Source organism: Capricornis sumatraensis, chromosome 4 (assembly GCF_032405125.1).
Source record: "Capricornis sumatraensis isolate serow.1 chromosome 4, serow.2, whole genome shotgun sequence".
NCBI lineage: Eukaryota > Metazoa > Chordata > Mammalia > Artiodactyla > Bovidae > Capricornis > Capricornis sumatraensis.
The window spans coordinates 50,010,940-50,155,118 of NC_091072.1; positions in this window are offsets into that span (position 1 = coordinate 50,010,940).

Sequence of the window (144,179 nt, forward strand, 5' to 3'; positions counted from 1 at the left end):
CTCTTCTGCAAGTGATCACTTCCACTCTCAGACCATCTATGATCTCTGAGTGGATCATCGAGAAGAAAGGTTTTAAGTAGAAAATAAAGGTGTTTTGGAGGGAACAGAGAGTGAATATGATCAGTAGAAAATGGGATCATGTAGTGAATAATACACAGTTCTTATGTAGATCAGGTAGGAATAACCCTATTAACTAACCGCCCCCCCCCCCCTCCACACACACTGGGCAAGATGGGACACAGCCCACAGGTACCTCTGTGTCTTTGTACAGGGCAGCTCCTCTGCCTGGAAGATGCTCTCTGCAGTTTTCCTCCTTGCTCCTTCTCATCTATCCAAGAGGAGTTGATATCTGATAGCTTTTGATTATGCCCTGAGGAATCTGTTACCATCAAGTGGGATAACAATTTGAAGGGTTGAAAAATTAAGAAAGCTACTGAATGGCTGTTTTCAATGCAAGCAAAGCCAAAGACGGATTGCTGTTCCCCACGCCACCTCTGGTTGTTGCTTTCCATCCAGTTGTTTCAGCTTCACTGGCACAATTAAACAACAGCAGTGACCACAAACAGGACCTACCAACCCAGAGAAACAAACAGCACGCCTTCTCAAGTGCCCGTTTGTTGCTGCACTGGGCTCTGGAGAGATGACTGGCTTGGAATTTTTTTGGCAGAGACTTGGGTCTTTAAAAATGCAAAGAGAGAGTCACAGGAAGAAATGAAGTTGGCTTTAGCCAAAGTAGTTTCCACATCTGATACTCTGGTTTCTCACTGTGCCCTATGGCCTTATTCAAAGAATTTCCTCTGCCCACAAAGTGGCTCAACATCCCCGCACATGGCAGTGTGTTATCTGTTAATTATTTCTTAACAATAGCTCCGCTTAACAATGGCTGAAGACCTAAAAAAATGTTCTTAAAGCCATCAGAATGGGAAAGACTAGAGGTCTCTTCAAGAATATTAGAGATACCAAGGGAATATTTCATGCAAAGATGGGCTCGATAAAGGACAGAAATGGTATGGACCTAACAGAAGCAGAAGATACTAAGAAGAGGTGGCAAGAATGCACAGAAGGCTGTACAAAAAAGAGCTTCATGACCAAGATAATCACGATGGTGTGATCACTCACATAGAGCCAGACATCCTGGAATGTGAAGTCAAGTGGGCCTTAGGAAGCATCACTACAAACAAAGCTAGTGGAGGTGATGGAATTCCAGTTGAACTATTTCAATCTTAAAAGATGATGCTGTGAAAGTGCTGCACTCAATGTGCCAGCAAATTTGGAAGACTCAGCAGTGGCCACAGGACTGGAAAAAGTCAGTTTTCATTCCAATCCCAAAGAAAGACAATGCCAAAGAATGCTCAAACTACTGCACAATTGCACTCATCTCACACGCTAGTAAAGTAATGCTCAAAATTCTCCAAGCCAGGCTTCAGTAATACATGAACTGTGAACTTCCAGATGTTCAAGCTGGATTTAGAAAAGGCAGAGGAACCAGAGATCAAATTGCCAACATCCTCTGGATCATGGAAAAAGCAAGAGAGTTCCAGAAAAACATCTATTTCTGCTTTATTGACTATGCCAAAGCCTTTGACTGTGTGGATCACAATAAACTGTGGAACATTTTGAAAGAGATGGGAATACCAGACCACCTGACCTGCCTCTTGAGAAATCTGTATGCAGGTCAGGAAGCAACAGTTAGAACTGGACATGGAACAACAGACTGGTTCCAAATAGAAAAAGGGGTACATCAAGGCTGTATATTGTCACCCTGCTTATTTAACTTCTATGCAGAGTACATCATGAGAAACACTGGGCTGGAAGAAGCACAAACTGGAAACAAGATCACCAGGAGAAATATCAATAACCTCAGATAAGCAGATGACACCACCCTTATGGCAGAAAGTGAAGCGGAACTAAAAAGCCTCTTGATGAAAGTGAAAGAGGAGAGTGAAAAAGTTGGCTTCCAGCTCAACATTCAGAAAATGAAGATCATGGCATCTGTCATCACTTCATGGGAAATAGATGGGGAAACAGTGGAAACAGTGTCAGAGATTATTTTTGGGGGCTCCAAAATCACTGCAGATGGTGACTGCAGCCATGAAATTAAAAGATGCTTACTCCTTGGAAGAAAGTTTTGACCAACCTAGACAGCATACTGAAAAGCAGAGACATTACTTTGCCAACAAAGGTCTGTCTAGTCAAGGCTATGGTTTTTCCAGTGGTCATGTATGGATGTGAGAGTTGGACTGTGAAGAAAGCTGAGTGCCGAAGAATTGATGCTTTTGAACTGTGGTGTTGGAGAAGACTCTTGAGAGTTCCTTGGACTACAAAGAGATCCAACCAGCCCATCCTAAAGGAGATCAGCCCTCGGGTTTCTTTGGAAGGAATGATGCTAATGCTGAAAGTCCAGTACTTTGGCCACCTCATGCTAGGAGTTGACTCATTGGAAAAGACTCTGATGCTGGGAGGGATTGTGGGCAGGAGGAAAAGGGGATGACAAAGGATGAGATGGCTGGATGGTATCACCAACTTGATGGACGTGAGTTTGAGTGAACTCCGGGAGTTGGTGATGGACAGGGAGGCCTGGCATGCTGCGATTCACGGGGTCACAAAGAGTCAGACACGACTGAGTGACTGAACTGAACTGAACTGAACTGAAAGCCGTCAGTCTCTGTGGAGAAGATAGGGAAAATTTAAAAGTTCGCAAACATGGTAGAGAGCACACCAACCACATGTGATTATCATGTAGAGGGGGTTTGTAACAAAGACCAAATGCCTCTTCTACCTAAAGGTTGAATACTTTACCAAACAAGTTTCCCAGCCCACTGCAACCATCCCAGGCAGACATCATCACCCCCATTATAGAACTCCTATAATACTTTGGTTTTGCACCAAAAACAACAATGAAAGTTAAACCTCAATATTAAAGTTGGATGTGGTCTTGCTATGACTCCAGGTATAGTGCAAGCTTCTCCACTAGGGGATATGGCCTATACATCTTGGTCTTCAGAGCTTCTAACTTAATTTTTGGTACTTGGGAAGTTTTGATAAACAGTTACAGATAAAATAATCCAAAGAGAACTTTAGTACCTTTACTTTATAGATATATATGTTATTATATAGGTGAATAACAATGTTTGAATTAAGACAAAGGATATACATCTCTAATTCTTTCATACACAATTTCATAGATACCCATTGTCTCACTGAAGTATAATTCTAATCATGCCATTTTCCTGCTCAAAAAAAAGATAAAACTTAAATAAACTGCTCCCCATTACCTGGAGAAATGTGGGTTCCCCTTAAAATCTGCTCATCCCCAGTCTTCTCCATCTTCACCCACTCATCCAACACCTAGGAGCCATTCTTGATTTCTCTCTTTCCCTCCAATCACTCATGATCAACTCCTATCAAATCTGCCTCCGAAATATACCTAAAGTCTGCCCACTTAACCTCCTCTCTTACGTTTCTAATCTCAGGTATCAGCACCCCTTACTCATTTCTCAAAATAGCTTTCTTCAGTTCAGATGGAGTGGGGTGCCATTGCCTTCTCCAGTATCATATGCATATGAAGTCACAAAACACAAAGCAAACTCTGAAATTTTAAAAAGAAAATGGCTGGATGAACTGAGCTTTACAGCCTGTGGCTGGGTCAGTCTCTCACTCTTCTCACATTTGAACATTGTTAACACTCTTTTACCAAGGTCTCACCCATTTACATATGTACCTTTTCTTAATTTTTTCCCCAAACTAATAGATCATTGACATTCCAAATTCATACTGATACAATTAGATGATTAACCCAGTGAAATGTTTTTGTCACAGCAGTAAGTATACAGATGAGCCAATGAGAATTGTGTGCTTGAGTTGCTTAAGGACCGGTGGGAAATACATGATACATTCACACCCACATATACAGGCCGAGGTGACACGTATGGTTGGTTGAGTTGTGCAGTGTACAAGCTGTATGGTTGACTAGGCAGTCTGTAAATAAAGTGATAGACTGTGGCAGTACAAAGGAGAGAAGCTTCCTCCATCTGAAACATTAGGAAAGGCTTCCTAGAAGAGATGATATTTAAGCTGCACATAGATGGAAAGGGTTTAGACCAACACACATGTTGTAATGCTAGTGAGAGAAATTTAGCTAGGAGAAACTGGCTGCTTCTGACCTCAGTGGCCCAGAACCCACTCACTGATCTTGGTCCCATGTGGTGTGATCAGTGTGTATCTCTCTGGCCTGACCTCTTCATAGGACTCCTTCATGGGGATTCTTTCTATACCTGCTGAGGCCTTTGCTTCATGCCTCCCACCCTTTTTCCTGCTTTGCTAGCTAACTCCCCCACAGATCTGAGGTTAGGCTTTACTGCCCATCACCCACTCTCCATCCCAGTCTAGACTAGGCCCTCTCCCTGGAACTCTGGATAGATCTGTCATCAAACTTATATATGTTCTGAATAGAGCCTCTGCAAAACTACAGGCTCTTTAAGGGCACAGACTATGCTCACCTTGTTCACAACAAATTCTCCAGTGACAAACATAGTCACTGATACTGATGAGCTCAGTAAACAATTTTTAAATTGCTAACAAAGCAGTAGTTTGCTACATCAAATTAAAATAGGCTTTGTGAGAAAGGGAGACTGAAAATACTAGGTTTTCTGTACAAGTCAACTTCTTTCAAAAGTGCCTGGAGATTTATAAAATAAAATTTAGGTAATAAGATTATATATTTCTTTAAATATATTCTATATTTTAAAAACTCTGCTCTATGAACATTTAGAATTGTTATCTGACTAAATAAATAAGTCCTGTCCACATGGAGGCAAAGGAGAAAGGGAAAGATATATCCATATGAATGCAGAGTTCCAGATAATAGCAAGGAGAGATAAAAAGGCCTTCTTAAGTGAACAATGCAAAGAAAGAGAGGAAAACAACAGAATGGGAAAGACTAGAGATTTCTTGAAGAAAACTGGAGATATCAAGGGAACATTTCATGCAAAGATGGGCTTGATAAAGGACAGAAACATTATGGACCTAACAGAAACAGAAGAGATTAAGAAGAGGTGGCAGAAGAGATAAAGATTGCAATGGACTGGTTCCAAAGTACGTCAAGGCTGCGTATCACCACCCTGCTTAGTTAACTCCTATGCAGAGTACATCATGTGATGCTAGTCTGGATGAATCACAAGGTGGAATCAAGATTGCCAGGAGAAATATCAACAACCTCAGATATGCAGATGATACTACTTTAATGGCAGAAAGTGAAGAGGAACTAAAAGAGCCTCTTGATGAGGGTAAAAGAGGAGAGTGAGAAAGCTGGCTTAAAACTCAACACTCAAAAAACTAAGATCATGGCATCAGGTCCTATCACTTCATGGCAAATAGATGGGCAAACAGCGGAAACAATGACAGGTTTTATTTTCTTGGGCTCCAAAATCACTGTGGATGGTTACTGCTGCCATCAAATTAAAAGACTCTTGGTCTTTGGAAGAAAAGCTGTGACAAACCTAGACAGCATATTAAAAAGCAGAGACATCACTTTGCTGACAAAGATCCATATAGTCAAAGCTATGGTTTTTCCAGTAGCCGGGTATGGATGTGAGATCTGGACCAGAAAGAAAGGTGAGTGCTGAAGAATGGATACTTTTGAAATTTTGTGCTGGAGAAGACTCCTGAAAGTCTCTTGGACAGCAGAGAGATCCAACCAGTCCATCCTAAAGGAGATCAGTCCTGGGTGTTCACTGGAAGGGACTGGTGCTGATGAAACTTGAATACTTTGACCACCTGAGGCAAAGAGCTGATTCATTGGAAAAGACCCTGATGCTGGGAAAGGTTGAGGGCAGGAGGAGAAGGGGACGACAGAGGATGAGATGGTTGGATGGCATCACCAACTCAATGGACATGAGTTTGGGTAAACTCCAAGAGATAGTAAAGGACAGGGAAGCCTGGTGTGCTGCAGTCCATGGGGTCTGTCCAAAGAGGTGGACTTGACTTATCAACTGAACAACAATGATCCACATGGCACTAATCTCCACATGGCAAGAATATTAAAACACATGAATTTCAGTTATTTTGAAAGTATAGAACATATATGACAGGCTAAGGATAGATTTCACCCACTGATTCATTCATCCAATAAAACATTCACTCAATGCCAGAGCTATTCTAAACATTGAGGATACAGTTAGAAATAAGACAGAAAAGACTGCATGGGGGTGCTGGGTGGAGGAGATAGACATGTAAAACAACAAATAATAAAAAACATTTGGAGATGATGAGTGCTACCTGAGAAAATAAAAAGGAGCTTGTGCCAAGAGATGGGAACATGAAATAACTTACTTTATAGATGATCAGAGACAGCATCTCTGAGGTGGGAGTATTTAGGCTGAGATGAGAAGGAAACAGGCATGAGAAAAATTAGGGAAGAATGTACTGAGGTCTGTTATAGAAAGTTGTAAAGGACGGAGTTCAGATATTTCACTGTAACGAAAAGTGAATTCATTGAGTGCCAGTGATGAGTACTATCCAGGCTTCTGCAGAGGTCTTGCTCCCCCCACCCCACTCCACCCCCACAGTAGAATCACCTTTCATGGTCAGAGGAGCAAGTCCTTGAAATGTGGGAGGTGAGACAGAATTTTTTATTTTTATTTCAAATGCCATTCCCCATTTTCTATTTAAATAACTCTGGGGAGGTATCTTCGCCTTCCAGCCCTGAACTGGTTAGGCTTCTTACTTGTACACCACTGACACTAACCTGACTGACTTACAATGAAAAGGAGTCATTGGAAGGATATGAGGATTTTATTCATCCATTGAAAATGCTGGAGAATCAGCTTAAAAAGCTGATCCTAGTTAGCAGAGGTCCTAGTTAGCAGAGAACAGGGCCAATTCCCTGAGAAAAGCATCTGCTTGGGACCCAGAGCCTGGCCCTGTTCCCACTCAATCCACACTGCCAGCTCCACTGTCAGTGGGTGCTGGCCACCCAGTCCCCAACTTACTCCATCACCACTGCCTCCAAGAATTGTCTCTCAATAGCCTTTTATCTTTGCAGCTGTCTCTCCAGCTTCAGATTCCTTGGCAGAAATCCAGTTGGTCAAATTCAATATGCTTACACCTTGGTTTTCTCATCTCGAAAATGGGTACATTGGTATCATATCCATCTCATAATGCTAATGTCAGGATTAAATTAGACAATATGACAGTAGCTGTGCTTTGTGTTATTTTCGTTCCTATTTGGACAAGTTCTTTGGGATAAGCAAAGCAGCTATATAGGCCTTTATTCTAACTGTTTTTATTTCTTTTGTTTTGTGTTTGGCTATATGCAGCATGTGGGATCTTAGTTCCCTAATCAGGGATCGAACCCACGCCCCCTGCATTGGAAGAGTCTTAACCACTGGACCACCAGTGTTGCTATCTCCATTTTTGGTTTCTATTCCCTGTTACCTTGTCATTTCATCACTCTTTTTTTCCCCTTGATTTTCCCTTTTGTCTCCCATTTCATCTTCCTTAATAAATCTCAGTTTTCAGAATTATACATTGGTCTTTCATTGCTATCACTGGCCAATCTGAGACTGTCTTTCATTTTATGAAGGAAAAGAATGTTTCAAGTAGGACTGTCAGGACTTTGGTTCTTCGCCATATTTTAAAATGATGTCTTTGGTTGTTGAGGACAAAGAGGTATTGTATTCTTGCTTTTCTTTTCTTTCTTTCTTTTTTTTTTTTTTACTTTACAATACTGTATTGGTTTTGCTGTACATTGACATGAATCCACCACAGGTGTACATGAGTTCCCAACCCTGAACCCCCCTCCCACCACCCTCCCCATATCATCTCTCTGGGTCATCCCAGTGCACCAGCCCCAAGCATCCTGTATCCTGTATCGAACCTACACTAGCAATTCGTTTCTTACATGATAGTATACATGTTTCAATGCCGTTCTCCCAAATCATCCCACTCTCTCCCTCTCCCACAGAGTCCAAAAGACTGTTCTATACATCTGTGTCTCTTCTGCTGTCTCGTATACAGGGTCATCATTGCCATCTTTCTAAATTCCATATATATGTGTTAGTATACTGTATTGGTGTTTTTCTTTCTGGCTTACTTCACTCTGTATAATCGGCTCCAGCTTCATCCGCCTCATTAGAATTGATTCAAATGTATCCTTTTTAATGGCTAATACTCCAGTGTGTATATGTACCACAGCTTTCTTATCCATTCGTCTGCTGATGGACACCTAGGTTGCTTCCATGTCCTGGCTATTATAAACAGTGCTACGATGAACATTGGGGTACACGTGTCTTTTTCAATTCTGGTTTCCTCAGTGTGTATGCCCAGCAGTGGGATTGCTGGGTCTTATGGCAGTTCTATTTTCAGTTTTTTAAGGACTCTCCACACTGTTCTCCATAGTGGCTGTACTAGTTTGCATTCCCACCAACAGTGTAAGAGGGTTCCCTTTTCTCCACACCCTCTCCAGCATTTATTGTTTGTAGACTTTTGGATCGCAGCCATTCTGACTGGTGTGAAATGGTACCTCATTGTGGTCTTGATTTGCGTTTCTCTGATGAGTGATGTTGAGCATCTTTTCATGTGTTTGTTAGCCATCTGTATGTCTTCTTTGGAGAAATGTCTGTTTAGTTCTTTGGCCCATTTTTTGATTGGGTCGTTTATTTTTCTGGAATTGAGCTGCATAAGTTGCTTGTATATTTTTGAGATTAGTTGTTTGTCAGTTGCTTCATTTGCTATTATTTTCTCCCATTCTGAAGGCTGTCTTTCACCTTGCTTATAGTTTCCTTTGTTGTGCAGAAGCTTTTAATTTTAATTAGATCCCATTTGTTTATTTTTCCTTTTATTTCCAGTATTCTGGGAGGTGGATCATAGAGGATCCTGCTGTGATTTATGTCGGAGAGTTCTTTGCCTATGTTCTGCTCTAGGAGTTTTATAGTTTCTGGTCTTACATTTAGATCTTTAATCCATTTTGAGTTTATTTTTGTGAATGGTGTTAGAAAGTGTTCTAGTTTCATTCTTTGACAAGTGGTTGACCAGTTTTCCCAGCACCACTTTTTAAAGAGATTGTCTGTTTTCCATTGTATATTCTTGCCTCATTTGTCGAATATAAGGTGTCCATAGGTGTGTGGATTTATCTCTGGGCTTTGTATTTTGTTCCATTGATCTATATTTCTGTCTTTGTGCCAGTACCGTACTGTCTTGATGACTGTGGCTTTGTAGTACAGCCTGAAGTCAGGCAGGTTGATTCCTACAGTTCCATTCTTCTTTCTAAAGATTGCTTTGGCTATTGGAGGTTTTTTGTATTTCCATACAAATTGTGAAATTATTTGTTCTAGCTCTGTGAAAAATACCGCTGGTAGCTTGATAGGGATTGCATTGAATCTGTAGATTGCTTTGGGTAGTATACTCATTTTCACTATATTGATTCTTCTGATCCATGAACATGGTATATTTCTCCATCTATTAGTGTTCTCTTAGATTTCTTTCATCAGTGTTTTATAGTTTTCTATATATAGGTCTCTAAGTCCAGAGTCAGCCTAAAAACTGGAGGCTGCAAAATGTCATTCCCTAGAGCAGAGTTTTCATTCTTAGCACTCTTGATGTTGTAGATTGGGCAGTTCTTTGTTGCGGGGTCTGTCTTGTGTATTGAAGGACATTTAGCATTTCTGGCAGCCAGTATCTATCCTCTCCCCTATTCCAGCATCACAATTAAAAAAAAAAATGCCTCCTGGAGGTTAAAACCATCCTGGTTGAGAATATCTGCCAGGCATTCAATTAGGTGATTTAGATCTACGTTACTCTTGACTTCACCATAGGGCTTTTTTCTAAACAGTATTCAAATATTTTGCCCCAACTTAGATGACCTGGACCACTTCTTGAATAAACTGACTGACTTTTTCCAGTCCTAACTATAAGTTGTGTCTTGGACTTCCCACCTTGGCAACAAGAGTGACTTCATTCAGAGGGTACCTATGGATCATGACTGTAGAGTCTATCAAGAATATTCATAAAGCAACTCAAATGTGTCTTTTTCCCCTACATGACTTATAAGCTCACTGTTGCTGAAATATAGTTCTTTCATTGTCAAATACCATTGATTGTAGGATTCACCATTATCATTTTCTTCTCACTTAAAATACATTATGTTAAAAGTTCATGTCTTCTTTTTAGCTTGCTGCTGCTACTGCTGCTAAGTCACTTCAGTCATGTCTGACTCTATGTGACCCCATAGACGGCAGCCCACCAGGCTCCCTCATCCCTGGGATTTTCCAGGCAAGAACACTGGAGTGGGTTGCCATTTCCTTCTCCAATGTATGAAAGTAAAAAGTGAAAGTGAAGTCGCTCAGTTGTGTCCGACCCTTAGCGACCCCATGGACTGCAGCCCACCAGGCTCCTCCACCCATGGGATTTTCTAGGCAAGAGTACTGGAGTGGGGTGCCATTGCCTTCTCCTCTTTTTAGCTTAATTAACCACAAATGTTACATACATTTGCATCCCACTTTATTTCTCAGGATTATAGTCAAACTATGAGTCTAAGGATAGTTTTAAATGGTAAGGTATATCAGAATTATCTTGGGACTCTGTTGAAATGTATCTTATTTCTGTCCCCACCCTTCATATTATAACTTTGAGGATGAGTGGCAGAGCCTAAGGATGCTCTAAACAAGCATCTCGGTGAATTCTGATGCCAGTAGCCCACCAACACACCAGAAAAAAGGTTGGTTTAAGTTTTCTTCCCTTTTAGAGTATAAATGTTTTTCTAAATCACTCTTGGACCTCAGAAGTCATGTGTACCATCATAATAACACACTGTTTCATAGGCTTGCTTGTGATCTTAGGAGATGTTCTAAATAGTACCAAGGTTCATTTGAACTTTCTGTTTTGCTAAATTTGTAGTTTTGCTTTTAGTAATTCAATGATGTACCACTGGGAGTTGAATAGCTTGTTTTATAAGCCAGCTGGGACCTTTCAACAGATGAATGTTTAATATGTGATACCCCACTTTCCTGATGCATATGCTGGCTACACTAATCTTTGCTGTCTTAGAAAAATCCTCTAACTATTCCCCAAATTTTGGCACTTTCTACTATTTTTCAATATATCCCTTGGGATAAAACAGATGATCTTCTGGATATAAAATAATTTTTATTTCAAGACTGCATAATAACATCAATTTTACAAGAAATGTGAAGTGATGGTTAAAGATTGGAGTTGAATTTAAAATTCACCAGAGTGTGATGTTACTAATGCAAAGCTGTTAATTGGGGTGACACCTGAGTGATCAGCACCTTGTGCATGTGTTACATCTGTGTCCAGTCACTGACAACTACTTATCAACTCACCTTCTCCCTGGCAGCTGAAGATTTTTATTTGTCATTTATTACATATTCAGGTGTTAGAAGCAATCAACTATGATAAAAGGTATTTCACAATAAAAAATGAAAAATTTTAAGGCTAAGTTTTGCATTTGCTAATCATCATACTTTTCAAGAATATTGATTAGGCAGACTTATCCACACAGGGGAATTGTATCCTACATAGAATTTTTAAAACAAGAAATTTTACTATTGCCCAAAATAAGAAGCACAATATTTGAATCAATGGGGCTCCTTTTTTATATCACACATACTAGTATTCATAAATAATTAGTAGGTTCTTAGTAAATGTGCTTTTTCCCAATTAAAAAAAAAAGCATAAGCTAATTCAGCAATTAAGGCTTAAGTTTGTCTTTTCCCAGACAAACCACAGAATTAAAAGATGCAGAAACAGGTTTATCAGACAGAAAACTACAGGATTAAGTCTTTAAACAGAGTTAATACAGAAATGTTTTGGCTCCATTTAATTTCAGAAGGTCATGGTCCACATGAATGACCCTAGAATACACCCCAAAATTGGCTGTTTCTATCCATACAATGTGCTAGTTAGTCGCTCAGTCATACCTGATTCTTTGCAACCCCATGTACTGTAGCCCGTCAGGCTCCTCTGTCCATGGGATTCTCCAAGCAAGAATACTGGAGTGGGTTTCCATGCCCTTCTCCAGGGACCTTTCCAATCCAAGGATTGAACCTGAGTCTACTACATTGCAGGCAGATTCTTTACCATCTGAGCCACAAATGAAGCCATAGTACATGCTGGTATCTATTTTATTTGGTGGGTTAGAAACCACTTGATGAATTCTTCTTACTCTACACAGAGAACACAAAGCAGAGAAGGGAATGGAAGTCCTAACAGTTCCTTACTGGGGGCTACTCATTGTGTAAACAATCATCATTTACTCACCAAAGCTCTCTAATAGAGTTACTACAAAACACAGGTAGATGGGAGAACTGAAAGCAACACTCTGTACTAAAAGAATGCTAACAGGGCATCTCCGAAGGCTGTCAAACTTTAAAAATTCCCCCTCTACATTGGACATTTATTTTGATATGGCCAAATTACAAGAAGGCAGCCAGACCTCTGCCTTGAAGAGCATCAGCAACATCAAGAAATCCTTCCTGTTGTTTCAGCATTCAGTCTGGCTTCTGAGATGTTAGGACAAAGTAAACATGGGATTGGGAGAAGGCGATGGCACCCCCCTCCAGTACTCTTGCCTGGAAAATCCCATGGGAGGAGCCTGGTGGGCTGCAGTCCATGGGGTCGCTAAGAGTCGGACGCGACTGAGTGGCTTCACTTTCACTTTTCACTTTCATGCATTGGAGAAGGAAATGGCAACCCACTCCAGTGTTCTTGCCTGGAAAATCCCATGGACGGAGGAGCCTGGTGGGGTGCCGTCTGTGGGGTTGCACAGAGTCAGACACGACTGAAGCAACTTGGCAGCAGCAGCAGCAAACATGGGATTTTGTTAAGATCAAAGTCTCCTGAGATTTATTCCCTGGAAATAGAAAGCTTTGGTGCATCTTCACTGACTGAATCATGGAACTGAGAGCCATGGCAATCAAGGTGAATCGTCAGCCTTAGCCTCCACGACAGCAGTGAACCTCCCCCAGCAACTCGCTTAGTCTAAACATAAGCTAATGAAGGCCAGAATTATGGTGGTAAAAACTGGATTAAAAGATGGAACAAATGGGGACTGAATTGCCAAAAAAGACTAGGCAGACCTTGTCAGTTTTTAAAAACGGGAAGGGAAAGAGAAGGCAAAATAAAAAGCCACTTCCATTTTTAAAACCCAGGAGACTGAATACAGCAGTGCCATTAATAGCACTTGCAAAATCAGGATAAATATTTGAGGGTTCAAATATGTGTGAGGTTTGCAATTAATTAAATTTGAAAGACCAATCCAGTTGCAACTGTCCAGTTGGCATGTAGAGGAATAGAAACAAAATTCAAGAGGGGATTTGGGAATTTGCACAAAGATGTCAGTGGACATGAAGTAGTAGATGTGTTCTTCCAGGGAGAAAATATAGGAACTAAGGAAGAAGTGGCTGGAGATACATGTCTTCAAAATATTTACAGTTAGCAGATAGGGGAGGGCCAGCCAGCATCTGAGAAGACAAAATTCTTTTTTTTTTTTTTTTTTCTCATCCAATTTGACAATTTTTTTTTTATTAAATTTTAAAATCTTTAATTCTTACATGTGTTCCCAAACATGAAACCCCCTCCCACCTCCCTCCCCATAACATCTCTGTGGGTGATCCCCATGCACCAGCCCCAAGCATGCTGTATCCTGCGTCAGACATAGACTGGCGATTCAATTCTTACATGATAGTATACATTATAGAATGCCATTCTCCCAAATCATCCCGCCCTCTCCCTCTCTCTCTGAGTCCAAAAGTCCGTTATACACAGCTGTGTCTTTTTTCCTGTCTTGCATACAGGGTCGTCATTGCCATCTTTCTCAACATCACTCATTATCAGAGAAATGCAAATCAGAACCACAATGAGGTACCACTTCACACCAGTCAGAATGGCTGCGATCCAAAAATCTGCAAGCAATAAATGCTGGAGAGGGTGTGGAGAAAAGGGAACCCTCCTACACTGTTGGTGGGAATGCAAACTAGTACAGCCACTATGGAGAACAGTGTGGAGATTCCTTAAAAAATTGCAAATAGAACTACCTTATGACCCAGCAATCCCACTGCTGGGTATACACACCGAGGAAACCAGAATTGAAAGAGACACATGTACCCCAATGTTCATCGCAGCACTGTTTATAATAGCCAGGACATGGAAACAACCTAGATGTCCATCAGCAGATGAATGGATAAGAAAGCTTTGGTACATGTACACAATGGAGTATTACTCAGCCGTTAAAAAGAATTCATTTGAATCAGTTCTGATGAGATGGATGAAACTGGAGCCGATTATACAGAGTGAAGTAAGCCAGAAAGAAAAACACCAATACAGTATACTAACACATATATATGGAATTTAGAAAGACAAAATTCTGAACGTGTGCTCAGAAAGCTCTGTGTCAGAGAGGCACATCTCGGGGAAAGGGCTGATCAGCTGTCAGTGATGGAGAAACTGAGCCAGGTGACAGGACCCTGAACACAGCAGAAAAGGGACGGAAGCAGCCTGGACACGCTGCAGGCACATTGGAAGGAAGGTCATTTGGTGACAGTCCTCTAGGGACTGCGCCCATGACACCTGATGTTTCATCTCCAGCTCAGCCTGAACAGATGGCACAAATGACACTCTCTTCATATGAGCGTTCATCTGGATTTATAATCTAGTCAGGCCCATTTCCTTATTCGCCTCCAGAAGGACTGGAAGCAAAGCCCCATCTGTATTCCCAGAGGAGGCAGAATAAGGCTCATTAACAAGATGTTTGAGACAGCTCTGCTTGCAGTTTTATGAAGAAACTTTATGAATTAGCAACGTAATATGTAATAGACTGTACACTCTCACCGTTGCAGACCAAGATTTCAGTGCCTTATGTTACAGTTATATTTTCAATGAAATGTAATCGGTTTCTTAACTGACAGATTTTAGCATCTTAAAGTTAGTATTAAAAGTAAGATTGATAAAGTTATTTTCATCTAAAATATTAAGAACTGGATTCCTGTGAGAAATAGAAATATGGCACTTTCTTAATTTCCAATTTTAGCAAATCCCAAGCCGAACCTTTTCAGAATAATAAATCTTTTTTGTATTACACTGAAATCCCCTCAAGTCTATCCCAGAAGTGGGAAATAAAGTATGAAATTAACACTTGTTTCATTTCTGCAAAATACTTTAAGTTTCCTTTTTGGTATATGGTACTTGTTCAAAATTTATGCATATGTTTTGAATTTGACTAATGCCATTTCAAATACTTTATCATATTTTGCTATACTGGATGATGTATTTGGAGTTTAGTGAAGAAATTAAACCACAATTTGATTAATTACAGTCCAGTGGTTATAATTCTGCCTTTCGAGTAATAGAAGTAATTTCTTTTGTTGTAACATAAGTAGTCCTTTTACAGACATAATTTTTCACCGACCAGTAATAACTCTACATTTTATGTAGTTACTACTGGTTGCAAATAGCAGAACACTTCTTTGAGCTAACCTTAATATTGTCACAATAACAAAGGCCAGTAACCAGACAAAGCACAAGAATGTAGCTGGGCTCCGAGAGTGACCTAGAATCAGCTTTGTGTTCCGTCTGCTCTTCTGCTTCAGTTTTCCTCCAAGGACTGGCTGTGTCTGCTCCTCCTTCAACAAATAGAACATGGGGACCAAAAGCTGATTTATAGGTCATAATTCAGTCATCCATGGGGAGACTGGTCCTCTCTCTCTCGTTTCGAATTTTAAAACTCGGGGGCAAAAAAATGACTAGTTTTCATCAGCTATCCATTCTTAAATGAATCAACTCTGGCGAAAGAGTGGTGTCTCCAGAGAGGAGAAGGGGATTTTTTGACCCAACTGTGGACAGGAACCATGCACGTGTCGGACAAAACGGCTGCCCAGAATTTCCAACCATCGTGATGAAAGGAGAGGTGAAAAGTGGCAGGAGCTACAGAGGCTTTTCTTCTTCTTCTCTCTCTCTCTCTCTCTTTTTTTAATACAAGAGGCTCTTCTTGCAAAGCGTTGAGATAACATATTGATTCCATCACTTACATTTTTTAAAATTGGCTAGTTTGCATAGAAAACTACAATCATAACTATTGTTTGGGTCTGTTTAAGTAACTTTATTGAAAAATATTTGGTCTGGGTGCATGTGTAAACACACTGTTTATTTTTAGTTGCCTACTGGGGACTCTGGTGGAAAACTGGGTGAGCAGAGGAGCATATTTCAAATAACACAAGACAGCTGGTTTTATCCAGTCACTGATTGGTTAGGTGTGGGGGTGGAGGAACATAGAGGCTTGGAATTCCCCTTGGTTATTAGAGACAATACTCAGGTTGCTGACTCAACTCCCTTCATGCTTGCTTTCCTCCAATGCAGAGATCAAATGGTGACAATTCATCTTCCCAGCCTCCCGGGAAGGGGGGCCTTGCTGGTCAGTTCCCGTGATGAGGACATGAGTGGAAGTCCATTAGTGCTGCCCCTTCTGCCTTCCTCCCAGCCTGGAAAGCGGGGAGGATACCTGAGGCTCACGTCACCCCTAAGGATGACAGAGCAAGAAAACAGGAAGAGGACAAGAAACTATGAAGTGCCAGGAAGATAAACTTCCCGAGACAGATAAACCCCCTACCTTATAGAAGCTCTCTGCAGAATTTTTCTTTGACTCAGAGCTGACACAACCTAATGGATGTAGCTATTACAACATCAAGGAAGTAGAAAATAGTACGAGTCTGTCCTTGGTAGCCAGAGGTCGCCAATTTTTTCTGCATATCATGTTGCCCTTTCAGGAGGTATAGAAGGCTCAATATTGGTCCCTCAAAGATGTTCACATCCTGTCTCCAGAACCTGTGAATCAGATATCTGTGAACATGATATCTTGCCTAATAAAAGAGAGCTTGTGTTATGATTAAGTTAAGGATCTTGAGCTATAAAGGTGAGCCTCGATTATCTAGGTGGGGCCAATGTAGTTACAAGGGTTTTTATAAAAGGGAGACAGGAGTGTCAGAGATGTGAGGATGGAAGCAGAGGTTAGGAAAGAAGATACTCTGCCACTGGCTTTGCAGACAGAGGAAGGGACCACAGGTCAAGGTTTGCAGACGACCCCTAAAGACGAAAAGGCAAGAAAACGGATTCTCCCCTAACACTCCCAGAAGTAATGCCACTCTGTGGACCCATTTTAAACATCTGACCTCCAAAATTGTAAACTAATAAACTTTTGTAGTGATAATACTAAGTTTATGGCAATTTGTTATAGAAGCAAAGTTAACTAAACCAGGAGCATTTAATGCACGACAACATTAACACACTGAACTCCTACAAGACTCCCAAAAGATCACTTGGCCTCCAAGCGCCCCTCAGGTCCGTACAGGACACTGCGGGGCAGCCTGGGACTGTGCTTTCGCAGATCTCCAACCTAATGAGATGACACTGCAGACTTGGAGGCAAATCCGGTTTCTTTGATCCATAATTGGTTGTCTGAACTCAGTTTCCCAGAGGTTTTTGTGACTAGATTGAGTTGGAAATCTCATTCATGTGACATTTAATATAGAACTCTCTGAATGCATGATTAATTTTTGCAGATCAGATATTACCTCATTATCAGATTTACAGAAAGCAGCAATGTAATTATAAAGCAGCTATTTTTAGCACACTCTGCCCAGGTTATTTCTCTGCCAAATCATTTTGCCCTGGGAAATAACACATGGCACTATCAAAAACAAGTTGCATCTTGGTGAGCAATCTGTTCAGATAATTGCATCTTTATTGTTGATTGTTCCCCCTTAGGATTTGGGGGTCTCAAGATCTGCTCTGCCCCTGTACTGCAATTCATTAAGTTTTCCATCCTGAGCCAGTTTTAATTAAACTGTCCTCCTTTTCCTTTTAGCTTCCCATAGCTCATCTTTCTTAGCAGGTCACAGTTGAGAAATCCAGCTGCTGGGTTCATCTGAGTCCTGCCTCCCTCCTATTTATCATTTCAGGGAGTCACCTCTCAGTTTAAAAGTTCAGCATTTTATTGAGCTGAACAAGCATAAAATGTACCTGCTTCCAAAAAGAGAAAACAAAAACTAAAAAGGAAAGGAAACAAACAAACAAAAAGACTGGCATCTCAGTCTGCATCTTATAGAAAATAAAACAGGTACTATTTTATTCATAAGCTGACCCTATGTTTGTGACAGTAAGGCTAGGTGATAATCTAATGTCCTTTAAAAATCAACTTCTGGCTTTCTTCATTCTGAAATTAAACTGCCTTGTGATGGATTAATATGACATGACAGGGTATGACATGAGATATGATATACAATAGGTAGATTTCTGGAAGATTTATAACTTTTCATCCCCTTTCCAATAGCATTCTCCTGACTGGCTATAGTCAGTTTTTTAATCTTATGTACAAAGTGAAATAGATTTGTCTGTTACTTGTTTATTTTCACTGAGAAGCAATAATATAACTGCATTTCTTGTCAGTTGTCCTTATAAGTTTTCATAGTGATGACTTTGTTTCCATAACACAGGTTCTCCTCCACTGTAGGTAAGGAAAAAAAGGAGTTTCTTTGTTCATCCAACAATCTAATAAATATTCATTGAGAGTTTTCTTTGTGCAAGGCTTTGTACAAGGCAATGCATAGAATATAAAATTGTCTAAGAGAGGCTCTACTTGAAGGCAGTTCACTGAGTTAGGTTTTACATGTTGACGATCATTCTCTACCTCAAAGAAAAGCAAAGGACTCCCCATTGCCACCCCATTTCTCGTTACAATATTTGGAAGAGAAGATTTGAGAACACAGTCTGGAGGAAAGGTTAAGATTAGTTAGGAGGCATCAGTTATTCATAAGATACTGTAGAGACAAGTAGAACAATAGAATAAAGAGAAAAGTAATGTTATAAAATACATTTACAAAGGAAGACTTGAAAAAATGTAGTAACTGATCAGCCATTAGGTAAGTAAATATAAAACATTTTTTCTTTTAACTTCTTTAATATACATATCTAAGCATTATCTTATGAGGTTAAGATAAAACAATACATGTAGTACAAATGAAAACTATAGCATGAAGGATTGAGTGAAGTGGAGATAAATGGAAATATACCCTATTACAAAACTGCTATGTAATGTGAAGTGGTATAATGTTTACTGTATATGTATGCTGTGAAAAGTTAAGGATGTGTGAGTGTGTGTATGTATATATACAGGCTGCATGGGTCCTAGTTGTAGCATACAGGATCTTTGTTGCCCCATGGCATGTGGAATTCTAGTTCTCTGACCAGAGATCGAACCTGCACCCCTGCAGAATTTCAAGACAGATTCTTAACCACTGGATCACCAGGGAAGTCCCAAGGATATATATTTTAATTCCTACAGCAACCCATAAAATAAATGCAAAGAAGTATACCCCAGAAGTCAATAAGTAAATTCCAACAGAGACCTAAAAGTTATTCAACTAAGCTCAAGGAAAGCAGGAAAAGAGAACAGAGGCAACATACAGAAAACAGAGAATAAAATGGTAGGCCTAAATCCAACTATGTCAGTAACTGCACTAAACGTTAAAGACACTCACTGGGTGATGAAACATTTTTCACCAAACAGTGCTAGAACTGAAAATCCATATAGAAAATACTGAACATTATTCCCTATTTCATGCCATACACAAATATTAATTTGAGGCATATCATAAACCTAAAGGTAAAACCTAAAATCATAAGGCTTTTAGAAGAAAAGAAAATGGGAGAATAAGGAAGCCACAGAATGCAATATTAAGTAAATAAAACTGGTAAATTATATTGTATCCAGCACTTCTGCTTATCAGCAGACATTACTAAGAAATGAAGAGGTGACCTATGGACTGGGGAATAACATATGCTAAACTAGTATCTGGAATACACAAAAGGTGGTCTCAGTAACAGGAAGACATACAACCCCATTACAAAAGTTGACAAAGGATTTGGACAGACAATTCATAAAACAAGATAATATAAGTAGTCAATAAATATATGAAAAAGCTTTTAACTTAATTATTCAATAGAGAAGTGCAAATTAAACCCACAATTAAGTTTCATTATGTGGCCAACAGAATGGCAAATTTTTAAAAAACTGAGAACAGCAAATGTCAACGAAGATGTGAAACAACTATGTTAGTGGGGATGTACACGGTGTAGCCATTGAAAATTATCAAACAGTTCTCATAAAATACACATATCTATGCTACAACCTAGCAATACCATTCCTAAGTATTTATCCCAAAGAAATGAAAAGTACCATCTATATAAAGACACGAAAGAATATTTATAACAGCATTTATAACATCTCAAAACTGGAAACAGCTCAGGTGACTATCAAAAGGAGAAAGGATAAACATCATATATTCATGGGGTATTATTCAGCAATAAAAACTACTGATACAAGCAATAATGTGTATAAATTTTAAGTTATGTTGGAAGAAAAAAGTCTTAGGCAAGAGAGTACATACTATATGACTTTCATTTATATGAAATCCTAGAAGATTTAAAATTAATCTACTGTAGAAAAAAAATCAGAACAGAGTTCTCTCTGGAAGTATAAAGTCAGAGACTGCTGTTTCAGGGACATAAGGCAACTTTTTGAGGTTATGTTAACATTTTATATCTTGATAAGACTTTGTGTTACACAGATGAATACATTTTTCAAAGCTCATTAAAGTTTATAGTTAATATTTGTGCATTTTATTATATGTTGAACCAAAGAAAATGTAAAAACCAAAAAGCATTAAATTCTAATTGTTGATATGTAAACTAAAGTCTTTAGACAGAAGTCTATGAATCTGAAAGTTACTTTGAAATTCATAAATAAATAAGATGGGCTGATGGATAGATAATGGATGAATCTAATAAAGCAAGTTAGTGAAATGTTACTGGTCACTCATGGTAACACTTTTCAACTTCTCTGTGTGTTTAAAATGTTGGAAAAATTTTTTAAAGTCCACCAATATAATGCCCAATGAACAGAATAAGAATAAAGCAATTCAATTCAATAGCTGCAGAAAAACATTTAAAAAACTCAAACCCCATTTATTATAAAACTCTTCGAAAACTAGGAGTACAGTTTATTTCTTAAACTGAAATAAATTATACAGACACACAAGCACACAATTTACAGCAAAATCTACCTAATGGTGATTACTTTAGAAATTTCCTTTTGAGACAGAGTATGATACAAGGTTTTCCAACTGTCATTTGTTTTATTCCACACTGTTCTGAAAGTTTTCAGTTCAGTTCACTTCAGTCGCTCAGTCATGGCCGACTCTGCGACCCCATGAATCACAGCACACCAGGCCTCCCTGTCCATCACCAACACCTGGAGTTCACTCTTACTCATGTACATCGAGTCAGTGATGCCATCCAGCCATCTCATCCTCTGTCATCCCCTTCTCTTCCTGCCTCTAATCCCTCCCAGCATCAGAGTCTTTTCCAATGAGTCAGCTCTTCGCACAAGGTGGCCAAACTACTGGAGTTTCAGCTTCAGCATCATTCCTTCCAAAGAATGCCCAGGACTGATCTCCTTTAGAATGGGCTGGTTGGATCTCCTTGCAGTCCAAGGGACTCTCAAGAGTCTTCTCCAACACCACAGTTCAAAAGCATCAATTCCTCGGTGCTCAGCTTTCTTCACAGTCCAACTCTCACATCCATACATGACCACTGGAAAAACCATAGCCTTGACTAGATGGACCTTTGTTGGCACAGTAATGTCTCTGCTTTTCAATATGCTATCTAGGTTGGTCATAACTTTTGTTCCAAGGAGTAAGCGTCTTTTAATTTCATGGCTGCAATCACCACCTGCAATGATTTTGGAGCCCCTCAAAATAAAGTCTGACACTGTTTCCACTGTTTCCCCATCTATTTCTCATGAAGTGACGGGACCAGATGCCATGATCTTCATTTTCTGAATTTTGAGCTTTAAGCCAACATTTACACTCTCCTCTTTCACTTTCATCTAGAGGCTTTTTAGTTCCTCTTCACTTTCTGCCATAAGGGTGGTGTCATCTGCATATCTGAGGTTATTGATATTTCTCCCAGCAATCTTGATTCCAGCTTGTGCTTCTTCCAGCCCAGCGTTTCTCATGATGTACCCAGTTCAGTTCAGTTCAGTCGCTCAGTCATGTCCGACTCTTTGCGACCCCATGAATCTCAGCACGCCAGGCCTCTCTGTCCATCACAATCTCCCGGAGTTCACTCAGACTCACGTCCATCGAGTCCGTGATGCCATCCAGCCATCTCATCCTCGGTCGTCCCCTTCTCCTCCTGCCCCCAATCCCTCCCAGCATCAGAGTCTTTTCCAATGAGTCAACTCTTCACATGAGGTAGCCAAAGTACTGGAGTTTCAGCTTCAGCATCATTCCTTCCAAAGAAATCACAGGGTTGATATCCTTCAGAATGGACTGGTTGGATCTCCTTGCAGTCCAAGGGACTCTTAAGAGTCTTCTCCAACACCACAGTTCAATAAGTTAAATAAGCAGGGTGACAATATACAGCCTTGACATACTCCTTTTCCTATTTGGAACCAGTCTGTTGTTCCGTGTCCAGTTCTAACTGTTGCTTCCTGACCTCCATATAGGTTTCTCAAGAGGAAGGTCAGGTGGTCTGGTATTCCCATCTCTAGAATTTTCCACAGTTTATTGTGATCCACACAGTCAAAGGCTTTGGCACAGTCAATAAAGCAGAAATAGATGTTTTTCTGGAACTCTCTTGCTTTTTCCATGATCCAGCAGATGTTGGCAATTTGATCTCTGGTTCCTCTGCCTTTTCTAAAACCAGCTTGAACATCTGGAAGTTCACGGTTCATGTATTGCTGAAGCCTGGCTTGGAGAATTTTGAGCATTACTTTACTAGCATGTGAGATGAGTGCAATTGTGCAGTAGTTTGAGCATTCTTTGGCATTGCCTTTCTTTGGGATTGGAATGAAAACTGACCTTTTCCAGTCCTGTGGCCACTGCTGAGTTTTCCAAATGTGCTGGCATATTGAGTGCAGCACTTTCTCAGCATCATCTTCCAGGATTTGAAAGAATAAAAATATCAATAAAATTATAATAACCTCCTATTATTGTCTCACCAAGTTTTTCTGAGGATCACATAGGACAATATATGAGTATACCTCAAAGAATAAAAGATATGCACAATACATGAAAAGTATCAATATTATTACTATATAATTAGCAGGACTCTATTTTCATTGGAGACCATTTCTATCCCAATCACAGGAACTACCATTTATTTATCTCTTGCTATGTCCTGTGACTGCTTCCAAGGTGGTTCAGTGATAAAGATTCCACCTGCCAATAAAGGAGACACGGGAGCTATTGCTAGGTCAGGAAGATGCCCTGGAGGAGGAAATGGCAACCCACTCCAATATTCTTGCCTGGGAAATCCTGTGGACAGAGCAGCCTGGCTGGTTGCAGTCCACGAAGCCAAAAAAGTGTCAGACACGACTTAACAACAACAACAATGTCCTGTAAACATGCCTGGCCCCTTATTCTCTTGTTCTTTTTTCTCCTGCCACCTGGCTGAGCACAAACATCTTACCTAGATCTCTAGCAGATTTTAGAGATCCTGACAAGGGCCCCTTCATTCTCTCTTGACCTCATGCTTCATATGAAGAGGTTTCAGCTAAGCCAGCTAAACTCATGGTCTCCCTTCTGAAGGGAGAAGGGATTTATTTGATTAAAGAGTTTAGGGTAAGAAACTGACCTTCCTTAGACTAATAACTACTAATAAGTCATTTTTGCCTTATAATTATATTGGCCATTTTGTCTTATACTTGACAATATCTCTGCAGGGAATGAAATTCTCTTTATAACATCTAATAACCATTCACATTATTTTATTCATTGTAAAAGCTTAGGTTTTCAAAATTTGATTAGTTCATGCTATGGCTGGCTATATAACACCTGGAGTACTTTACGTACATTAATTCTAGGCAAGTTTACCCTTATAGTATCTTAGCAGTTCTGCCTCTATTCTTAATCAAAGGCGTATAGATTTGCCACTTGTAGACACTTTAAAATATTCATTCATTTTAACTTGCTGACATGGTAAAACATGGAAAATGTGATACATAAAGAGCAAACACAAGTCACGGTGCTTACAACACAAAAGAAGCAGAGTGGACAGATTTTTAAAAGGCTCAGCTCAACAGGGAATAGAAATAAAGAAAACACAAATGTCTCTGCCCTGCATGGAAAAACCTTGCCTTTGTGTGCTGTTTCCAGGCAGATGACAAGGCAAAGAGAAGCCCCAGCCTGCGTTGCTCCCCTGGGATTCGAAAGAACAAAAGAAAAGCAAACACTCCTTTGCTTCCAAGAATGACATTTAGGCGGGAAGCCTCTATCTTTTCCTTTCTCCTTCTTCCTTACTATTAAACAAAAGATAATGGTAAGGTAGAAATCCTTTTTACAATTATTTTTGTTTAGGGGGTAAGAGTGTAGTACTTCTTGCGAAAATGACAGCAGAACTTATTTGCTTCCCTTCTTCACATTGTCTAATGCAAAATCCAGTTGTTAATTTCCAAAGGATTTCTGATTGTTTTATGATACAGCTGAAATTTAAAACCTCTGATTTGTTTCAACGATCTATTATTCCAAGAACTATAGGGACTACCCTCAGTTCAGTCTTCCCTGGGGGCTCAGTTGGTAAAGAATCCATCTTCAATGCAGAAGATCTGAATTCAATCCCTGGGTCAGGAAGATCCCCTGGAGAAGGAAATGACAACCCACTCCAGTGTTTTTGCCTGGGAAATCCCATGGACAGAGGAGCCTGGAGGGCTATGGTTCATGGGGTCACAACAGTTGGACACACACTGTGGTTTATCAACTAAACCACTACCACCCACAGTAAATGCTGATTATAAATGACTTTCTCATGTGACCTAAAACCATCTCAAAACCCCATTCCTAGAACTTCAGTTCATCTTATATGTTCATCCCAATGATGTGCCATGATGGTGAGCAGCCACTAGGATGAACTCAGAGCTTGCCACGCTTCCAACCTTATAATAGTCCCAGGCCCCTGACCTCATCAGCGGGAGATGCTGTGAGACTCTCCCATGGATGGTAAGAGTTGTGCTAGCGTGCTCACTCCCAATCCACGCTGAGACAAGGGGCTCTCGTTACTGCGTCTTTCTCACGAATCTTATTCTAAATACCAAGACATGTGTGGAAAACTCAGCTTTATTGAATTCAAAGAACATCACCATCACAATAATCCCTGGCTAGTGCATTCAGTATCCTCATCCTCTAAATCCTGGCAAGTTGTGACAGGTCCTCTCTATGAAATCCTCTGCATTTCTTCCTGACACTGAGGATCAGATACTGAGATGAATCACATAAAGAGAGCAGAATCTTCTTTGGCACTTTTCGCCAATTAAATCCACAAATATCTTTGACTTAAAAAAGACTGTACAGGGAACTCCCTGGTGGTATAGAGGTTAGAACTCCATGCTTTCACTGCCAAGAGCCTGGGTTCAATGCCTGGTTGGGGAACCAAGATCCCACCAGCCACTTAGTGTGGCATTATCATCATAAAGACCTTACAGCCTAAAGTGGATGCTCTTGACCTCCAATATTCTTCACATCCTATCCTTGTGGATTTGCTCCAAATCCTCTGGTTATTCCTTTTCAGTGTCTAAGGCTCTTTGTCCACTTTCTTTTTTTGTGGATCTTGTTGAGGCTTCCATCCTTGGTGCAATGTCTTGGACACTCTATAGGACTAAGGATCACAAACCCAAGTGAGGACGTGACTCTGAACATAAATAAATGCAACAGGCCATGTTTGAGACAAATAATGCTCTCTTACTTTTTGATACTGTAAAGAACTACCTTTTCTCTTATAAGAAAAACAAATCACAAGCATGATCTTAAATGGCAGCTGAAATTCAGCGTCAGGGAGGTAATGAGTCAGTAGAATCTCTAAGCCTACAAGGAACCAGGAAGCAGCTATTCTCGGCTTCAGTCAATGTCTGCCAATAGGTAAAACAACTATTAGCAAATAGTTTCATTTCTTAAAAGAATCCAAAAGCCAGATTTTTATATGAAACCTCCAATATTTAAAAAAGAATAGATATGTATATGTGTAATTGAATCACTTTGCTGTACAACTGGAATTAATACATTGCTAATCAACTATATTCCAATATAAAATTTAAAAATAATTTTTTGAAAATTAATACAATAAAGTAAAATTCTGCTCAAGACTAACACATCGGCCCACCAGAAACAGCCAGCCAAACAGAGCGTATGTCCTTGGCAGATGTGGTCAGTTGGGCATCAGTTGGTGACTTCTTTGCTGCAAATTACTATAAACTGTAAAGCACAATGCACAATTAGACCATGTAATCAGTTCACTGGATTTTGCAAGAAGCAATTTTAAATGAAGCCAAATTGCTTTGAAGAAAATTAAAAATAAGGAAATGTATCACACTGAATAAGGATAGGCGTTATTACAGGAGACAAACATACATCTGTGAGAGTGTGTGTGTGTAGTTGGGGATTCCCTGGTGGCTCAGACAGTAAAGAACCGGCCTGCGATGCAGGAGAGCTGGGTTATGATCCTTGGGTTGGGAAGATCCCCTGGGGAATGGCTATGCACTCTTGCATAGCCATGTATTCTTGCCCAGAAAATTCAATTTTTAACTGTCATCAAAAAGTTTGAAAGTTACCACCTTGTTATGTCATTCCAATCCTTTATCTTCAATTGTAACTTAAATGCAAATTATTGTGAAATGTTCATCTGTATGCCAGATTTTTCTCTTGAACTTCAGTCCTTTACTTTCAATTATCTGCTGGATATTATCATTGGATAACTCACAGGTCCCACAAATACAATCTAACAGAATGAAATAATAGCCTCTGTAGTTAGAGCTCAGTGTGACTCTTAAGATTTCTTAGCCTGTTTTCTCACCCTTGAAATTAGGATAGCTGAGCTGTCTGAATAGGGCTGTTGTAAAAAGGCAATGGCAACTCACTCTAGTACTCTTGCCTGGAAAATCCCATGGACGGAGGAGCTTGGTAGGCTGCAGTCTGTGGGGTCGCTAGGAGTCGGACATGACTGTGAGACTTCACTTTCACTTTTCACTTTCATACATTGGAAGAGGAAATGGCAACCCACTCCAGTGTTCTTGCTTGGAGAATCCCAGGGACGGGGGAGCCTGGTGGGCTGCCATCTCTGGGGTCGCACAGAGTCGGACACGACTGAAGCGACTTAGCAGCAGCAGCAGCAAGACTTTGTCCTTACAACAGTGCCTGGCACATACAAAAATAAATATTGCTTGAGCACCAATCATGGACATTGCTCTGGGCACTAGAGATTAACGAGAACAGTTGGCCCTTCCGTAATAAGATAGTGCTGCTTTTCAGCAGTTCAATAAAGAAAATTAAATCAACAAAGCATCACTTCAGTATTTACTGGATACATACTGTAATCCTTTCATAACGTAACCTCTCAATACCCTTTTCAAATCACCTCTTTGAGGATGACTAACTTATGACCATAAGGATGACCTTTTCCCTCGAGAGTATCATGAGCCCGCCCCTGCCCTGCTGACCAGGAAGCTGTTTTCAGGCAGGTCTTAGCTGCATTGGGTATAGGACACAACCTGTCATTCTGCTGTGTAACAGAACTTGGGTGTATGTTCCACAAGTTCTGGTGAATAAGATGGTGTTTGTCTTGGTCTCTTAGGGCTGCTGTAACAAAGTGTCACAGATGGGTGGCTTATGTACCGCAGACATTTATTTCTCACAGTTCTGAAAGCAGGGAAGTCCAACAGCAAGGTACCAGCACATTCAGTTTCTTATCTGGTAAGAGTCAGCTTCCTGGTTCAGAGGGTCTTCTCACTGTGCTCTCATAGGCAGGAGGGACAAAGGATCTCCCTGGGACCTTTTTTTTAAGGGCACTAATCCCATTCATGAAGAAGACTCCACTCTCATGACCTTATCACTTCCCAAAGTCACCAAATTCAAGCAGAATCATATGGGGGACTAGGTTTCAACATATGAATTTGGGGGGGTGGGGGACACAGACATTCTGTCCATAGAAATGTCCTTCGCCTTGAGAAGAAGTGAACACAGGAGAGATCTCTGTTAATCCCCTGATTGGCCTTCCTATCCCCTTTTAATATATCCTTTACTCTGAAACTACAGACTACTTCTAGAATGGACTCTGATCATGTCCCTTCCCTTTCTTACCCTTTCATGATGTCTCATTGCCATCTGTAGAAAAGTCTAAGCTCCCAGTGAGATTTACCAGGGCCTTTCTGATCTTATCCTCATCTCTCAAATTCTACCTTCCTTTCAATCAGAGCAACCTGTAGTTTTCAATACTTGTGGCGCTCTCTGTCACTTCTGGACTCTTACATGGGCTACTCACCTCTCGGAAAGATTTTTGCTGCCCTTGGTATCATCATTTCTCCCGCCTCCTCCCCCAAAACTTTCAAAAGTCAATTGAGTACACTTTGAAATTATTGTTTTTTGATTCTCTCTCCTTGAAGGAAGGGGAGCATATCTTCATTCATTGTTATATTCCCAGTGACTAGAATGAAATGCCTAGCACGTAGAAGACTTCTGTATTTATTTCCTATTGCTGTGGTAACAAATTATCACATAGTAGCTGAAAATAATCCAAATTTATTGTCTAGAAGTCTGACGGGTCTCATGAGGCTAAAATTAAGATGCCAGCAAGGCTCCATTCATGTCTGTAAGTTTCTGATGGGATTCGTTTCCTTATCTTTCCAGCTTCTAAAGGCCACCATACTCCTTGGCCTGTGGTCCTTTCCTTCTACTCTCAAAGCTAGAATAGGCAAGGCAGGCCCTCTCACATCCTCTCCTGTCTCCCTCTTCTGTTTCTAAGGACAAGCACAATTTAAAAATACCTGAATAATCCAGGACAATGTACTGATTTTAGGTTAGAGCCTTAATTACTTTTGTAACCTTAATTCCCCTCTGTCATGTAAGGCAACACTCAAATGTGTCAGGGATTAGGTTAAGAACATCTTGATGGTGGTTCTTGTTTAGCCGCTAAGCTGATCCCCTGAAATGTAGCCCACCAGGCCCCTCTGCCCATGGGATTTCCCAGGCACGAAAACTGGAGTGGGAAGCCATTTCCTCCTCCAAGGGACCTTCCCAACAATGGGATGGAAGCTGCGTCTCCTGCATTGGCAGGCGGATTCTGTACTAATGAGCCACCAAGGAAGTCCGTGGACATGTTGGGGGCTATTATTCGGCCCACAGTCCCAGTCAACGGTTCATAGGTGGACAATAACCTAGTGTCCAGTGAGCCAACTGGTGGCTGCGGTAGTGGATGACTACCATGCCTGCCCAGTGTCTGTTCCCTTTTTCCTGACAAGGCACTTTCACATTTCCAGGGGAGCTCCTTCCTCCTTCTCCCATGGGTATGAGTTAGTTAAAGTAATGCTAGTTGCTGCAACTTATAATGCCTCTAGTTTCAAGTGCTTCAGAATATAATTATTTCTTGCTGACATAAATCCGCAGTGAGTATTTCTGATTTAGCTGCTGTCTTTCAAGTGGTTCAGAGGACTCAAAGACCCAGATTACTTCCATCTTGTGACTTTATCATCAGCAACACATAATTGCCAATATCATCTGGAAATCCTCTTCGATTCATTCAGCTAGAAAAGGAGTAAATTTGAGCATTCAGGAAATGTTTCTACAGGTCACATCAGGAAAGGCACCCATCATGTCTGCTCATATTCTAAAGACTGCGACTATCCCTAATGACAAAGGAGATTGGAATTGTGGTCCAGCCATGCCCAGGAAGACAAGGAAATGAGCAAGCTAATCATCTTGGTATTTCAGCCACAGTGAGAATGTTAAATAACAGTGCCCAGGACTCCCATGGCCAAGGACTGTGCTAGTGAGCTAAGTCAATCAGAAAATAAATCTTAAGTGACTCTCAGTTAAAATGTGTTCAGGTACCAGAACCAAAAGCACAACTCAGCGGCATAATCGAATAAGGTATATTTTAGGTCCAAAATAAGAAGTCTGGGGATGGCAGGCCATGGCAGGTATGCCAGCTCATTGAAAGGATCAGGAGGCCAAGCCTCTTTTTATTTCCCTGCATCACCGTCCTCAGTATGCTGTGGAGGTTCTTGCGGTTATAGATGGTGCTTTCAGGCCTCATGGCCACCGTCCACACAGAAAGAAGCAGAGGACTAGAAATGCTGCCCAGGGCTTGGACTGTATCACTTAGACATGCCTAAGTGGGAGACTGGGAAACTGAATATTTTCATTTCCTAACTTCCACTACTGGCAGGAAGGAGAAGGGTTCGGAATGGGTGCTGAGTAAACACCTGTCTGTTTGCATAATTGGAATCTTTGGAGCTGATTCATCCTTTATAAATCTTTAATTCTTAAAGGTATCTGTTCCTGCACCTAAAACACCCCGGAATCCTGAGCTGTTCTGTTTCTTGTTATTTCTTACGCTTAGCTCTTAAAGCTTCTCTTTTACTTCCCTGAGCTATTATTTTTCCAATAAAGTCCCTTTACTATTTTAGTCATTAAGAGTTAATGTTTGTTGGTGGCAACCAACACAAATTAACTGATAGCACCCAATGAAGGATTCTGGGTGTTTAAGGGTCTAGGAAGTATGAGGTTTATGCATATTATTCTTTTTATAGTTTAGAATCTATTGGGTACTTAGCCCTGTGCATGAAATATCCTAGCAACAACGTGGAACAGAAATTTTAACAGAATACTTAGCAGTTTTGTTAAAGTACCTAAAATACATTTATTAGAAGTGAAAATATTCACCTAATGGAACATTTAGATAAAATGAGATTTTCTGTCTCCATTTCTGAGATCAACTCTTATCTGTGCAGAATGGAGCTGGTTAAAAATGGTACAAATGGATTACTAGCACTTTGTTAATGAAATATCACTATTTAAATACAGTAATTTCATTAAACAATTGTCATTATCCCTAAGATCCTTTTGATGATTTCTTCCATATAACTCTACCAGAAAAGCACTTGAAAAATAAAAAAGAAATATCTACCAGCTAAAATGCTTTCAGAATATAAAATGGGACAGAAGAGAAAAATAGTAGAATAGCATAGATCCTCAGCAAACATTACAGTTGCAAAACTGATGATAAATGACAGCAGGATGAAAATGCTGTCTTTAACAATATATGAATACTACTCACCTACAGGTGAATTTTGGATCATATTTAATATAATCTACTGCCTCATTTTAGAGATGAGAAAACTGAGTATCAACAAAGTAACCAGCATGAACACTGTCACTCAGGTATTTGACAGAAGCACCAGGATGCAAATCTAGGTATGAACAGAAGGGTACACTTTGTGCTATGAAGGAAAGAGCTCTACATCTGAACAACAAAAAGTAATAACAATTGGAACTTATTTTCTACCTTATATTGAGGTTACTCTGCAAAATATCTATCATTTATTAAGTTACATAAAAATTGAATAACAAATTTAAATTATTTCAGGTGCAGAATACTTAGTGAGGAATGTGTCTTTTGTATGTATCCTTCTATATGCGTGTATGTGTATAGGGATATTATTTATCATTAAAGTCAAGGCATTTTCCATAAAACTGAAGTTAAGCATATGACACTGATTAAAAATATTATCATGGCAGACATAAAATAAATCAGTAAATTCTAACCAGGCTTAAAGGATATGAAAGAAAATCCAAAATTTTTGCCTTCTTAGCGATCAATGCAAAGAAATAGAGGAAAACAACAGAATGGGAAAGACTAGAGATCTCTTCAAGAAAATTAGAGATACCAAGGGAACATTTCATGCAAAGATGGGCTCGATAAAGGACAGAAATTGTATGGACCTAACAGAAGCAGAAGATATTAAGAAGAGGTGGCAAGAATACACAGAAGAACTGTACCAAAAAGATTTTCATGACCCAGATAATCATGATGATGTGATCACTAATCTAGAGCCAGACATCTTGGAATGTGAAGTCAAGTGGGCCTTAGAAAGCATCACTATGAACAAAGCTAGTGGAGGTGATGGAATTCCAGTTGAGCTGTTTCAAATCCTGAAAGATGATGCTGTGGAAGTGCTGCACTCAATATGCCAGCAAATTGGGAAAACTCAGCAGTGGCCACAGGACTGGAAAAGGTGTTTGCATTCCAATCCCAAAGAAAGGCAATGCAAAAGAATGTTCAAACTACCGCACAACTGCACTCATCTCACATGCTAGTAAAGTAATGCTCAAAATTCTCCAAGCCAGGCTTCAGCAATACATGAACCGTGAACTCCCTGATGTTCAAGCTGGTTTTAGAAAAGGCAGAGGAACCAGAGATCAAATTGCCAACATCTGCTGGATCATGGAAAAAGCAAGAGAGTTCCAGAAAAACATCTATTTCTGCTTTATTGACTATGCCAAAGCCTTTGACTGTGTGGATCACAATAAACTGTGGAACATTCTGAAAAAGATGGGCATACCAGATCAACTAACCTGCCTCTTGAGAAATCTGTATACAGGTCAGGAAGCAACAGTTAGAACTGGACATGGAACAACAGACTGGTTCCAAATAGGAAAAGGAGTACGTCAAGGCTGTATATTGTCACTCTGCTTATTTAACTTCTATGCAGAGTACATCACGAGAAACGCTGGACTGGAAGAAGCAGAAGCTGGAATCAAGATTGCCGGGAGAAATATCAATAACCTCAGATATGCAGATGACACCACCCCTATGGCAGAAAGTAAAGAGGAGCTAAAAAGCCTCTTGATGAAAGTGAAAGAGGAGAGCAAAAAGTTGGCTTAAAGCTCAACATTCAGAAAACGAAGATCATGGCATCTGGTCCCATTACTTCATGGGAAATAGATGGGGAAACAGTAGAAACAGTGTCAGACTTTATTTTGGGCGGGGGGCTCCAAAATCACTGCAGGTGGTGACTGCAGCCATGAAATTAAAAGATGCATACTCCTTGGAAGAAAAGTTATGACCAACCTAGATAGTATATTCAAAAGCAGAGACATTACTTTGCCGACTAAGGTCTGTCTAGTCAAGGCTATGGTTTTTCCTGTGGTCATGTATGGATGTGAGAGTTGGACTGTGAAGAAGGCTGAGTGCCGAAGAATTGATGCTTTTGAACTGTGGTGTTGGAGAAGACTCTTGAGAGTCCCTTGGACTGCAAGGAGATCCAACCAGTCCATTCTGAAGGAGATCAGCCCTGGGATTTCTTTGGAGATAATGATGCTGAAGCTGAAACTCCAGTACTTTGACCACCTCATGTGAAGAGCTGACTCATTGGAAAAGACTCTGATGCTGGGAGGGATTGGGGGCAGGAGGATAAGGGGACGACTGAGGATGAGATGGCTGGATGGCATCACTGACTCAATGGACGTGAGTCTGAGTGAACTCCGGGAGTTGGTGATGGACAGGGAGGCCTGGCATGCTGCGATTCATGGGGTCGCAAAGAGTCAGACACGACTGAGTGACTGAACTGAACTGAAGTTTGTTTATAAGACACCTGCAGCTATCATTCCTTTTCTCTTGGAGTTTAGAATGTAATTAATCATACACCATAAATCCAAACAGAAAAACTGTGTGTAGTAAAAATGAAGATTATGTAGAGTTTTGAAAACTGTGAAGAAAAGCTTTATACAAGAATCCTGCATGGACAATTAACTTGTTGCCAGTCACCATTAAACAAATGCAAGTACATTAATGGGAGGAACATTTCCAAGCAAAGTCTAGTCAGTTTGACTGATGATCGTTTAATGCCTGGAGAAGATACCACAAAATTGAGTAATAATGATTAATTTGTATCTCTTAAGGGTATTGGTGTGATTGAGGGAAGGGAGGTGGGAGGTGACATGAAATGAAGGGATACTGAGGTAAGATTTAAGTCATGCATATAATTCAGGCATAATTATTTTCGTTGGTTTTATAAAAACTTACAGGTCCCCTATAACAAAGTAATCATGTCCCAGAAAATGTAAATAAGGTAATAGTAAAGAAATAAAGACATGAAATACTTCTCTAGTAAATCAAAGACTTATTTTGCAGCAGGGAAAAATAACTTAATGGAATCTTACTTGTATTAGAAAGACATTATTTCATCCAGAGTCATAGGATATACATAAAGAATATTAGGAGTTGTATCAACTTGGGCTATTAGTTGTAAGCAACACAATCTACTGCAGCTAGTGTAGGTATTAATAGAAAATGAACTTATTGAGAGCTAACTGATTCTATCCAATAAATCTTAAATATATTAGATAGCTCAGAGAATCTTTGGGTGGGTTGGAGAAACAAGCTCAAGACTAGCCTCTAGGGCGAATTACTGGAACCACACCATAGAACTCACATCAGCCCCATCTTACTTTATTATAGGGGACCTGTAAGTTTTTATAAAACCAATGTGAAAATAATTATGCTTGAATTATATGCATGACTTAAATCTAACCTCAAGTGAATGAGACAGCCCCATCCTGCTTCCTCCTATAGTTCATTTTCCCACTTAAGTCTCACTTAAGGGCATCTCACTGCTAATACCAAGGTCACATGCCGGCAGCTTAACCACAAGGGACTCTGAGAATGTAAGTTTTTTGTAAACTGCCTTAGGAAGATGGGGGTTTATACCGACTTGCCAATGGACTTCCCTTGTGGCTCAGATGGCAAAGCGTCTACCTACAATGCGGGAGACCCAGATTCAATCCCTGGGCTAGGAAGATCTCCTAGAGAAGGAAATAGCAACCTACTCCAGTATTCATGTCTAGAAAATCCTATGGACAGAGGAGCCTAGTGGGCTACAGTCCACAGGGTCACAAAGAGCTGGACACAACTGAGCAACTTCACTTTCTTTTCTTTCTTTCTTGAGGAAGATGGAGCTCACAAAGTGGAGAACTACCAAATAGAGTAAAGGTGTTCAAGGCCTTCTGGGAAGTGTGGTAGACAGAATTCTAAGACGGGTATTATGATTACCATATCCTGGCGTTATACCCATGATCACTTATACAGTAAAAGCGATTGGCAGATGTAATTAAGAATCCTAAATAGTTGATTATGAGTTCGTCAAAACAGTGATTATCCTTGGTGGGTCTGTCTTAACTAGGTAAACCCTTAAAAGGAAATATGCTCTTTTTGAGAGGTGGTCTGAAGTATAAGAAGAGTTTTTCTGCTGGTCTTAAAGACATAGGGTCCACAAGTTTGATATCTGTAAGGAAATGGATTCTGCTAATGACCACAGTAACTTGGACGAGGACCCTAAGCCTCAGATGAGATGGGAACCTCAGCTGACACTTTAATTTCACCCTTGCGAGACCCTGAGCAGAGAATCCAGTTATACCTGCCTGGACTTCCAACACAAAAAATTATGAGCTACTAAAGGGGTTCTGTTTTAAGCTACAGCTTTGTGACAATCTGTTATGCAGGTATGAAATTAATATAGGCAGCTTCAAATGACAGGAATCTCCAATAGGTATCACATATCAACATCAGGATGGTAGACTATTAATTATCTTGTTTCACAGTTCCAAAATGCAAATGATTGTTATAAAGCCAATTTATATTTTCATTTAAAACCATTGTTAACTGCTGCTTGAACGTGAACGTGAAGTCACTCAGTCCTGTCCGACTTTTTGTGACCCCATGGTCTGTAGCCTACCTGGCTCCTCCACCCATGGGATTTTCAAGGCAAGAATACTGGAGTGGGTTGCCATTTCCTTTCAGTTCAGTTCAGTTCAGTTCATTTCTGTCGCTCAGTCATGTCTGACTCTTTGCGACCCCATGAATCGCAGCACGCCAGGCCCCCCTGTCCATCACCATCTCCTGGAGCTCACTCAGATTCACGTCCATCGAGTCAGTGATGCCATCCAGCCATCTCATCCTCGGTCGTCCCCTTCTCCTCCTGCCCCCAATCCCTCCCAGCATCAGAGTCTTTTCCAATGAGTCAACTCTTCGCATGAGGTGGCCAAAGTACTGGAGCTTCAGCTCTAGCATCATTCCTTCCAAAGAAATCCCAGGGCTTATCTCTTCAGAATAGACTGGTTGGATCTCCTTGCAGTCCAAGGGACTCTCAAGAGTCTTCTCCAACACCACAGTTCAAAAGCATCAATTATTCAGTGCTCAGCCTTCTTCACAGTCCAACTCTCACATCCATACATGACCACTGGGAAAACCATAGCCTTGACTAGATGGACCTTTGTTGGCAAAGTAATGTCTCTGCTTTAGTTGCTGTTAAAAAGTTATTCTCTGGTATAAACTGAAATTTAGAAATAAAAAGGAAAACAGTTATTTAACAATAAGGGGTTTTTGGTTTTGGGGTTTGTTTTTTTTGGCTATGTGGGTCTTTGTTGCTGTACAGGCTTTTCTCCAGTTGCACTGAGGGGGACTGCTGGCTAGTTGTGGGGCATGAGCAGTCTCTTAGCAGTGGCTTCTCTTGCTGCAGAGCATGAGCTCCGGGCACCCAGGCTTCAGCAGCTGCAGCACGCGGGCTCTGGAGCACAGGCTCAGCAGCTTTGGCGCACTGGGTTCGTTGCTCCATGGCACGCGGGATCTTTCCAGACCAGGGATCAAACCCATGTCTCCTGCATTGGCAGGCAGATTCTATACCACTGAGCCACCAAGCAAGCCCTAACTAAGTTTTTGTATTAGATGCATTATCTCAACTTACTGTCGAAGAGTTTATTATTATCGTGAAAATTACACTTAAGTTTGATTTTATAAATCCCACAATGCAAATATTTACCTTTGAAGGAAGGGTATGAGAAAAAGAGAGAAAATGAACAAGTTATTAGGGAGGCTAGTCAACTTCCTGACTTAGGAACAATGGTATAAATGTATCAAATCATATGATTTTATACAGCCTACCCGGGGTTAAAAAGAAAAATTATCCTAGAATAGGAAGACATGTGTTCTTTTTCTTCTCCCTTAGTAGCTTCTTTAATGACATGTAGAAAATGAAAGCATAAGTCTTAGAAAAATAAAGTCCATTTTTACAATCAGTTGAAATCAGGTCAGTTTGTCTCATTAAAAAAAGCAAACAGATAAGTGGTTTTGATATGAAATGGTTTAAAGCTCAAAACAAAGCAAGATAAAACAGGGGAAAAAATGGCATGAATGAAGTCCAGAGAGAGATTAGAGATCTATGGAATATCTGCTCTCCCCCCACATCCCACTCGTCCCCCTCCAACTCTGAGGTCTAAACATCAACCCGACATTTAATGACTTCTTTTGGGAACAGAAACATTCATGACCAGTATTTCTAAGCAAGACATGCTAAAGATTTCTGCATCTGAGATGCATGAATACCTGCATAATTTCTATTTAGGATGATTTGTCTGAGACTACAGACAATACATTGTCATTGGCAACATGTGGCTATGGAGCACCTAAAGATTGGCTGGGCCAAACTGAGATTGGTTCTAAGGGTACAGTGGAAATGAATCCTCCTGCCAACACAGGAGATGCAAGAGACGGAGGTTCAGTCCCTGTGCTGAGAAGATCCCCTGGAGGAGGAAATAGCAACCCACTCCAGTATCCTTGCCTGGAGAATTCCAAGGATTGGGGAGCCTGGTGGCTATGGTCCTTGAGGTTGCAAACAGATGGACACGACTGAGCCTGTGTGTACACGTATGTGAAAAGACTCTTCAGACTTTGAATACTTGGTACAGGAAAAAAAAACAACCCTCATTTATAAGTTTTACATCAATTATGTGCTGATATTGTGTATTTTTAAGTGTTAGTTAAATATATGGGCTTTCCTTGTGGCTCAGCTGGTAAAGAATCTGCCTGCAATGGGGGTTGAGCCTTGAACAACTCGGGAGTTAGGGGCACCTACCTCTGGCTGCACAGTAGAAAATCCACATACAGTCTTCCCTGAATATCCTAGGGTGCCGGTTCCAGGACCTGCCATGGATATCAAAACCCAGTGATGATCCTGTTCCTTGTCAGCCCTCCAAATCTGTGGTTCCTCAGCCACGGATTCAACCAACTGCACACTGTGTGGTACTGTTCTAAACTGGGGCAGGGAGATACCTGTATAAGTAAACCTAAGCAGTTCAAACCTGTGCTGTTCAAGGTCCACTGTATTAATAAAATTAATTTCACCTGTTCCCTCTTTGAATGTTGTCATTCTTGATATTGCAGAGATGCATGCTGAGGGCCAATGAGAATTAGAATTGGCATTTGTTCCTAACTGTTGGGAAATTCTCTTTTCTATTAGAGCTGTTGAAAGAGCTAGAATAGAACACCTAAAATCTTCAAAAACCACTGTTCAATTATTAGAGATGAACTCACTGGAGAATGCAGCCAACTGATTAAGTGGATCATTGAAGTCATTTAAATCCCCAAATTTACGTGAAAACTAGCTTTACTTCTGGTCTGTTTAGAAAAGGGAATCAATAAATCCGCTAGGCCGGTTAAGGTTCAGTTGATTTTACGATTTGCAATTGACAACATCCCAACCAATGTAATTATTGAGCCATCTATAGTGATCTTTTACAGTATATTCAAATCATCACCAGAAAGATAGAGGAAGAAAAGTTCTTCTAGGTGCTGCTGTTTAAAACCTATACACATAATTTATTATGAACATTTTGAAAAGAAAGCAGTCTCCAAGAACTGAGAATATAATCTAAGCCATAAAGCAAAATTTGTCAATTTTGTTTCTGTATTATCACTGGATGGTCAACACCGAAATCAGATTGATTATATTCTTTGCAGCCAAAGATGGAGAAGCTCTATACAGTCAGCAAAAACAAGACCAGGAGCTGACTGAGGCTCAGATCATGAACTCCTTATTCCCAAATTCAGACTTAAATTGAAGAAAGTAGAGAAAACCACTTGGAGAAGGCAATGGCAACCCACTCCAGTGCTCTTGCCTGGAAAATCCCATGGATGGAGGAGCCTGGTAGGCTGCAGTCCATGGGGTCGCTGAGAGTAGGACACGACTGAGCGACTTCACTTTCACTTTTCATTTTCATGCATTGGAGAAGGAAATGGCAACCCACTCCAGTGTTCTTGCCTGGAGAATCCCAGGGACGGGGGAGCCTGGTGGGCTGCCGTCTCTGGGGTCGCACAGAGTCGGACATGACTGAAGTGACTTAGCAGCAGTAGCAGCAGAGAAAACCACTAGAGCATTCAGGTATGAACTAAATCAAATCCCTTACAATTATACAGTGGAAGTGACAAACAGATTCAAGGGTTTCGATCTAATAGGCAGAGTGCCTGAAAAACCATGGAAGGATGTTCATGACATTGTACAGGAGGCAGTGATCAAGACCATCCCCTAGAACAAGAAAAGCAAAAAGGCAAAATGGTTGTCTGAGGAGGTCTTATAAACAGCTGAGAAAAGAAAAGAAGTGCAAGGCAAAGGAGAAAAAGGAAAGATATACACATCTGAATGCAGACTTCCAAAGAACAGCAGGGAGAGATAGGAAAGCCTTCCTCAGTGATCAGTGCAAAGAAATAGAGGGAAAAAATAGAATGGGAAAGACTAGAGATCTCTTCAAGATAATTGGAAATATCAAAGGAACATTTCATGTAAAGATGGGCACAATAAAGGACAGAAATGGTATGGACCTAACAGAAGCAGAAGATATTAAGAAGAGTTGGCAAGAATACCCAGAAGAACTATACAAAAAAGATCCTCATGACCCAAATAACCATGACAGTGTGACCACTCACCTAGAACCAGACAACCTGAAATGTGAAGTCAAGTGGGCCTTAGAAAGCATCACTACGAACAAAGCTAGTGGAGGTGATGGAATTCCAGTTGAGCTATTTTACATCCTGAAAGATGATGCTGTGAAAGTACTCAACTTGCCAGCACATTTGGAAAACTCAGCAGTGGCCACAGGACTGGAAAAGGTCAGTTTTCATTCCAATCCCAAAGAAAGGCAATGCAAAAGAATGCTCAAACTACCGCACAATTGCACTCATCTCACACACTAGTAAAGTAATGCTCAAAATTATCCAAGCCAGGCTTCAACAGTACATGAACCATGAACTTCCAGATGTTCAAGCTGGTTTTAGAAAAGGCAGAAGAACCAGAGATCAAATTGCCAACATCTGTTGGATCATCAAAAAAGTGAGAGAGTTCCAGAAAAAACATCTATTTCTGCTTTATTGACTATGCCATAGCCTTTGACTGTGTGAATCACAAGAAACTGTGGAAAATTCTTCAAGAGATGGGAACACTAGGCCACCTGACCTGACTCCTGAGAAATCTGTATGCAAGTCAGGAAGCAACAGTTAGAACTGGACATGGAACAACAGACTGGTTCCAAATCGGGAAAGCACTACATCAAGGCTGTATATTGTCACCGTGCTTATTTAACTTACATGCAGAGTACATCATTCGAAATGCTGGGCTGGATGAAGCACAAGCTGAATCAAGATTGCCAGGAGAAATATCAATAACCTCAGATATGCAGATGACACCACTCTTATGGCAGAAAGTGAAGAGGAACTCAAAAGCCTCTTGAAAGTGAAAGAGGAGAGTGAAAAAGCTGGCTTAAAACTCGACATTCAAATAACAAAGATCATGGCATCTAGTTCCATCACTTCATGGCAAATAGAAGGGGAAATAATGGAAAAAGAGACAGCTTTTATTTTCTTGGGCTCCAAAACCACTGCAGATAGTCACTGCAGCCATGAAATTAACAGACACTTGCTCCTTGGAAGAAAAGTTATGACAAACCTAGACAGTGTATTAAAAAGCAGAGACATTACTTTGCCAATAACGGTCCATCTAGTTAATGGTTTTTCCAGTAGTCATGTACGGGTGTGAGAGTTGCACTATAAAGAAAGCTGAGTGCCTAAGAATTGATGCTTTTGAACTGTGGTGTTGGAGAAGACTCTTGAGAGTCATTGGACTGCAAGGAGATCCAACCAGTCCATTCTGAAGGAAATCATTGGAAGGACTGATGTTGAAGCTGAAGCTCCAATACTTTGGCTACCTGACTCAAAGAACTGACTCATTGGAAAAGAGCCTGATGCTGGGAAAGACTGAAGGTGTGAGGAAGGAATGACAGAGGATGAGATTGTTGGATGGTATCACCAACTCGATGGACTTGAGTTTGAGCAAGCTCAGGGTGTTGGTGATGGACAAGGAAGTCTGGCGTGCTACAGTCCATGGGGTCACAAAGAGTCAGACACGACTGAGTGACTGAACTAAATTGAAGTATTAAAATATCAGCGAATGATAACAGGTAATTGAACAACTCAAGTGAATAGGTGTAGCACATTACTATTTAAGCAATTTTAGTCATTTATAGTGAGAAGGCAATGGCACCCCACTCCAGTACTCTTGCCTGGAAAATCCATGGACAGAGGAGCCTGGTGGGCTGTAGTCCATGGGGTCGCTCAGAGTCAGACACGACTGAGAGACTACTTTTACTTTTCACTTTCATGCATTGGCGAAGGAAATGGCAACCCACTCCAGTGTTCTTGCCTGGAGAATCCCAGGGATGGTGGAGCCTGGTGGGCTGCCGTCTATGGGTTGCACAGAGTTGGACACGACTGAAGCGATTTAGCAGCAGCAGCAGCAGTCATTTACAGTAGGGACTTTTTGAGTTTTTAAGCCATAGATTAATTTCCTCAAAATAAGTGTTTATGAAAAGTTAGGTATGAACACAAAATGAATGTTAGACCAAAAATCTCCTACAACAGAATTTTATTATGGTATGATTTGCAAGTTCAAGTTGGACTACCACATGCACTATGCCAGCAGTTGCTAGGGAAAAAATAAGACAGAAGTCATTTTGCAAGACTTAGCTTTAAGTATTAAGGAGATTGTAAATTAGAAAAGTCAAAGCAAGGATAGTAGGTAAACAATTCATATTATTACAGAAACATGAAGCCAATATTCAGCTAACTACACCTAAAGAAGGAAAAGAGACAAATTTAACAAAGCAAAAGAAAATTCCCAGATCACTTGCCTTTGACACAAATCCTCTTCAACGAATCTGGCTTTACCCTGATCTCAACAGCCTAATCTCAGTCCCCAAAGTGGAGGGTTTGAGATCATTTCAGAAGACCAGTAGCGTGTAAATAAAGCGGTGACCGTTCATGTTGATACTGTCTTATGATTAGAACTGAGGCCTCATGTGATTAGAGTAGCCATGTTCATTCTATCTGTCCCCAGCTCCATCTAACCCTGTCTGCAATCCCCACCCGCTGCCGTAATTACTTCCTTCTCTGTTACTTTCACCACCCTCATCACTACCTTTTCCTCCCCTCCAACTACTTTGGCTAAGATAGAGTAGCTAGCACCATCACATCTGATTTAAGAGGACAAATGACCCTGCTGCTTGCCTCAAATTAAAGGAAGCCTCCAGAAATGCTTTCAGAAACTGCACACTCCCCTGCATTGTCAGAGAGCCTAAAGATTCTCTACAGACTATATGGACCTGTAACCAACCTGCCTGCATCACTAATTTTCCCCCTGCCTCCCAGCACTAAAATATTTGCTAATGCAATATTCAGGCACCAGGGACCTTCTGAAAACATCTCACTCTTTGTCCAAGTAGAACCCTCTCTCATTCTGAGTTCCCCATCCCTGCCATTTGGTCCCTTGATTATTTTCTCTCCTTGTTGATGATTTTCATCCTGCTCTATGTTTAAATAGATCTTGACTTCAGGGATCCTCTGATACAATGGAGAAGTAGGAAATATACATGAATATTTCAATCCTGAATGACACAAATTTCCATGGAAATGCAAAACAGAGAACAACTGCTGGGCTGGGAAAGGAGGTGGGGTCAGGGACACAGTTAGGAGGACTTTGTGATGAAGAAATGCCCGTTCCCCAAGTAAATCTCTCCTGAAAAAAACCTAGATCAAAACCCATGAAAGCCCAATGTTTTTTAAAAAAATTGTTTCATTATTTTTTTCTTAAAAAAAAAAAAAAAACCTTCCCTAAGTTCTTGACAGTATTCAATAATCACTGTACACATAGTTCCCTTGAGTTCTATTTCACTGGCATGCATTAAGGCATCCTTTTCCATTTGCTGCCAATTCCTCCAAAAAAAAAACAAAAAACTGTTTTTATTAAGAAAAACAGACAAAAAGCCATAAAATCTATCACATCAAAACTCAGAAGGAGCTACAGCAAAATATAAGAGGACGACAACTTCAATTTATAAATCTTCAAGCAGTATTTAAGCTCGCCTTTTTAGATTGTAACCATTCTCTCGCTTAATACATTTGGAAATAAGCAACCATGTATAAACAAACAGAATCCTCTAGGAGCCTTGTTCCCATTCTGAAAGTCAGGTCCTGAAAGCTCTGAAAGTTTCCCTCATCATGGCTATGGAAGGACACAGAATAAGTGATTTTTATTTATTTCTTTTATTTTAAATTGGAAGATAACTGCTTTCCAGTGGTGTGCTGGTTTCTACCATACATCAACATGAATCAGCCATAGTTAAACACACGTCCCCTCCCTCTGCAATTTCCCTCCCACTCTCTCCCACCCCTCTATGCTGTCATGGAGCATCAGGTTGAGCTCGCTGTGTCATACAGCAACTTCCCAGTAGGGATATATTTTCCAGTCAGTACTGTCTATATTTCAGGGCTACTCTCTCAGTTCATCCCACCCTCTCCTGCCCTCGCTGTGTCCATAAGTCTGTTTGCTATGTCTGAGTCTCTATTCCTGCCTTGCAAACAGGTTCATCAATACTGGTTTTTCAAGATTCCATATATATGTGTTAACATACAGTATATATTTTTCTCTTTATCACTTACTTAACTCTGTATAACAGTCTCTAGTTTCACCCACCTCACTAGAACTGATTCAAATTCATTCCTTTTATGGCTGAGTAATTCAGAATAAGTAATTTATTGCACATAGTAGCTTTACTTTAAAATGCACCAAAAACAGAAATTCAAGGTGTAGACTGTAATATAATTCTCAAGATTATTTAAGAACCCCTTCCCTCCCTACCATAGAACTACACAGTTATTCAATTAATCCAGGTGAATAGACATTACCCTGTAGTGGATATCTCATTAGCCTCATACAAGCTGGAGCACACTGTTCTTTGTCACACAAGCTGCATTTCTTGCGATGAAATGATAAATTTTAGGAAATAAGGTGCATAATGGAAAAGTCATGGTTCCAGAAGAGAGGTGTGCAATGTATAATCTTGTAGATTAATTCTGCCTGGGCTACATTCCAGTATTCCAGAACAATTACTAGCAAAGGAAAGCCATCAAATGACAAGGGAAAAGTCTGCATCTTGCTACACACCGCCTCCAAGGCACAGCCCAGAATTTTGTCATAATCCCCCAAGCAGTGTTTTTCCCTTCTAAGTAGTAATTTCATTAAAATACTTGGTGCAAAGGAAGATAGGGGTGGGAAAATGAGCAGTAGAAAGAGGCGATAATGGAGTTCTAAACCACATGGTAAACAACTGCTGATAAATATGAACATTCTGGTACAGTAAAGGATGCTTCTCAGCACAGAGAAGACTATGCAGGACACTTCTTTAATATCCTTTTATGAAAGTTACAGATGCTGGAAACTAATTCTTCCCTAAGTTTTTATGTTCAGTTTGTTGCTCTATTTATAAACCAAGCAAATATTTACAACCACTTGTCAAGGAGACTGGAATGATGCTGATTGGTTCCCACTTATAACCTTGGGAACCTAAACACTTTCAAATGTTGTAAACATTATTTATATACTTAATATAGTCTAAATAATAGGATGGGGAAGACTAGAGATCTCTTGAAGAAAATTGGAGATACCAAGGGAACATTTCATGCAAAGAAGGGTACAATAAAGGACAGAAATTGTAAGGACCTAACAGAAGCAGAAGATATTAAGAAGAGGTGGCAAGAATACACAGAACTATACAAAAAAGATCCTCATAACCAAAATAACCATGATGGTGTGATCACTCACCTAGAGCCAGACATCCTGGAGTGCAAAGTCAAGTGGGCTTTAGGAACTATCACTATGAAGAAAACTAGTGGAGGGATGGAATTCCAATTGAGCTATTTAAAATCCTAAAAGATGATGCTGTGAAAGTGTTGCACTCAATATGCCAGCAAATTTGGAAAACCCAGCAGTGGCCACAGGACTGGAAAAGGTCAGTTTTCATTCCAATACCAAAAAAGGGCAATGTCAAAGAATGTTCAAAGTGTTAGTCTCTCAGTCATGTCCGACTCTTTGAGACCCCATAGACTGTAGCCTGCCAAGCTCCTCTGTCCATGGAATTCCCCAGGCAAGAATACTGGAGTAGATTGCCATTCCCTTCTCCAAAGAATGTTTAAACTACTGCACAATTGCAGTAATCTCACACACTAGCAAAGTAATGCTCAAAATTCTCCAAGCCAGGCTTTACCAGTACATGAACTGTGAATTTCCTGATGTTCAAGCTGGATTTAAAAAGGGCAGAGGAACAAGAGATCAAATTGCCAACATCTGTTGAATCATTTGGAGAAGGCAATGGCACCCCACTCCAGTACTCTTGCCTGGCAAATCCCATGGATGGAGGAGCCTGGTAGGCTGCAGTCCATGGGGTCGCTAAGAGTTGGACACGACTGAGCGACTTCACTTTCACTTTTCACTTTCATGCATTGGAGAAGGAAATGGCAACCCACTCCAGTATTCTTGCCTGGAGAATCCCAGGGACGGGGGAGCCTGGTGGGCTGCCGTCTCTGGGATTGCACAGAGTTGGACACGACTGACGTGACTTAGTAGCAGCAGCAGCCGTTGAATCATTGAAAAAGCAAAGAGTTCCAGAAAAACAGCTACTTCTGTTTTATTGACTATGCCAAAGCCTTTGACTGTGTGGATCACTAAAAACTGTAGAATATTCTTAAAGAGATGGGAATACCTGACCACCTTACCTGTTTCCTGAGAAATCTGTATGCAAATCAAGAAGCAACAGTTAGAATTGGACATAGAACAGTAGATTGGTTCAAAATTGGGAAAGGAGTATGTCAAGGCTATACATTGTCACCATCTTTATTTACCTTATATACAGAACACATCATGCAAAATGCCAGGCTGGATGAATCACAAGCCGGAATCAAGATTGGCAGGAGAAATATCAACAGCCTCACATATGCAGGTGACACCACTCTATTTGCAGAAAGTGAAGAGGAACTAAAAAGCCTCTTGATAAAAACAAAAGAGGAGAGTGAAAAAGCTGGCTTAAATCTCAACATTCAAAATAACTAATATCATGGCCTTCTTCACAGTCCAACTCTCACATCCATACGTGACCACTGGAAAGACCATAGCCTTAACTAGACAGACCTTAGTCGGCAAAGTAATGTCTCTGCTTTTGAATATGCTGTCTAGGTTGGTCATAACTTTTCTTCCAAGGAGTAAGCATCTTTTAATTTCATGGCTGCAGTCACCATCTGCAGTGATTTTGGAGCCCCCCAAAATAAAGTCTGACACTGTTTCCACTGTTTCCCCATCTATTTCCCATGAAGTGATGGGACCGGATGTCATGATCTTTGTTTTCTGAATGTTGAGCTTTAAGCCGATGAATTGATGCTTTTGAACTGTGGTGTTGGAGAAGACTCTTGAGAGTCCCTTGGACTGCAAGGAGATCCAACCAGTCCATTCTGAAGGAGATCAGCCCTGGGATTTCTTTGGAGAGAATGATGCTAAAGCTGAAGCTCCAGTACTTTGGCCACCTCATGTGAAGAGTTGACTCATTGGAAAAGACTCTGATGCTGGGAGGGATTGGGGGCAGGAGGAGAAGGGGACGACTGAGGATGAGATGGCTGGATGGCATCACTGACTCAATGGACGTGAGTCTGAGTGAACTCCGGGAGTTGGTGATGGACAGGGAAGCCTGGCGTGCTGTGATTCATGGGGTCGCAAAGAGTCAGACACGACTGAGCGACTGAACTGAACTGAACTGAACTGAACTGATGGTTTCTGGTCCAACCACTTCATGGCAAATAAATGGAGGAAAAGTGGAAACAGTGACAGATTTTGGTTTCAACTCCAAAATCACCGCAGATGATGACTGCAGCCATGAAATTAAAAGATACTTGTTCTTTGGAAGAAAAGCCATCCCAAACCTAAACAGTGTATTAAAAAGCAGAGATATCACTTTGCCAACAATGGCCCGTATAGTCAAAGCTATGGTTTTTCCAGTAGTCATGAACGTATGTGAGTGCTGGACCATAAAGAAGGCTGAGTGCCAAAGAATCGATGCTTTTAAATTGTGGTGTTGGAGAAGACTCTTGAGAGACCCTTGGACTGCAAAGAGATCAAACTAGTCAATTCTAAAGAAAAAAATCAACCCTGAATATTCATTGGAAGCACTGACGCTAAAGCTGAAGTTCCAATACTTTGGCCACCCGATGTGAACAACTGACTCGTTGGAAAAGACCCTGATGCTGGGAAAGACTGAGGAGAAGGGATGGCAGAGGAACAGATGGTTAGATATCATCATTGACTCAATGGACGTGAGTCTGAGCACATTCCGGGAAATAGTGAAGGACAGGGAGGCCTGGCATGCTGCAGCTCATGGTATCACAAAAAATCGGATACAACCTAGCAACTGAACAACAACAATTTTTCTTTTAATTTAAAAATGTCTGATTGGAAAACCCTTCAAAATACTTAATTCATATATATTAAACTAACTTTATGTCTATGGTGAAATTTGAGTTTTAATATAATGTATACAACCTTATTAATATTCACCAGAATCAATTATTCAATTATACATTTGAAACTGAAATTGTAAGACTGTCAATCTAAGATTCCAGATTTCCTCAAACATATAAAATTCAAATTAGGTGCAAAATCCTACATAACAGTATTAATACTATGGTTCTGATTGTTTAAAAGATTTGTAAACTAATCTGAAATATTCTGAGTTAAATGATACTTAAATCTCAGAAAAACGTTGCATTTTCAGTTAACTTAGATAACTTTTGACTAGTAATTTTATCTGACTGTGACATCTAGAAGTTTAAACATTCAGGGCAGTTCTTACCACCTGCTGTTTAGATGGTTATTATTTAAGGAGTTACCTATCCATCTCTGGCCATAAGGGTCATTAGGCATGCTTAACACCCCTATGGCCAGAGATTTTGACCAAATGTAACTTTCAATTTACAAAGGTTCAAAAGTTCCACTTCTTCCTGATGATCCAAGATACCAATAGAGTCTTTCTAATCATCTATGCAACCCTATCTGAACTCCTATACCCATCACCCCCACCCCTCCCCACACACCAATTTCCTCTCTCATTCATCCCACTCCCTCCCTTACTCAATCCACTCGTCTTCTAGCTGCATGTGTCTCAGGACCATTGCACTGCCTCTTCCTTCTGCCTGAAATCACCATCTGGAAGTATACATGGCTTGCTTCCAGGCCATCTTCAGGTCTTTCTTCAGACATCACCTTCTCAAAGAGGCCTATTCCAGCCACCTTACTGAAAACTCCAATCGTGCCCTCTCTTTGGGGCTTCCCAGGTGGCTTAGTGATAAAAAATTCGCCTGCTAATGCGGGAGATGCAGTTTCGATCCCTGGGTCAGGAAGACTCCTGGAAGAGCAAATGGCAACCCACTCTGGTATTCTTGCCTAGAGGTTCCCATGGACAGAGGAGCCTGACTGGCTACAGTCCATGGGGTTGCAAAGAGTCAGACAGAGCTGAGTATGCACACACCTTCTCCTTACCCTTCTCACTCAATTCCTTTCTCATCTCCCGCTCAGTCACTCAATACATCTAACAGACTATGTGAAAGTTGCTCAGTCATGTCTGACTCTTTGTGACCCCATGGACTATACAGTCCATGGAACTTTCCAGGCCAGAACACTGGAGTGGGTAGCTGTTCCCTTCTCCAGGGAATCTTCTTAGCCCAGTGACATTTTAATTATTTAGTTGTTTATTCTCTGTTCCTCCAAAGCTCCATGAGGGACAGGATTTTTTCATTTTTTATTCATCACTGAGTCCTCATGGCCAAGAACAGTGCCTGATGCACAGAAAGTTCTCAAAACATATTTGTCAGATGGATGAATGGATGAATGAGTATAATGCAGAAGCTGGTTGTTTCCGGGTACCAGGAAGAGAGCCCACGATGGTATCATTGCTTTTGGAGAGAGGAGCATATCTTCGTAAAGATGCAAAGCAGTGCAAGCACTTCAGCAACGGCTTTTGCAAACAAGACACAGATTGACAAGCAGTCTATCCTGCTCCCCCCAATATCCTGGGACTACCTCTGCCTGCTTCCAACAACTATTAATGGTGATTATTCATGTTTGAAAGTCAGGTTACATTTCTTTAAAAATGTTCCTTAATCAGCCTTATGCCTTAATCAGCCCAAGTGGTAACTGAAGTTTACACCCTAATGCAGTTTGTTTGGACTCTTTGTTGTAATCTCCTTTTCACTCAGTTGTTCCATTAACCATGAGCTGGGCTGTGCTGCCTGCTAAATTGCTTCAGTCATGTCCGACTCTTTGTGACCCCATGGACTGTAGCCCGCCAGGCTCCTCTGTCCGTGGGATTCTCCAGGCAAGAATACTGGAGTGGGTTGCCATTTCCTTCTGCAGGGGATCTTCCCAACCCAGAGATCAAACCCACATCTCTTACATGTCCTGCCTTGGCAGGCGTGTTCTTTTCCACTAGTGCCACCTTAGAAGTCCCAAATAAAACCTGAGGATGGATGTTGTTGTTCTTTAGTTGCTAAGTCATGTCCAACTCTTTTGCAACCCTGTGGACTGTAACCCACCAGGCTCCTCTGTCCATGGGATTTCCCAGGAAGAAAACTGGAGTGGGTTGCCTTTCCTTCTCCAAGGGATCTTCCTATCCCAGGATTGAACCTGTGTCTCCTGCTTGGCAGGTGGATTCTTTACTGCTGAGCCACCAGCAGGGTTAAGCAGGGCTGAGAGAGGACTAAACTGTTTTCTCATGACGGAAGGTCGTATAGAATAATTAGGCCAGTCTACCCCCAGGGTGCAAAGGCTAAATTTTCTTTCTTCTGGATACGCACCACGTATCTGCAAACCACAACACAGCTAGTTATCAAATATTCTGCAATGTTCCCATGTGGAACTCCCTCTGAGGTAGTCAGAGAGGCTTGGTACAGATCAGAAAGGATTTCAGCTACATGTTTATTGCACAGAAGGGAATTCTGTGAGGGAAAACTAGTCCTCAACATCAACTTCTTTTATTACACTTATTACGGGAACAGAGAAAGGAAGAGCCAACTCTGGCTTTCCCTGTTCTAAGTGTCTGGCCAACTGTTTATCTTTCTTATGGAAAGTACTGGGTGGGAGGGTGAGGGCTGAAACCACTTGTCATTTATCTTTCTGTATCAACATGTGGGGTTAGTAGGTCTTGCTCTGACTTGTACCACCGAGGGGAAGACCAGTTAAACTCCTTTAGTAAAGACAATTCTCAATTGTCCTGTAGAGTAGGGGTGCCTAACTTCTGGGATCTGACGCCTAATGATCTGAGCTGATGGAATCACAATAGAAATACAGTGGACGATAAATGTAATGCCCTTGAATCATCCTGAAACCATCCTCCCACCGCATCCTGATCCATAGAAAAATTGTCTAGCATGAAACTGGTCCCTGGTGTCAAAAAGCTGGGGACTGGCCCTTCTGCCACTGCGGTGTGGGCAGTGGGAAACCCCAAGAAACTATATACCTGGGCTCAATGCAAGGACTACTGGCACCAATAAGGAAAAAGCAAGGCAGAATTTGGGGGCTTTCAAAGCCATGCTTTCCTTGAATTGTGTTTTACTTAAACTGGAAAGGTAAACAAGTACTGTTTGAAGGTCTATGGATGCTGTATTTGGTGACAGGAATCTCTCCATTCCCACAGGAAGAGACAAACCAAAGAGTGAGTTTAACCTGTAGATTATTCTTTCCACAGTGGGTATTATCCAGTGTATTTAGGGGCAAAGAGACCCTTGCATTTTGAGACTAATCCTAGATAAGCAAGAGATTTTCTAGGCCTTATGAGATGAAAGTTTAGCTTTACATCTGGACAGACCCACTCTTATTTTGGAAAAAACCAATTGAATGGGCCCTTCAGTTTTGCTGATGTAAATAAAATACAGAAAAGAACAGTCAGGTCATGACTTAGCTGAACGTAGATGATGAAAGCGAATCAGACACTGTATCACTGCTTTTCTATCTGCTTTATGCTTTTATACAGTGTGATTCAGGATAGCTGTGTCTTAGTTTTGTTTAAAAATGGAGTTTCTGTTTCTTGTTACCATTTTTTTCTTGTTGTTTTAGGGTAATTTATGAAAGGCTAATGTGGCAAAATAATTTTATTATGTCATTAAAAATCAGAAGTGATATGTGATGGATATCATTTTAAATATTTGTCTTATCACTATAGCAACTTTATAAAGTGGATATAATGAGAAAGATAAATTGTATTACAGTAAACTGAACTGAAGAGATTTCTGCCTTTTGGGACTAGACATGTAAAAATTAATTCAAAATTATCAAAGTTCTAAACGTAAGAGCTAAAACTATAAAACTCTTAGAATAAAACACAGAGGGAAACTTTAATGGCATTGGATTGATAATGATTTCTTGGCTATAACACCAAAAGCAACGGCAACAAAAGCAAAAATAAATAAGTGGGACTACATCAAACTCAAAAATTTTTTCATATCAAAGGAAGCAAGCAACAGATGAGAAAGGAACTTACAGGGTGGGAGAAGATATTTGCAAACCATATATATGATAAGAGATTCATAACCAAAATGTATAAAGAACCCCTGAAACTCAACAGTGGAGAAACAGCCTGGTTTTAAAAATGAGCACAGAATTTGAATAGGTATTTTGCCAAACAAGATATACAAATGTTCAGTAAGTACATGAGAGTTGCTCAAGGTTATTAATCATCAGGAAAATGAAAATGAAAGCCAAATGAGGGGACTTCCCTGGTGGGTCAGTGGTTAAGAATCCTGGCAATGCAGAGGGCATGGGTATCCCCAGAGCAGGAAGATGCCCACATGTCATGGAGCAACTAAAGCAGTGTGCCACAACTACTGAGCCAGCGCGGGAGAGCCTGCCCGGCAGCGCCTGAGCCCGCGTGCCCTGGAGACTGTGCTCTGCAACAGAAGAAACCTCTGCGGTGGGAAGCCCCCGCACTGCAGCGAATCACGCACCCCCACCCCCACCATCCACACCGCTGCTCCCAGGCGCAGCAGTGAAGACTCAGCACAGCCAAAAATGAGTGAATAAATAAAATGGTAAAAAACGATGTTTGTTAAAAAACAAAACAAAACAAAAACCCACAATGAGATATCACCTCACACCAAAAGTAACAAGTAATGGTGAGGATGTAGAAATGCTGGAATGCTTGCGCACTGCTGATGGGAATGCAAAGCAGTGCAGCTGCGGTGGGAAAGGCATGGTGGGTCCCTGAAAAACTAAACATAGAATTACCATTGTATTGCAATTCCTCTTCTGAATACATATGCAAGAGAACTGAACCAGGACTCAAACAGATATTTGCATACACATCCATGTTCATCGCAGCATTATTCCCAATAGCTAAAAGAAGAAAGGGCTTCCCTCGCGGCTCAGATGGTAAAGAATCCGCCAGTGATGCGGGAGACCTGGGTTCTATTCCTGTGTTGGGAAGATCCCCTGAGGAAGGGCACCGCAACGCACTCCAGTATTCTGGCCTGGAGAATTCCATGGACAGAGAGGAGCCTAGTTGGCTACAGTCCATGAGGTCGCAAAGACTGGACGTGACTGAGCAACTAAGCACACAAAATGTGGAAGCAACCCATGTGTCTACTAATGGATAAATGAATAAACAAAATGCGCTGTATGCACACAATGAGACAGTAGTTATCCTTAAGAAGGAAGGAAATTCTGACACCTACTACAGCATGGATGAACCTTGAAGACATTAGCCAAGTGCAATAGGTCAGACACCAAAGGACAAATATTGAGGTTCTTCAAGCAGTCGAATTCATAGAGACAGAAAACAGGATGGTGGTTGCCAAGGGCTTGGGTGAAGGGGAGAATGGGGAGTTATTGTTTAATGGGTATGGAGTTCCAGTCTGAGAAAATAACAAAGCTCTTAGAGGTAGATGGGGCTTACAGTGGCACAACGTGAATATACTTAATGTTACAGAACTTAAACATGGTTAAAAGGGTAAATTTTATGTTATCTATATTTTGTCACACACACACACACAAAATCCTTCAATATTCCTTTCTCTTTTTCCTCTCCTTCACAGTTGAGCATCTAAAGAGTATTATCTTTTCCTTCTCTTTAAAAGTCCTCCTCCGTATTCACCCCATACCCTACTTCAGTCTGACTTTCATCCTTCCACACCATCAAAACTAGGTGTGTAGGTTGTCCATGACCACTTACCCTATACCCATTAGGTACTTGTAAGACCTCATTTGATTTGACTCATAGGCACTTGATATATAAGATCAGCTCTTCTTTTTCGAATCCTGTCTCCCCTTGGCTCCTCTGTCGGAGAAGGCAATGGCACCCCACTCCAGTACTCTTGCCTGGAAAATCCCATGGACGGAGGAGCCTGGTAGGCTGCAGCCCATGGGGTCACTAAGAGTCGGACACAACTGAGTGACTTCACTTTCACTTTGGCTCCTATGTAGCAGCCCTGTCTCAGGGTTTCTGGAGGCTCTCCTGGACCCTCCATCTCCTTTGCAGTGTCTTTCTCAACAGTGTCATCATAGGCCACTTTCCTACTTTCTCTCTGAGGTACAATCTACAAGTCTCTTTTCAGTACCCATCATCCCTGCCACAGGGCCTTGACACATGCTATGATCTTAAATAATATTCAGTGTAATTATCACTCCTTTAGGAAGGCCATCTTTTAAGTATCCAAATAGATCAAGTCTTCCTAGTTATTCTTACTGCTGTCTATACTTCTCCTTCATAATATTTCAGGATACTCCTTTGCAATCTGCTTCAGATAGAGATTTTACAGATACTGGGCAGCCAAAAAGTTCATTTGGGGTTTTCGTATGATTTTATGGAAAAACTCAACTGAACTTTTTAGTTAACCCAATATTTTTATGACTGTGTTCAGTCGCATCTGACTCTTTGTGACCACATGGACTGTAGCCCACCAGGCTCCTCTGCTCATGGAGTTTTTCAGGCAAGCACATTGAGGTGGGTTGCCATTTCCTACTCTGGGGATCTTCCCAACACAGGGATCAAACCTGCATCTCTTGCATCTCCTGCATTGGCGGGCAGGTTCTTTACCACTAGCACCACCTGGATATGTCTCATCCAATAGACTGTATACTTCGGTCATACAATAAGGATCATATTTGGTTGTTTGTTTTATCATTTCTGACTGTTGGGAGATTACATTCTCTTCTCAGTGCATTGCCTGCCAGAGAATGATTTTCAATGCATACTTTAATAAACATCGATCCCAACAGTTTCTTATCAGCATTGTTGAGCAGAGTAGGGAGAAACGAGGACACCACTATAAGCCTCAAGGACAGTTGAAGTCTGGAGAGCTTGGAGAAAAAGGCCCCAGCGTGGAAAGACTCAGGCTAGCACAAGTGTCCCCTTGGGCACTCTCAGAGATGTGGGAGAGACTGCAAGTCATTTCACTTGGCCACGGAGAGAAAAGATGACTCCTGAATGCTGGAGGCTTGGGGACATCCAGTAACAGTCTTCATGTTTGCAAAGATGTTACTACTGTACTCTCAAGGAGAAGAAATAGGGGTTTTCAGACTCTAGATGTCAAAATTCATTTGTGGGTCCCAAACCTGGCAGCTCAATAGAAACTGCCACAAAACAAACAGATTCTCATTCAGTTGGTCTGTAGTGAAGGTCAGAAAACCACTTTCTAAAGTTACCCTGCCCTAATCCACCCTCACTTGATTCTGATATATGGTCAGACTTGGGAATCGTTAGATCAAATAACTCTTAAGATATTTTTTACTTCTGAATTTCAACGACTTTTTAAACATATAGGTTTTTCCTCAACAGAGGCTATACAAGCTTCAAATCAAATCAGAATTTGTAGATTAATTATTCATGCTTTCCTGCAACAGAAATTTGTCACACACATTTTTATCCACACACAACCTTTAAGTACATGTGTGCTCATTAGGAGTGAGACAGGATTGGGTGGATAAAAATACCTCTGCCCATAATGAAATTACAATACAATGCAGTTACAGGGATAAGACATTCAAGAAATAATTAGGAACGCATAGGGCATTATATGAGCTAAAAGTCCAGCTACCTGTCCATCAACATTGCCAAGCAACCGGAACATTTCTGAAACCACACGTGAAGGGGGAGGTATTCTCGACCTTCTCTGCCTTCTCCCCCCCACCGCCTTGTGGGATTTGACCTCTTTTCTGTTTCTTCTAGATCTTCTACATCTCTATCTTGTAATTATTTCCTGGGATTTTGCACAAAGTACTTTTTCCAAATGGATATGTAACAAATACATACTCTGCATTCAATAGGGGGTTAATAAGTTTTCGAATGAATGAATTACCAAGCAGAATCAGAATGCCAATTTAATGTCTTGAAATTGTTCTCATTTTGTGCCCAAACCAAGAGGTGCCAACAGGGGACAGAAAAGGCAAGAAAAAATGAAGCAGAGAAAAGGAAGTTTCAGAGACGAGCAGCAGGCACAGTGTCCGAAGGGACAGAGATCAACCGCGGCAGTGTGGGATAAAGCAACAACATCGGCGGTAACAGAGAGGTCGCAGTTGACTTTCAGAAAGATAAGAGACAAATGTTCCAGCCAACATGATATGTGACCTTTGAAGACCAAGGCAGAAAGTGGGAAGAAAAGGAGGCAAAGAAGAGAGGCGGAGGTTGATGAAGAAACCCCTGAGGAAGTTACTGCGGGGCCGGGAGCAGAGTGTGGGCTGGATGGCGGGCTCACTTATCACACAGGGGTCAGGTAGGGGCATCGCTCTATCCCACGCTGCACAGAGCTTTATCTCCCCCTATAACTTTACCAATCTCACTGTGCACTGCTATTTCATACTCCTAATGACCACCCTGAGTCAACCCTTAAAGATCACATGATATTGAATATATGTTAGTAACAAGGCAGGGAGAGCAATAGTCAGAGCCAAGAGCCTTAAACTGGCTTACCCTGAGCTCAATCCTTTGTGTGACTGATAACCTCTTATCAAGATAGCAACATAAAGATGTCATTCTTGTTCTACATTTGGAGAAAGGATCCATTGTGCCGGTAAATGTTTAGTAACTAAAAAAATCCCTGATTTATAGTGTCTGCCAATTTCTACAGTATAAATACTCTCACACTGGCCAATTTTAAGTTTTCAACATTACTTCACTGAATGCAGAGTTGAGGAGAGTTGCAAATAGTACACTATTCTATTGTACAGTATGATTCAGTATATATACATTATGCATATGTGGATAGTATAGTATACACAACATTTATATGCACCAGAGTTAGAAATAGCTTCAAGAGCCTATATGACAGTAAAATAGAGTAAAGCAATTAGGAAACGATGAGTTTAGAGTGTTCATTGGCTTTCCTGGTGGCTCAGACAGCAAAGAACCTCCTGTAGTGCAGGAGACCTGGGTTTGATCCCTGGGTTGGGAAGATCCTCTGGAGAAAGGAATGGCAGCCCCCTCCAGTATTCTCACCTGGAGAATTCCATGGACAGAGGATCCTGGTGGGCTACAGTCCATGGGATCGCAAAGAGTCGGGCATGACTGAGCAGCTAACACTTAACTTTAAACATTATCTAATTGTAAATATATTTAAATTGTAATTTTAATTTTTAATGACCGTGTTTAACAATGTGTTTACTGCAAATCTAATAATTAACTTTCATGAGAGCAGGAGCTGGCCCCAGCATGTCTCTCTCAGCCCACTGTCACTTGGAATGCATTCTCAACTTCTAACCATTCCTAGAAAAGCGTGGATTGTAAAAAATCTTGTCTCTTTAAATCAGAGACTGAATCCTGCATTTTGAACTCTGTCCTCAAGACCTTCAGGAGATCCAGATAGTAGATAATCAGAATCCTATTGCAGAAAAGTCTAGAAAATTAAGATAAGCAGAAAAGATAAGCGGGTCACCAAGAAGCAGATACTAGTATGAGCATCAGTAAGTGACCACAGAAAACACTTTAGTAGATCCGAACAATAAAGATATAAAGACATATGTACAAGTATATACAAAGATATAAAGACAAATCTTGTATATCTAGACAAAGCTGATATTAAGCTTGGAAATGGAGAGTTTTGAGCTTACCAGGCAGGAGAGGTAGATGGTTGCACCTGACTGATGAAACACTTGCCTCTCCAATATCCAATCCCTCTTATGCATAATTTTGTCATAGAGAGCAGCCCACGAGCTTTGGGAATGTTGGCTCCAATTTTGACTCTAAGGATAGAGCATATTTTTAGGACCCAAGAAAATCAGACTGTTCCTACCATCTGGCCCCAGATACATGTTTGGGCCAGTAAGACAGCAGGGAGGGTTTGCTGGAACATTGTAGTAGATAGATTTACTCTTTGGGAAATGGAAGTATGTAGAACTAGGAGTTATCTGCACCCATACTGGGACCACCACAGCTCAGCAGCCTTAACACGAAACTGATAATATTCCATGTAAGAGAAAATAAATGACACCAGGTCCTTGGTGATATCGTTGTGTCCCTGGATCAAACCCATCCTGATACCCACATACTTCTGGATGCACTTCCAGTTCTGTGAGCCAGTCATTCTTTTTGGCTTAATTCAGTTTGAACTGGGTTTTCTGATATCAGCAACTGAATGCATTATAACTGAGACAAGCTTCAACGTGATCAATGTAGGTTTCATTGCGAGGGGAAGCTAGCAAAACATGTCAGAGAAACCAGAGCAGTAAACCAGAGAGGGCTGGAGTAGCAGAAGTGCCTTTGAAGGAAACGTAGATATGGCAGATAAGAAAGAGAGAGAGCAGGCCTTTTCATCTGCAAGGAAGGGGTGGCTGGCTGGGGAGCAACCAGCTAGGACCTGCTGAGTGTGACCCTGCCCTTTCCCTGTCTGACAGTTATGGAAAGGAATTCACTCATTTCCTGATGAGCAGAGGCTCTGTGCGTTGCATCAGCTTTCTGTGCCAGCCTGCCCTCTGCTCCTAATCAGATAGAGTCGCTAGAGGAAATGAATGCCAAGTTGTAAAAATAGAAAATGGGTAATGGAAAGCTCTCTCCAATGTGCACCTGAAGAAATAGAGGGGAGTCAGACGTGAGAAAACCAAACTGCTCAGTAATCCATGCATCAGGCATAACCATGAACAAACTTCTCTGGAAAATTTGCCTTGACTGCCAAATGGGATTTGGGGAGGTGGGGAGGTTTGATATTCTGTAATCAGTTAAGAAAAATGTCTAGAATCCAAATCAATGTACATTAGAAACCAATCAAAATCAGAGCTCTGTAACAACCTCAGACTGGAGATATTACTCTTCCACAATTCAACAAATGGGAATTTGCCCCATACTCTCAATGGCTCCACTGTTGTGAGTACATAGAAATACAGCTAATGGAATACAGGGGAAAGCAAAATGAATATATAACAAAGTACCTGGAACTTAGATGGTAAACTGCTCAGAAGCATGCCCTCCTCCAGCTTTCAAGAGGAAATAGGGAAAAGTATCTGAACTGTGCGACTCTAACATGCCAGCCATTCGGCAGGTTTTCCTGAAATAGTAGTTTATGATTGCAGACAGTCTAGCACCAAAGCCTCTGCTGACACTTTTCAGATGTTTTCCTTTTGTTAAGTTTCTTTTGTTTCTTATTAAATTTATTGCTCTGGTCTCCTTTCCCCTTCTTGCTGGAGTTTGAAAATCCTCCTGCAAGCCTACATCAGAATCTCAGCCACATGCTATTCTTCCCTCTTGCCAAGAACCTGGAATGGGGCAAGAATTCATCCTTACGTGCATCCCAGAAGACTCTCAGATATCTGGGGTCTGGGAATTTCAAGGCCAAAGCCAGGCAGAGTTGGATGACACAGAGCCCCCTCAATCATGGAGGCTATTCCAGTAGCCAAGGAGCCTCTTTGCACATATGGGAATGACTGGAAGTGTTTCTAGTCTAAAAAATATAAAAATGGGGGATTATTGTTGTTAACCTGGTAAAGTTATGACCTGTCTTTTTCTAATAAGAATTTGGGACAAACTTGTCATCAGAAGTTTGGGCTTCCCTGGTGGCTCAGCTGGTAAAGAATCCACCTGCAATGCGGGAGACCTGGGTTCGATCCCAGGGTCTGGAAGATCCCCTAGAGAAGGGAATGGCTACCCACTCCAGTATGTCAGACATGACTGAGTGACCTTCACTTCACTTTGTCATCAGATAACCTTTTCAAGGCTTCCCTGATAGCTCCGTTGGTAAAGAATCCACCTGCAATGCAGGAGACTCCAGTTCGATTCCTGGGTTGGGAAGATCTGCTGGAGAAGGGATAGGCTACCTGCCCCAGTATTCTTGGGCTTCCCTTGTGGCTTAGCTGGTAAAGAATCCGCCTACAAGGAGGGAGACCTGGGTTCAATCCCTGGGTTGGGAAGATCCCCTGGAGAAGGGAAAGGCTACCCACCGCAGTATTCTGGCCTGGAGAATTCCATGGACTGTATAGTCCGTGGGGTTGACTGAGCCACTTTCACTTTCAAACTTTTCAAAGCAGCTGTGTCTTATGGAAGTAGCCTAGACCATGAGTATGTGTGCTTAGTTGCTCAGTCGTGTCCAACTCTTTGCAACTCCATAAGCTACAGGGCTTCTCAGGTGGATCAGATGGTAAAGAATCTGCCTGCAGTGCAAGAGACCTGGATTCAATCCCTGGGTCTGGAAGATCCCCTGGAGAAAGGAATGGCTACCCACTACAGTATTCTTATCTGGAGAGCCCCAAGAGCCTGGCAGCTACAGTCCATGGGGTTGCAAAGAGTTGGACACAGCTGAGTGACTAACACTTTCACTTTTGGACAATAGACCCTGAAGTTGGACAGAAGTGGGTACACATCCAAATTCACTCAATGACCAGCTCTGTGACTCAAGTGACTTCATTTCTGGCCCTTGTTTTCCATTGCCATAAGAAGGAGCTCTTGCTACTTGTATTTGGGCAGGTGGCATGGATTAGAAATAATTTATAAGACATAGCGCAGTGGCTGGTACAGAGTAGACAGTTAATACATCATACTTATTATTATTTTCAAGGTAAACTAGTTGAACTACTTGGGATTACATGAACCTAAAAGATTTTTCCCCCCATAGAAAATTTCTGTAGTTCTATATACTGGCTGTAAATCAAATTATGAATCAAGGACAATATATTTAAATGAATCCTGTTCCAGATTGAAAATAAATTCTAATAACTTGCCTCAAAAGAGAAACAGTCAAGATTCCCATTAAGACAAATTCAGTAACCACAAAAAGCATACAGAGCTAGAGAAAAGAAGACAGGACCATTCTTTTCATGAGTGTGTGACTCATTTTCAACTCAACGATGACATATAAGACACAAACACTCACTTACCCACGAGGCTGCCCAGAGCATACAGGAATACAGACTACACCCCACTCATTTTTTGCATATTCAGGAAAATGTTATGTCCTTCCTTACTGGACTCAGTCCCATTTCTGCAGGTGTAACTTGTATAAGCAACTCTGAAAGAAAGTGTCACATGAGAGCTCATTCAAAGCCCATTAAGATGGCACATCCACTTGGATTTCTCTTTAACATTTGAGCTGCAAGACTGCCTCTGAACCATGCTTTAGAAGCAAGTGCAGAGGGCCAAAAACCTCAAAAAAAGAACATAATATTTTAAATATATCTGAAAAAAAATCATGTGTGTTTTTCAAGAAGCCTTTCCCTCAGTGGCTTTAGCTTTTGCAAGCAGCCCAGAAATAGCTGATAAACTGAGGCTCTCTAGCTTTGCAGCCTGGTAGATATAATTTTCATACTGTAAATAGGGAGATAACACACACAATGTATCAGACAGTTGTCCCTGTTATCAAGCAGGTCTCTCATTTCACTAACAAATGTGCAGACAAACGTATATTGTAGCAAATGCAAGGAAATAACTAGCCTGTGTGTGAAACTTAAGCCTCCCCATTCTTTAGTGCGAAGCATGACTCAGACAATAGGGATCCGTGGTACCAGCATTAGCCTTTCTCTCCAGACTCCTTTAAGACTCTGGCACATATAATTTTGATTGAAGACAGATGATTACTATGGAGGAACTGTCATGATAATAGATGTCTCATTAAAAATAAAAAGGTTTCAGTATAGAATAAAAATATCCAAAATGGACACCCGTGTTTTGGCCCTAGAGTAGAGTGCTAGTAAATTGTTAACAACAAACAAACACAAAGAAGAAGACATGTTTTCTGTGGATTTTGATGTCTTTCTAGAGAGACAACCTCAATCTCAGCGCATTCCTTTGAGATGAGAATATGTAGACATAGTCATGATAAGCCACCATGGTCATAAAGTTAAGAGCGGATTCAGGAACTCTCTTCTTGTCCCTTCATGCATTTCCTCTCTACTTTTGGGGAGAAAAAAAACCAAAACAAAACATTCCTGTCTTCCTGCTGTTTCTACCAATGCAATACTTACAGTCTGATGTTCTCTTTAGTCATCATTGAACAGAGTTGCAATCTTTTCATCATTTCTCAGAAGTCATTTTCTCCCTCTGCTTAATCATATCATTTACTTCTGACTCCACTACTCCACCCAATGTGCTCACATCTCTTAGACATAAGATTCCAAAAATGGAAGCTGGCCCTCCCAGGAAGCAGAGGGGATCATGGCAATATGGAGCCCCTTGATAACAGAACATGTCCTCACATGTGACTTGGCTGTTGCAGGATTCTTTGAAAGTGAAAGTGTTAATTGCTTGGTTATGTCTGCCTCTTTTGCAACCCCATGGACTGTAGCCTGCCAGGCTCCTCTGTCCATGGGATTTTCCAGGCAGGAATATTGGAGTGGGTTGCCTTTCCCTTCTCCAGGGGAATCTTCCTGACCCAGGGATCAAACCTGGATTTCTTATATTTCGGGCAGATTCTTTAAGGTCTGAGCCACCAGGGAAGCCCATTCTTTACCTCTCGCCTTACAGGCAAACTGCAGTTTTGAGCCTTCAGTTGTGCTCTCCTTGATCCTTGAGCTCCATGAGCTGCGCTACTGCATAGAAGCAAGCGTGCTGCTTTTGATACCTGGGTGCACATCTTGGGTTCCCAGTTTACTACCCACATGACCTGAGGCAAGTGATTTAGCCTCTCTAAATCTCAGTTTCTTTGTCAAAAATAGCTTTGGGGAATACTGGCTACATTATGGGACTCTGGTGAGAAACAATATGTCTGTGGCCTGCATAAAGTATGCGGAGGTCTGTGAATACATCTCAAGTGTGTACAACATTCCTAACCTCTTCCTAGATCCAAGAGTTAAATCAATTCTTACCAAAATCAATCTACCAGATATTTTTGTCCACTCTTCCTCCATTTTTTTCTGACCTCATCCATTTCTCTCCAATGATCTGAGTCATAGCTGGATTGGCTGCCACCTGATCTGAACCAGAATGATTTCTTACCAGGACGGGGTTAGAGCCTGCCCCTGACTCATCTCCCTGCTTTCATTTTTGCCCCTTAAAATCTGTTCTCTATATAGTAGTGATGTCATTTTTTAAAAAGATGAATTAGATCAGTCTGCTTTGCATAAAACTCCACATGGGTTTCCCATCACACTTAGAAAAAATCCAAACTCCTCTGCATGGCCTATAGGACCTTATGTGATCTACTCCTGCCTTCTCTGAAGTTACCCCTCTCCACACTTCCATACGTCGCTCTGCTTTTAGCCACATATGGCTTTTTATGTTTCTGGAGCTCACTAAGCTTAGCTTGATCCTGAGACCTTTGCCCTTGCCATTTCTTGAGACTTGAATGTTCTTTCCCCTAGAGCCTCAGATCTTCACATGGCTGGTTCCTTCCTGTCATTCAGATCTAAGGCCAGACCTCACCAACAGGCACCCTCTGGTCAAATCTCATCATCTTCCGCCACCATCTGATATTACCACACTTACATGTTTACTTATAGAATGTCTGTCTCCCCCAGCAGAATGTCAACACCATGAAAGAAGGACGCTTGTTTACCTTGCTTATCTCTGTATTGTCACCTTCTAAAATAGGGTCTGACAGGAAGTAGCCTCTCAATAAGTATTTGCCAAATGAATGAATATTTTTAAGCCTGTCCCAGAAGAATCGATCTCTGCCATACTTTCCATAAACACGAAATCATGAAACAAGAAAACGAAGTCTTAAGATGGTCTCACAAAAGTTTAATATCTAGGTCCTAAATGTTACAAAGCTGGAAAATTCTGGACCATTATAAAGTGGTCAGAACACAGAGAATATTTTAATCCTAGCTGGGTATTCCTATCTATGTGACCTTGGACATGTTAGTTAACATATTCTTAGTAAAACTGATTTCCTCGTTTAAAAAAAAGGATAATAACACATACATTAGAGGGTTTTGTGAGGATTAAATGAGCTAAGCCTTTAGCCTAGTTCCTGGAACATTGTGCAAACTTAATAAATAGAGGTTATTATTATGGTTATTGTTATTATGGCAATTAATTTTGGCACCGTGCTTTACAAAGGACATTGACAAACTGGAGCTTATCCAGAAGAGAGCAAACAATCTTGTGAAGGGCCTGGAAACCACAACTTGTGAGGAACGATTGAAACTGCTGAGGATGTTTACATTGGAATAGACAAATTTTAAGAGGAACATGATAGTTTTTTTAAAAAACACTGAAAAGAACTGTCTCATGAAAGTGAGATTAGATTTCTTCAATGCTGTTCTAAAGATACAATTAGAGCCAAGGAATACAAGTTAAATCTTGACCTCTTTATGGTCTAATAACCAAACTGTCCAAATCAAAGTCAGATTGTATTCTGTGTGTAAAAGTAAAAAATTAAGGCAAGGTTATACACATTTTGGTTAAGGAAATTATACACAATATGAAGATATTTATAATTGCCAAAATGGAGGTTTTGTGTCAATATGAAAAATATCTGCAGCATGACAGTTGTAAAAAGAAGACTATGAAATATATGCATATATATTATTGTGTTCCCAACTCTTTACTGATGAGAGAAGAGCATAAAAGTACAAACACACATAAACGTGAAATCTTTTGCTTCATGAAGTAGTGTTTCCTGCCATTTCAAAAGTTGAAGCAGAGGCCAGACAACCTCTTAGAAGGAATGGCTTCAAGAGATGATATGTCAGGGAATGGGGTGGGCAGGGAAAACGCTGCAGAGATTTGAAAGTTCTATGGGTCAATGATTCCCTAATTATATTGTTGAGTTGTGTTAATGTAAGACAGTGCTTCTTTTTAAGAAGTAAGGAGGACATTGGGTCACACAAATATCTTCATTTCCTCCATATTAAAAGAGGAGGGAAAAAGAGTCCAATCTCAATAGACCCAAAGCGCTTGGCTCTGTCATCTATGGGACACTGTAGCATTGGTAGAAGGTTTCTTGCCACTATTTCTTCTGCCCCAGCAGAAGCCTGTCAACCTCCCTGAATCTCATCTTCTGGATCCTTCCCTAAAAACGAGGAAGTTTCAACCTTTCTAGTTCTGAAAGTCTGTGATTCATCTTGATTATTTTAATGAACATGAACTTGGCCAAGAATTAGAAACCAGCTGAACTCTGTACATAAGGAAAGGGGACTGAGAGTCAGACAGGAGAGGCTACTTTTCCTTCAAAAGCAAGGGAAGAACTGCAAATGGGAGAAGCGTAGGACTGTGAGGTCCTCCGTCGGCCACAGCAAGGAAGGGCGCTAGTTAGAACTCTTAGCTGCAAGTCCTAGAAATCCAACTGATAGTTTGACCCCTGACACTCCAATAGGAACACCTGTTATGAGGAAGCGGGGATGACACGTGACACGTGGTGAGAGAACAGAGCCTGGACTCAGAAGAGAAGCTCAGGGGGGCCTTCCCGCACATTGGCGCCTTCGTGCACTGTGGCGTCAGTTCATTCTCTGCTCTCGGCTCACGTTGGCAAAAGGCAGCCATCCCACAGTTCCCACGTTTCTCTCTTTGCTATATAACAGAGACCATACTGCATAAAAGCTAAGACCGTGGGCTCCAGGATCAGACAGAAATGAGCCTAAATCCTAATTCTGCCATTTAGGCTTGTGTGACACTGGGCAAGTCACTTCACCTCTCTGACCTCAGTTTCTTCAAGAAAAAAAGCACTTACCTCATAAAGTCATTGAGAAATTTAACCAAGAAAACATATTTAAAGATCAATACCTTGCATGTGAATCTTCAATAAACATTAGCTATTATTACTGTTATTATTATTATTAAAGAAACCAACTCTGAGTGGGTCTCAGTCACAAATCCATATTTCTAGGAAGGAGACTCTGAATGAGCCAGCTTGGGTCAGGGGCTCACCTCTACACCATCAGTCACAGCCAGAGGGGAGCGTCCCGAGGGACAGAGATGCTACCAGAGACACATTCCTGTGGAAGAGCAGGGAGACCAGGAGCCACAGAATCAGAGGAAAGTTGGCAGAAGCTAGACAGAAGAGGTATGAGGGGGAAAAGCCAGGGCCCCTCCTGCCCAGAGGGCCACTGGCTGCCAAGGTCAGGCCATAAAAGGAGAAACGTGTTGCAGGGTTTTCAGCTGCAGCTTAAAGAAATCTCAGGCTGATCTTTGGAACATATGCTACTGCTTACTGAATTTGACAGGTTAGCTGAATTTAGCTAACCTTTTGGACCTTGAAATCAATTGTTTACTTTTTAAAAAATCACTTTAGCTTGTTTGGGATGTTCTTTTATTCTCTCTGACCTCTAGTTTTAAATTTTCTTCTAATTGTTCTTAGTCCATACTTTGCTTGCTGCCTTCCCCTTTCTTTTATCTCATTGTATGTTCCTTTTTTTTTGTGGGGTGGGGGTGGGTGTTATACACAACAGACGAATTATTTAACCTGGTTTCCAATATCATTTAATCTTTACTGAACTTCCCAATCTTATTTTTATTCTTTTCGTTACTAATGTTTAACCTTTTTGTTGTCTACAACTTTTAGTTGTCTGGAATACTGCCAGAATAAAATGTAGATGTAGGAGTTCAGCCAGGAAGATGGCCCTTTATCCCTAAGAAACGGATGCGTGTTTGTTTCCACTTCAGCCCCTGAAGCTGATCTTTATACGAATCTTAAGCCACTCAGAGTAATTCACCATTACTGGTTCCTCTACTGAGGGTTTTGCCTCCAGCTCTTTCTCACCATGCTTTATTCCACGATCCCAGGAGAAAGTACCTCCCATAAGCACACTGAGTAGGCAGTGAGCCCTAGTCCTCCAGAAAACAGAAAGCTTGCAGCTCTGCCAAAGAATCGGTGAAATAGGACACATTGTTCCAGATGAAGGCGGCTTTCTTGGCACTGGGAGGCTCCCGGACTTAGCCCCAGGACTGCCTCTCTTCTCTGTCCACATCTAGTCCTGGCTTGACTTCTTAGATACCATCCACATGCTGATGACTCTCAAATCTGCATCTTCAGAAGGCAACCTCTCTTTCAAACTCCATAAAGCTAAACTTCCATTGGAAATCTCACTGGTTGAGATTTCAGTAGAACCTCAAACTTAGCATGTCCAAGATGAAACTATGAGTTATCCCCCACCTTTGAACCAGCTCCTTCCAAAGTCTTTTCCATCTCAGACAATGGTGACACCATTCTTCTAGGCCAAAAATCTAAGGGTCATCTTTTATTACTCTTGTTCTCTTACAGCTCATATCAAATCAATCAGAAAATCCTGCTGGTTTTACTTTCAAATTTTCATCCTCTTTCACTGGAAGTAATGCAATAGCCTACTTGCTTACTGATCACTCTCCTTCCATCCTGCTTCCTAAATTCTACTCATTATATGACAGCTAGAGAGATCCTTTAGAAATACTAATATTTGACCGTGTTGGACCATAATATTTCACTGAGAGCCCTGTCTCATTGAGGCTAAATGCCCTAGTCTTGACCATAAGGTACAGGATCACACATGATCTGCTATACCACCTCTTAACACCCAAGCTACCTATCTAAATTTATCTCGTTCTGTTTTCCTCTGGTTTATCCTATTCTAACTCTGCTGGCTTCCTTCCTGTTCCTCCCACAGCAATCATGCTCCTACTACAAGGTTTTTGTAATTGCTCTTCCTCCTCCTGGAACTCTCTTCCCCCAAACATGCACATGGTTTAATCCCTCACTTCTTCCAGGTTTATACATAAATGTCACTCTATCATCCTGTATAAAACAGTACTCACCTTGCCATTCTATCTCCTTCCTCACTTTTTCTTCATGGTACATGTCATCATCTGTCACAACTGGTTAATGTCTGTCTCTTTACTAAAATGCAAGCTCCATTTCTAGAAATGATATTCTTTTCCATTTACTAATTTATGTATCCTTAATGTCTAGAATATTGCCAGGCACTAGAAATGCTCAATAATTGTTTGAAAACTTCTTGAAAGATTCAATCAATGATTTAACAAATCCTGATATTATAATTCAAGCATCATTTTCAAACAGAGTACATATTAGGAGGGGAAATATCAGGAAGGGGGGAAGAGAACATTGAAAAGGAAAGCACCAACCATTGACTGAACTCCCTCTATACGCCAGGACTGTACTAGATGTGTCTTCTGGGTTACTACTTTTAATCCTGAATTTTGTAAGATACATGTAATATTCATTCAGCTCTAATAGGTCCTCTGAAACTTATCTCCCATAGCTATTATCTTTTAGCTCAAGCTATAGCACTATTTGCCTATAAGAAACAGCCTCTAAAAAATAATTCTTCTGATCCTGAAGTCTTCTGTTCCTTCCCTTGTCTATAGGAAAATAATTATGGCAGGCAAAGGTGAACTGACTATATTTATCCTGGTGAATTCAGAATAAAATGTAAGCCATGAAAAGGGATACAAAGTATAATGGGTTGCCAATGAAAGGAGAAGCCAAAGACGACCTTAGTTAGAAGGTAGTGTTTGATCTGGACCTCAAATATTGACAAGCTTTATAAACTCAGAAGTCTGATATAAGGCAACCTATAGTATAAGGAAGGACAAAGAACTCTTAAAAGTGCCTAGTATACAAAACAATCTTTCAGTTAATGTGGTAGGCAACTTCTAAGATGACCCCTGGTACCCCCTATCTTCCAGTATTTAGGCCATCGTGCCACCCTCTCCACTTAAGTGTGAATGGGACCAATGACTGTCCTCTAGCCAATAGAATAAGCAAAGGTGAATGGGTGGCACCTTTGCAATTAGGTTACATGAGATGGTATCTTACCAGCAGATTCTCACTTTTGCCTTCTCAGTTCATATGCTTCCATGAAACAGGCTTTCATCCTGGAGGAACCCACATGGCAAGAAACTGCTGGAGTCTCTAGCCAACAGACAGCAAGGACTTGAGGGTCTCAGTCCAACAGCATTTCCCAGTCAAGTTTTCAGATGAGGTGTCAGTTCTCACATAAAACATAAAAACATATGAGACTTGCATTTTTTCCCCCAAATCCTTTCTGCAACAGATCTTTTCATTTTAATTCAAGCATTCATTAATACATATTTATGAGGAGTCTTCTGTATGCAATTACTGTTTTAGTTCCTACAGAGCCTGGAAAGGTGAATCAGAGAAAGACTTTTCCTTCAAGAAGTCTAGTGTGGATAGTGTGGCTCAAAAATAGCTGTAAAACAAGGTGGAAAGTGCTAAGTCACTAAAGGTAACTGGAGAGATCCATCAAGGACTCCTGGTAGAGAAGAATTTGTGCTACGTCTTACATAGCAGGTTTGGCATGCTGAAACAGGCAATGAATGACATATAAGCAACTACATGGAGGTGAAGATTAGGGGGCATGTACAACAGGCAGTAAACAATTCCTCTTTGCTACAGAATAGGACACATTCAGGCTGTAGGGACATGCAGCTGAACAGCATTGATGAAGTAGGCTGGGACCTCACTGTGAAGTTCCTTGAGCACTGAGTGAAGGGCTAAAAATTGGTGCATTTTTGGAACATTTATTCAAACTCCACTGCCAAGCACAACACAGTTTCAATATCCTTTATGAAACTTTCCTCATTCCATAGTTAATACTTTTAAATATTGGGCCAAAAGGAAAAACTTCCTTGTATTTTATCATGTCCCAGTTCATTCAAGATTACTTATCCATTGAGTCTCTCTGAAATGAACGGCTTGCTGAATTTTATGATGCTATTTGAAGACCTGAGTATCACTGAGATGGAAAAACCATCTATAAAGTGCTGTATGCATGTTCACTATGCATGAATTTTTTTGGTCAATGTCTTCATTTGTTTCTAGTGTAGAACAAACTCTTCTAACTCTTCCCCACGTGCTTTCAGTATTCTATTCATTCATCAGGGTTTGGAGACAGAGTATATGGCTGCCAAATGTGTACTAATGTCTAAGTTGTACACAATTTGTATTTGTAATTTAATCAAAGTTAGCTGAAATGATGTCAAAACAGCCAGTTTTCACCTGTGCATTTACCAGCATGCAATCACTTGGAAAATCCACCCCAGAACATCTTGAAATTAATCTTCACTGGTTGTTGCTGTTGTGTCTGACTCTTTGTGACCCCATGAACTGCAGCATGCCAGGCTTAATCTCCACTGGAGGCTCTGTATAATCTTAATCTCTGCTAGCTACAAAATGCTTTGTAGAGGTTCCCAAGGTGTTTCAAAACCATTCTTCTTACCCAGCAGGACATGACTCATCTTATGATCTTTCATATATTATTTTTTGAGCTTCACTGGTGGCTCAGCAGTAAAGAATCCACCTGTCAAGCAGGAGATGCAGGTTCAATCTCTGGGTCTGGAAGATCCCCCGGAGAAGGAAATGGAACCCACTCCAGTATTCTTGCCTGGGAAATCCCATGGACAGAGGAGCCGGACAGGCTACAGTCCACGGGTTGTGAAAGAGTCATACACAACTTAGTGATTAAGCAACAACATCCATCCATCCTCAGGATTTGTTTTAGAAGATACCACACACCAATGTGTTCCTCTCATAGTAAAAGTTTCTGGCAAGTCTCTGTCATCACACACAAATATATATTTAAATGCTCCAAACAACACCTAACTATGTATTCCCCAGGCTTTCACAGTATCAACAAGTAGTGATTCAGATTCTGTCACAATTTCGTGTTGTAGCATGTGTAATCCTATGGCAGCTACTTTCCAATGACCATATTACCATCCCCAAGTTTTCCCAGCTAAGAATAGTTTACTGTTCAATGTCACAATTTTATTATTATTATTTTGATTGATGATGTTTAAGCAGTCTTGAGAATTAATGGAGTTCAGCAGAGGCCACAGTCTTAACCAGGGTTTGTAATTGATACCTGGGAGGCTGCAGCCTTTTCCTTCTTGAGAGGCAGTGTAATTAGCCAGGGGTGACTGTTTGTGTAAGGGAGGAGGGTAAGGGGGATAAAAAGGTTGGGGAAGAGTGGGAAGGGGAGGGGGAGGGGAGAAGGAGAAGGTCTGAAGTTCCCAGAGGGTTTAGAATTGCAGGACTCTTTCCATAGAAAAACACCTCCAAAGAAGCAAGAGAAGTAGAGTGCCTCTAGAAAGGAAAAGCTCTTCAAATTTAGTAGTTGCAATTTAGTACAGTCATAATTCTCCAATTATTGTTCAAAAGAGCTTAGCGGTTTACTCTTTTAAATACTGAGTATATAAAACATAAATTGATTCACTTAAAATTATTTTAAATTTCTAATACAATTCATGTTGCTATATGTTTAAATAGCAATTTCCTTGATTCTCTTAAAGGTACTTTAATATATATTGGAATTATTTTTAATAATAAGTTGCTTTAAGGACTACAATTTGATTTTTTAAATTATGATTTATATCCTTGTATTTTAAATTTTGCATATACTTAATAATATGATGGACTTCCTGGGGTGGTTCAGACAGTAAAGAATCTGCCTGCAATGCAGGAGATCCGGGTTCGATCCCTAGGTCAGGAAGATCCCCTGGACAAGGGAATGACTACCCACTCCAGTATTCTTGCCTGAAGAGTTCTATGGACAGAGGAGCCTGGCGGGTTACAGTCCAGGAGGTCGCAAAGAGTCAGACACATTGAGTGACACTTTCACTTTCACGAATATAATACAATGTCTGAATGTTTCAAGGATCCTCTTTATATCATTGAAGTTATTTGGTGTAGACCAGACTTGGGAAAGAAGTAGAAGGGAGAGAAATTTTTGAATGTGAATTTTGATTTAAAAAATCATTAATATTCTTTAATTTTTCCAACTTATCAAACAGCTGATTTCATGAGAGTCTTACTTTTTATAATCTTTTTCTTCTTTATACATATATTTCAATTTCTGTTTCCAAATGTACTGCTTAAAATAAAAAGATATACTTTAGATATTCTGTCATCTTGGCTACTGTAATTCTCTTTTAATTTCAGTCTGTCAAGTTCAAAAGAATATTTGTTTTCATTTTTGCCATGGCAATACAGACCTCATATCTTTTGAATGCTTTCCTTATAATTTCTCTGTATATTAAATTAAAAATTCATTTATAATATTCATACAAGTCCCTCCTTACCTTTTACTTACTTCCTGGTGCTTCCCTGGTGGCTTAGCTGGTAAAGAATCTGCCTGAAATGGGGAAGACCTGGGTTTGATCCCTGCATTGAGAAGATCTCTTGCAAAATGGAACGGCTACCCAGTCCAGTATTCTGGCCTGGAGAATTCCACGGACTGTGCAGTTCATGGGGTCACAAAGAGTCAGACATGACTGAGTGACTTTCACTTCAGTTCACACAATATGCTCACTTTCTAACTTCAATCTCATTTTCTATTTGTTTTTCCCCTTATTATTTTCTGAGGGTTTTGTGTGTTTTTTTTTTTGGTTTTGGTTTAGCAATTAGTAAAAGTTTATTGTGAACACACCAAAAGGACAGTTTGCAAACTAGGATCACTCGAACCAAAATATGTAATAAGGCTCAGGAGTATATCAGGATTTTGTTTTGTTTTAGTTTATACACCCATTATTCTTTAGTTGACATCCTACTAGGCCATTCGATGTAGGTTTAAGTAATCTTTTCTTTAACTTTAAGTTTTACTTAACATGGAATGCTATACTAGTTTCAGGTGTACAGCACAGTGATTTAAAATTTTTATACATTATTAAATAATCACCACAATAAATCCATTTACCATCTGTCACCATATGATAATACCATTGACTATACTGTTTAGGTGCACATTACATCCCTGTGACTTATTTATTTTACAGCTGGAAATTTATGTTTTTACACATTATTCCACGCAACCTACTGCATAATAAATCAGTGTGTTTATATCCATTCACTCTAAGCACTTTAATCTGTTATTGATGACCAGTCAAAACAACTAAGCAAATCTAAACTCACTACTAAATTTAAAATAAAACCAAGTAGACCGATTATTATCAGGACATAACATTTCTATACAAGACTGTAAATTCCAGAAAGGCAATAACCCTGCAGTGTTGCTAACTTGTATTTTGGGTGGTCAGCAAATTTCCTTGAACACAGATGATGTACAACAAGTATTTGTAGAATGAATGAATCTGAGAGGTGAATACTATCATTTTCCTAATTTAATTGCTGAGACTACATCATTATTATGTGGGAAAGCCAAGTTCCAAGTGGAGAACTCTGGAGTTTACATTCTTAATTACTATACAATTATGCCTCTTTTGGAGAAGGCAATGGCACCCCACTCCAGAACTCTTGCCTGGCAAATCCCATGGATGGAGGAGCCTTGTAGGCTGCAGTCCATAGGGTCGCGAAGAGTCGGACGCGACTGAGCGACTTCCCTTTCACTTTTCACTTTCATGCATTGGAGAAGGAAATGGCAACCCACTCCAGTGTTCTTGCCTGGAGAATCCCAGGGACAGGGGAGCCTGGTGGGCTGCCGTCTATGGGGTCACACAGAGTTGGACACAACTGAAGTGACTTAGCAGTAGCAGTAGTATGCCTCTTTTAGCAACGAAAGATAGTCACTGAAAATTCTTACTCTTAGAATGAGGTTCTGTTAAATATATGAGAAATTAACTAGCAGCCTAAAAGAAGAAAATAACTTTATGTCATTACATGACATTTTTAAAAAGTGATATAACATTCTCCTACAATCTCATTCAAGTGTAGAAAATATAGACAAAATATTAAATATTTAGATCTCAGAAATCATTAACATATCATTTCTGCTACAGCATTAATTTTACCCAAATGTCAAAGCCTTGTAATTGTAGGCTTGGAAAAACAAGAAAAGAATGGAAGGGTCCTCTCCTAAGGGTATAAAAGATTGAGATCAATACTATGTTTTTACTGCCTGGTTTGTCAGAAGAAACATATGAGACAAATGCCAGGGGAACACAACAGAGATCAGCACACTCAGCAAATGGTTGGATTCATCTTCAAAAGGCCTTTAAGTCTTACATTTTCTTTCTGGCAAACCTGCATAGCTAATTTTCATTTCAAAAGCTCAAATTTAATTTTTCGCACCCTAGATTGGGTTGCAGATTGCATAATGACCCACTATGTACTGTCAGTCAAGAGTCTGGTACCAGTTAGTGGCTTCTGAATATCTGTGGCTTCTAAGACTTGGCATTATTCTGTACAAATAATGTTTGGTCAGGAAAGCCCCCGAAGGTGATGACCTACAAAGTCAGCAGGAAGCCCTATGGAGAAAACATATGACAACCAGTTACTGTTCCAATAGGCTGCATCTGGTTTCACGTAGATTTTTATCTGTAAGTCTTTTCAATAATGAAATCCGAGGACTCTGGCACAGGCATAAATTGCCCCTCACTGAAATTCAAGCACAGGGTGTGGATGCTTGTGAGAATGCATCACTGAGCCCTGGCATAATCGTGCATAGTCATGGCGCTTAGCTGAACCACTACCACCCAACCAAAAGGTACAGATAAATAAAAATCCAATTTCATCTTCTTAAGAGTAAGATGATTTTAAATGCACTTTTTAAACCTATGATGATTATCAAGTACAGAAAACCTTCATGGATTTAATAAAAATATTTGAAAATTAAGTTGAAATATATTTTTATTTCTTATGAAAAAAACGCTGGTATTTTAAACAAAAAACATAGAACTCTGCAAAGCAAGTGGTATCTTATTTAAAAGAGCAAACTATTTTTAAGTATCAGAGAATAATTTCCATAAAATAACCATTCTGTAAGGAGAAGGTAGCATTGGTTTTCTTAATTGGGTTACTGTATTCATTTTATCTGAATTGGTGGAGATTTATGATTATTGTTTATACTCTTTCTGTGTATATTAAAATATATCTGGTTTAACATGACTATCATTACTGTCACTTTGTACTTTTAAGTATTTATTTACATATTACAAATATTATGTTATATTTTATATGATATATTACATCACCATTTTTATGTTCTTTCTATGTGTGACCACAATGGTCACTAACTTGGAGGGTCACCTAACTCCCTGACTGTACCTCTGGGAAATGAGAAAACAGTTAATCAAGGACAGTGGAGCATGGTATTCTCTCATAGGCAGGGACGGAGTCAGGTTTTACAGAAGAACTGCATTCAGAAGGGTTTCTCACAGCCAAAGAATAGAACAGTCATTTATCTCTGTCACGAGATCAACATTTCTATTACTACCCAGTGTGATCAGTGAAATAGAGATGAATGTCCAAACCAATCTGATAATGAAAAGACAGAGTTCAGGGGCAGCTTCTTCAAAAGACAGGTTACTACAATTAAAAAAAAAAAAAAAAAAAAGGCAAGTTATAAAGAAAAGGTCTTCACCAAGAAACCCTGTAGACCTCCACTGATCACAGTGCAATGTGGATGTTTTTGCCCTTGCTCCTTGTTCAAAGAGACTGAAGTGCTAGTCGGCAGCTGTATCCTGGGCACTAAGTGATGACTTCTGAATCCCTGCAAACTGACTGCTTTGTACGTTGTCTGCCAATTCATTTAATAAAGTGTTGTATCTTGTTTATGCACACATTGTATGATTAGCACTCTGGGCTAAAAATTACATTTCAATAAATAATAATAGCAATGATAATGCCTCATGTGTCAGACATGAGCACAACTAGAACAGAATGTTAAATCAATTTTCTTGTTCTCTTAGAATTGTAGTGGGGGCCCAAAAGCTGAGTAAAATCAGGCCAAAGCCAGTTTTTTGAGTGGAGCTTATTAATTCAAGGCTAAAACACTGTAAAACCTTGCCGGGGTCCAGCCCCAGTGGATCCAGGGAATTCGAAGGGGAGACGGAGTCAGCGAGGAAAAACGTATTTATTTAGAAATATAATGAGAGATTAGGAAAAAATAATGTAGTAGGAAAATTAGTGGAGAAAAGATGCTGAATAACTTGGTTTACGTGGAAAACCAATAAAGTTCCAAGACAAGGAACTTGTGCCGTCTACATTAGGCCACCAGCACCCACTTGAATAGCGGAGGGTGCCCCGCCTTGGGCTCCCTCTCACGTGGGTCTTAGCAGCCAGGGCAAATAAATAGACTCGGTGAGCCTCCACGTTCCAAGGGATCAGCCTGAAAAGGAGAGGGAGGGAGAGGGAGAAAGAGAGAGAAAGAGTCGACATGGGGGAGGCCAAACTTGTGCAAAACCCCCATCACTTTATTATTTAAAAGGTGCTTATATACCCTAAGCTTTACATAATGGAAGATACAGAGTCATGCAGGGGCAGCAGTCCTGACCCTTTCTGTATATCTTTTTGTATACAAAAGGTCTCAGGTGATTTACATTATCTTCTGGCCAAGAGGCCTGTTAACACATTATGGCTCTCTTCCTTAGTGAATGTTAATCTCATTTCCCCTGAAGTGTTTTTCTTTAATCTGCATCACCCTTAAAGCACTAAAGTTACATCCTTATAGAACAATGGTGCAGTGGGTTATAACAAAGAAGGTACTTAACTCAAAGGTCTATGTTGCTACTTGTTTTTTTTTTTTTTCTTCTATATACCAACTATATCAACAAATAAAAGATATGAAAATTTGACAGCAAGTATTGGCTCAACAAATGAAACCCTTAATCAGTCCTATTCTAATGATTTTGACTCCTTGGAAGCCCCTACGTTCCTAGGATGTTTTGAGCTTCCTGTGCCTCTCGAGGTCGGGAGGCCGCAAACAATCACATGCACAGCTGTAAGAGTCCTGTAGGCAGGCTAGAAAGCCATCAGAGGGGTTTTTGGACTGAAACATTCATATTATGCCCAGGAGACTTATTATCTAAAAGCTCTAAATTAACCTTTCCCAGAAAAAGGTGTTGGGGGACAGCCCCCTGTTAATGTTAGAAGAGTGGAAAGCACGGTACAATAAGGCAGGCAGACTGGTTTGGGGGCAGATGCACGAGCAGATTCAGCAAGGCTTCCTTAAGGCCGGACTCGCCTTTGCCTGTTGGACCCCTTAACCTCATGACCTTTGCCATGGGCAGAACTCCTCGTGCTGGCTCCCAGCAAAACCTGATACATACAAAGGTGGCGTCTGGCTCATCACCTCTGTGTAAAGAAAGTGGGTGGCAAGGATTTCCTCAGAGAGATCTGTCAGCAGGTTACGTATCCCTCTTACCCAACACACAAAGGTGCAGAAGGAGGAAGTGCTTCTACTCCCCACCAGCCAAACTTAATGAGGCAGCTTCAGAGCCAGCCAGGAGAGCTGCCCCAGGGTCTGCTCAAAGTTAGGTGACACGGGCCATTATATCTGACTTGCACCAGAAAAAATTTAAACATGAACTCTTGATTCCCCTGAGAGCAGAGTGACTGTTCTCGCCTCAATGGTGGGACTAAAGGGTATGTATTCTGAAGACCAAATATGAATTCTGTCTTGGGGTGAAATGTCCTATAGATATCAATGAGGTCTAACTGGTCCATTGTATCACTTAAAGTTTGTGTTTCCTTGTTAATTTTCTGTTTAGTTGATCTATCCATAGGTGTGAGTGGGGTATTAAAGTCTCCCACTATTATTGTGTTATTGTTAATTTCCCTTTCATACTTGTTAGCATTTGCCTTACATGTTGCAGTGTTCCTATGTTGGGTGCACATATATTTATAATTGTTGTGTCTTCTTCTTGGATTGATCCTTTGATCATTATGTAGTGTCCTTCTTTGTCTCTTTTCACAGAATTTATTTTAAAGTCTATTTTATCTGCTATGAGTATTGCTACTCCTGCTTTCTTTTGGTCTCTATTTGCATGGAATATCTTTTCCAGCCCTTCACTTTCAGTCTGTATGTGTCCCTTGTTTGGAGGTGGGTCTCTTGTAGACAACATACATAGGGGTCTTGTTTTTGTATCCATTCAGCCAGTCTTTGTCTTTCGGTTGGGGCATTCAACCCATTTACGTTTAAGGTAATTATTGATAAGTATGATCCCATTGCCATTTACTTTATTGTTTTGGGTTCGAGTTTATACACCCTTTTTGTGTTTCTGTCTAGAGAATATCCTTTAGCAATTGTTGGAGAGCTGGTTTGATGGTGTTGAATTCTCTCAGCTTTTGCTTGTCTGTAAAGCTTTTGATTTCTCCTTTGTATTTGAATGAGATCCTTGCTGGGTACAGTAATCTGGGCTGTAGGTTATTTTCTTGCATCACTTTAAGAATGTCTTGCCATTCCCTCCTGGCCTGAAGAGTTTCTATTGAAAGATCAGCTATTATCCTTATGGGAATCCCCTTGTGTGTTATTTGTTTTTCCCTTGCTGCTTTTAATATTTGTTCTTTGTGTTTGATCTTTGTTAGTTTGATTAATATGTGTCTTGGGGTGTTTCACCTTGGGTTTATCCTGTTTGGGACTCTCTGGGTTTCTTGGACTTGGGTGACTATTTCCTTCCCCATTTTAGGGAAGTTTTCTTATCTCCTTAAGTATTTTCTCGTGGCCTTTCTTTTTCTGGGACTCCTATGATTTGAACATTGGGGCATTTGACATTGTCATAGAGGTCTCTGAGGTTGTCCTCATTTCTTTTAATTCTTTTTTCTTTTTTCCTCTCTGTTTCATTTATTTCCACCATTCTATCATCTACCTCACTTATCCTATCTTCTGCCTCAGTTATTCTACTGCTGGTTCCCTCTAGAGTGCTTTTGACCTCAGTTATTGCATTATTCATCATTGATTGATTTTTCTTTATTTCTTCTAGGTCCTTGTTAAACATTTCTTGCATCTTCTCAATCCTTGTCTCCAGGCTATTTATCTATAACTCCATTTTGTTTTCAGGATTTTGGATAATTTTTACTATCATTATTCTGAATTCTTTTTCAGGTGGACTCCCTATCTCCTCCTCTTTTGTTTGGTTTGATGGGCATTTATCCTGTTCCTTTACCTGCTGAGTATTTCTCTGCCTTTTCATCTTGTTTAGATTGCTGTGTTTGGGGTGGCCTTTCTGTATTCTGGCAGTCTGTCAAAAGGAGCTGAGCTTTAATCATCTTCATATGAACCCTAAATATAAAGCTTACCTAGAAGGCTGCAATGACACCGCCAAGAAGAATTTGAGGAGACTCTGGAAGTCAGAGGCCGGGGAGGAAATTGTCAATGACTGACTGCAGGAGACATCACTGTGTCAGGGACCCATAGATGGACAAGCCACAGCTGTGGGGCACTCTTAATTATTCATAAAATCTCACCACAGGCAAGTAAGGCATGTCTGCCATAGCAGAGAGAGTGGAGGGCTGAGAGACTTAGGGAAGACCTTTCCAGTGTGTTATTTTCTCCACCCACCACCCCCACTCAACCCCAGAGAATCTTGACACAGCCTTGTAAATGACAAAGGAGTGCTAGAACTGAGAAGGGCGAAACAAGCCACCGGAGCCCGCCTTTTCATTTCAGAGTGTTAGCCAGAACAGAGAAGAGCTGAATGAAATAAGAAATTAGAGCTTACATATTGAACTGTTGGACTGCTTAATTCCCTGGAAATGATACTGATGTGACATGCAAAGCTATGGTTGTCGCTGTTATTCAGTCTCTAAGTCATGTATGACTCTTTGCAATCCCATGGACTGCAGCACACAAGGCCTCTCTGTCCTTCACTGTCTCCTGGAGTTTGCCCAAGTTCATGTCCATGAAAACTTGAAAGAGAAGAGTGAAAAAAAAACTGACTTATAACTCAGCATTAAAAAACTAAGATCATGACATTCAGTCCCATCATTTCATGGCAAACAGAAAAAAGTAGAAGCGGTGACAGATTTTCTCTTCTTGGGCTCCAACATCACTGTGGGTGGTGACTGCAGCCATGAAATTAAAAGATGCTTGCTTCTTGGAAGGAAAGCTATGACAAACCTAGACAGTGTATTAAAAAGCAAAGACGTCACTTTGCTAACAAACGTCTGTATGGTCAAAGCTACGGTCTTTCCAATAGTCATGTATGGATATGAGAGTTGGACCATAAGGAAGTCTAAGTGCTGAAGAATTGATACTTTGAACTGTAGTGCTGGAGAAGACTCTTGAGAGTCCCTTGGACAGCAAGGAGATCAAACCAGTCAATCCTAAAGGAAATCAACCCAAAATATTTATTGGAAGGATTGATGCTAAAGCTGAAGCTCCAATACTTTGGCCACCCGATGTGAAGAGATGACTCTTTGGAAAAGACCCTGATGCTGGGAAAGATTGAAGGCAAGAGGAGAGGAGGGCAGCAGAGGATGAAACTGTTGGATAGCATCACTGACTCAATGGACATGAAGAGCTATGGAGTCAACCTCAATCTCACCCAAGGGAAGGGAAGAACAATTCAGCAGAACAGGATTAAAGGGACAGGAATAGGGAAGAAAGTGCTGCTTTCCATTTGCTTGCTACTCATGGGGTCACAAAGAGTCGGACACAACTGAGAGACAGAACTGAACTGAACTGAACTGAACTGAAACTCAGTTGATTTAATAAAGTGTTAGATCATGTGGTGGCTCAGATGGTAAAGCATCTGCCTGCAATGTGGGAGACCTGGGCTCGATTCCTGGGTCGGGAAGATCCCCTGGAGAAGGAAATGGCAATCCACTCTAGCACTCTTGCCTGGAAAATCCCATGGACGGAGGAGCCTGATAGGCTACACTCCATGGGGTCGCAAAGAGTCAGACACGACTGAGTAACTTCACTTTCACTTTCATGCACACGTTCTGTGATTAGTACTTTGAGCTAAAAATTACATTTCTATACAAAATAATAGCAATGATGCTTTATGTTTATGTTGATAGATTGTAAGAATTAGACATTGTACAAAGTATTTTTATAAGCGTTATCTCATCTGAGCTTAACAATCACATTAAGAAACTTACGCAGTCTGTTTCACAGTTAAGGAAACTAGGGCCTCAGTTAAAAAACTTGCCAAAGGTCACTTAGCCAGAAAATGATGAAGGCAGGATCTGAACTCGGATGGCTTGTCTTCAATGCCTGAATTCTTAATTACTATGCATCTCTTGCAAAACACTGGACCAGATATTATGTAATACAAGAAAATAGTTAATGTTAGAAATGTCTATGCTCAGGTCCATTTCATCATATTATTTTCCATTTTGATAATAAAAAATTCCCATATATACTATTTTTTATCTAAATGGCATGAATGAAGCTCAAGGGCAGCACCATTCAACAATATTTTCTGCAATGAAGAAAATGCACTGTAGCTGTGCTGTCCCAGACAGTGGTCACCAGCCACATGTGACTGTTGAGCACTTAAGTGTGACTAATGCAACTGAGGAACTGAATTTTTAATTACTTTGTTTTTAATTGCATAATTTGACTTCAAGTTTAAATGGACATATGTGGCTTAGAGAAAGAAATGGCAACCCACTCCAGTATTCTTGCCTGGGAAATCCCACAGACAGAGGAGCCTGGTGGGCTACAGTCCATGGGGTCACAAAAGAGTCAGACCTGACTGAGTGACTAAAGAGCAGCAACATGTGGCTGTAGCACAACACCGGATTGGTCAAAATTAATACTATAGGCATATCTTGGTCTGAATGTCATGGGCAGAGCTGGGTGTATTATATAACTTGGACCATAATGGACTCCAGGTCACCAGAAGGAGAAACTCTAGATCAAGGAGGATTTAGGCTATTCATATGAGCCAGAAAATCTCTCAGTGAAATCTACCTAAAGTCTGAGATAATGAGGAAGCTTCATAGACTCCTTTGGATTAAAATTCCCTATAAATTTGAGGATGTTCAGAAGAATGTTTTTACACCACAAAGTAATTGTCATAAAAATATTTTCTTCAGTATTAAAAAAAATAAACCCTCACTTCCAGTGGTTAGACTCAGATCAAGCTAACCATTTACTGTCTGAAAATCAAGGCATTTCTCTCAACAGCTAGACTATTATAATTGTTCTAGGCAATATTTTTGAAAAGACATTCTGAAAACATCCTGAATATCAATTTCAAAGCCAAGAATGAGTGCCTGGGTGTTCCATGATGCCTGAGGTCTCAGCTGGGAAGATTCAAACCTTGTGTGCTAAGTTGTTTCTGTCATGATCAACTCTTTGCGACCGTCTGGACTCCTCTGTCCATGGGATTCTCCAGGCAAGAATACTAGAATGGGTTGCTGTTTCCTTCTCCAGGGGATCTTCCTGACCCAGGGATTGAACCCAAGACTCTTCTGTCTCCTGCACTGGGAGGCAGGTTCTTTACCACTAGTACCACCTGGGAAGCCTCTAAGGCTGAGAGTAAGTCAGTGACTAGGGCTGGAATCATTTGAAGACTTGTTCAATCACATGTCTGATGACTGGGTGGGAATGACTCAAAGATTAAGGCTGCCAACCCAAGTACATAACTGAGGCTTCTCCACATGGCTTGGTTTCCTCATAACACAGTAGCCTCAGGGAAGTCAGACTTCCGGCACAACCATTCCAGCCAACCACGTGAAGCCTGTATTGCTGCTTCCAATATTACAGTGTCCTTCTCTCCATACTCCATTGGTTGAAGCACTCACAAGCCTACTCAGAAGAAACTAGAGACCCCATCTCTTGGGAGGAGTGACAAGGTCACATTATCAAGCAAAATCAAACAAATAGGATGGGAAATACTGTTGCAGTCATTTTGGAAAGTATAAGCTACAGTCTTTAAATTCTTTGCCAAATGCAAGTTTTGAGTCAGTTCTAGGCTACTGTGGACTATACAGTATTTGGCTCTGCTCAGCCTGTGACCAAAAGCTCTGGATCAATGAAATCCATGCCAAGGTACAACCTGCTAGTAACAACAGCAACAAGAGACACCATTCATTGACGTGTACATTAAATACTCTCAACGTGCCAGGCAAGCATTATCTAATCCCATTCTCAGAATGACAAAAAGAGCTTATTAAAACTCCTATTTTATGAACAAGAAAATTGGATCACAAAGGAGTCAAGCAAATTGCCCAAGGTTTGATATCAGTCAGGCCTGTCTGACTCTGCAGTCCAACTTCTTAAACCTGAGGGTGTACTACTTCTTAAGAGGAAATTGTTCATTTTAAAAGCCTTTCAACTCCACAGCTCTCTGTAAAGACTGAAGTCTGCCTGAGGACTGTCCCCTTTATCACTGAATCCTCCTGTAGCGTGTTTCACTGCTCCTGGTTGTGTGCAGCTTGCACAAACCCTCCTGGAAACTTTGTAAAATTGTTTCTCAGCTTGTTTTTTGAAACACCACTTGGTCATAATGGCTTCAGGCATCTGATTCACCAGCTCAAAGCATCATTTCTTCCCTTGCTCTGGCCTACAATAGCAGCTGCACGGGAGCAAGAAACCACAAATCTACGGATTGAAACTAAATCCCCCAACAGCAGCTTTCGTTCCTATGTTTGAATCACACTGTAGGGCCTGTACCCAGATTACTGCAGGTTTATTTTTTTTTTAAAAAAGGAAGATTTACCCAAGCACCTGAGTAATGACTTTTTCTGATTTCATGAGACAGAAGAAGGTTCCTGCTGCTGCCAGAATTTTTCCCATCTAGTTAAACACAAATGGATGAAGCCTGAGATACCGCAAGGACTAATTAAAGAGCAACTGCCAAACCATGGGGAAAAAGAATTTCCACATAGATTTCCCCATAGCTATGCTTATCAATTTGTAGGAAACCTGCGGGGGACTGCCCGTGAAGGGTTAAGTCTTGGGAGCTGCTCGGCAGGTATGCAGAGCCTTAGGCATGGTCCTAAGCTCCCTGTCCCGCCCCCCTTGAAGAATTTTTATAGCCCTTAAGGTCAGGATGTCTTGCAACATGTCATAGAAGATAGATTACTTAGTATACACTGTACACAATGGTAAGGGTCTAGTGATTGTATCCTGAGGTTAAAAAATAATCTTGTACATGTCTTAAGTCACGTACATTATCCTATAAATACTATAGCCTAATAAAGAAAGGCATCAGCCATTTTTGGTCTGATCCTCTCAACCCCATCTTTTGTCTCTCTCTTATTTTTCTTAGCGGGGACGCTCCATTCTCTCCCTGTACAGGTGCAACTCTTGCTTGTGCTGGCCGCGGCAGAAACCAAGAACAAATATCCCAAATAGTGATTAATGGTCTGAATGAAAATTGCACACATGCACAAACAGCCCACTTAATAAACTAATAGTGGAAAGTACAATTGTGGATAAGCTGCTACTCATTGTTCTCCTTGGAGGTACAAGTTCAGCAGTGAAACTAAGCAGATATTCGAATGAAGTGACTTTTTTCCCCATGAAAAGAAATTATCTCTATTTTCAAAATTCTTTTCTGTTTTGCAAGGCATGTGTACCTTACATTGCACAAGAATAAAAAACCACAGAGTGCCTAAAGGCGGGTGGTCTAGCTTTGAAAGATGCTAATATTCACCATTCAGTTAGAATCTCCTAGACAGTTTAATTGAAATTGGCCTTTTCATTAGCCAATGAATTAGCATTGCTAATTGAATGCTAATTAGCATTAGCAGGGGAACAGGGAACTGTCTTTCCTTCAGGCTGAATACTGGAGAATAGGTGTTCTGAATATCAGTCTAAATGTCAAGAAACAAGGAAAATATTTTGGGTAACATAACCCCTGATGGGCTCTACAGAATACATTACTGAAGTCATCTTGGGTAGCTACGGAGGGAAACACAAAGAGCTTTTAGCAGCTACTGGCTCCTGGGGAGATTTTAAATATTCCATTCTAAGGACATGTGTAGATACATCAAAGTAGAAAGGCAGCTCTAGAACATTCAGAAAATCACTGGGGTGCAGAAAGAAGGAAAGACAGCACTGCCTGGAACAGCCATTGAACCAGAGCAGCCCAGGAAATGGAAGAAAGAATTAAAGAGCAATGGGAATCTTTCAGAAATTTCATGAGATTATGTATAAAGTAAGGGCTTTCCAGATGGCACTAGTGGTAAGGAACCTGCCTGCCAGTGCAAGACACATAAGAGACACCGGTTCAATCCTTGGGTTGGAAAGATCCCCTGGAGGAGGGCACAGCAATCCACTCCAGTATTCCTGCCTGGAAAATCCAAAAACAGAGGAGACCACTGGGCTATATAGTCCATAGTGTCACAAAGCGTCGGACATGACTGAAGCGACCAAGTACAGCACACAAGTAAAATACTCATTTCAACTTATAGACTGATGAATATAAGTGCTCATAGGAACCTCAAAATATCTCTAACTTTCTTATTTTATGCTTTGTTTGACAAGAGAGCAGTAGAGAAAAAGTGGGTAATAAACAGTATAAATAGAGCTAACTACAGGCTAGCCTATTCCTAACTCCTAGGCTGTTTCCCTTCCTGTACTTCTTAGCATACTTCTTAGCAGACATGTTTTGTAGTGTATCTGATAGTGTTGTAATGTATCTGATCAGTTCACTTCAGTTCAGTTCAGTTCAGTCGTTCAGTCGTGTCTGACTCTTTGTGACCCCATGAATTGCAGCACGCCAGGCCTCCCTGTCCATCACCAACTCCCGGAGTTCACTCAGACTCATGCCCATCGAGTCAGGGATGCCATCCAGCCATCTCATCCTCTTTCGTCCCCTTCTCCTCCTGCCCCCAATCCCTCCCAGCATGAGTCTTTTCCAGTGAGTCAGCTCTTTGCATGAGGTGGCCAAAGTACTGGAGTTTCAGCTTCAGCATCATTCCCTCCAAAGAAATCCCAGGGCTGATCTCCTTCAGAATGGACTGGTTGGATCTCCTTGCAGTCCAAGGGACTCTCAAGAGTCTTCTCCAACACCACAGTTCAAAAGCATTAATTCTTCAGCACTCAGCCTTCTTCACAGTCCAACTCTCACATCCATACATGACCACAGGAAAAACCATAGCCTTGACTAGACGGACCTTCGTTGGCAAAGTAATATCTCTGCTTTTGGATATGCTGTCTAGGTTGGTCATAACTTTCCTTCCAAGGAGTAAGCGTCTTTTAATTTCATGGCTGCAATCACCATCTTCAGTGATTTTGGAGCCCAAAAAAATAAAGTCTGACACTGTTGCCACTGTTCCCCCATCTATTTCCCATGAAGTGATGGGACTGAATGCCATGATCTTCGTTTTCTGAATGTTGAGCTTTAAGCCAACTTTTTTACTCTCCTCTTTTACTTTCATCTAGAGGCTCTTTAGTTCCTCTTCACTTTCTGCCATAAGGAAGGTGTCATCTGCATATCTGAAGTTATTGATATTTCTCCCAGCAATCTTGATTCCAGCTTGTGTTTCTTCCAGTCCAGCGTTTCTCATGATGTACACTGCATAGAAGTTAAACAAGCAGGGTGACAATATACAGCCTTGACGTACTCCTTTTCCTATTTGGAACCAGTCTGTGGTTCCATGTCCAGTTCTCACTGTTGCTTCCTGACCTCCATATAGGTTTCTCAACAGGCAGGTCAGGTGGTCTGGTATGCCCATCTCTTGAAGAATTTTCCACAGCTTATTGTGATCCACACAGTCAAAGGCTTTGGCATAGTCAATAAAGCAGAAATAGATGTTTTTCTGGAACTCTCTTGCTTTTTCCATGATCCACCAGATGTTGGCAATTTGATCTCTGGTTCCTCTGCCTTTTCTAAAACCAGCTTGAACATCAGGAAGTTCATGGTTCATGTATTGCTGAAGCCTGGCTTGGAGAATTTTGAGCATGACTTTACTAGCGGGGGAGATGAGTGCAATTGTATGGTAGTTTGAGCATTCTTTTGCATTGCCTTTCTTTGGGATTGGAATAAAAACTGACTTTTTCCAGTCAAAACTGCTGAGTTTTCCCAATTTGCTGGCACATTGAGTGCAGCACTTTCAAAGCATCATCTTTCAGAATTTGAAACAGCTCAAATGGAAGTCCATCACCTCCACTAGCTTTGTTTGCAGTGATGCTTTCTAAGGCCCACTTGACTTCACATTCCAGGATGTCTGGCTCTAGATGAGTGATCACACCATCGTGATTATCCAGGTCATGTAAATCTTCTTTGTACAGTTCCTCTGTGTATTCTTGCCACCTCTTCTTAATATCTTCTGCTTCTGTTAGGTCCATACCATTTCTGTTGTTTATCGAGCCCCTCTTTGCATGAAATTGTTCCCTTGGTATCTCTAATTTTCTTGAACAGATCTCTAGTCTTTCCCATTCTGTTCTTTTCCTCTATTTCTTATCTCTTCTTGCTATTCTTTGGAACTCTGCATTCAGATACTTATATCTTTCCTTTTCTCCTTTGCCTTTTGCTTCTCTTCTTTTCACAGCTATTTGTAAGGTCTCCGCAGACAGCCATTGTGCTTTTTTGCATTTCTTTTCCATGGGGATGGTGTATAGTTCATCAGGCACTCTATCTATCAGATCTAGGCCCTTAAATCTATTTCTCACTTCCACTGTATAATCATAAGGGATTTGATTCATGTATCTGATAGTATAGTCATATTTGTCATTTCATCTTCACACAATCTAAGATATCAGAAAAAGCACTATTTAAAAGATGAAACATTTACTTAAATGCAATTAAGTAAATTTTCTAGTTATAGAAAGTTTCAGTTCAGTTCAGTCATTCAGTCATGTCCGACTCTTTGTGACCCCATGGACCACAGCATGCCACGCTTCCCTGTCCTTCACCAACTCCAGGAGCTTGCTCAAACTCATGTCCATTGAGTCAGTGATGCCATCCAGCCATCTCATCCTCTGTCATCCCCTTCTCCTCCTGCCCTCAATCTTACCCAGCATCAGGGTCTTTTCAAATGAGTCGGTTCTTTGCATCAGGAGGCCAAAGTATTGGAGTTTCAGCTTCAGCATCAGTCCTTCCAATGAATATTCAGGACTGATTTCCTTTAGGATGGGCTGGTTTGATCTCCTTCAGTCCAAGGGACTCTTAAGAGTCTTCCCCAACACCACAGTTCAAAAGCATCAGTTCTTTGGTGCTCAGCTTTATGATCCAAATCTCACATCCATACATGACTACTGGAAAAACCATAGCTTTGACTAGACAGACTTTTTTTGACAAAGTAATGTCTCTGCTTTTTAATATGCTGTCTAGGTTGGTGATAACTTTCCTTCCAAGGAGCAAGCATCTTTTAATTTCATGGCTGCAGTCACCATCTGCAGTGATTTTGGATCCCAAGAAAATAAAGTCTGTCACTGTTTCCCCATCTCTTTGCCATGAAGTGATGGGACCAAATGTCATGATCTTCATTTTCTGACTGTTGAGTTTTAAGCCAGCTTTTTCACTCTTCTCTTTCATTTTCCTCAAGAAGCTCTTTAGTTCCTCTTTAGTTTCTGCATAAGGCTGATGTCATCTGCATATCTGAAGTTACTGATAGAAAGTTTAGTGTTCTCATATTAGATACATAGATAATGGGTCAAATAAGAACAAAACCGAAGCCTCCAGGTTTCTGGTCCTATATTCTTCCTACTGGATCAGATGTCTCAGGTAAGTAGAAATAACTTAAAACTTGTAACATTCATGTGATTAGCTGCACTGGAGATAAAATGACTGTGCCCACTGAATATTACCAAGTACAAATATCTGTGACACTGAATTCTATACAGTGACACTTTGAAATAATATACTTTTATAACAAGTTTCTTGTAAAGAAGACCATTATAGAAAACAAACAAAACAGAGGCAATGGGCACACTGCAGCAAGCTTTCCCTGGTGGCAAGATTTTAAACCAACCAACCAACAAGCTGACAAGCTAATTTTCTTCTGGCCTTTTTTAAGAAAAGCACAGTGACCCAAGTAAGGAAAAGATTGCTTCATTCTTCTTCATCTATTGTACTTTTCCTACCTATTCTCTTCATCCCTTTCTCTTATTAGAAAAGGAAAGGCTTCATTCATTCATCTGTCTATCTAACCATCCATTCATAAGTATTTATTGAGCATCTGTTCTATGCTAGCACTATGTGAAGTGCAGGGACCACCATGGGGAAAAAGCCATGCCAAGAAACTTCTATCTAGTGGAAGATGTAGATAACAAATTAGCTTCTACCATACAATGTGCTAGGGCTGTGCTGAGAACCTAGTATGCCTAGGCTATCTCTAATGCCTACTGGGGAGGTCAGCAAAAAACTCCTGGAGAAAATTGCTCTAAGCTGAAAGTAAAAATTGAACAGTTTGAGGAATGAGGGGAAAGCTTGTTTGAAGAAACAAGCGGTATAAAGGGGTAGGAACAAAAAGTTTCCTATTAAGAGAACTGAAAAGAGATGGTGGAAGAAGAAACAGGGACTTAGCAAACACAGAAGCCTGAACGTACTAACAGCGATGGGAGTGCCAGGGTGGGAGGCGAGCTGCTCCTGGCTGCCAAGAATGATACAAGGCTCTGCTGAAGTAAGAAGTGGTTAGGACTCCATGCTTCCACTGCAGGGGACACAGGTTCAATCCCTGGTTGGGGAATTAAGATTCCACAAGCCCCCTGGTAGACCAAGAAAAAAGGGGACAGTCAAGGAAAAAAAAGAAACTCCCAGGAGGATCTGAAAGTGAAGCAGCGCTTTTGTCTATACAGGCTGTACTTCCCTTTCTTTATCCTCGAACTGAATCCTTAAAACGCTCAAAATCCTCAAAACTCTTACAATGATGACAGGTACTTCCTGGTCTATGTTTTACCAAGGGACTTTAAGGCAGAGCAGAGCACCCAGAGGTGAAATGCACCGGTCCAGCAGAGTAGTCTACCTTTTTCCAAGGTCACTGGCAACAGCAGCAGCAATCATGCAGGAAGAAGGCTGTCCCCACAGAGTGATGCTTTCACAGGGGTAGAGCAGCAACAAGACCAGCTGTCCAGAGATTCCACAGCAATCAGCATCTGAGCTGGAGGCTGCAGCTGCCCTGCCTCGAGGGCCTGTGGAGGGCTCTGGCCTCAGCAGCAAGCCACGGGAACAAGCCTCATATCTGGCTGAAGATGTTAAGTGAGCGTGTGTAGTGTGGTTCATGAGCCAGACCTTACCCGTGTACCACCATCAGAATACAACCGACAGGTAGTTTTGACCATTTTGCAGCTCTCAACAGTTTTTTGTTCATAGTCATTGGTTAATTTGTATCTGTGGTGTACCATCAGTTAAAGAGAGACCGCTAAAGAAGGCTGGGACATCCTAGAGGGATAAGGTGGGGAAGGGTGGGGAGGGTTCAGGATGGGGGGACACATGTATACCTGTGGCTGACTCATGTTGACATATGGCAAAAAGCATCACAATATTGTAAAGTAACTATCCTTCAATTAAAATAATTTTTTTAAAAAGAAGGCTGATCTCAAAATATAAATTCACAAGGAACATAAAAAAGATATTCTAGGTATTTCCTTAATATTTTCTCTATCAAATCCACAGGTTCTTAACTGACCAAAATACGTATCTCTAGTTCCATAAAAACCAGTGTTAAAATAGAAAACATTTTACCAATAAAATGGAGTTTGATTTTTTTAATGGAATTTAAGATTACCCATGATAAAATGTCTTATTTGAGAACAAAGGTTGGTAGGTAACAACATAAATCCTTTCTCTCAATTCATCATTTAGGAGCAAAAACATGACTATGTAGTAAGTAAAACACTTCACAATTTTAAGAGTAAGATACAAGAAGTTCAAGCTTATTTAAAAAATGCAGTTTCGTTGATATTGCTACATGTAGTTAAGTCTATATTTTCATGTACAATTGGGTCCCAGTTATACATGATAGATATCATTTTCTATTTCTGACATTTTAATAATGTGTTTACTTACATAATCTAATTTTTAAAGACTGAATAGCTGATATTATTTGTTAAATTAGAAAAAGTTTAAATGTCTTTTTATAGCTATTACTAAGAATATATCAAGGCTGTATAATGTCACCCTGCTTATTGAACTTATATGCAGAGTACATCATGAGAAATGCTGGGCTGGATAAAGCACAGCTGGAATCAAGATTGCTGGGAGAAATATCAATAACCTCAGATATGCAGATGATACCACCCTTATGGGAGAAAGTGAAGAAGAACTAAAGAGCCTCTTGATGAAAGTGAAAGAGGAGAGTGAAAAAGTTGGCTTAAACCTCAACAATTAGAAAACTAAGATCATGGTATCCAATCCCATCACTTCATGGCAAATAGATGGGGAAACAGTAGAAACAGTGAGAGACTTTATTTTCTTGGGCTCCAAGATCACTGCAGATGGTGACTGCAGCCATGAAATTAAAACAAATTGCCAGTCCAGGTTCGATGCATGGGGCTGGTGCACTGGGACGACCCAGAGGGATGGTATGGGGTTCAGGATGGGGAACACATATATACCTGTGGAGGATTCATGTTGATGTAGGGCAAAACCAATACAATATTGTAAAGTAATTAACCTCCAATTAAAATAAATAAATTTATATTTTTAAAAAAATAAATAAATAAAAGATGCTTGCTCCTTGGAAGAAAAACTATGACCAACCTAGACAGTATATTAAGAAACAGAGACATTACTTTGCCAACAAAGGTCCGTCTAGTCAAGGCTATGGTTTTTCCAGTAGTCATATATGGATGTGAGAGTTGGACTATAAAGAAAGCTGAGCACCAAAGAATTGATGCTTTTGAACTGTGGTGTTGGAGAAGACTCTTGAGAGTCCCTTGGACTGCAAGGAGATCCAACCAGTCCATTCTGAAGGAAATCATTGGAAGGACTGATGTTGAAGCTGAACCTCCAACACTTTGGCCACCTGATGTGAAGAGCTGACTCCTGTGAAAAGACTCTGATCCTGGGAGGGATTGGAGGCAGGAGGAGAAGGGGACAACAGAGGATGAGATGGCTGGATGGCATTACCAACTCACTGCACATGAGTTTGAGTAGATTCCGGGAGTTGGTGATGGACAGGGAGGCCTGGCGTGCTGCAGTCTGTGGGGATGCAAAGAGTCAGGCACGACTGAGCAACTGAACTGAGCTGAAGATTGTATATAAATAGTCAAATAAGGTAATCAAAGAGTTTCTCATACAATTAGATAAGTTTGACGATTACAGGCACTGCTAATAATCACCAGGAAGTTACATAAAATCCAGGGCTATTCTGAAGAAACCAGGGCTTTGAGTTGTACTTCTAAGATTATAATCTGTAATATTGGATTGGCCAATATGTTCATTCGGGTTTTTTCATAAGATGTAAAGAAAAACCCAAATGAACTTTTTCAGTCAACCCAATAGTATATTAATGTTTTAAATTTATAATTATTTATTATTCAATACATAAGATGACAAACTGATCTTTACAAACCTTAGGGAGTAAGTGAGGTTGTGTGCTCAGTCATGTCAAACCTAAGTACTGTAGCCCACCAGGCTCCTCTGTCCATGGGATTCTCCAGGCAAGAATACTGGAGTGGGTTGCCATTTCCTCTTCCATGGGATCTTGCTGACTCAGGGATCGAACCTATATCTCTTGCATCTCCTACACTGTCAGGCAGGTTCTTTGCAACTGCACCACTTGGGAAGCCCAATGTGAGATCAGAGAGATTACATATACTATAGAAGAAGTTTATGAGCCAAAAATGGATACCTCAGATAGATTCTGCTATTTTAACCCCATCTCTTCATTTCACAAATGAGAGTCCTACACATAAACACGTGTCCAAGGTATCATAGCTAAGTTAGAAGAAAAGTTCATGATCCTAAATTATACTTGTTTTCTGGACATTGTTGTTCTTGTTTAGTCACTAAGTCATGTCCAGCTCTTTCGCAAACCCATGGACTGAACCAGGCTCTTCTGTCCATGAGATTTCTGGATGATGGATGGCAATTATGGGCAAATCCACAATCTTGCTTCACAGAAGAAACCAAGGAATTAAAATTTTATTTTTTAAAAGGCCTTGATAATTATAAAATTCTAAACAATTAATGTAACATAACTAGCCCTTTTAATAAAACCATGAAAAATAGTATTCTCAGGTTTTAAAGCACATTTATTCATAGAAACTCTCCTATTAATCTCAGTGACAGAAAAGATCACCAAAGGCATCAGAGGTGAGAAGGAAAGGTTTAGACTGGTGACCTGGACAGTTTCTCATATGAAGGCTTACGCAGACGTGGATTCTAACAAGACAACTGAGGTTGCAGGTTCATCCCCCTGCCAACCCCTTGACATGCATGATCCACTTACATTGCAATAATCAAGTGTGAGAAAGAACACTGAAATAACTGTAATCTTGGTACCCAAACATAGAAGATTCAAGATCCAGGTGAGACACGCCAGTCCACCACACCGGACAAAATTTTCATCTGATTTGTGAAAAGGAAAGACATATGCATTTGAATGCAGAGCTCCAAAGAATAGCAAGGAGATATAAGAAAGCCTTCCTCAGTGATCAGTGCAAAGAAATAGAAGAAAACAACAGAATGAGAAAGACTAGAGATCTCTTCAAGAAAATTAGAGCACGAAGGGAACATTTCATGCAAAGATGGGCTTGATAAAGGACAGAAATGGTATGGACCTAATAGAAGCAGAAGATATTAAGAAGAGGTAGCAAGAATACACAGAAGAACTGTACAAAAAAGATCGTCATGACCCAGATAATCATGATAGCGTGATCACTCACCAAGAGCCAGACATCTTGTAATGTGAAGTCAAGTTGTCCATAGGAAGCATCACTACGAACAAAGCTAGGGGAGGTGATGGAATTCTAGTTGAGCTGGTTCAAATCCCGAAAGATGATTCTGTGAAAGTGCTGCTCTCAATATGCCAGCAAATTGGGAAAACTCAGCTGTGGCCACAGGACTGGAAAAGGTCAGTTTTCATTCCAATCCCAAAGAAAGGCAATGCCAAAGAGTGCTCAAACTACCACACAATTGCACTCATCTCACACGCTAGTAAAGTAATGCTTAAAATTCTCCAAGCCAGGCTTCAGCAACACGTGAACCATGAACTTCCAGATGTTCAAGCTGGTTTTCGAAAAGGCAGAGGAACCAGAGATCAAATTGCCAACATCACCTGGATCATCGAAAAAGCAAGAAAGTTTCAGAAAAACATTTATTTCTACTTTTTTGACTATGCCAAAGCCTTTGACTATGTGGATCACAATAAACTGTGGAAAATTCTTCAAGAGATGGGAATACCAGACCACCTAACCTGCCTCTTGAGAAATCTGTATGCAGGTCAGGAAGCAACAGTTAGAACTGGACATGAAACAACAGACTGGTTCCAAATTGGGAAAGCAGTACATCAAGGCTATATATTGTCACCTTGCTTATTTAACTTATATTCAGAGTACATCATTTGAAATGCTGGGCTGGATGAAGCACAAGCTGAATCAAGGTTGCCAGGAGAAATATCAATAACTTCAGATATGCAGATGATACCACCCTTATGGCAGAAAGTAAAGAAGAACTAAAGAGCCTCTTGATGAAAGTGAAAGAGGAGAGTGAAAAAGTTGGCTTAAACCTCAACATTCAGAAAATTAAGATCATGACTTCCAATCCCATCACTTCATGGCAAATAGATGGGGAAACAGTGTCAGACTTTATTTTTTTGGGCTCCAAAATCACTGCAGATTGTGACTGCAGTCATGAAATTAAAAGACACTTACTCCTTGGAAGGAAAGTTATGACCAACCTAGACAGCATATTGAAAAGCAGAGATATTACTTTGCCAACAAAGGTCCATCGATAGTCAAGGCTATGGTTTTTCCAGTAGTCAAGTATGGGTGTGAGAGTTGGACTATAAAGAAAGCTGAGCACTGAAGAATTGATACTTTTGAACTGTGGTGCTGGAGAAGACTCTTGAGAGTTCCTTAGACTACAAGGAGATCCAACCAGTCCATCCTGAAGGAAATCAGTCTTGAATATTCACTGGAAGGACTGATGCTGAAGCTGAAGCTCCAATACTTTGGCCACCTGATACAAAGAACTAACTCATTGGAAAAGACTCTGATGCTGGGAAAGACTGAAGGCAGGAGGAGAAGGGAACGACAGAGGATGAGATGGTTGGATGGCAGCACCGACTCAACGGGAATGAGTTTGAGTAAACTATGGGAATTGGTGATGGACAGGGAAGCCTGGCATGCTGCAGTCCATGGGGTCGTAAAGAGTCAGACACAACTGAGCGACTGAACTGAACTGTGAAAACAGTTTACAACAACTGAGACATGAGCAAACCCAGTGGCCTGTAGTGGCCCAATCAGATTTTAGCTCTCCTTCTGCATTCCATTTACAAACGGGCTCAACTCTAATAATTCAGGAAATCCCAGAATCCTTTGGCAATTTCAAGAAGAGTGCAATGGACATCTCAGCAAGAAGGCGTATGATACTCTTCTGAAGGGTAGAAGCAGCATCTCAAGTAATTAATTGGAAAAATAAAGCATGATTATATTTTTACCCCAGGTAAGTGATTTGGTTTATACCATTCACACAAAAAATTCATTATCTTTCACTCAAAATGTAAGAAATCCAGTGGAAATAGAATGCTGCTAGGTAAATATGGACATAGAGCATTCATCTGGATAAATGAATGATTCTTACATAATTCCAAGCCATTAGCTGGCAAACTGGAAAAGAAGATGAAAAAAGAGAAATTATGTCAGATTAAAGGAGTAAAGGTGAGAAATGAGTAGAATAATGAAGAAAAGTAAGATGAGGAAATCCAGTGAGGACATCAGATGAGGGGAAGTACTTTCATTGTTATTTATGGGCCACTTTTTTCCCCCATTTATTTTGTCCATGCAGTAAACATCTAACGTAGACCCTTGAGTTTTCTAGAGTGGAGAACAAAATATTTAAAGACAGAAAACCTGAACTCACATTCTCACCTCACATTGAGCACATCACTTAGCATTTTTTTGTCCTCATTTCCCTTTGCTAGAGAGGAGTAGCAACCACTTACAGGTCTTGAGGAAAAGAATAAATAAAATGACCATGTGAGCATACTTGCATAGAAGACAATCAAATAGGTTAATTCTTGCAAAACTATTTAAAATTATCACAAGGAATACTTTTTAAAAAAGAATGTATAGAAAAATAGGGACATAATAAAGGAACTATGGAAACTTAAAAAGCCTTGCTGTGAATTAACAAGCCATTTAAACATGCTCATTAGCATTTGATAACCTTTGTAGTTGGTCAAGTGCTGTTCTGAAGATTCTATTATTATATAAATTGTAATTAATGAAATAAGGAATAATGAAAGCTCAATCTGTCAGAAAATTGCCAGTGAGCAGAATGAGGATTAAGAATATAATTGTGATTTGAGAAAAGACATTAACAACTAAAAGGTCAAGATAGTCCACCCCTTAGGAACTCATATAACAGGAAGTTTATAATTAGCTATGCAAGGGGAAAGTTTTACCTTTGAGCATCATGTAAACTTCTAAAAGAAGACAAGCCATCTGTTTCTCCTACCTGAAAAGATGCCCACCTTTCTGCTATTTGGTTTGGTCATCACCAATACCACAATCAGACATATAATGAATGTTCCAGGCCCCAAGAATAAAAATGTATAAATAACTGTCCCTGTGTTAAATTAATAATAAAAATTTAAAAGGACATCTAAGTAGGAATTCAAGACTAGATATAAAAGAATGAACATGAAAAGTCAAATTTCCCAGGTTATGTGGGAGTCATCATTATCATCAGCATCATAGTATTTATTTTATCAACTGTTATATCAATAAAAATAGAGCATTTCTTAAAATTCCTCCTACCAAATTCCAGAAGTGTCCAGAGATTATTTTAAGTATGCTTAATGTTAGCTTCATAGATAATATTCAGTGTCTGTCACTTTGCTCTAACCCTGCTCCAATAGCTGTGCTAATGGCTGCTGGAGAAATCACAGAATCAATGAGCATTAGCCAAACTAATACCAGAAACAATTCCAGGGCACCGTGTCCTCCCCATTTCAAATAAGACTCAGGCTCTTTCAGTTCACATTCCAGCTCTCCAACAAACAGAGAAAAGAGAACATTCCTTACTGCCTCCTGACCGGCCCTGCTCTAAAATCTCCATGCTCAAAATATCCTAAGACACTCCAATAAAACAATTTTCTTTTTTCAAATGTGTGACTATTATGTTGAACAACTGAGGTTTGAAAGAAATTAGAAGGCAATTTTGTTTTTTTACTATCTTTAAATTATGCCTGGGGATCCTGACCCTGGATGAAAACTTAGGCAGGTGACAGGACTTTTCAGGTCATGCTCAGATGACACAGTCAGTGATGTACTGAATCTGTTCATATTGACTCGCCAGAGTCAACTGCGTGTACTTCTTCCTAAGTCTGCATTTAATGATACCATGCTTGAAATCAGTCATGGCAGGCACACACTAGAAACCAGTTTCCACCACAGAGAACTGCTTACCAGTCACTTAACCATCACTGCAAACAATTCTCTGGTTACTGCAAAAAATAAAGCATGCCTTTAGTTTAGCAAAGAAAACACCCTGCCCCTCATAATAGGAAAATCTGCAAACATGCTTTAACATTGAAGTTTCCATCTTGGTAGTACTGAGGTTTACATCAGGGGCGATGGTCTGCAATGAGGAAAGGAGAGAATTTTCTCTCTCATTAACTAGGGTTTCTCTCCATGCTGTCTTGCCACGACAGTTCCAGATTCTCTCTGGACTTAGGGCAGGAGGAGGTGGAGGCAGACCGAGGAGCTGGCCAGTTTTGACTTGGCTGAGATTGTTAGGACATCCTGGTGTGAGGGACCTCTGTCTTGGCAGACACAGAGAGCTGACTCTTTCGCTTGGTTCATGAGTTCCTTAGCATTCTCACACTGTTGGGGTCCTCTATGCGTAGTTGGACTTCTGTAGCCCTTTAACAACTGTTTCCTGCCCTAGTTTCTTTCTGCTGAGTTTCTTTCCTCACCCCTCAAGGAAGTCTCTTGTCTGCGTGCAAGCTATGTTGCTCCAGTCGTGTCTGACTCTTTGCCACCCCATGGCCTGGAGCCTGCCAGGCTCCTCTGTCCACGGGATTCTGACCTAAACCAAATTACTCCAGCTCTCACACATACATCCTCTGGCCTGACAGGCTCTGAGAACACAGGTGTCCTAGTCGGCTTGGGCTGCTGTAACAAAATGCCACAGACTGAGTGGCTTAAACCAAAGGCATTTATTTCTCACAGTTCTAGAGGCCAGGAAGTCCAGAATCATGTCAGCACATTTGGTTCTTGCAAGGGCGCTGTTTCTGCCTTGCAAATGGCTGACATCTCTGTGTATCTTCACATGGCAGATGGGGACAGGGTTGGAGAGAAAGAGACAGAGAAACTCTGCACTCTTATCTCCTTCTCTTCTGAAAGAAATTAATTTCATCATAAGATCCCATCTTCATGACCTCATCTAAACCTAATTACCTCCCAAACACCCTACCTTCAAATAACATCACTTGGGGTTAGTGCTTCAACAAATGAATTTGGGGGGGAAATAAACATTCAGTCCAAAGAAGCCAAATTCAACACATCAGTAATTCTCTAATATGGTAAGGGAATCAATATCACAAACCCAGTTTTTTAATCTCTTTTGATAATTTTGTATCATATTTTCCCATCTTGCTGTGAATCATTGTGTATCTATGACTCCTTGCTTTAGACAAAGCTATTTTCAGATTGTTACACAACATATTTGTTGCAAAGACCCATTTCTTAGAACTCACACTTGGGATTAATGAAGACAGGGCTAAATGATACTGTCCTCAATCCAGACAAGCAAGGACTTGCCCCAAGTCTTGTACAATTTGAAATGCTATCTTTTTATATCTGGAGAGGGCTGTTAGAATCCGTCAATAGGATGCAATATCCTCAGTGGTACATTTCCAAAATCTGTTGAATTCAGCAATACAAGAAAACTTGGCAGAAGACTTCAGTTCAAGATAGGGTTTATCCCCTGAGGTAGACCATGGTTAAGGTTCTCATGCTTCAGGGACTTCTGACATGGCATGTCAAAAGAAAGTATAATGAATATGTGCTTATGTGTTACCAAGTCACTATCATATAACTGGAGACCAAAGACAGAACACCCACTGGAAACATAGCAAGAAGATAAAAGTAAAATTTGAATATTAGATTTAAGTGACAAGGTTTGTCATAAGCAATTTTTTGACCATTTAAATCATTATTCTTTAATTTTAGATGGACATGTCTGGAGCCCAAAAAGCTCAACAAAATCCTGTTTGGCACTGCCTTCAACCCTGCAGGATGACCTTCCTCATGAAGCTAAAGACAGGAGCTAAGGCTTAAGCATTTCTTCCTTGAGAGAACCAGAGGAAACCTGAGAAGCTATACTCATGGAGCATCTCCTAACTGATGTTATCTTGTACACTTCATTGAGAGCTATATACCCTTTAAGCTAAATGTGATAACGTATAATTCATATAAAATCTATGTGTATCAGTCTTGTCCTCTCACATTTTCAAATCCAGTCTTCTATAGCCCTAATTCATACTCCAGATGTCTACCTTTCTACTATGTCATCCATTGCATTACTGCTGAGCTCCAGCTCACACAGACACACACACACACACACACACATACCATAAACAAGAGAGATTCAGAGTCGGCGTATAAGAAATATTTTAATATGACCTAAAGAAAACATACGTGCATAAATATAAAATGAACAAATGTTTGGCACACAAAATGTATTCCAGCATATATGATGTATTTTGATATTTGCTATTTTATTTTCAATGCTAATTTTCATAAACTGATTAGTTGATCAAATAATAGGTCTCATCCTACAGTTCAAATCCATTTTGCCCTACATTCAATTTTCAGATTGTACCCTGGAATCCATTAGTGTACAATCAATGAAATTCTTTACAGAGTTATCTGCTTTTCTGGCCTACCACTTAACTTTTTTTTTTCTTTATAAGAATGTCTAGTGAAATAATTGTGCCAAGTAATTAATTAATTACTTTCCTTTTTCTCAATCTCTGAATGTGAAAGGAAAATATATATCCTCACTTGCAAATAAAATTAAGAGTAAAGGGCTTCTCTGAGAAAGATAAGTGTATATATGCATGTACATGAACACAGATACATATAGAAGGATATAATTACAGTGAATATAGATTTTTGTTCTTCTTTACTTAGTTTACAATAAAGGATATTTATCTATGTTTCAAAATTCTTTAAAAAGCTTTTCATAATCACTTATAGTTCATCAAATAGGTATTTCATAAAATAGAAACATAATCATTTATTCTTAAGATTATCTCCAGAATATTTAATAAAATCTTTTAATTATAAATCACTAAATAAGAAGAAAAAATAATTAAATTTCTATCACAGTCCTGTGTAATATAAAAATTAATCCAAAACATGTACATGGTTAAAATACAAATAATAGTTTAATATGAAGTATGCCTTAGTTGCCAACATCCGCTGGATCATGGAAAAAGCAAGAGAGTTTCAGAAAAACATCTATTTCTGCTTTATTGACTATGCCAAAGCCTTTGACTGTGTGGATCACAATCACCTGTGGAAAATTCTGAAAGAGATGGGAATACCAGACCACCTGACCTGCCTCTACAGAAATCTGTATGCAGGTCAGGAAGCAACAGTTAGAACTGGACATGGAACGACAGACTGGTTCCAAATAGGAAAAGGAGTATGTCAAGGATGTATATTGTCACCCTGCTTATTTAACTTCTATGCAGAGTACATCATGAGAAATGCTGGGCTGGATGAAGCACAAGCTGGAATCAAGATTGCTGGGAGAAATATCAATAACCTCAGATATACAGATGACACTTCCCTTATGGCAGAAAGTGAAGAGGAACTAAAAAGCCTCTTGATGAAAGTGAAAGAGGAGAGTGAAAAAGTTGACTTAAAGCTCAACATTCAGAAAACGAAGATCATGGCATCTGATCCCATCACTTCATGGGAAATAGATGGGGAAACAGTGGAAACAGTGTCAGACTTTATTTTTGGGGGCTCCAAAATCACTACAGATGGTGACTGCAAGCCATGAAATTAAAAGACACTTGCTTCTTGGAAGAAAAGTTATGACCAACCTAGATAGCATATTGAAAAGCAGAGCCATTACTTTGCCAACTAAGGTCTGTCTAGTCAAGGCTATGGTTTTTCCTGTGGTCATGTATGGAAATGAGAGTTGGACTGTGAAGAAAGCTGAGCGCCAAAGAATTGATGCTTTTGAACTGTGGTGTTGAAGGAGACTCTTGAGAGTCCCTTGGACTGCAAGGAGATCCAACCAGTCCATCCTAAAGGAGATCAGTCCTGGTTGTTCATTGGAAGGACTGATGCTAAAGCTGAAACTCCAGTACTTTGGCCACCTCATGCGAAGAGTTGACTCATTGGAAAGCTCCCTGATGCTGGGAGGGATTGGGGGCAGGAGGAGAAGGGGACAAGAGAGGATGAGATGGTTGGATGGCATCACCAACTCGATGGACATGAGTTTGAGTGGACTCTGGGAGTAGGTGATAGACAGGGAGGCCTGGTGCGCTGTGATTCATGGGGTCTCAAAGAGTTGGACATGACTGAGCGACTGAACTGAACTGAACTGAATGCCTTAGTTATCACTCAACATTTCTCAATCTAGTTTTCAGGTAAAATAGATTACTGAAATATTCGGTACTTTAAGGCTATGATCATTCAAAGTGGTTTAGAAAATCTGCAAAGTCATCAGAATCCAGTGAAGCTTAATAAATTCATGGCTAAGGCTATACAAAACAGAAAAACATATCTTACCATTAAATGAGGAAGGGAGGAATCTAGACTGGATATAGCTTTAAACACACTGCACTTGAGGTTCCTGTGAAAATCTTGTGGTAACATACAAATAGACAGTGAGGGCTATACCTGTCAAGCTCAAAAGATATGAAGTGGTCAGACTGTATATTTAGCAATAAGGCTAAAAGCCATGGCTAGTGAATGAGATGAGACAAGACAAATATAGAATGTGGAACAAGAGAAGACCACAGTCACACCGAGAAACCAGAACCAGGTCCTTAGTGACCACAGCCCACCGCTACTTCTCTTCCTTTCAGCTCGAGAGATTGTCCATATGTATTCTTCCTTTAAATAGACATCACACTCTATGGATTCCTAAATATGCTGTGAGCTTTTAAAGGCATATATTAATACTTTTCTCCTTCAACTGTATATAAAGCAGAGTTAGATGTTAAAAGAGCTCTGGTCTTCCATTTGCAATCATGACCAAGTTCATGATTCAGACAAGATGTAAACAAGCTTTTACTTGAAGGCATGGAGACTCAACAAGATAGTGAATAATTAGCAGCCCATGACCCAGAAGAGGGGAGAAATCAAGAGAGGCAAGTCTAGGATTTAGCTTCACTTTTCCCCTGGGCTCCTAAGAGACTGGAGAGGCTGAGCAGCATTCTAGACAATATCCCAGGAATCAGTAGAAAAGAGCTGGATTCCAGGACCTGCTTGGGAGTACGGTAAGGTGCTAGTGATTGAATCGACACATTTCGGGTTAGGGTCCTGAAGGGCTGGCCCTTAGGAATAACAGTGAACCAGAAGTGGTCCTTCATTGGAATGAGACTCAAGCCTTCAGTTCTCTCAGTCTCAGAAATTAAATGGAGGTCATCCCAGATTGCTAGTACCCAGAGCTAACTGTTGAAACAAAAGTAAATAATCTTCAAAGACATTCAATCAGGACTCAATTTCTACAAGTGATCTTTAATACAAAAGAGTGAAAGAATACTAGAGTGGGCAGCCATTCCCTTCTGCAGGGGATCTTCCCGAGCCAGGGATTGAAACTGGGTTTCCTGTATTGTAGGCAGATTCTTTACCATCTGAGCCACCAGGGAAGCCCTTTAATACAAAGTCTGTGCTCAAACCAAAAACATTCACATATGTGAAAGTATGAGGTAAAATAAACGAGAACCAGCAGAAACATCAAGTGATTTAAAAGGCCTACGGGGGCTGCAGATGTCGATGTTATCCAACACAGGCTTTAAAATAACTATGATTACTATAATTAAGGCTATAAAGATATAATTGAGAATTTCAATATAGCTGGAAACTATGAAAAAGGACATAGTAGGTTCTTAAAAACACACAGAAATTCTACAAATCAAAAATACAATCAACAAAATTTAAAACCCAATGATGGTTTAACACTAGCTTAGAAGTAATGCCAGAATTAGTGAAATGCTACATAAATAAGAAGAAACAAATTAGAAATAAGGACAAAGAGGGGAAAAATGATTAAAAATACAGAAGAAAGGTTAAGAGGCATGGGGAATAGAATGAGAAGGTCTAAACTGGGTGTAAATCACAGTCCTGGTTAAAGAGGGGATTATGGGTCAGAAGTGATATTTGAACAATGGTGGAAAATATTTCAAAACTGAGTATTCTAAGACAGATTCAAGAAACTCTATAAACCCAAGAAGATTAAATAAAGGAAATACATGTTTAAACTCATCTTAGTAAAATTAATAATGGGTCAAGAACATACAGATCATCTTCAAAACTGCAGAGGAAATAAACGTAGATTACCTCAAAAGGAGTAACAATTATACTGAACATTGGTTTTTCAAAACAAATGACAACAAAACACAATAAAAGCTGGAGATGGTGTATTTATAGTGCTTAAAGAAAACAAGTGCTAATTCATAATCCTAATGAAGGTGAAATAGAAATGCTTTTGGAAAAAAAATTGAGAGATTTCATTACCAACCAACAGACCAATATTAAAATATTCAAGACATTCTTAAGGTGGGAAAAAATATAAAACCAGATGAATGGTTAAAAAATGAAAAAAGAGAATTAGAAGAAGAAATAGCAAACAAAAACAGTAAACGTGTGAGCAAATATATTTGAATATTGACTACATAAAATAATTAAAACTAACAATACAAGTAGCACCTAGTGGGAAAGGTAAATAACATTAAAATGCTTTAAGATTATTTTATTTTCTGGAAATAGATTAAATATAATAACATATTAAATTAAATATGATATAAATATAATAAAATATATTTATATTTTAATAAATATATTAAACATTACCTTTATTAAGTATAATAACAATAATAGATTAAAAAACAATTTAATATTCGACTTTGATAAGTTACAGATACATGTTGCAATCCCTAGCATAACACTAAAGAGGATGTAAATTCTAAGTTAACTGGATGAGAGGAATGGAAAAAATACAAGTGTCAATCGAAAGAAGAAAAGATATACAGGGCTATCAGGACAAATAGAAATGAACACCATAAAATGGTAGATTTAAATCCAAGGAGATCAGAAATTATATTAAAGATAAATGTTAAGGGCTTCCCCGGTAGTCCAGAGGTTAAGAATCCACCTTGCAACGCAAGGGACACAGGTTCGATCCTGGTCTGGGAAGATCCCACTTGCCTCAGAGCAGCTAAGCCCGTGTGCCACAACTACTGAGCTCACACTTTGGAGCGCACGAGTGGCAACTACTGAGCCCGTGTGCCACGACTACTGAAGCGGCGCGCCTAGAGCCTGTGCTCTACAACGTGAGCAATAAGGAGCTTGCGCGCCGCAAAGGAGAGCCGTCTTCACTCACTGCAACGAGAGAAAGCCTGCGTGCGGCATGAAGACCCAGCGCAGCCAAAAATAAAAGAAACAGATAAGTACATCTTTTAAGAAAGATAAATGCTAAATGCTACAGTTAAAAGATGGCTTATTGGACTGAATTGTTTTTCTTAATGCTATATACAGGAGAAATGTAGACAAAATGTAAAGGATGAAAAAGAATTTGCAAACATTTACAAAAAAATTCATTCATCTTAATGCCTAAGTAAGTAGATTTTAAGGAAAACAAGCATTATAAGAGATAAACAGGAAACTTTTTTGTTGGCCGATGACTATATATATCCATAAAATGACTAAAATTAAGGAGGAAAGCAAAAGAGAATATGGAAACATGAGAATTCTCATATATTCCAAGAAAGCAGAAACAAGTACATTTGGAAGACAGTCTAGTATCATTTACTACAGATAAAGACATGCATATTTGCTATGGACTGCATATTTGCTTTCCCCTAAAATTCATATGCTCATGTCTTAACCCAAATGTAATGGTATTAGAAGGTGGGTCCTTTGGGAAATAATAAGGTCATGAGGGCAAAATCCTCATAGTGGGGTTAGTGACCTTTGTAAGAAGAGAGACAGGAGGGAGCTTGCTTCCTCTCTCTGCTCTCTGCCCCGTGAGGACATAGCAAGAAGATGGCCACTGGCAAACGAGGAAGTGAGCTCTCCCTAGACGCTGGACCTGGTGGCACCCTGATCTTGGACTTTCCAGCTCTCAGAACTGTGAAAGATGCTTGTTGTTCCAGTCACCCAGTCTGTGGTGATTTGTTATAGTGGCTCAAACTAAGACAATATGTATGCATGCAGAAAATTATATACATATGCATCAGGATTCATATATTCAATACAATAATGTTCATGGTAGCATTATTCACAATTTTCCCAAACTGAGAACTCCCAAATTTTCATGGCATTAGAAAATAATAAGAAAACTCATAAAACAGAGTTCAGTTCAGTTCAGTCCTCAGTCTTGTCCGACTCTTTGCAACCCCATGAATCGCAGCACGCCAGGCCTCCCTGTCTGTCACCGACTCCCAGAGTTCACTCAGACTCACGTCCATCGAGTCTGTGATGCCATCCAGCCATCTCATCCTCTGTCATCCCCTTCTCCTCCTGCCCCCAATCCCTCCCAGCATCAGAGTCTTTTCCAATGAGTCAACTCTTCACATGAGGTGGCCAAAGTACTGGAGTTTCAGCTTTAGCATCATTCCTTCCAAAGAAATCCCAGGGCTGATCTCCTTCAGAATGGACTGGTTGGATCTCCTTGCAGTCCAAGGGACTCTCAAGAGTCTTCTCCAACACCACAGTTCAAAAGCATCAGTTAAGCACTCAGCCTTCTTCACAGTCCAACTCTCACATCCATACATGACCACTGGAAAAACCATAGCCTTGACTAGATGGACCTTAGTCAGCAAAGTAATGTCTCTGCTTTTGAATATGCTATCTAGGTTGGTCATAACTTTCCTTCCAAGGAGTAAGAATCTTTTAATTTCAGAGTAGTATAAAGCAATTAAAATTAATAAATTGTTACACACAATATGAAAAACTCACAAATGTCTTACAAATCTAATTTTTAGCTAAAGATACCAGACATATAAGAATGCATGATTTCTGGAAACATACATTGCCATATGTAAAACAGACAGCCAATGGGGGGAAAAAGACTATCTCAGTTAAAAGACAATAATATTGAATTTATTAACATCATAAATGTAGAACCTTATTTAAGTTCAGCTTATCAATCTATTATTTTAATTATGAATCTTCCAAATTTCAAGCAATTATTTTCAGGAGGTTTTTGTAACTTTATTAAATCCCCTTTATGTTTGAAACTGCTACCATAATAAATTTATCATACCTGGCTCCCTTTATAAGCATTTCATGTATTTGCCTAACTCCAAACACCTTCCAAGTACTTAAGTAATTCTTATTTAACCAAGGTTGATAAATCTAACCAATAAAACTTAAGATAATATGTATCTTGTTATCTTAACTATTCCAATATTATTTATAAGCTTAATAAAGTTTCATTTAAAAATTTTTAAAAAGCAGTGCATATTGTCATTTGAAAGTCATCATTACTAAATTATAACATTTAGAAATACATATGTGGATGAGAAAACTTTAAAGAAAAGCAAGGAAGTGATACTATAAAGTCAGGATAATGATATCTCTGTGAAGGAGGAATAAAGGAGGTCATAACCAGATAAGAGGTTAAGGAACTTCTCAGATGCTGGCAACATTCTATTTCTTGACCTGCTGCTGCTGCTGCTGAGTTGCTCCAGTTGTGTCTGACTCTGGGCAACCCCTAGGTGGTAGTTAAACAGACAATCATTTTGCAATAATTCACTGGGATGTACATTTTTAGCTGTTTTGCATTTTATTCTGTTTCTGTATGTGTGCTTTAGTTTATTATTTTTAAATAAACATATAAATAAAAGCCTTTGAGAATGTGTAGCCTTACCAAGGTAAGTCCATGTGATCTGGACTAGGTCAGTGGTCAGTCGATTTAAAGTTCATTAATATAAAAATTGGGTTCCCTGGTGGCTCAGAGGGTAAAGCATCTGCCTGCAATGTGGGAGACCTGGGTTTGATAATATAATAATAATATAAAAATTATTTAAATAAAGATGCTTCCATACCCAGAACATTTAATTTTCAGCTAAAATTACATGCAATTCTACTCCTAGGTATTTGAAAGTGAAAGTGTTAGTCATTCAGTTGAGTCTGACTCTTGTAACCCTATGGACTGTAGCCCGCCAGGCTCCTCTGTCCATGGGATTCTCCAGGCAAGAATACTGGAGTGGGTTGCCATTTCCTTCACCAGGGCATCTTCCCAACCGAGGGATCAAACCTGGGTCCCTTGCATTTCAGGCAGATTCTTTACCATCTGAGCCACAAGGGAAGCTCATGCATGGTATACATGTCAATAAACTTCTGTTTGTTTTGTCCTGTTAATCTAAGTTTTGTCAGACATGGTTCATCCTGCTGAGGTAAAGAGAACGTAGGAGAATAGAAAGTGAAAGTGAAAGTGAAATCGTGTTCAACTCTTTGTGACCCCGTGGACTGTAGCCCACCAGGCTCCTCTGTCCATGGGATTCTCCAGGCAAGAATATTGGAGTGGGTTGCCATTTCCTTCTCCAGGGGATCTTCCCAACCCAGGGAGTGAACCCTGTGTCTCCCACATTGCAGGTAGACCCTTTCCCAAGAGAGGCACCAGGGAAGCCAGGGAACCATAACCCTAACCCTAATGGGAAGCCTAGGTATTTATTCAAAATAAATAAAAACATATGTCCATACAAAGACTTATATAAGGACATTCATGGCCATTTTATTCACAATAGCCCCAAACTAGAAAAATACAAATACACATCAACACAATTTGCAATATATCTCTACAATATATTGACAAATGATCATGGTGTATCTATTTAAAGAAACACTAGTCTGTAATATAAAGGACTTTTTCCTGATTTGCCTGACCACATGAGTGAAACCAGCGATATGCTGATAGCTGACTCTTCAGGGTAGAAAAAAGCCCAATTCCTACTGTTTACCAATTTCAATAATGTAAATATCCCCACTTAAATATTCCCATTTCAAGCTGACAGTGATTGCCGGTTGGGAAGAGACTCCACTGACTCTCACAACCTAGTTTGAGCTGCCTTATAACCGGTTGAGTCTCACACACATTATGCCAAGGAAAAGAAAGCAGACTCAAAAGAATACATATTATATGATTTCATTCATATGAAGTTCTTAAACACTAAAGTGAGAAAAAGAAATCAGAAAAGTGGTCATATCTGGGGAGGGGCATTCCCTGGGCAGGGGCATGAGGAAAGAGGCATGGCGGAGATAGAAATGTTCTCAACTGTGATAAGCATGTATATAACAAAAGTCTACTTGTTAAAACTGTACACACTTGTAAGATCTGTGCATTTCAAAGCATATAAAGTTTACCTCAAAAACAAATAAATAAATAAAAGGAACCAAGGAAAAACGATGGGATTAATTGAGTTAGGAGAAGTAGGTGAAAGGCAGAAAGTTGGTAACTACCGGATCTGCATGAGGGGTATATGGAGGTTACGTTACTGTGTTTACTTTGCATATGGTAAGTTTTCCTGCAATGAAAAACTTAAAAATGACACATATAGAGATAAACATAAATACATCCAGTTTTGTAAACTTGCCTCATCTTTGATTATAGGGCTTGAGTTTTGCTTTGTCTTTGTTGTGTAAACTGCTCCACACATGTCTAGTTGTTTTACCTTAAGACAAAGACCCATGTAAAGCCATTATTGTACATAATTCTAGATTGTTCTGATTTTCCCTACATACAGTTTTCCCCTTTAGCAATTATCTTATCCATACTTAATTGACAGATTTTTTTAAAGCCACCTAAATATATTGTGCCTTTCCACAACATAAAATTCTAGTTGCCATAAAATCAATATGCCCCTTTCTTTTTGCATTCACATTTCACCAATCATAATTTTCAAAGTTATGTAAGTAAAATAATAGCATACCTGGCACATAAAGGTTTGGAAACGAAGACAACCTCAAGTCACTAACCTCGGGCAAGCAAACAGCAACTTAACTGACATACAGGGGTACCAGAGTGCACCAGAACACTCCTTCCCACTTCTCAGGTTTACCGGGTTAACTGGCACTCTCTACACCCTCTTTTAAATACAAAATCGGATGCATACGGCTATTTGATTTCTAGACTCTTTCCATGAAATTTAAGACTCCCAAGTTGCCTGAATAATATACAATGATATATTTCAACCATTGCTGACTGTGTATGTATATCATGTGTATCATATTACCTATTGCAGAATATGTTTTAAGCTCTTATTTACACATATTTTGGCCTTTCATAGTAGTCGTTCTACCCAGCAGTGACATTTGACAACAGAAAGATACACTAATGCCTTATAAACTTGGAATCTCTGCATAAGACATGCCACCAAACTCCCCCAACAGTCTGAAGAAGGGTAGATGCGAAAGAGGACAATACACTTTATAATGTAGTGAATATGAAGTTCTAGAAAACTAACACAAAATGAAACAAATCAGAAGAGTCGCTCGGGGAATGGTGAGCAGTTTATTGAGGAGTATGAGTCAATTTTAAATGTATACACAGGGGCATTCACCCTTGGAAACAGAACCTTTAGACCGACAATCTTATTATACATGCATAAGAATGGGAGAAAGGAAGAAAGAAAGCTGGGCACAGCTCTATTTTTCTGCTTATCTAGCCTGAACTCACCTTAGACAGAAGGTTCTTGTCTGCTGCACTGTTTTACTTCCTGGAGAGGAAGTTAGAATATGAATAAAGAATGATTTTTTTGTTCTGTAAGAGACTACAGTCAGATGTACTCTGGCCAATGGATATCCTTCAGTGGCTAACAATGGGCCTTCCTCTCAGTCCTTTGAAAGTCAAGAGAGCAGAGAGAATGGCAACTCGGTGATGGACAGGAATAGCTCTGCGCACCTGCATGGGCTGGCCTTGGAGGCCCATAGCGCCATTCAGGTGTACCTTTCAGAAAATCTAGGTAATATGACCTTCTCCATCTCTCTCAAGGTTAAGAATACTTAATTTCATATATAATCAGAATAATAGCAATTCTTTATAGCACTTTTAATTGGCACCAGGAAATAATAGCTTCACATGGATTATCTCATTTAACCTTCCCCCAAATCCTGTATGTGAGATGCCATTATTATCTATGGTTTTTTAAAATGGGGAAAAGTAGCTCAGATAGTTTAAATAACTAAACCAAGAGTGCCTAGCTAATAGAGGTAGAGCCTGGATTCCAATCCATGCAATCTGACTCCAGAGTGCCTATTATTAACTACAGACAAGTAAATTGATGAACGTGCTGCAAGGAGCCAGGGGAAGTGTCAGCAAAGTAGGATTCTCCTTCTTTGATTCCCCTTAGACTCAGTATTAAGTAGAAAGTAAAAGAGGCAGCTGATGAATCCTGGCCAGAATTTGCCCAGTGATGCAAAGTCTCCAAACGATGATGCAAATAAAAGTACTGTGATTGCTGTCCTGAGAAATTAGCAGAGGAATTTTTAAATCACAGGATTAAAAATCAAGACGATTAACAAGAGTGTAGCAAAGGAAGGGAAAGAGAGAGAGGCGAGGTCTGAATCTGTTAGCAGCATTCTCCTGTATTTTAGAACATTACATTTTTGCTCTGTGTGCATGCTGTCATTTAAGTTGTGTCTGACTCTTTGCGACCCTGTGGACTGTGTAGCCTGCCAGGCTCCTCTGTCCATGGGATTCTTCAGGTGAGAATACTGGAGTGGGTTGTCATTTCCTCCTTCAGGGGTTCTTACCGACCCAGGGATCAAACTCCCTCCTCTTAAGTCTCCTGCACTGGCAGGCAGGTTCTTTATCACTAGCGCTCCCCTGGAAGCCCATATTTTTACTCTAGTTTTATAGGGGAAAAAAAGCAAGGATATTCATGTGTACCATTTCATAGTCTTGTAGCTTATATCAGATGTGACTTATCAGAACTGAAGTGCCTCATTTAGTGTATACTGGGTCAATTTATCTTACAACGTTGATGTTTTCATTTTGCACAAATTCAAATGCATTTGCCTCCTGGCCCTGCAACAAAGTAACTGTTAACAGAAGTAAAACACATGCACATGTATAAGTGTTTATATAGATATAGTATATATATTTAAATTTCTATCTTATCAAAGTACACATTTCTGACAAGTTGGAAAGAACAGACCATATTCAGTCTATCACCAGCAAACACAATGTTCCATGACCCCTAAGATAAATAATAACAAGAACAAAAATTTCTCTGCAAAAAGTGACTTCTTGTTTATCGCCTTGAGATTCTTTTTCCAGGATCAAAGGTACACATATTATAAGAAGATAATGGCATAATTAGCCAGATGACAATTCTTCTTATCTTAGGACAAAGGATCCGATTCAGGGCTGTGACTCTGAGTTCTCCTTCCGTCTTAAGACTATCTCCGCTGCAGCATGGCTGGGAACAGAGGGTATGATGAAAGAAACTTTTCATGTGTTCATTCTACCTCTCCCTCCATTTCCCCCATTCTGCATGGAGGCGCCAACACCATCGCAGAGGCTGAACAAGACAACTGACACCTCTGATAGTTTGCTGCTAGGACTGCATCCAGGTTTTGAAAAGCCATTAGACACTAGAGATATGTATTCCAAAGTCCTGGAGAGTTCAAACTCTTTGATAAACTTGTAAAAATCTCAACTGAGTAGGAATAGGAAAAAGCATCTAGGTAACACTTACAGGAAGCTCCAGCTGATGGGGAATAAATGGGCTCTATACTCAGCAACAGCTGCAACAACAGAGGGCTGAGCCTTGATAGGTGGACATGCACGACACAAGCTGAGCTGGGGCCTGGAATTTCCCGAAATGAAATCTGAGAACTATTTAGGTTGACCTTCTCTCTCTCAGCACAGTTGACCCTTAAGAAATAAGGAATGACACAACCCAAACACACTAAACTTTACAACAGCAGTTTTAAAAAAAAAAAAAGAAAAGATTGGAAAATGCATGAGAGTTCTCTTTAAATACTGGAAGAAAAAACTGGTTGACTTGACTGCCTTCTGTGTGAGGGAAAAAAACAAAGAGATTATTTAAGAATCGTATATGCTGGGGCTGCTGTGGAATGCACAGTTTCTAGAAAACAGACTTATCTGTTATTATCATCAGGCTTCCTACACAGCAGGACTCATTTTTACATGGCAGTCAGGGTTACAATGACATAAAACAGAATGCCATGAACTGTAATGAGAAAAGTTGATTTTTAAAAAATAAAATGCAATAGGGAGAAAGATTGAAATGTTTGGAAAAATACACACAAGCAGGTACAGTATAGATGGGGAAATACGCCTTTTCAATAATGGCAGTCTCCTCAATCATTTTGCAGAAAATTGAAAAAAAGAATTTTCATAGCAGGGAAGCCATGTACGTGGCATCACCTGCTGGAAAAGTATGTCAGGATATATCTTAAAAGGTTGCTCTAAAGTAGGTCTTCCACGTGGCAAGCAAGGCTAGTATGAGGCGTAGCCCCTTGGATTATCCACTTGCATCCGGCCTGCTATGATGGGCTTGGGGTTAGCAAACAGAGCAACACCAAGCACGCCTGTCCTGGATAAGATTCCTCTTCTGACTGTGACTGTGTCGAGTCACTCAGCCCTCACTTTACTCTGTTGGATACGAATGTATACCTCCTTAGTTTTGTTAAAACTGTGCCTCACAATCACGAGCATACAAGAAACAAGTGCAGCCCTAAGGATGATCTGGCAGAAAGTCCTGGGAATGAAAAGCTCCACAATTGTTCAGTGGGGAGAAACCTTAGAAGCCATCCAGGCCCTCAGCTTGCAAAGGCTGGCTTAAGCACGGTGTTCTTTGTAAAGCACTGGTCAGAGCAAATAGAGATCAGAGATTGCACTGATTCCATATCACTAACAGAATGTGTACAGACACGATGATTTTATAAACTGTCTTACACTGAGTGCAACAATACGAAAGAATGGCATACCCTCTCCAGACTTTAGTACAGCCACAGTCGAGAATAGTACGGAGGCTCACTAAAAAACCAAGAGGAGAACTATCATCTGACCCTACAATTTGACTTTTGGGCGTATATCCAGAGAAAACTGTGCTTTGAAAAGATACATGCACTGTATTTTCCCTGCAGCACTATTTACAATAGCCAAGACATGGAAGCAGCTTAAGTTCATTAACAAATAAATGAATAAAGATATATGTAAGTATATATATATATATCACATCTTATACCATACATACATATATATACATCAGATATACACAATGGAATATTACTCAACCATAAAAAAGAATGAAATAACACCATTTGTAGTAACACAGATGGCCCTAGAGATTTTCATACTAAGTGAAGTAAGCCAGATAAAGATACATATCATATGGATAGCGCTTATATGTGGACTCTAAAAATAAAAAGATAGAAATGAACTTATTTCTAAACGAGAAAGAGACTCATAGACACAAAAAACAAACATGATTGAAAGTGAAAGTGAAGTCGTTCAGTCGTGTCCGACTCTTTGCGACCCCATGGACTGTAGCCTACCAGGCTCCTCTGTCCATGGGATTTTCCAGGCAAGAGTACTGGAGTGGGGTGCCACAAAGGGGAAAAGGTGGTGGGGGGAGGGATGAATTACAATATTCAGATTCACTTATACACATTACTACATATAAAATAGATAACCAACAAGCACAGGGAAGTAAACAAATTTTCTAAATTTTAAAAAAAAAATGCTAAAACTCAAAAGAGTTGTCCATAATCAATATCGTCTTCTCCCATCCTCTCTTAAGTCCACCCAGAGGAGTCTTTGGCTCCGACACTAACAGCTACTGTTACTACAGGCACTAATAAGTCCTGTTGCCAAATCCACACCCAATTCTTAATCTTCATCTTACTTGACCTTTGAGCAGTTTTTGGCATAGTTGGTCACTTCCTCCTTGAAACACTGTCTTTACTCAGATGTGAAACACCACACTCGCTTGCTTCCTCTCCTGCTTCACTGGCTAGTCCTCCGTACCATCCCCCCACCTCTCCATCCAATTAGCCTCTAAATACTGAAGTGAATTTGATAAGAGATATCTGTATTCATTGTGTGGTATTTCAGTAATTCAACAGCTTAAGGCAAAACAAAAAGAAAAGCACTAAATATATGTTAATGGGATGTATGGAGAATATGTTTCTCAGCAGAGGAAATATATTTCTTAGGAGCTGCCTTTGAAATATGGGTGGACTAAATGGCAACCCACTCCAGTACTCTTGCCTAGAAAATCCCATGGACGGAGGAGCCTGGTGTCCATGGGGTCGCAAAGAGTCAGACACGACTGAGCAACTTCACTTCAACTTCACTATGTCCTCAAGTCTCCTGCAAAGCTGGCTGCTACCATGTTCTTATTACTTCTGCCGTGAAGAAAGCAGAGCAAATGCCTCTCCAAAGCCCTTCCTTTTATTCAAATGCTGAAACTCCACTACAGGATGACCACGGAGTCTGGGAATCACAGACACACATTTGCCTCATTTTAGTGACTAAATAATGCCTGTAGTTGATGGACATCCAGAGCCACTCTATCGGGATGGCACACCATCCCACTGCGCCAGGGTGGTAGGGCTGGAAGTCTGGGCACAGGCTGATGGAAGATCAGTGTTGCACACCAAGATCACTGCAGCTTTGCACAACACATTCAACTATACATTGTGAATGAGGGATGACACAGCGCCACACCATGTATTTTACAGTAATATCCATAAACTACCTATCTTGTGTATTTATCCTATGTTTCTGAGATTTTATCATCACCCTGCATGCTACAGACTGAATGTCTGTGCCCCTCCAAAATCCATCTGCTGAAATCCTGATCCTCAGTGTGATAGTATAAAGAGGTGGAGGTCTTCAAAGGAATGGTTTATGAGAGGGGAGCCCTCGTGGGTGGGATTCGTGACCACAGAAGAGAGGCCCCTTCCATTTTCCGCCCTGTGAAGACCAACTGTTGAGTTGGAAGCAGGCTCTCACCAGACACTGAACATGCCAGCACCTTGATCTTGAACCTGCCAGCCTCCAGAACTGCGAGAAATAAACTGTCGTCAGGTATAAGCCACCCAATCCATGGCATTTTGTCACGGTAGTCACATAGGTTAAGACAATGGAGAAGCCATACATGGTGATAAATGTGTTTGGACCTGTTCTGGTCCAGTTCAAAATACTTACAATATGAGCTGGGTCCTCAGCTCCTGAAAAACAAAGGTGGTTTTGACCTCTGCAAAGCTGCCCAAATAACGAACAAGGAAATGAAACCCACAGGGTCCTTGCTGTACTATTGGCATAGTTCTGGAAACTTTCACACACCTACTCCACTCCACTCTCTCAAGGCAGAGACAGCGCTTAAGCCTCATTACAACCATATGAAGTGAGTACTAACACTTTGGGTGTCAGGCGGGGGGTGGTTCCCTGGTGGCTCAATGGTAAAGAACCCACCTGCCAATGCAGGAGATATAGGTTCATTCCCTGGTCTAGGAAGCACCCCTGAAGAAGGAAATGGCAACCCACTCCAGTGTTCTTGCCCGGAGAATCCCATGGACAGAGGAGCCTGGTGGGCTACAGTCCTACAATCACAGAGAGTCAGACAGATTAGTGATTAAAAGTGAAAGTGAAGTCGCTCAGTCATGTCTGACTCTGCGACCCCATGGCCAGTAGTCTACCCAGTTCCTCTGTCCATGGGATTTTTCAGGCAAGAGTACTGAAGTGGGTTACCATTTCCTTCTCCAGGGGATCTTCCCAACCCAGGGACTGAGCCCAGGTCTCCCACACTGTAGGCAGATGCTTTACCATCTGAGCCACCAGGGAAGTACAACAACTAACACTTTTTTAGGCTCCAGCAGGCTAAAGAACTAAGATTTAAACTCATTCCCTCTGCTTCTAAAATGAATGGTCTCTCCTCCATGCCACACTATTTGTTCCAATTTTACAAATGAGTCAACAAGGACTGTAAGAGATTGAAGAGCTGGCCTAATGTCACACAGCCAACCCTTGGCAAAGCTGAAATTCAAACTTGGGTTTTTCTAACTTCAAGTTCCATATTCTTTCTATTATACAGCAGAACAGTTACATATCTTTTTTAAAACCAGGGATAAAAAGAAGATAGAAAGAAGCCAGGAGGGAATTTGGGGTCTGTGTCTTTATACTGGACAAGAATAAGCTCAACATGTTAAAAGAAATAGCAGATATCAGAACATTCATTATTATTCTGCATTTCTACAGCCTTGAGTGGTTGAATTGGAACCATCCCCAGAATGAGGACCAAATTAATGCTGAAATCACTGCAGTTAGTCCAAAGGTCAGGAGCACAGTACTAATGAGGTCAGGGCCAGGACTTCAGACTGCCCAACTTCTCTCTGGTCTAAAGCCAACCTTCAAAGCTCTCCCTATAATGCCAACTCAGAAACTAATCCTGTTGGTTACAAGTAGGACCAGGGAGAGAGTAAGAGTCTGTACACTGTTAACATTGTCAGAAAAACAAAGCTGGAGCACATGCCCTACAGCATGGGCATTTATTTTATGCTGGGTCAGAGCCACCAGTTTTATATTATAATCAAAGGAGAGCCTTCTATATTGAGCAGAGGAATAAACAACATGAGCTTCAGCTGTGGATTCTATCAGATGCAAATCTCTAGGACGTGTAATAGAACCGTCAGAGCCTACGAGGAAGACACACTCCATGGTGCTGCCCCTCCAAGGGTCTCTGTTCTCCTCCCCTTCCCTTCTCCTCACCCTGTCGGCACAGAGCTCTCTGGGACTTGACCTTGATTTCTCTGGAGATATACATCAGGAGATTGGGCCACTGAACCATAATATTCACAGCAGTACTAAAAGTGATCAGGCCTTTTCTTCAAATGTAGTAGGCGTTCAGACCACTTTTTTTTAGTTGATCTACAATATTGTATTAGTTTCAGGTATACCACACAGTGATTCAGTTATTTTTTCTAATTATATTCTAGAAGGCAATGGCAGCTCAGTCCAGTACTATTGCCTGGAAAATCCCATGGACAGAGGAGCCTGGAAGGCTGCAGTCCATGGGGTCGCTGAGAGTTGGAGACTTCACTTTCACTTTTCACTTTTATGCATTGGAGAAGGAAATGTCAACCCACTCCAGTGTTCTTGCCTGGAGAATCCCAGGGATGGCGGATCCTGGTGGGCTGCCATCTATGGGGTCGCACAGAGTCAGACACTACTGAAGCAACTTAGCAGCAGCAGCAGCGTAGGTTATTACAAGATACTGAATCCAATTCTCTATGTTGTATAGTAAACCCTTGTTGCTTACCTATGTTATATACAGTAGTTTGCTTCTGTTAATGAGGAGTTACTTCAGAGGAACTAAGTTAAGGTTTTAGATCCAGTAAAAAAAAAAAAAAAGCTAAGGTTTTAAGTTCAGAAGAACCTCTATTGTCCTTCATGGATCACAGCCTTGTCATGGCAAAGGAGCTTGTGTAACTCAATGAAACTATGCACCATGCCTTGCAGGGCCACCCAAGGCAGATGGGTTATAGTGGAGAGTTCTGACAAAACATGGTTCACTGGAAGAGGGAATGGCAAACCATTCTAGTAGTCTTGCCGTGAGAACCCCATGAACATAACAGGATGCTTTGACCACCTGAGGCGAAGAGACAACTCACTGGAGAAGACCCTGATGCTGGGAAAGATTGAAGGCAAAAGGAGAAGAGGGCAACAGAGGGTGAGATGGTTGGATGGCATCATCGACTCAATGGACCTGAATCTGAGCGAATTCCAGGAGATAGTGGAAGACAGGGAAGCCTCGTGTGCTGCAGTCCAGGGGGTCGCAGAGAGTCGGACATGGCTCACGGACTGAACAACAACAAAACCTCTATTAGACTGGAAGTATCTGTTCTCTGTTGAGCCCTAACAGTATTTAATGAAAAGAGATCAAGAGATAGATGAGTGTCATCCTAGAATGGAGGGTACAGTGAGTACTAGCCTTTATTTGTATACATTCATAAAAATCACAAGTGACCTTTTTTAGAAAATTACAAGAAAACAGCACAGCAAATATTACACAAAACTGTTTTCCTTTTAGGGAGGAGAGCTAGGGAAGTAATGCATCCTTTTGGAAGATCTCACGTGGAGAACAAAAGCAGCTCTGTGTGTACTTTAGTTCCAGGTGACTGTGATTATCCTGACTCATTCTTCTGTCCTAAAAAAGGTTGGTCTCTGAGAAAGACAACTGGCTCCTTCACTAAGATTTCCTGGCAGCGGGAGCTTAGCAGAGTCCTGGGTACTTTTTCACACCCAGTGCATGTGAGGCCAGTTTTCTAAAACTAAGTATTTGTTACCTGCTCTGGGAATCAGGGTTGTTTTAGCCCTTAGGTCCTATAACCTAGTAGACATCGTCCTTGCTTCCTGCCTTTCTGTCTTGATGCACATATTTCTACTTGCCCATTGGCAGCTAAGAGTTGATCTCCACTTTCTCCAAAGGGCTTGGTTATCTATTTAAACACTCCAGATGCTCATGGGAACTGCACGTCCACACTTTTTGTCTCCGGCCTGCCTGTTATTGTGGCATGGGTATATTTAATGTTCTGGCTGTCTTTCCCTTCCATGAGTTGCTACCCAAACAGCAATATCTAATAATGCCAGAAAGAGTCAATTCTATATACATATATATATATCCATAAGAATGAGCTCGTCTGTAAATGAAGGATGGAAGGTACCACAAGTCTCCAAACTTCCCATGGTTTAGTCTAGCAATGCCTTAGAATGTCTCAAACTACATGAGAAACATGTCTGTGGACACTCAACATTGCGTCCAGTGAATTAGTCACCTACTTATTAAAGACACACACCCTACTATAGTGCTTGGCACATCTATATGTGCTAAATATTTCCTGGCTCAGATGCTGTGCTGGTGAGAGGTCAGCTGGACACATGCATCTGTGTATGTGGGCACTGACTCCTTCCTCTAGGATCACTGTCTGAGCCCTCACTTTAATTACAAGGAAATGATCAAACCAGTCAGGATCATGGTCTGTTGCCTCCGTGTGAAAAGGGCAACCACCCTTCCTTCTGGAATGTGGACATGGACATTAGCCGCCTCATTAATTGAATCAAACCCACCACTACAACTGAATTATCCACTTCCAAAAAGTCTTGCTCTCTTGCTTCTCTAGACACGTGGAGGGAGAAAGGGACTCTATTCCCAGGATCCCAGACACATCTTATTCCACCAGGAAAAAGAAAGGTCTTCTCTGCAGGACTGAGTGCTCAGAAAGTCACTTTGAATTAGGGAGGATGGGCTGAGGCATGCCCTGCTCAAAAGGAAGATATAAGCTGGATTGACCAGAGGCATGTATTTCCTTCCTCTGTTTTCAAAAGACCTCCCTTCTTGACTCTGATTTTCCACCAAGCTCCGCAGTTTCTTTTATTTAGTTCACAAAAATAGCAGCCAATGCTAAGATTAGGACTTGAAAACTAAAAACCGGAAGCAAAGCAGAGATGAAAGTTGAACCTTTGAACTTGTCTATTTGTCCATCTTCACAGGCAGCATTTTCCCTCTCACGCCCTAGTTCTTTGTACTGTATGCCAATATACCAGCTTCTCAAAATGCTGACTGTTATGGGTTGACAAATGTCATCAATTAACCAGGCAATACACAACTATTTTTTTTTTTAACATCAATGGATGTTTTATCTTATTTTTGACATCAATGGATTTTAGCCAGAATTAATGAATATTTTATCGCTATCTCAAAAGTTTTGCTTAAAGTATATATAAGACAACCAGCTAGAGAGTATTCAAACGAAATTCATTTATTATTTGGTCACAGTAGGAAAGACTAGAGAATTTCAAGTTACAACTCAGTTCTAACTTTTGCCTAACTTATCTTTGGAGTTCATGGCTAACTTCCCTCAGAGTCTCAGCCTTTCTATATGAGGACTTAACTGGAACCACATAATCTATACTGTCATCTGTATTTCCTGTCTCAATAGCCTCACCTTGAAACTGGGCAAGTTCCCAAGGATACAATAAGTCAAAGTCAAGCTGAACTACTTTTCAAAGCCTTTTTTGGTGTCCTTTTCTAACCAAGGGGCCTTTATTTACCTTGACTTCCCGGGGCTTAGAAAAAATTAGCCTTGCTGATAATGCTGCTAATACACAATAACCCCTTTTCAAATTGCCTAAATGTTAAGCAAATGCCATTCATAATTAACTGAAAATGATCAAATGCCAGATCTGCAGCATTTGAGATCTGTCTTTTGACTCTGTTTTAAAATGTCGGTTGTTTACTCTGGCAAACAGAGAAACAAAAGAGCAGCATTTTTTTATTTTTTTTTTAATCTAAAAGCTATGAAGGGAGGAAATATGCAGGAGGCTCCAGGGTCTTTTCTACTTATTTGTTGAGTGGCCTTAACCTCTTTAAGCTTTCATTTCTGCATCTATCAATATGAAGTAAAGATAATCTGCTTTATGAGATATGAAAAACATGCCTGGCACATAATAAACACTGATGAGACAATCGTTAATTGTTACGAAGGTGGTGTATGACATCATTTCCAGATACTACCCAACCCAGGGAGAAACAGCAACATGCCTGTTCCTTTAAGGGATGATCCAACCCACCAGAGAGGAGCACCATTCTGCCACCTTCGTCTTCACCGCTGGCTCTATTCACCCCGATGGCTCAGATGGTAAGGAAGCTGCCTGCAATACGGAAGACCTGGCTGGTTCAATCCCTCGGTTGAGAAGATCCCCTGGAAGAGGGCATGGCAACCCACTCCAGCATTCCAGCCTGGATAATCCCCATGGACAGCAGGGCCTGGTGGGCTACATCCAAGGGGTCGCAAAGAGTCGGACACAACTGAGCAACTGAGAGCAGCACAGCACACCTTCACCAACCCCCTCAACCTACGAGCCATCAGATGCCTCCCACCTGTCACCCAGCTACCTCTGACCTACCATCAGGGCCAGCTTCTATTCCCTCCTACAGGTATCCCCACTTTTCAAAAGTTTGCTTTATAGCACTTCACTCTTTACAAAAGATCTACACTGGTCCCTGATTTCCTAACAGAAAGAAATCTGAGGAGGATTTTCCCTTTACAAAACAAGGTGAAAAGCAAAAAGAGCGTTCGGTGTTTGGTTTGCAGGGGGTTGTCAGAGAGGCAGTGCAGCAAGAGAAGCACCAGGGACTACCACACTCGGCATCTCAGCATCAAAGTGCCACAGATCTGAACTGTGTCTGGGAGCATGCGTGCTCTATCGCTATTTATTTTGTGCATCCATTAGCAAGGTGTGTCTCAAGGTAATTGTTTTTACAATTCACACCATTTTGTCTCACCAATGTTTCACAGGGATTCTCCGCTTGCAGATAACAGAAGAAACCTGCATTTCTTTTTCCCATTTCCTTCTTTCTTTTTCTCCTGACTTCCGTTTTCCTTGACTGTTCTGCAGACAGAATCGCTATTTAACATAGGCTTTACCTTCTTTTCCTTCCAGTCAGAAAACAGACCAATCATGCCACAGTGGCCTTTGGTTCTCCCACACTATTTTCAAGCTAGTTGTTTAAAAGCTCTTTCTTTGCTACCACAAACGACTACATTTCTTTTTTATTCAGAATGCTTGAGGGTGAAAACAGCCCTGATCACTAGGTGCCTGAGGTTTTGTTGTGTCAAAGCTAAAAGTCATAACCAAAGCCAGCTAGCTACTTGCTTCAATCATTTGTCCTTATTCTGCAAATTCATCTCTCATACAACTGCTCAGAACATCAAAGGCTTTTTTTTTTTTTTTTTTTTACTAATAATACTCATTGCATGTTGCATATGTGCCTGGTATTATGATGAGTATTTTACTTGTAGTATCTCACTGGCTTCTCGTCACAGTTCCAAGAGATGATGATGATGCTTCCTATTTCATCGTAAAAGGAATAGAAAAAATCTGAAGCTCAGAGAGGTTATCCAGCTTTTATGTGTCTAAGGATACAATCACAGATCAGTCTTGCTTGAGAGTCAGTCCTTAAGTCCATATCCTATGTATTTCTTATAAGCTTGCCAGTAGGAAGTCTTCTAGGTTTATGTAGCTTCAAATCAGAGTGTTCTCAGCTGGGATCCTTTCTTTAGAGAAACAAGATTCCATTTAAGAAAATGGATATAGAGGAAAACGAAATCTGCCTTTTACCTCCTATGGGACTCTGTCGCTTATCCCCAATTAAAGACAGAACAATATAAAGTTTATTTCAAGACCTTACCACAGGGTCACAGACCTCTGAGTTTCCATATGCATAAGCACAGTACACATCTGTTCTCTGAGTGAAAAACCTAAGTAGTGACTGTTGAGATGAATAATAATCCAAATGGATTTTAAACTTTTACTGAACTCATAAACACTTAGTCCCTTTTAATCATTTGGTATTTTCTCTCATCAATGGATGACTAAAGTAAAGCAGTCATCATATGAGTATCTAATAATATTTTACATTAAAAGTATTTACACTTCCACAACTACTGAGTCCATGTGTCATGACTGCTGAAGCCTGTGTGCCTAGGGACTGTGCTCTGCAGCAAAAAAGCCACCACAGTGAGAAGCTCGTGCACCTCAACCAGACAGTAGCCTCACTCTTTGCAACTAGACAATGCTGCAGCCAAGACCCAGCACAGCCAAAAATAAACAAACATTCAAAAGAAGAAGAAGAAGAAAGGGGATAAACGCCCCCAAAAGGACTTGCACTTAAAAAAAGGGGGGGAGATCTGGATATGATTGGATTTGAGGCTTACTTCATAATTTTGAAAGGCCGAGTCACCCCAATTATTTTCAGTTGCCTGAAACTATGTCAGGTCTCTACATTCTAATGTCAGCTCATGGTTTTGTGGGTATGGTATAGCTTAGGCATACAGAATGCTGGTGCTGGAATCATGACTCTCCTACTGACAAACTGTGTCATCTAGGGTCATGTGCTTAACTTCTCTATTCCTCTGATCCCTCTTCTATAAAATGTAGGTAATGATAATGTCTGTTGTTGGAATTTTTAGAAGTATTGTATGAGATTCTCTAAGAACAGTGTAGGGCACAGAGCAAATTTTCAGTTAATCTTTGCTTTTTGCTTGGTACCCTTGGTAGAAGCAAACCCAATCACATTAAGGGCTCACAGGCTGAATGGCAGGATTACCCTACTTTGCTTATGAGCAGACTCCTAGATTTAATCTGGCCCCTGAGAAATGGTTTCCCAGGGGGCACTGGTGGTAAAGGATCTGCCTACCAGTACAGGAGATGCAGGAGAAGCAGGTTTGATCCCTGGGTCAGGACGACTCCTGGAGTAGGAAATGGCAACCCACTCCAGTATTTGTGCCTGGAAAATTCCATGGACAGAGGAGCCTGGCAGGCTACAGTCCATGGGGTTGCAAAGCCATACATTGAGAAATGGAGTATTTCCTGCCATGTCAATAAACAAGGATGTCCCAGCCATAAGCGATTCTGGACCTCCAAATGTGAATTTCTGAGCATGGAGGGCACCCAGGAAGGAGAACAATACCTGCTGTCTGGTAGCCATTAGGCTGCAGCTACTCCCAATGGTGAGAACTGGGATCTGGGGAGAATGTGAAACACACAGGATACTGACCCCAGATGGCTGAGACGCATATGAAAGGAATGGTTTCAGTGAGCCCAGACTCTTGCATCTTCCCATACATACAAAAGCACTAAATTCCTTAACTTGAGATGCCTGGTTCTCCTTAATTAACAATAATGTTTTACTGTTCAGACTCTCTGCCCTCTGTTGCAAACTTCTGTATAACCTGACTCCTCCTCACTCTCCACCTCCTTGGAGCAGTTTCTCAATGTTATTTGCAATGCTGTCTCCTGGATATGAAGTCCTAAAAATTCCCACTGAATAAACCATAATTCTTAACCTTTAGGTTGTGACTATTTTTTAAGGCAACTCCCCACTGCTCTCCTTGCAGCACTCCTGATTCCTCTTACTACACTTCATGTTTTTCTTTTTTTATGACACTTATCACCCTCTAACACACTATACTCTTTACTTATTATGTTCACTGCTTATTAACTGCTTCCCCAGTAGACTGTAAGCTGAACAAGAGCAGAAATATTTATTTTTCCCACAACCATACTCCAATGCACAGAATAGAACATGGCACACAGTGATTACTCAATAAATATTGGTTAAAGAATGGATAAACATCAAGATAGTTTGCTGTCTTTCTCAAAATTCCTCCCATCTCCCACTTTTCTAGAGCCTCATTTCCCTTTCAAACTCTTCCCCAGTGAATGATAATAATATAATGGCTTAGATTTATTACTTCTTGAATTCCAGGTATCATGGTCAGGCTTAAAAATGCATCATCTCATTTAATTCTGTTAAAAAAGGAGATAGCAGATACAAAATGGGATCCTTTGTGCTTAATACCTAATCTAATTGCAGTCTCCACCCCCCAGGAATGTAACCTTTAACCTGCCAACCTGAAATTACCTGGTCAGCTCTAACTGAGGTAATCAGGCCCAAAGGCACTTCTGTTCCCCTTAAGGAGGATGACCTCACCGGAATCAGTTCATTCTTTGCTAATAATTTCCTTTTTACCCCCTCTTTCCACATAATCTTTCCTTTCCTACAGCTCAGCAAACCTCTTTCCTATCTGGTAGATAGCTGCTGCCTGATTCATGAATTGTTTAATAAAACCAATGTGATCCTTAAAATTATTTAGTTGAATTTTTGCTATTTAATAATCCAGTGGAGTAAGTACTGTTATTCCCCTGACATTATGTTGTGGCTATGCATTCCGGGAAACAAACTCACTCAGAAGGACAATGTAGATGGTGGAGTACAGTTTATTACACCGGCAGGCAGAAGCAGAGTCTCCTTTTAGCCAAGGACCCCGACCAGTTTTTGTGAAAACTTTATATACTCTAAGTGTAGTGCCCAAACCCACCTCCCCAAATTCTCTGAAACTAGTCTGAACAAAGGAAAAAAAAGATACAATCAAAGTTAACCCATGATTCATATACCTTAAGCCTAGGTAGTTAACAGTGGACAATTATCAATAGGCCTGTGGTCATACCCCAATAAGCATAATAGAATTTATGATTCTATTCGGTTACACAGATAATTAGGGTATTCTTTTAGGTGATGGAGAATCTAGGTACGCGCCCTGAGGCTCTTCCATCCGGGGGATCTGGTTTTCCAGTTGGTATGTCATTTCCATAGATACTGGGCATATAGCTCAAAGTCCACAGTCCGGCTCGAGATGGAGCCCTGCTTTCAAGATGGAGCCTGTTCTGTCTGTTTCCTCCTTCAATTACAGAGGTTTAGAAAATCAAAGCACTTATCCAAAGTCATACAGCTAGTTTAAGTAGGGACGCAGTTTAGAGCCTTGGGCACTGTTATTCTGGCATCTGAGTTCTAAACCATGACATTACAGTCTGTGACTGTGACTGTGAGCCTGGCACAGGGTTCCTTCCTATGAATGATGAATCTGAGGCCAAAGGATAAGACCTGCTCTCATAGGAAATGCTTTATCTGCACACGCCAAGAGCAGAATCCGCACAGTCAGTAAAATAACGCTTGAGGTTGTCTACATTTACTGGCAGGTAACATAGCATTCTATGGTAATAACATTGCTGTCTTCTGGCTCACTGCATTCACTTCATCTTTGTGAACAAAACGTCCCAGGGCATGCTAATCTACTAAGCTAACCCGAGTGATGATGAAATGAAATCCTGCCATAAGCAGCAATCACCAGGCAAGATTAATTAACTTGAACGATCCATGATGATTTGGCTTTGCAAGGAGTTTGACGTATAAGATTCCATAAGAACATGTCTTCGAGCTATTAGAGTAATTAATTCCACTGGCACTAAAGGAAAAGCCCTTGGGATTTGCAAATAGACCTGAGATCTAAGCATTTCCCTGTTTCTGTGGCAACAGTGGCTTCAAGGACAACCAGTCAGGGCATGGAGTTATCGAATTCCCTTCCCCCTTGTCTAGCCTTCAGCACATCTAGTTTGCTCAAGAATATGCCTCATCTTCCAGGTCTGTGCAGGATTCAGAGTAGCATATATTAGAGTGTTATCCTAGAGCTCCCAGGTAATGAGACTCGATAAACGATACACAAGAGAGGAAGGGATGGGGTTGTAGTCAGGTAGTAAGCATTGCAACAGTTAATGATCAAAAACGACCCATAGAAACTCAGATACAGCTGGCTATCAGTCTCGATTTGCTTATGACCTGAGAGCAATGCTCGACAGAGACGGGATGTGATCACCATCATCGCTTATCTGGGACGGGGAAACTAGGTGGGACCTGTGCTGCACGAAAGACCTCTCTACCATTATCTTCCCATCCTTCCTTTAACCCAGTAGATTTTAAATACCATTCAACAGAAAAGTGACCTTTTAAAGACTAATTCTTCTGTTCAGGACTTACCTATCTTATTAGTATATCAAACTTATTTCAGGAACAAATAATTCCTTTTATTATTAAGTAATAACAGATGAATTAGTATTCCCATAAATGAAAGCTGGAATTGAAAAAGTGCCATTGAGTGAAAATTTATTAAAACTGCTATTTAGCAAATATACAGTCACTTAAATGATATTCATCTGAAGAATAACATAATTTTTTGGCAGCAGGGTGATTAAATAAAGAAAAATTGCAATAGTCTGATATACTTTAGTACTTGTTTGAGCTGTATGAAATAGCAGAGCAGGGGAGCTGCTTTTTAGTTACCTTATAGGAAATCGATATTTTTACTTCTATGCACCTAAAAATCCATGCACCTTAGCTAAGGTGGTAAACATTGGAAGCATGAATGGAGGGAGGGAGGGATGGAGAGATGGATGAATCAATTCATTCAATGAATATTTAATGAGTACTTATTATGTACCTGATACAAGTAAACACAATGTGATCAAAAACAGATAAAAATCCTTGTGTTCACGGAGCATATATTCCAGTGGAAGAGTAGCTAGATGGCTGAATACATTCTAAATGGATATAGGAACTCCCAAGTCCCCATTTCATTGCTTCACAGGCCACAAGAGTGCATTTCCCTTAACATGGATAGACCCATAAGAGTTAGTGCCCAATGCTATAGAATTATTGCTGACAAGGGGATCAAACCACCCCTTAAACTGATGAATGCCAGATCCCATAAATGGGGTTCAAGGGTAAAGCTAGGAAGGTATTACGGTGAAAGAGGCATTTATTCCTTCTCTGAGTGATTAATAGACATATCTAAATAGAACCAAGCACACTCTGAGCTGAAACGTGATTGCCAAGCAAAAAAAAAAAGCAAAAGCGAGCAAACAAAACACCTGGTGTTGGCAATTTGTTCATGAGAACACACTTGAATTTTGCAAAAGCCAAAGGAGTGGGAATTATTCATGAATGGAGATTATGGAATACGTAACTCTGGTTTCTAAAAGAATTAGGCCTGCTTAGGAATCCTTAAGGAGATTTCATGGTACCAGCAATAAACCAGTGGGACCAGACCCTTAACTACTAATATTCACCAGCCTTGTATGTATATTTAATGATAAAAACAGGAAAGACCACATCTCTCTTGAATCTATATTCCTTTTGGGGGATTTTAAATTGAAGTAAGAGAAACTAAATGCATAAATCCTTTAGTACAGAAACTTTCATGGGGCTGGAGCAGGGAGATAATTAAGAGATGGAAATTAGTTTGCTGATAATATCATGGTGAAATTACCCAGGGTCAGCTGTTACTGTCAGGTTTTCAAGTTTTGAAACTTAGTTTTAATCATAGTATACAGGACTGCTCAGCCCTTCAGGGGCCCATTTCTACACTGATCAAAATCATAAGATTCTGGTGTATAAACCAGAAGGCCAATACAAACCTATGTTGGAAGTTATCTCTTAGCAGGTGTTTATGCCTTCTGATGGGCATAAATACTCAGTCCTACAAATTATCCATCCAAAGAATTAAAACAAAATAAACTGTATCATCTCAAGACATCAGAGTTCCAACAAATGAAGGAAATAATGGATTGTTTTTCTTTAGGGAGACAGTCCAGCACAGAAGCTAAGTGATTAGGGTATGGGTAAAAGACCAGGGCTGGATTCAAAGTTCATCTGCCACCTGCTAGTGACTTTGAGAAAGCTCACTAGTGCTTATTGCTCTCTTCTGAATTTGGAAATAAAAAGAGTCAATACATTTAAAGCACTAAGCACAATAATTGTGCAATAATTGACACAGAGGAAACAGTCAATAAATGTTCAGCATCATTACATTTGTAACTAAAGTGTTGCTATTGGTTTTCTGGGAAAAATTTGTCTTAATAGGATTGTGAAAATTAATTAAGGTGCTCAATATTAATTATTGAATAAAAGAAATTGATTTTTTTGGAATCAAAATACCCACCACCTAGACAGTAGCACTCAACATATTAAAATTTCCTAATTTCAAGATTGTATTCATAAGACACACTAAACACCCTGGGATGATATTTTCATCAGTCTTCTTTTCACCAGTCATGTTCTAGGCATGACTTTCTGAGCCTGGCAGCCTGACCTGGCTTGGGGGTGGTTTCCTAAATCTCTGGGGAAGATTAATCCTATAGGGGTGTTAAGTTTATGCATTATGTGGTAAGGTCTCCTAGTTTCAGCCTCAAAACTGCAAGCGAGTTTTTCCTGACCCATGGTACTAAATCCACCAACTTTCAAAAGATGAAGAAAGGCATATACATCCAGATCACTTGAGCTGCTGGTTAAAACTGCAGACTCTTGGAATCATTAAAATGGTGGCTATCTCGGCAGGGTGGGGTAAGGTTGGCCTGCGAAGGGGCAGGAGCAAACATTCTGAGGTGTTGCAACATTCCACAACTTTGTCTGAGTGGTGGCTATGTATATTCAGATGATACATACATAAAAATTCACTGAACTTCATGCTAAGCCTTGACAGAAAACAGCAAAATTCCGTAAAACAATTATCCGTCAATTAAAAAATAAATAAAGTTTTTAAAAATTCACTGAACTGAGAGACTTCTGGGTTTTCAGTTCTCCATATAGAAGTTTGGAATTTGCCACATCATCCTTCTGTTTGTACTGAAAACAAGTTAAAAAAAAAAAAAAAAACTGAACAGACTGAAAAAGCAACAACTCTTCTTGGATCCGTAAAAGAGACACAAGGAGACAGGTAGGAGAGTAAAGCAAGCCACAGCTCACTAGAGCAGAGACTCATGGAGGGAACCGCCTCAGGTACAGTGATGCCTCTTCAGATACCACATCAAAGATCCATGAGAGAAATAACTGATCAGCTGGACTTCATGAAAATTAAAAATTTTTGCTCTTCAAAAGACACTATCCAAAGAATTAGGAGACAAGCCACACACTGGAGGAAAATGCTTGCAAAAGACATTTGATGAAGGACTATTACCAAAACACACAAAGAACTCTTGAAACTCAATAATAATAACTGAAACACAGGCCAAAGACTTTAACAGATATCTCATCAAGATACACAGATGATAAATAAGTGTATGAAAAGATTCTCCACATCATTCGTCTTCAGAGAAAAAGCAAATTAAAACAATGAGATATCACTACACACCAATCAGAATGGTCAAAATCAGAACACTGACAAGCTAGATGCTGGTGAGGAGGAGCAATCGGAGCTCTCATTCACTGCTGGTAGAAGTGCAGAATACTACAGCCATTCTGGAAGACAGATTGGCAGTTTCTTATAAACATAGTCCTACCATACATTTCAGCAATCAAGAACCTTGGTATTTATTCAAAGAAATTGAGAAATTATTTTTATACCAAAACCTGCACATGGATGTCTCTGGCAACTTCATTCATAGTTGCCAAAACTTGGAAGCAACCAAGATGTCTTTCCGTGGGTGAAGGGATGACTAAGCTTTCTACACCCAGACAATGGAATGTCATTCTTATGCTAAAAGCAAATGATCCATCAAGCCACATGGTAATGGAGCAGTCTTAAGCACATATTACTAATTGAAGAAAGCCAATCTGAAAGAGCTACATACTGTATGACTCCAGCTATACAACATTCTGGAAAATATAAAACTATGAAGATAAAAGACAGGTTGGGGAGTTCAGGAAATAAACAGGCAGAGCACAGAGGATTTTTAGGGCAGTGAAAATTCTCTGATATCAAAATGATGGACATATGTTACTATACATTTGTTCAAACCTACAAAATATACAACACCAACGGTGAACCCTAAGGTGAACTATAACCTTTGGGTGATCACAATGTGTCAATGTGACCTCATTCTTCCGAAAATGTGTACCGTTCTGGGGAATGATGTTGATAGGAGAGGAGGCATGTGTTGAGGCAGGAGCAGTAGGGGAAACCGCTATACCTCCCTCTTAATTTTATTGTAAACCTAAAACACCTCTAAAAAAATTAAGTCTTTTAAAAATTCATTGAACTGTGAACTTAAGGTGAGAGCACTTTATACAGGTATGTGACAACTCAATAAAAAGATTTAAGCATCAAATAAAAATGTCTGCCCTCACCTCAGACCTTCTAAATCAGAATCTCTGGGCAAAGGGCATGTTAGTCTTCATTTTTCTTAAGCACCCTCGGATGATTCTAATGTACACTGAAGTTTGAGAACCACGGATATGAAAAAGCACATTTTGAATATCGAATACGAAGAGAAAATAATCTGAAATCAAAACATTCTCAGGAACTGGGAGAGAAATGCCACATAAATACCAGTTTTCATATATTCTGAAACCTTAGAGCTTTGAGTCAAGAAAGCAACATCTGTTTCTTGTACTATCTGCTAGCTCTCTACACGCAGCTCTAAGAGAAAAATTGAAACAAGCTCTTGGGAGGGGAGGACCCCGCAGAGAGGCTGCAGGGGGCTCTGCTCTTAAGATTCACCTTGTGGCCAGAGCCTCAGGCAGAAGAGCTTCTCCCACTTCCAATCTGATAACATCAACAGCCACTCAAATTACTGGGGGTTGAATTACAATGCTCTTTGGGAAGAGCCCTTGTCAAGAACCTACCTCCTCCAAATAATCAGGGGTCTGTTCAGGAAAAGAAGAAAAAGGATTTGCCTAATGGAGCTTTTTGAAAGCTAAGATAAAATACTTTCTTCCGTGTTACTGCCTGCAGAGTGTTGTGATTCCAAATGAAAAACTCTCTGGCTCCCAAACAGATGCGCTAATGTTTGAATGAATGAATTGGGAGACTATTTAGAAACCTGTCCAAGACCACTGCAAGGATTTGCTTACAAAAGGCTCCTTTTGCTTTAGTGTTACTTTACAGGGCATCATTTTCTTGGAATATTCACTGTGGTGTTATTAGGGAGGTTAAGCAAGAAAAGGTGAGCTTGCCTTCAAGGGCGTCATCTGCCGGTATTTACAGACTCAGGGAGGATATACAACATCCACTCCACTGTGGAACAAACTACAAGACTCTGGTTACCCACCTCTTCGGTTTTCCTTTTACAGTTTTGGACGTATGTAGCACACTTTGGATAAAGGGGGCCCCAACTGAACAGACCTTCTCTGAGCTGTAAATCCACAATCTCTCCCGAGGCCAGCATGGCTAAAGTTACAGTGAAAAGTGATCCCCAGCACAACTTTCATGACTAAACCCTTCCGTCTCTAGCCCTGTCCCCACTCACAATAATCACGTTCTTCAGCTTGTGCCCCACCCCCAACCGCACACCTGTTATTGACAACCTATAATAACAGAGTGCAGACTTCCCTGGGGAGATAGCAAAGTAAGTCGAGGTATTTATCAGTTGGCAACACCCTGCTTCCCTTGGAGACTGTTGTATGTACACAGAGATTTCTGCTCACATGAATCATAGCATTTTCCAGTTGGAAAAGGTCTTGAGGATTAATCTAGAGAACCGTCTCATTAATAGATACAGAAACACAAGCCCGGAGCAAACTTACCTCAGGTTACAGAACCAGTTAGGAAGAAAACCTGAGCTTCAGTGAATGTCCTCTGGCCAAACCAGGATTGCCTAGATCACAGGCATTGTCAACAACTCCCAATTCTTCTTCTTTTTTAAAAAAAATAGATTTAAAAAATTTTAGAGCAGTTTTAGATTTTCAGCAATGTTGAGTGGAAGTAGAGAGATTCCTCATATAACTGCCCTATCCCCACACGTCTCCAAGTCCTTTTAAGTTTCTCAGTAACTCTAGGGCAGTTCATGGAGGTTAAACCAAATTAATACCTTTTTCTTCTCTATTTGTCTATTTTTCAGGATGAGACATCAGATCAGATCAGAGTCACATTAGGAAAATGTCACAAATATTCCCATCCTCCTGCAACCAAACTACATCTGTGTTTACGTCTTCCCAACAACTAATCCCATTCCCTCTCTCTTCGCTGTGAATCATGCCTTCCATTTCCCTCCTAAATTCATGAATTTCTCCAGCTCTCCTTCCCTGGAATCCATCACACAGCTTCTTCCAGTCCACAGCACACGTGTTAATTATTTTGAAACAGTCCACGTCTTTTCCCCAATGTTTATCATCAGTTTCCAGGCGCTTCTCTGGTGGTCCAGCGGCTAAGACTCAGCATTTGCGCTTGTGGGGGCACAGGTTCAATCCCTAGCTGGGAAACTAAGATCCCACATGCCACACAGCCTGGCCAAAAAATAGGAGGAAAGAAGTATATCATCAGTTTTTTCACACGAGAAAGCACTGGGTCATCTTGGCATTCTTATTAGTCTCTGGTTGCATTTCAATAGGCTCCTACAAACTGAATGACCAAAATGTCCACAATATTCAAGAAGCTGCACATTTTCATCATACCCCATTGTCCCCAGCAATGAAAGCACATGTTCAGGATGAGTCATCCCACTTCCTGCCAACAATAATTGGCAGCATTCCGAGGCCTCCTTTACACTTCTTAGTCTCAGCTATCACAATTTTAAATCTCAAATCATTCATGATTTTAATAAAATCTGCAATTATTATAAGCGAATGCCTTGTTTAATGTACTGACAGAGATAGAGGTGAAATATACATATAAGCAACTTAGAAATTTAGCATTGGCAAGTAATAAGTATCTTAGCTTCATTTGTTTTTTAATAAGCATCAAAGGGGCCTATGGCACTTTTAGATAACCTAATTTAAGATGGGGAATCACATACTTTCCTGATATAATATTCTTTCAAAATGTCAGCAATGTTAGCTAGTTTATATATAATTGTACTTAAGTTTTGATGAATGAGAAAGTGAAAACAGCAAATCCAAGGTCACGAGGCATCAGTGGGAGAACAAAGACTAACCTGTGCATCAAAGGTGCCCAACCAGTGAAGCCAAATCTACCAACAGATCTTGAAATCTTTCTTGACAGATCCCTAAGCTGCCACCACTACACTCTGTGCCTAACCAAGCTCCCTCTACGTTACTTTCCAGGCCATTTTTTCCTATGAGTTCCCGGATATTAAGCCTTCTGTCTCACCCAGCCTCTCAAGACCTTCATACCAGCATTACTCAAGGTCTACTCCACCTCATTCCATTCTCTATTCATAAAGAGATGGCAAGGAAATGAATATGAGCCACAAAATGTCTCAAGCTCCTGGTCCGAGGCCTTTTCCTTTTTAATTTGCAAAAAAAGGCAGTATTAGTAGGAAGAAGAATGGATTCAGTCTCAGAAAACCCAAGATGAGGTCTAGTTCTGTTACCTTATGGTTCTGTGACTTTGGGAAAACCCACTGAAATGAATGAATCTTGAATTAATCTTACAGAGTTTCCCTTTCCTCATCTTTTACACGGGTATGGCACATTGGTTTACTGTGAGGAGCAAAACCCACTGAATGCACTTTTAATGCTCTATGAATGTAAAAGACCGTAACACTGGACACCTCTAACCCTGAGAGCAAAGTGGCACTAAAGGGCCTATTGGGCTTCAGTGACTTCTTTACAAAAGATAATCATGATAATCATGTCCTAGATTCATGATCTCAAAATTTTTCCCTATAAATCTTTATCAGGAAAATGGAGAATGAACCACCAGCTGGGCTAAATGAAAGAAATTTATTTGAAAATTTATGTCTACTTTTTAACCCATGTTTTAAGAGAGTTTAAATTTCCAATCAAATAAACCTGATGCTTTGGGAAGATATTTACCACCTGTTCTTTCATGCCCTCTGGCATCCTTGTGTCACTGGTTGTAGCCCTCTGCCTTCCTCATCTGTATGTCCTGGGAAGTTATCAGAGCTATAGTGTAGCCCTCTGTTTACTGGTCTTCCTCCTCCAGGCAGGCACTTTGGTTTCTTTCTTGTATTATCCCTAGAGCCTAACAGTGCTTGCTGTACTGCAAACATGCTGTACACATTTGCTGAATTAATCAGTTAACTTCCTCTTTTCAAGGATATTTTTTGAGTTGGTTGATAATTAATGTCCTAATTACTATTTGATTTCTGCTGATACAAATGAAAAAGGCGGGACTTACTCGTGGTCCAATGGTTAACAATCCACCTTCCAAGGCAGGGGATACAGGCTGGAGTCCTGGTTAGGGAACTAAGACCCCACACGCCACAACTAGAGAGCCCACACTCTGCAACAATGACCCAGCACAACCCAAAATAAGGAAAGAAAACAGTCCAGTGAAAGCTCTGAAAATTAAATGGTTAGTCCTGAAACCAAGTCCAATGCTGGCTTTTAGCTCTTCCATCCAGCGTCCCAGCCATCCTTTCCTGACTCTCAACAGCCCGCCGCTCAGTAGGGACGTTCAGTTCATCACTACCGGCCGGTCTTCACATATGAGCAACATTGGTGGCTCATTCTGCCATTTTATTTCTATAACCCTCAAGTATAAATTTAAGAAACCTTGCTCCAGTCCTTGTTCCACATTCCACAATGATGCTTTCACACACACACACACACACACACACACACAAGTTTCCCTTTGAAACCAATGAGCATACTGTGCCAGAAGATACCCTAGAGATGAGGCAGGAAGGCAGGGAGAGGAGAGAAAGAGAATCAGAGTCACCATCTGTTGACAACGCTCATGGACAGAGCCAGTTTTGAAGGTTAATGACATGTCACGCATCCTCTAGTGTCTGGTAACAAGAATAGGCTGCTCTCCCAGAATTTGATAGAACAGTTGTTGCTCTGTGGAAGATGTAACATGTCAGCCAGCACTCCAACAGAGTCCAGGAAGGCGATTCCTGCTGGATGAAATTTAACAGCGGTCCAGGAAAAACAACTTTTACCAAAATTCAAAGGTGGAAGCGATCATTTTTCCCTGAGGCCAGTAAAGAGGCTATGAAGCATTAACTTTCCAAAACGACCCTGCCTAATAGGTTGTATTTTTAAAGTGCTCTCGAATTTCATCAGCAACTCTTCAATATACGTCTACTCCTTTCTCTACATATTTTCAGAAAAATAAGGTTGTAAGCCTCTAGTAAAAGCAGTTCCAGGGGTTTACCAAGGATCCGCCCACGGCTTCTTTGGTTAGTTAAATTATTGTTGTTGCAGCTGATCCACGGAAAATCTGGGTCTCAACTTCATTGATAGCCTACTGTTTAATGACTCACTTTGCTGTCTCATCAAGAATTCACCCAGTTGAAAGGGTGCACCTTTTCAAAACTTTCCCCACATCTCATCTTTTCTTGCTTTAATTTTCAAAGCCCTGCTGAGCAACCTTTGAAAATCCAGGCTCTTTACCACCTGGCACTCGAGGGATGTCTTCAGAGAGGGCAGCTCTGCTAATTTTTTTGTTAACCTAAGAACAAATTGTCTAGCCCCAGCATGCAGTAGAGTGGATGGACCAAGAACTTTTATAAAAGGACAGAGCACTGAAATTGGTGAGCTCCCAGCCCCTTCAGATCATGTCTTTATAGGGTGACATCACTGTTCTGCTTGAAATAAAATGTCTGGACTTTAGCTCTGCCTAAGTTCAAATATAAGTATAGAATACAAATTTAAAAAGTAAATGATTGCTTGCTTACTTGCCAGTTTGAACATATCCAACCCTCTCTTATTTAAGATCAGACAGACTGTAAGAAACAGCTCTTTGCAGGAAATCACCCTCAACAAGTTTCCTTGTAACTTCAGCAAAACTATATTTCGTAACTAACTTTTAAACCAAACCCCACCCATATCTGTACTCATCTCTGGCCCAGGCACACCTTTCAAGTCTTTTTATCACACAAAACTTTGCCTAACTTGTTGATTCTTTCAGTAGATCAAAGAAGCAGAAATGAAAAGTAAGTAAGAGATGACCAGGTCTCTTCCCTGGCTGCCCGTTCAGTAATCTTCCAAACAAACTTTGTGAACAAGATAACATCGAGAGGGAGACCACAGGAGCCTACACCCAGCGAGGGATGGAGACAACTCTGACCCCTCATCTTGATGATTCACTGAGATGACTTCTCTTCTTCCCTTTAAAACATTCATGGTCGAGCAGAATCAGGGAGTGGATTTGGGAGGGATGCCAACTCCACCATCCCCCCAGATCGCTGGCATTCTGATTAGAGGCAACTTTCCTTTCTATCAACGTGTGTGAATTTTGCGAGCAGTGTAAGTGAGGCGCTAAAATGATCACCTGCACAGAAGTCAGGAGGTCTGGGTTCATTTCAGGCTCTTCTTGTGTGACTTTGTGTAAATCATTTAACCTCTTTGGATCTCAAATTCCTCAGTCCTACAATTAAACTCAAGTAAGTGTGTTTTCAGCCACTGAAGATAGAAGGGAATTTGTCTAGATCAGCACTGTCCAGTAGAACTTCAGCAAAGCAGGAAATGGTCCACATTTGTGCTACCCAGTACGGTAGCCACTGGCCATACTGAGCAGCACATGAAATGTGAGTACTACGACTGAGGAATGAATATTTAATTTTATCTAATTTTAATAATTCACAATTGAAAACAAACACATGGCTAGTGGTTGCTGTATAGGTTCAATTATTTCTAAATTGCTTACTGAAAGTTTTGTTTTGATGATTTCTAAACCTAGCTGCTGCTGCTGCTGTTGCTGCTACTAAGTCGCTTCAGTTGTGTCCAGCTCTGTGTGACCCCATAGACAGCAGCCCACCAGGCTCCCCCGTCCCTGGGATTCTCCAGGCAAGAACACTGGAGTGGGTTGCCATTTCCTTCTCTAATGCATGAAAGTGAAAAATGAAAGTAAATTCGCTCAGTCGTGTCCCGACTCTTAGTGACCCCATAGACTGCAGCCTACCAGGCTCCTCCACCAATGGGATTTTCCAGGCAAGAGTATTGGAGTGGGGTGCCATTGCCTTTTCCACTAAACTTAGCTAATGGCCCACAATAAATCCTTATTATTTCGCCTACCCTGAAATTTACTTCACAAAGTATTTGGTATATATTAATAACATTAATCTTTATCAGTGTAGCAATTAATCATCCTAATAAAAAATGGAATCCCTACATTCTACATGAGTAAGATAAAACACGTGAAAGAATTTTATAAACTCTAAAATGCTATGAAAATATAAAGCATTATTAATAAAATATCATACCTAAATACACACCTTTGCCAAGTACTATCTGGCATATTAGAATAAAAACTCTATTTCATAGCCCAGACCAATGGAAATTCCTTAATGGAGCCCTGTGGTAGTCCTGAAAACACACTTTCTGAATACCTTCTTACACTGACATTTAAACAAACAAATTGTAGATTCCTTTTCTTTACATCACATTCATCAAGGGTTTCAACCTGGATAATTCCATAACGCATACAAGACAATGATGGCTGTTAATTATGTAATGCCTTACAACAGTTGAGTGAGTGCATTTCTTTTGCTTTGAGACTTTGCCTAACACCAGTGAAACTCATGAAACATTGACCAGGGGAAATCCAAAAGGGCTGATTCACCGCAAGCTCATACTTTCGCCTGTGCCCGCATTTGCCTCTTTTCACCTCTGCCCCTCGGCTTCCTCTCACTGAGCTTCAGACTCTACCCTAGTCCTGCCCACGTGGCTTCCTGAGTAATGTTCCTCTCGGAGTCACAACACTGTGCATTTCTTCTCTATTCTGTCCTTGTTTCCCCACTGCTGGCACGTTTGCTTAGTTCTCTACCCTCTGACCATCCCCTTTACAATGACCCTGAAATTACCTCCTGGGTACTGGAGAATTCCATGGACAGAGGGGCCCTGCGGGGCTGCAGTCCATGGAGCTGCAAAGAGTCAGACATGACTGAGTGACTAACACACACACACTGACTTCACGGGCAGCTTAAGCTGGTGCAGCCTTGAGACCATGCCTCTGACCCTTTCTCAGCTCCCCAAGATCTAGGATCCAGACCATGGATTTTGATTTGAAGGAAAGGCCTCTCTTACCAATTATTGAGGGACAAATCATTTCCCACTTTATCTTATTTTTAAGTGATTATGGAGTCTTCTACATAAAGTATACAGTTCATAGTTTGGAAAAGGTGATTTTAAAAAATAGCTTTATCCTATGCATAACTGACATGCAATAAATGACATATATTTGAAGCGTAGAGTCTGTTAAATTTTGACATAACATATACACCCAAAAGCCATCAGTACAACCAAGACTATGAGTATATCCAGTGTCCCAGAAGTTTCCTATGCCCCTTCCCTTTTCTCCCGCACTACCACCCTTACCTGCCACTCTCACTTCTGCCCTAGATTCAGGCAGTCACTTGTCTGCCTCCTGTCCCTACAGGTTATTTTCCACTTTCTAGAATTTTAAATAAATTAAATCACACACTATGTACTCTTTTTTCCCCTAGCTTCTTTCCTTTTTTATTAATGAGTAGTGTTTATTTTCGGAAAAGGCAATGGCACCCCACTCCAATACTCTTGCCTGGAAAATCCCATGGATGGAGGAGCCTGGTAGGCTGCGGTCCGAGGGGTCGCGAAGAGTCGGACACGACTGAGCGACTTCACTTTCACTTTTCACTTTCATGCATTGGAGAAGGAAATGGCAACCAACTCCAGTGTTCTTGTCTAGAGAATCCCAGGGACAGGGGAGCCTGGTGGGCTGCCGTCTACGGGGTCACACAGAGTTGGACACGACTGAAGCAACTTAGCAGCAGCAGCAGCGTTTATTTTAGGATATACCATAAAATGGATCGCTTTATCATTCATTCATCTATTGACAGAGATTTGAGTTGTTCCCAGTTTGGACTACAATAGATTGAGCTTCCATGAACATTTAAGAACATCAAGCCTTTCTGTGAACATGTGACTTCATTTCTCCTGGGCGAATACCTGGGAGTTGAACGACTGGATCATTCTTTCAAGAATCTGCCAATATTCAGCATACTCTGTCTTTTTAATCTTAGTTATTCTAAGAGGTGAGAGATGCATATTTTCCAGTTTCTTAAATCTGTCTCATAGTTGCTTTATCTCACTGATGCTTTATCTATATTTTTAATTCCTTTTTGTCTTTATCTTTCATTTTGAATTCTTTCTATTGTAATGTCTTCCAGTTCACTAATCTTTTGTTTTACAGTCTCTTATCCACTGCTAATCCCACTACGGTGTGTTTTTCGTCTGAAACATTATAGTTTTCATCTCAGCAATTTCAAAAACAATTGGATTTTTTCTCTTCCAGGTCTCTACTTAACATCTTTCCTCTAGCTCTTGGACAATGAAACACAGTTATAACTGTTTTAATGCCCTTATCTGCTAACTCTAATATCTAGGTTAATTCTGTTTTTGGTGTCCTCATTATGGGTCATTTCTTCCCATTTCTTTGCATGCCTGGTAACTTCTTAATAGATGCCAGACATTTTGATGTACTGTGTGATGGATATTGTTGCATTCTTATAAATATCTTTGAGTCCTTAGACACAGTTATATTACTTGGAAACCATCTGATACTTTCAAGGCCTATTTTTGAGATTTATTGGACAAGACTAGAGCAGCATTTAGTCTTAGGTTAATTATTCTCCATGACTGAAGAAAAATCTTTCTAAGTATTCTATCCAACGTGCCATGACTTATGTTTTTCCAACCTGGCTGACGGGAACAGGCACTATTCCCAGTGTTTTGTGAACTCCTGGAAATCTCCTCCTAATCTTTCTGGACAGTTTTTTCCAAGCCAAAGAGTAGTTTTCTCATACACATGTACTCATCACTATTCTGCTTCAAACTTAAAGCTCAGCAGGCCCCTGAGCCTCTCTCCGTTGCAGCTCCTCCTCTCCAGCACTCTGCCCTGCAAACTCCGCCTTCATCTCTACAGCCTATCAGCTCCATATCCTCAATTCACAGGGTCCACTGGCCCAATCTGGGTTCCCCTCTCCTACACAGCAACCTGAAGCAGTAAGTTGGAGCAATTTTAGAGATTACCGTGTTTGAGCCTCATCCTGCAGATATCACTTTCCTGAATTTGCCTGGTCTCCAATGTCTTCATAATCTTGTTTCATATAGTTTGACTTTTATTTTTCCCTCATTGTTTCAGGGTGAAAAGTAAATTTGGTCCCAGTTTCTCTATCCTGGGCAGAAGAAGTCAATTATTTCTTTTTGAAAATTATTTACCTCTACCACATATCCTCAACATGAGGAGGAGAAACAAATAATTTTATCCTTACAGGAAAGTTGACTAGTTAAGTGAAATCTACCCAGACAGTACAAAGCTTCCGTGGAAAAGTGGGAGAAACTGGGTGGCCTTCTACAGTGTTTAGACTCAGAAGTGCAGAACTTTCTGGAATAGGGTCACATAGGGAAAGTCAGGAAAAAAAGATCCTTCTGAGCGAAGACTGGGATTATGAGTCCTCTGGAAGATAAAAAGAGAGTGTATACAGGAATGCACATGGCATTCATTGAAACTCCTGCCCTTCCTCCCCAGGCTCTGACTGCTGCTTCCTCTGGCACACTGAGCAGTCTGAGCTGCTTCTGCCCTTTCTCCTGGGTCTTCACTCTAGTCTCAGGCCAGGCTTATGCCTTTCTCCCATCTTCTTCCCAAGCCAACTCTCTTGTCTCTCACATCATTTCTCTTACTCAGTTACCAAGGTGGGCAGGAGTTGGTCCAGAAAAGCTGCCCTCCACTATAGGCCCAAAGGCAGCAACCTTAAAGGAGAAGACAAGACTGTCCAGGACCTTTATCAATTTAGAGAGCTCAGTGTAACTGGTGACGACTTTCTGATTAATTTTTTTTTAACTTTATTTATTTTTTGGTCAAATGGATGTGAATTTCAGTCTTAACCTAAAAACTTGTGCCTTTTGGGAGGGATAAATTAGGAGGTTGGTATTAACATACACACATTACTATACATAAAATAGATAATCGGTAAGGACCTACTGCATAGCACAGGGAACTCAGTCGTCTATAATAATCTACATGGGAAAAGAATCTGAAAAAGGATTGATATATGTATACGTATAACTAAATCACTGTACTATATACCTGAAATTAACACAACATAAACCAAATATATTCTAACATAAAAATTTTAAAAGACTGTAAAAAATTTAAACATGTGCCTTCTGAGTACCCACATTTAGATAAAGGTAAGACTGAAACACACGTAATAGCTTCCCTCTTTTAGGCAGAAAAATGAGGTTTCAAATAGTGTCTTCCAACTGACTGACTTCAATATTCAGTCTACTCTGACAGCACGTCTTTTGATCACAGCAGTGTAAAACTTACACAGAGAGATAACAGAAGTAGAGTAAAACTCAGAAGAAACACCAAACGTGCCTGAATTAATGGAAGGATGCCATAGGTCAGATCACATTCTCAAAACATGGCTACATGAATTAACAGGCCGTTACAAAAAGACTAACAACAACGAACGTTAGTTCTGATTCCAACACCAAACCTATAAAAGAATGACACCCTTCATCACAAAAGGTCCAATAAAAAGTGCAGAGGATTTTCTCCTCTTGGAGTCATCACAGATTTATTTCTGCATCGGACTATGCAGCATAGAAACAAATGGCTGAAAATTTAGTTCAAAAAGATATTTGGTGTCATACAGAACTTTTAAACCTTGATTTAAAGCTGGTTTCATTTAAACTGATTTATCTATGTAGACAGAAACAACATTGTAAGATATGTAGATAGATGAATTATAGGTGGATGTAGAGATTCATAGATAATCTGCAATATATCATTATTTTCACATTATTTTTTTCTTTGCATTGAACTGGGATGGTAGGACACATCATGGCTCAAGCAGAGTTTTAACCACATAACAAGAGATTGGCTAATGTCTGATTTAGAGAAGCGTCTCCCTAAGCTTGGTCTGAGGAGTAGTCGCATCATAAGCATATGGGGCACTTGTGCAAATACCCAGGCCCCTCCCAGACACAGCACATCAGAATCTCCAAGAGAGCAGCCTGGATTCTGCATTTTAACAGACTTCCCTAGTGTCCCTACTTCACATTAAGACTTAGGGACTCCAGGTTTCAAGCATAGCCTCTAGAGCCAGACTTCCTAGGTTCCAAATTCAACTCTAGTAAATTAGATAGATCATTCCACTCAGTTTCCTCATCTGCAATCTGGAGGCGATGGCATTAATGGTACCTACCTCATAGGATTAGAAAATAACTAGATGAGTTAACACAGAAAGTCCTCAGAATTGTACTGGGCACCATATAAGTGCTGCTGCTGCTGCTGCTAATTCGCTTCAGTCGTGTCCGACTCTGTGTGACCCCATAGACGGCAGCCCACCAGGATCCCCCGTCCCTGGGATTCTCCAGGCAAGAACACTGGAGTGGGTTGCCATTCCCTTCTCCAATGCATGAAAGTGAAAAGTGAAAGTGAAGTCGCTCAGTCGTGTCCGACTCTTAGCGACCCCATGGGCTGCAGCCTACCAGGCTCCTCTATCCATAGGATTTTCCAGGCAAGAGTACTGGAGTGGGGTGCCATTGCCTTAGCTGTGCAAATACAACAGGCATGACTTAGCCAACCAGGCTCCAAATTACTACATTCAATAAGTACAGGAATTCAATAGGAACACAGTATCAGCAATAAGTTACGGGGTGTAAAAACACAAGTTGGACCCTTGCATTCCCTTTAGTATATCATTTAGGGGTCCTTTGTGGTGTTGCATTTCGCTTTAATTGGCAAAAGACTCCCTGTTGTGAAGCTGTCCCTGGCTGCCCTAGAAGACATGGCCTCAAGAGAAAGTTATTAGTCGCTCAGTTGTGTCCAACTCTTTGCGACCCCATGGACTGTAGCCCACCAGTATCCTCTGTCCATGAAATTCTCCAGACAAGAATACTGGAGTGGGTAGCCATTTCCTTCTCCAGGGGATCTTCCCAACACAGGGATTAAATCTGGGTCTCTGGCATTGCAGACAGATTCTTTACCATCTGAGCCACCAGGCCTGCTGGATCTAGAAGATATGGCAGCGCCAAGTAATTCTCCTTCTATAACCAGAACTTCAGGGCTCTCCTGAAAGTTTTACTGAATCCTGGGGCATAGCTCTCCCCAAAATAAACACTACATGCCTCTGATGCAAAAATGATTCTTCATTCATCTCTCGTCCAGAGGCCTCGGCTCACCCGGAGGTGTCCTGATTGCCTAACCACCCTCTGGATCTCATGTGACTCAGGAGTTTCGACCTCACTCTTACTGTCAGGAATTCACACTGGGTTGGCTCCACAATTTGAATTTTAGTGTATGTGCTGCTGAAGTGAGCACAACTCCACAGTTTCTAGCAAAGACTAACTCTTGAGAAAAGTTAGTGGAGGAGACTCTCAATAAACGGGATTCAGAGACTGTTCTTATAAGTCCTTGATTCAGACAAGATGGACAGCTGAATATAATAAGCCAGGGAACGAAGTCCCATCTGTGATTCTACAATTTCACATCTGCTGCAGGCCAGGATGTGACCCGTGGGACAATGAGAAGTCTGCCAAGGTGTGTGCTAAGTCTCTTCTGAACCAGTTTCAAGTGATCAGCCTCCTCCAGCCTCTGCTTTTCCATCCAGCCTGACCTCCTGATCCCTGACTTCCACGTCTCTCTAGCTCCCTCATCCCTCTCTAAATTCAGTCCCATTCTTAATCGATACAAATATTCACATCATAAAGCCCAACTCCCTTAACTCTACCCCAAATCTTCATGCTGTCCCCCTCTCTCTGCCCCAAACATACTGAACTGCTTCCAGGTCCCCAAATATGCCTCTGTCCCTCTCCCTACATCTTTCCATGTGCTGTGTCTTTTCCCTAGGACATCTTTCTCTCCCACCTTGGCCCCACCCATCGCTTGACTCATGCCAACTCATTTTTTCAGAACTCACCTAAGGCATCACCTCCTCCAATGTCTTACCTAATCCAGTCCCTCCCAATTACACATCAGTCAGGCCCTTTTCACACTGTAAGTCCCAGGTATTCACTGTCTTTTCTTCTGAACTCGAAATCCTTAAGGAACCATGTGTTGTTCATTCTTGTACCACCAGCCCCTAGATGAGGGGTTTACACTGGTAGTCAGTAGATACTCAATACTTTTCAGAGACGAGTATGTGGGATGATGACCACGTATTTTAGACCACCATGCCTGGGTAGTTCCATGGAGAGAACACATACTTTAGCCTCAGATACACCTAGGCTTAAGTCACAAGTCAATCCCTTGCTGCCCATTATGTTGGTCAACAAATTACTAAACTCATTTAAATCCAACTGGTACATATGCAAGTGAGAATGATAATCCTTACCCTTCAGATACATTTTAAAAATATTAAATTAGATAATATATTCCAATCGTTTATCCAGTGTCTGATAATAAGATAGTTTTTAGTATTATCGTGTTAATGATGAGAATTAGAATTTACTCCTCTGTAAAGCAGATCAAAATCAGTCATAACTCATAGACAATGTGTTGCAAGTACCTGAAAAAGACTGAAGTCTCACTCAAGTCTCTGAGAATGGCTGCTTACACCTGAGGGAGA